Source organism: Akebia trifoliata, chromosome 12 (assembly GCF_017979445.1).
Source record: "Akebia trifoliata isolate Shusen 1 chromosome 12, ASM1797944v1, whole genome shotgun sequence".
NCBI classification, from domain to species: domain Eukaryota; kingdom Viridiplantae; phylum Streptophyta; class Magnoliopsida; order Ranunculales; family Lardizabalaceae; genus Akebia; species Akebia trifoliata.
Window position 1 is genome coordinate 25,199,161 of NC_141386.1, and position 144,179 is coordinate 25,343,339.

Here is a 144,179-nt window from a genome sequence, read left to right on the forward strand (position 1 = left end):
AGATGTAGCGATCCTAAGCGTGCGTAAACTTCTATGTCGAGTTGTGACGAGTAGGGGTATGAAAATAAACTAAAAACATAAGGAATCAAGCAGTACTCACAAGCTTTCGAGTTCTTTTGTATTCATCATTAGGATTCCACCAAAATCGGGTGACGAATTGTCAAATTAGGCAGATAAAAAAAATGGGGTGTCTACAGCCCCTTAACTCCTTCAAATGATTCAGGAAAAAATTAAACAAAATTTCATCTAAATGGGAATATTTCAAAATTTGTATGATATCTTTTGCATTACTTTGAAGTAAGTTACAAAAATCACATGGTCCTTCTCATATTGTTGAGGGCCTTCATTTATAAAAACCTATTTTTAATTTTGACAACTTTAAAAAAAATTGAGTTTCTGACATTTAGCCAAATTTTCACCAGCTTTTCCAATTGTAGTAGTTTGCCTTGACATACTTATTGGGACTCCGTTTTAACAAAAATTTGATAGTTTTTTTATTTAAGGATCAAAGTGAATTTGAAGGCTTGAGAAAAAAAGATTTGATTTGAAAAGTTGATAAGTGAAAACACGACAGAATAAAAAATGGATGAATCGGTAAAATATCAAAATCACACCTGAAGGGTGATGTCTGCATTTTATGTTGTATGTTATGTGTAGGTTGGTGAAAAAATATCTAGGGATAAGGAATGGTTGCATGTTTATTTAAATTTTGTTAGCGTAGGGACGTTGAGTACTATTTTTATTTTAGGCCGGGGGGGGGGGGGGCTACTGTTGCATGGTAGGAACTGGATATCCGTTCTCAACCTTGTTGTGTTAATTTTCCCTTTAGTTTAAAACAAAAATGATATATATATATATATATATATGTAACCATTTTGTGAGTTGTTAAAGAGTATATATATGTGTGTGTGTGTGTATGTGTGTGTGTGTGTATGTGTGTGTGTATGTGTAGCTATTTTGTGAGTTGTTAAAGAGTCTATGAATACTTGAAAGGATAGTGCATCATATCATCCAGAATGGTATACTATCCTAGGATGTATGGTAGGGACCACCAAGCACATACGTGGTATGGGATGTTTATGAGAATGGAGTCACAATTGGAATCCGGGTCCATTCCCTTCTATATTTACCAGTGAATGTGTATTGTAAAGGTGGTCGTATACGAATGGGGTGTTTATTCTAGGAATCACATACATGCCTGATAAGCATAGACGAAGATGATTAGTCAGTGATCACTAACAATCTAATAGTAGTCAAATATTCTAACACATCAAAAAGAGACCCATTTCTTATGGTCATGTCAAACGGCTAGCCTGCGCTGGATAAATGGTCTCGCAAACATGATAAATAACAAGCAACCACAAAATCAGGAACTACGATTTTATTGAGGAATATCATGTCCCAACTAGGATTGATCCAGTCATGAATCCCAACTCTGTAATTCTATTGCTCCACCATTATGTATTATGTACCTGTCGCTTTATTTTGAATTATAAATTGAAAAACATGTCTATTGTTTCAATGATGTTATTTAGTGATGAAACTTTGATATCTCCAAAGTTAGTTTTTGAATCTTCTAGAATGGCCTCTTTGTATTGTACTTCCACAATCAAGCCTTGCAATGCCTCTTCCATCCTCTTTGTCCTTGCCTAAGTCATTGGACCGCCAATTCCTTGTAATGGTTCTTGAGAAGACTTGTAAACATCAACTTGAATTATTAGGTTAGCAACTCGATCTCCATTATTCTCCCCCTCTTCGAAAAGATTCGTCCTCGAATCACCTATATTAAACAAGGATAAATTAGCAACATTAAAAGTTGCACTAACATTACCATAATCACTTGACAAATCGAGTTTGTAGGCGTTATCATTGATCCATTCCAAGACTTGAAATGGACCAACTCCTCGAGGCTGCAATTTTGATTTCCTTTGGGTAAGAAACCGCTCCTTACGCAAGTGCACCCAAACCCAATCTCCAGGGTGGAAATAACTTTTAAGCGGTCCTTATTGGCTTGCTTAGCATATTGTTCATTCTTCCTCTCAATGTTGGCTCGAACTTTGGCATGTAAATCTTTCATAAAATCTGCCTTTTTCTTACCATCAAGATTAGCATGTTTATTAGTAGGCAAAGGTAAAATATCCACAGGTGTTAAAGGATTAAAACCATAAACAATCTCAAATGGAGAAAAATGAAGTAGTTGAATGAATTGTCCTATTATATGCGAACTCAATATGTGGTAAACAGTTTTCCCATTGTTTTAAATTTTTTTGAATGATAACACGCAACAAGGTAGTGAGTATCCTATTAACTACTTCAGTTTGACCATCCGTCTGAGGATGTGCAACAGTAGAAAATAGAAGTTTAGTTCCTAATTTTCTCCATAAAGTACGTCAAAAATAACTTAGGAACTTAACATCTCTGTCACTAACAATTAACTTAGGTAGCCCATGTAATCGAACTACCTCTTTAAAGAATAAATCAGCAATATGTGTTGCGTCGTTGGTTTTAGTACATGCAATAAAATGGGCCATCTTACTAAACTTATCAACAACAACAAATAACTATCTTTACCATTTCGAGTCCTTGGCAATCCTAAAACAAAATCCATAGAAATATCAATCCAAGGCTGATCAGGTACAGGCAAAGGGGTATACAAGCCATACGGTCGAATTTTAGACTTTGCTTGCCTACATGTAATGCACTTGTCACAAACAGATTGAACATCATGTTTTATATGGGGCCAATAAAAAGGCTCACGTAAGATATCTAAGTTTTTATGACACCAAAGTGACCCATTAAACCTCCCCCATGACTTTCCCTTATAAGTAACTCACGAACAGAACAATTAGGCACGCACAATTTATCTTTCTTGAAAAGAAATCCTTCATGCCTATAAAAGTCACCAAACGCACGCTTAGCACATGCATTCCATACTTGGCTGAAATCAGAATCATTGGCATACAAATCTTTAATCAATTCAAAATCAAGTAGTTTAGTTTGCAATGAAGTAAGTAATACGTACCTTCTTGATAATGCATCGGCCACAACATTTTCCTTCCCACTTTTATATTTAATTATATAAGGAAATATTTCTATAAACTCCAACCATTTAGCATGTCTTTTATTAAGCTTACCTTGGGTCTTCAGGAATGTCAAGCTCTCATGATCAGAATGAATGATAAATTCCCTCGGTCATAAATAATGTTGCCATGTTCGAAGAGTTCTCACTAATGCATAAAGCTCTTTCTCATAAGTAGGATAATTCAATGCTGTCCCAGTTAACTTTTCACTAAAATAAGCTATTGGTTTAGAATCCTGCATCAAAACAGCTCCTACTCCAATCCTGGATGCATCACACTATATTTAAAAAGCTTTATCAAAGTTAGGCAAACACAACAAAGGTGCATTAGTTAACTTATCTTTCAAAGTTTGGAAAGCCTGATCATGCACATTAACCCAATTAAAAACAACATTCTTTTTAACAAGTTCATTCAAAGGTGCAGCAATAGAACTAAAATCCTTAACAATCCTTCGATAAAAACTTGCTAAACCATGGAAACTTCTTACCTCATTCGCATTCTTAGGTGTAGGTCAATCCTTTATTGCCCTTACCTTTTCCTCATCAACACTAATTCCCTGCGAACTAACAAAAAATCCAAGAAACACAACAGATTCCATACAAAATATGCATTTCTTAAGATTAACATATAATTGGTGTTATCTTAACACACTAAACACAACATGCAAATGCTTCACATGGTCATCAACATTTTTGCTATAGACTAAAATATCATCAAAGTAAACTATCACAAATTTTCCCATGAAAGCACGCAAGACATGGTTCATTAATCTCATGAATGTACTAGGTGCGTTAGTTAAACTGAAGGGCATTACTAACCATTCATACAACCCATATCTAGTTTTAAATGCAGTTTTCCATTCATCTCCCTCTTTCATGCGAATTTGATAATACCCATTCTTTAAATCAATTTTAGAAAATAAATGAGAGCCATGCAATTCATCAAACATATCATCTAACCTAGGGATAGGATGCCTATATTTTACCATTATCTTATTAATAGCTCGACAATCCACACACATGCGACATGTTCCGTCTTTCTTTGGTACTAAGAGAACAAGAACCGAACATGGGCTGAGACTCCCCCTTACAAATCCCTTCTGCAACAGTTCATTCACTTACCTCTATATCTCCTTTGTTTTCTCAGGATTAGCTCTATAAGCAGGTCTATTTGGTATAGCAGAACCAGGTATGAAGTCTATTTGGTGCTCAATTCCTCTTAAAGGAGGTAAACCATGTGGAATCTCCTGGGGAAAAAGATCATCAAATTCCTACAATAACGACACAACAACACTAGACAAAAATGAGTTAAGACCGTTAGTGAAAAAATAAACATCTTTGTACATAAAAACTATAACTTGTGGTCTTGCTATCATTATACTTTTAACATCATGTTTTTCAGCGAGTACACTCAGTACTTTATTCTTCTCTCCATGTTGTTCACTTTGCTCTCATTTTTGCTCACACCTTTGTTTCTCTCTCATTTTGCACTCACTTGCTATCTTGACCTAGTCTTCATAAGCTTGCAAAGGTTTGAGAGGGGCCAATACAATTTTTCGATTGTTCATTACAAAAGAAGAACGATTTTTATACCCATCGTGTGATACTCTCCTATCAAATTACCATGGTCGACCGAGCAATATATGACCAACATGCATCAGTGCCACATCACAAATAACCTCATCCACATACTTGCCTATTGAGAAAGGAACCCAAACTTGCTTATTTACCTTCACTTCTCCACAATCATTCAATCATTGTAGCTTATACGGTTTAGGATGTTTCTGCCATTTCAAATTCAACTTCTCTACCAACAAGGTACTAGCAACATTGGTACAACTCCCACTATCAATAATCAATGTACAGACTTTATCCTTCATGTGGCATCTTGTGTGAAAAATATGCTCACGTTGCTCCATATCTCCTTCATCCTTAGGCTATATACTCAAAGCTCTCCTGGTGACAAGTAAATCACCATACACAGGCTCTTCTACTTCAACATCAGAACAATCCTCTAATGGAGGCATCTTGTTGTCACTTGAACTAGCACTTTCAATGTCACCGTTTGCCAAGACAACCATAACCCTTTTGTTTGGGCATTCAGAAGCAATGTGTCCGAACCCTTAGCATCTAAAATACTTAATCTGACGTGACTTAATAAGAGGCTTTGTTTCAGATCTATCTTTAGGAATAGAAACCGAAGGCTTCGACTTTGCGTCTTCTTTTGTTTTGAAAGGAATTTTGTTGTCCTTCCAATTTGGTCTCCATGGATTATTAGAAGGTGATCCAGATCTGAACCTTCTAGACTTGATTTACTTTTCCACTTTAATGGCTTTGTGCAGTAACTCTTCCATCTCCACATAATGGTACAACTCAATCACATCAATAATCTCTTTGTTCAATCCGACAATGAATCTAACCATGGTTGCTTCTCTATCTTCCTCTATGTTTGCTCTAATCATGGCAATCTCCATTTCTTTATAATAATCCTCTACACTTATGGAACCTTGAACCAGCCCTTGCAATTTGATATACAAATCTCGATAGTAATGGCTAGGAATAAATCTTTTACGCATCACTGACTTCATCTCATCCCATGATCGAATAGGTCTCTTACCATTTCTGCGCCTATTGATCACCAATTGATCCCACCATATACTGGCATAATTTGTAAATTCCATAGCGGCTAGCTTTATTTTTTTATCCTCGGAATAATTATAATAATAAAAAACGTGCTCAACCTTTCTTTCCCACTTCAAATATAATTCAGGATCATTCTTTCTGTGAAAGGTTGGAATCGTCATTTTTATGCTACCCAAATTGTTATCTTCTTTGAAATCAACTTTCTTATCCCGTCGATAAGGTACTCTCTCCGCTTCGGAATGAACATCTTCTTCTCTATCGAACTCATGTCTTCGATATGATTTAGATTCATAAGAGGATTCCATATTATCCAACATTGAATTCAACAATTTAAATTGGTCATGAACGGCCTTGATGAATAATTTCATATCGGTCTCATGGGATTCTCCTCCTTCCTTACTCATGGTTGAAACCTGTAATTTTAAATAAACGAAAACAACAAAAGAATACAACAATCTTGTAAGTCCCAGAAAGTGATGAAAACAATGCAATTGGAGGTCGAAACAGTGTAAAACAAGGCTATGCCTTGTTCAACTTGTAGATATCGAAAAGAGCTTCGATTTGATATGCACTAGTAGTCGTTCCGATATCCGGATCAAAAGTTATGGCCGTTTGAAGTTAGCAGCTCCAATTTATCAATTTTCTGCAACTACAAACAGCGAATAGCCATCCTTTTTTTTTTCTTTTTTCTTTTTCCAGCAACACTTAGTTTTAAATTGGTGTGTATTGATGTTAATTCAGATTTTCTGAAAATTGTTGTGACTGATCTGAATCTCGTTGTTTCTAAATTTTTCCAGCAATAAAGATCAGCAAGGAATAGTTGTTAATCAACAAGAAACCCAACAGATGTTTTGTTCTTCAAAACATTCAAAAAGATCGATCAACAAGGTGTAATTCCGAACGAAAATTCAGAAACATAAATGGATTAAGTAAGAACGAAATTTTTTTTTTTTTTTTCAATGAGAATCCATAAAATAAAAAAATAAAATTAGCAACTAATTGCAATGAATGAGCCTAATTTTCCTATAAGGAACATAACAACAATGGTTTTGAATTAAAAAGGAAAGAACTTAAAGAATAACAACATAGAACATGTAATTTCAATAATTCTTTGAAGTTTTAGCAAAAAAATCCAACAAGAGGAAATAAACAAAAAAAAAAAAAAATTAAGAAATTTGTGTGAATTTTATGAAGGAACCTGTTTTCCAGCCATAGTGGGTTTTTAAATAGGTATGAATCTTTGTTGGGAAGCAAGGTCTACCCCCGTTGTTCTCTAATTAGAATGTCACCCGAACCAAATCTTCGAAGAATTACTTCATTCTTGATGTATTTTCCAACAATCTTGGTGCTCTGATACCAAATGATAAGATCCCTCTTGGATTAGAACCTTCTCTTGATGATCTCTTCTAGGAATCCTTTAATTTGAAGGCTTCGAATGTTTGAAATTGTTTAAAAACAACTTAAAAATGATGATCGAACTAGAACCTCAAGGAAACTAAGTCCTTGAAACCCCAATTTTGTGACGCCACAAGGATTGATCACTTCCTTGATAAGTCGAGGATTCATGCACTCCTTCAAGAACTCGAACAAGAACTCATAAAAAACTCATAAAGATCTCATAAAGAACTCAAAACTAGAACACATGAAATAAAACAAAGTTCTTGAAGAAACTTCAATTCTCATAAAATATAAATTATCAATTGTGTCTCAACTACAAGATGAGGTGCCCTTTTATAGAAAAATTAGATCAAGATTGATTCTAATTAGTCCTTGGAAAAATAAAGAAAGTTTAATTAGTCCTTAAGAAATAAAGAAACCAAAACTAAGGACAATTAGAACATAAAAATTCCCAATTAACCCTTGCATCCAACTTGATCTTCTAAATTAATCTTTTGCATAAAAAGATAGTTGATCATCCTTGATGAAACTTTGATATCTCCGAAGTTAGCCTTAGAATCTTCTAGAATGTCCTCTTTGTATTGTACTTCCACAATCAAGCCTTGCAATGCCTCTTCCATCATCTTTGTCCTTGCCCTAGTCATTGGACCGCCAATTCCTGGCAATGGTTCTTGAGAAGACTTGAAAACATCAACTTGAGTTATTGGGTCAGCAACTCGATCTCCATTATTTAGATTTGTATAAAAAATGGAAATGTAGAATGAGTACTGACGATTGATGGTTTGTGATTATTTTAAAATGCTTAGCTACTCATCCCTAGTTATATGTATCAGTTAATCATATTTTATTTTGTAAAGATTTGCATGTATTAAAATATTCAATATGCTTACTCGATCATGTTTAAGAGAGGTTATTAGTAGGAATTGGTTGTGGACTTACTAGGTAACCATCGTTACTTACCATTTACTTCAATTTTTTTTATTAATTTCAAAGCTTGTAGTCGGAGAAGTAGTCATAGGGCCGTCGAGTGAGGATCATCTGGTGGGTCATACTCACGACCAGGGTCTGTTATCTGATGAGTATTGGGACTACATCCACTAGGAGTTTATTCATCCCAGGAGATGTATATAGTTTTTGGGGTTGAGTAATTAGATTCACGTTAGAGTGAAAATTTTTTGTAATCCTGTATATTGTAAATTTTCGCACTTTGATGATACTCACGTGTTAGATATTTTCAGTCTTCCGTTGTTATTTTCGTGTTGCCTTTTTATATAATCTTAATTTGTTGTATATTAGATTATGATGCTTTTGAGTTTCATGGAACACTAACATAAATAAGGGGAGCCATGTCCGTTAGCGTTTGGCGGGGCGCCACAATACTCATTGCTTTGATATTTTCTTCATCAAGTACTTGGGACTCTATTTGTATAATGGGGCATGATTCATCCAAAATGAAAGCGATCTGGCTTTCAATCAGTTCCAACAAATAAAAAAAATATAGTTTTGTTAGGAAAGTATTTCATGGGGTGTATCCAATTGATTTTGTTCGCAAGGGTCAATATGGCATCGAGATGTCCTCTTTGTGAAAAGGAAGAGGAGTCCATCATTCATCTGTTCTATGATTATAGTTTTAAGTAAAACAAAATGGCACTACTTTAATGCAACTTTGTTGGATGAAGTATTGGCCAAATACTTTCCATCACTTATTTGGTCATGGGTGGAAATTAACTATGGAGTCTCAACTCTCATTCATTGCTAATGCAACTCTATAGATATTCTCTAGTTGGAGTGGCCAAGCCATCTTTGATTCAATAAACTTAAGAGGTATAAATCTGATTTTTGAATTAATTTGATTCTACACTCTTAGTTAATGGGCTGAAAAGGGAAAAATTACTTGGAAGCTTGATTCTTTTTCATCAAATTAGAGAAGCACTCACAAATAAGATATGAAAAATTAAGCATGTATGGAGAGAAGGAAATATGGTGACAAATGTTCTTGCAAACCTCACTATTTCTTGAAAATTTTAAAATTTTCTTCAAATTAAAAATGAAAGCCATTGCAGAACTGAATTGTAGAATATGCAAGTAATTCAGGTAAAAGTAAATAAGATTAAAAAACTAAAAATAAAATCTCCACAAACCTCAAATTTCTAAAGCTAAGGGAAAAAAAATCTACTATGAGTTGAGCTTCTACAACTCTTATAGAAATGAAAACCCTAACAGAGACGAATAGAGTGTGAGAAGGAGGGATTGGGAGTTAGGATGAGATAATGAGATAGAGCAAGAGAGTGCAAGAGGGAGACTGACTGAAACAGAGGGAGAGAGGAAATGAAAAAATTGTACTCAAAAGAAGACTGTGAAAGCTTTGGCGACAAAAGAGATTGAGATTCGTGGCGGTTTTTCAAAAATCACCTCTATTGCTTCTTTTACATGACCACATTACCTTTGATCTTACTTAATGTATTACAGAGACAACGTGACCTTGATAGTGGTAAAATCCTAAATAGGATTTTTGAATTACTTAAAGATCTTTCACAAAGTATAGCAAATGCATCCTTCTTGTGCTCTACTATATGCTTATTTATAGTGCTATCAATGGATAGCTGAAATCCGAATCTTAAAAATTGGATATCATCTGAAATTTTCGAATATTAAATTCGGATTCGGATGTTATTTTAGGATTTGAATGAGTTTCGGATACAAATTCGAATGTTGCAAAATTCGATTTGATAATATCCAATTAGAATGCCTATACATAATATATATATATATATATATATAACTGAATCGTTGGATCTTGTACAAACGAACGGTGGCGATCTACGCTTGCATTAAAAGACACTTTCCAGCTGGTTAGCACAATCGAAACTAAATAATTGCAAATTTGAATCTTCATCCCTCTAAAACTTTTGATTTAAAAAAAATTCAAAAACAAAACATTACTTTCACTCTCTCAATTTTGCTCTATCTCTTCTCCAAAACTTCTGCTATTTTCTCCAAAGCTTCTTCCTTTGCATATCGACCCGATCAAACCCTCTTTCTCTTTTTTTTTTCTCTTTCTCTCACTCTTGACGAAGCATATTCTCCACTTTTCGTCCTTTATATACAGACCCCGATCAAACCCTCTTCTCTACTCTGCATTGCTGGCTCAAACCAAACCAATGAGATGAAGCAAAAAAAAAAGTAACTCTGAAGAAGGAGACAAATTTATGATAAATTTTCACAAGTAAATCATAAGGATGCACCGTTACATCTCTACTAAAGAGGGGTGATGTGTATCATCTCTGCCTAAACGGCTACGTACTCTCCGGCACAGGTAAATCTCGCTCCGTCCCTTCTTCTCTTTCCCACTTCCAATCTCAACCCAAAAACCCTTGATTTTTCCCTTAAATTACATTTTTCTTGAGGGTTTGCTTGATACTAATTGAAAATGAGGATTTAAGATGAATGGACTTGCGCAAATAATAAGAGTTTTTGAAACAAGTTGAAGATGAGGGATTTTGATACATTTTGCAATCGGATTCAAATCGAATAATATTGGATATCACAAATCGAATCGAATTAGATATTTGATCATTCATTCGGATGTGAATTTGAATATTAATTAGTGATATCTGATCGAATTCGGATATCACTATTTTTTTTTTTTTCAGATTCGAATCTGGATATAACATTATCCAATCGGATACCTATCCATTGACAACCCTACTTATTTAAGATTGAATTTCATATAATTGTCAATGTTATGTATCAGTTAAGGTGGGGAAAGAGACAATAGATTTAATTAACATATTAATTTTCTTTTATTTTCCAGTTCATTTGGGTGAGTGTCATGCTTTGGTAGGGTGAGTTTCTTCCCTTAAAACAATGAATTAGTGAAAACTTTGAATCTCACTTCAAAATTTTGATAGAACCCTCTCTTTTACATGGTTTCTCTATATTTTACTAAATATTTAAGATGTCCCTTCATTTTCAAACTGAAATCATACAACTTACTTCAACTTTTTATTAAGGAAAAATTACTTAAAGTACCTCGATGGAGGGATTTCTTTCCACATAGTCCCTAAGTTTTGGGTAGTAGCTTAGTAGTTCATTTAATAAATTTTGTAATTAATGTTCCCTCGTTATTGTTGAGCTCACCATATTTTTATTTATTGTCAAGGTCAACATTTTTATTGCCGAGCTCACCATTTTTTATTGTTGAGTTCAACATTTTTTATTGTTGAATTCGACAATTTTAAAAAAGTGTCAAACTCAACAATAAAAATTGGTGAACTCGACGTTGGTAAAAGCCATTCGTTTTCTTTTTTGAGCTTTTTTTTTTACTACAATAGATGGAAATATTGACTAAAAATTTTATGTAACGAGGCTTAAAATCATAGCTCAGTTGGCTTGACACATTGCAAAACAACTTTGAGGTTGTAGCTTCAAGTACAGTTTACCCATAATTTTTGTTTTTTTTTTTTTGACATAATGACTTGTCTAGATGATTTCAAACCAAAAGAACCATCCTTAATTGATTTTCATCCAAAAATAAAGTAAGAAAATTGAAAAAAAATAAAAAAAACTCTTTTTTCTTTACAGGTCTTCAAAATGCTTGAAAAAATCCGTGAAAATGATTTCATTTTCCTTCTCAAATCTTACGTTGGAATGGAGTCTTCAAAACTTGATTGAGATGTTGAAAATTCTTTTTTTATTTTATTTTATAAAAATAGTGAGTTCGAATGGTTAGAGCATATTTGACACTTCAATTGTGAAAGTGTGGAGAGTGAGGTCCAGGACTGATTAGAAAGAACTGTTTTACTAAATGGATTATAATTCAGGGACTAATTAAAAAGAAATTTGCCTACTTAGTATCTTTGAGTAATTTTCCCTTCTTTTTTTTTTATATATTATTTATAGATACATGAAAAGTGATTTAAACACATTTTATTTTTCTTCTCAAAATAGCCATCTTCAACCTCTTGAATAGGATGACGATGAATGATGATGATGGAGGATGACGATGAATGATGATGATGGACGATGATGATGATGACCACAACAATGATGACAATGGTGATGATGAGGGCTAGGATTACGTATTTTATTGTTAGTCCAGAAAAGACCAAGGTCAAGGGATCGTGTCATTAATTTGAAAATGCAAGGAACTATCCCCAATATTAACAATAAAAATAAGGGCACGACCAAAAAACAAAGCGACCTGGCTACTTCAAAGTCAGGACTAGGGGTGTCAATGGGTACCCATTTAACTAAAACAAAATCAGAACTAGAACCGAATACCCTAATTTCGGGACCTTTTTTATTTGAACCGATTAGAACCGGGTCTAAAATGGAACCAAACTGATCACTGCAATCGTTAGGTTCTATCCAATTGGTACCCAGAACCAATTTATTTTGTCATTTCTTTCCATAATACAGATGATTTAAGATATTTTTATTTAAAAAATAAATGCATGTTATATAAAATTCTTATATTTTTCATATAAATTATTGATTGAAACTTAAAATGAATTACTCTTCTAAAAAATTATTACTTTTAATAAATATAAAATTTTATTTTTGAATAAAATAATTAATTTGTATTTTAAGTATAACAAATTATAACTAAGTTAACAATTTTGTTGATAATATGTTAATTTTTAGAAAGAAATTTCTTTTTATAATGATTTGAAATATTTTTTTTGTCATTTGATTCATGATAATCGAAATCAATGGGTACCCGTGACTTTTTACAGTTCCGATTTCAATTCTATTTATTGTAATATCATACTTGAAACTAACAAGAATCGGAACCGAACTAATATAATGATTATGGTTCTAAGTTCTTTAGGAACCAAATCAAAATCGACCTATTAACACCCCTGATCGGGACTCTGATGAATGATGAATTATAAGCATATATCCTAAATAAAGATGAGGTTATACGTTTGGAATATTCATTTTTGGCCCACATCCCAGACACCCTTTTCTCTCTCCTATCCATAGTGAAAAAAATAAATTTTATGATTTGATTATCTCATGACATTAAAAAACATGATCCAATGCAATGGAGTTATTGAGGGTAAAATTATATAAATTAAAAAAATAATAATAATAATAAATAAATAATTATTTATCACTATTGAATTTTATTTTTAAATTTGGATGTTCGATGGCCATCCATTTTCAACACTTTGGATGAAGTTCGAACAATAATATATTATTTATTTATTTATTTATTTATTTATAATGGGAATATTTTTATGAAATCTAAAATACTGTGTTTGTTGCATTGTCAAAATGATAATCAATATGTGCCCAACGACCTTTTAAGATTTAAAATTAAAAAATATAAATAAATATGGCAAAAGAGAAGCTAAGTTAGCTCTATCTCTTCCTGATGTCCTTGCGTCTCATGTCAAACGTTTGTTCGACTGTGAGCCAACACGTCATAGGGCGTACGGCGGCGTAGGAAAAAAAAAAAAAACGGCGTCCTATTTCTCTTCTTATATTTCTAACAGTAATATAAAAATAAAAATAAAAGGCAAAGTTGACCTTCTTTATCCCAACCCATCCTTAAAATTTTCTGTTAAATCTTCCTTCCACAACTTATTAGATTCTGTTTCGAGAGAGAGAGTGAGTGAGTGATGAAGAAGAAGAACACCACCACTACTTGTATTCTTCTTCTTTTGTATCTCTCACTTTTCACATCAGTGGTGGTTGTTACATCTTCCCCTGAATGCAAAGCATGGTTAGTTCAATCCATCCCCACAGACATGCCCCACCTCCCTCTCATCCACGGTGTTCTCTCCACTGGTAATAACTAACATCTTTTTCTTCTTTTATTATTATTATTATTATTATTATGTCTGACCCAAGAAAGAAATCTTTGCCGGAATCTGACGAACATCAGCTGATGTTTTCCGGTGGTTGGCCGGAAACTCTACGAAGAAACTAGATATCATTGCACAATACTGGCAACTCTTATCCCAGCCTAATAATCCTCAATCGGGTGACTATGGATATTCTAAAATCGACATGGAGAGATTTGGAGCTAAACATGGCTTCCAAGTTTATAATGCCATACAAAATGCAGCTGATCGAGATGTTAAAATTAGGTTAGACATTTCTCACTTTTCATGTTCTTATTCAAATGGGTTCCATTTTAATTAGATTTTTATAATTGAATTTGGTGGTTAATTTTTTTCACAATGTTAAAATTAGGTTATGTATGTATATCTCATTTTTCATATTTTTATCAGAAAGGGTTCCATTTTTATTGGATTTTATATTGAAATTGCTAGTTTATTTATTTATTTTTTGCAATATCAAATTTATGTGTCTTATTTTTCATATATATTCAATGGGGTTCTATTTAACTTAAGATTTTATAATTGAATTTGCTTGTTAAGTTATTAGCTAATGTTTCACGGTTTATGGTTTATTGGATCATCTTGTTTGCATTGAAAAAGGGCTTTTGCAAGTCTCTTTCAGGAAAATCATATCTTTCTCGTGGAAAAATGGATCTCAAAACAGGCCCTTATGTTTATTTGTTAAACCAAATTGGCATTACTTTTTTGTTTTCATCTACTATTAAGAGAGTTAAAAGTTCAAGGGACTAATTCTGGCTGTGTTTGTAGTTTAATTTGAGTTGTTACTGATATTACAAGGACTGGATATGTTTTATGATGCAAATTAAGGTATTTTATATGATTATGATTCCTTTTGATTTGAAGACTTCAGTCTACAATGCCATTCAATCGAAAGATTTGGAAATTCTGTCGAGGGTCATGTGAATTTTAAGTTTATTTGCATTTGTGATTTTGATGGATTCTTGTCGATTTCAATCAAGCCATGTAATTGTTAACCTTCTTTGCCTCCGCAAAATGATTTGGTTAAATACAAAATATGGGTTTATTGATTTTTGGAAGTTATACTGTGGTTTAGGACTCTATTCACTTATATTTTACCATGTCCTGTTAGCATTTAAGATCCGTGAGACTTATAGCTTTTATTTCCTCTATTATTGGCTTTATTTTCTTTGAGTCCATCCTTTTAAGTCACACAGCTAAAATCGTCTTCTCCCTTTGTTCTCGAATGTTTTTTTTTTAAGGATTTTACAGCACTCGGGGGTTTATCCTGATTACACAGAAGAATCATCCAGCCTTGCTTCCGGAAGGCCAAACGTGGAGAATGTCACCTTACTTCTTAGTGATTGGTGGGGATCTGGCATCGTGCATGCAAAAGTTTGGATATCAGATAAAAAGGACATCTATATTGGATCTGCTAACAATGACTGGAAATCTCTCACTCAGGTATTTTGATAATGCAGTAGAAAGCATACATATGTTTAATTAAGAGTGGGTTATACCTTGAGGGTCATCAGTCCTCTTGAACCAGCCTCATCTAACATTCATAGTGTCGATCACAGTTACATTTGGATATACAAAGGACACTCTTCCTAAATAATCCACTTCTGTTGTACATCTTAATGTACTAATTTGAGTACACTAATCTGAGTCTTTGATGCTTCCTTCTTGTTTAGTCCTTTCACCCGGCATACGAAGATCGAATGCATTCTTATCACTTGTCATAACCATTTTAGTTTCATCTGCAATCGTTAATGTCGTTCTAATATGTCTTTGATGTTAGCCTTCAAGATCGTGTCTAAGAAACATGGATGAAATGAAGTGGTAGGGAAATTGATGGACTGAGGAGGTAATTTGAAAATAAAATCTCGTTTTAACGTGAAGAGAACATACTGATTACTGACAAGGGTTGATGAGTGTAGTACTAATCAAATACGAAGCATACACCTCACAAAGGCATAACGTCATGCTATGCGTATTAAGTATGCCCAATCTTCAGGAATCACTTCCTAGTCTAAAGAAGAATTACTATATCCTAAATGAAAACTCAAATTTTTTTTTTTTTGATTGATAAAGATGAATTTATTGATAAACAAAGAGAGCGAGGGGGGTTGAGGGGACCTACCCAAAACAAAGAAAACAACAAAAAAGAAAAGGCAAAACGCAACACATGCTACAAAGAACTATTACAACAAAGAACAAACCCTATCCCATCTCGTAACAAAATCTTCAAAGAAGACTCCCTTAAATTCTTTATAAAGTTTGCTCCAAATGAAAAGAAGCTCCAAGATCGATAAAACCAAACGATCGAACGAAGATACTTTTCCCTCAAAAATGCACCCATTACGTTCTAACCAAATGTCCCCAACAAATCGCAAAAGGGGTCAAGAACCACAGAATCCGTTTTGATGACGTAAACAAGCTTCCCCAGGCCAGCCAAGATTCCAACATCTGCTTAACCGAGCAAGGAAAACAACCTACTGAACCGAATAAAGATAAGAAATGCGACCAAATGTGGTGGGCCACCTGGCAATGAATGAGTAAATGGTCTATCGTTTCCGCCTGAGATCTACACATACTGCGTTGATTCGGAGAAATAAAACCTCTTCAACTGGTCCATGGTTGGGAGTCTTCCCAGAGCCGCCATCTACAGAAAGACTAATATCTTAGGAGGGATATTACCACTATTGACAAAAGAATGAGCGAAAGACGAAGCACTCCTTAGGGCAATACCAGCATACAAAGATTTTACCGTGAATTTCCCATCACTATTACCACTCCACAGTCTCTTGTCGTCCAAGGATCTCTTAAAGTAGCTATTCTCCACCAAGCAAACTAATCTCCCTAAAATATCCACTTCCCAATCATTAAAAGTTTTTCTAAACCCAAAGTCCCAATTTGTCACCCCATTTATGAAGTTTTTGTTTATAAGAGGTTCTTCTCTTTCTTATTCAATTTTTTTCCTTGCAAGCACATAAAATTCCTAGCATAGATTGGCAATATAGAATAGTAATGGGAGCGGGAGTACATAACTCAAGAACAACCAATAGGAATTTTTTTTTTTAAAATGGGTTCAATTAGGTCTTTGATTTCTTTTTGAAATTTTTCTAAAATGCAATTGTTACATTGTTTTTTTTATTTATTATTATTATTATTATCAAAAGTAAAGGAAGAATATTTTGTTGTGGTATTTTTATAAAACGTTTTTTTCAATAAATAAAAATATGTTATTCCTCCATACCTTGGATGAAGCCCCAATTTTTTTTTTCTTATTTCAATTTGAGTTTTTTTTATTAAAGCTGTAGGGCTGTGATATTGGATTGCCAACTTTGTAAAAATTTCAAAAAAAACAAAAAAAAAAATCTATTTTACAACACCTTGGATCAATATAATTTCTTTTATTTTTGAATCTGAGTTTTTTGATGATCTTATGCGACATGCTGTTAATGGAAAAAAAATTCATTAAAAGAATCAAAGAGCTCGAAGAAAAGAAAAAAGAAAGCTAAAGTAAGTTAATCAATGAAGTCTAGAAACTTAAAAGTAGATACTAAGTAGCTGAAAATTCCATTTAATTCCTTCCAAATTGATTTGGATTTAAAAATGATCTCATTTTTTTTTCTGTCAAATATCTGAATAATAGAAGTTGTAATCACACAATATGTTCAAACTGAGTCAAATCATTTTGGTGTTTGTTTCAATTTAGATTCATATTTGACAATCTTATATTACTGAATCAACTCAATTAAATGATTTTAGCAATTTGGTCCACATTATCTATTATACTATTTAGGCACTAAGATTTATTGGCAAAATTTAAATGATTTTGAGACATTGAAGCTAAATTTATGATGCGAACAAAAATTAATTTGTTAATCTCGATATGATTGCAATTTTGCTATCTCAATTTATTCTAAGAATTTTCCCATAATCGTACTTTGACTGAAAATTTTTGATAGGACCGACAAATATATATTTTTATATCAAATTTTCAACATGTGAGGAATATTCAACTTGTAAAGAACACGTGCACATGTCACACACGTGGCGTAGGCACGGGCATCCACTAGTAGATATATATGGGTTGGTTTCTGGTGACTCATGAGAAAACATATGATCCAAGCTGTTTAGAAACAAAATCCAACAGTTGAGATTAATTTGTATCTTGATAACACACACATCTTGAAGATAGTTATCCCGATGATAAATTTCAAACGTTGGATGTCATGTTGGGATCATGTGTTTTTCCATGAGTCATTCTTCTTGAGTAACCGGAACTTGATCCTGTTTGTGTGTCTTTGGTAAATCTCCCTCAGCTATTTCAGCCAGTTCCAAGTCGACTACTGCTTCTTTAAGCTTCTACCACCGAGAAATCTATAGACGTGTGTTAGCCCAACACAATGATTCGACTCAGCATTGAATTAAAATAGGATGGGGTGCCTATTTTTTTTCCATTAAATGATTCAAATCATTTTGTTTTAAACTACTTTCCAAAATCAAATATCTTCTAAGCTCCAACTCTTTGATTTAAACATAATACACTATTAAAATCTGAGTTAAATCTCCAAGCTTCACTAAGCTTCCCCTCCCCCCCGGCCCCCTTCCTTCTTAATCCTTAAGAAAGTTTAACAAATTAAATTAGAATATTGCTATTGACCTGCACCCTGTTCTTATTTTTAGCTATAATTTTCTCAATTCATTTCCAAGTTACATAATAATGGTCTTGTTGGAATGCCAATTAAATGACACTATAATTTGTTATAAAATTAGGGCATCCAAACATTTCTTGGCTCAGAGAGTTATAGGCTGCAATCATGCCAATAAAAGACAAGGTTAGGTTTTATTATTTTTCTCCTCTTCTTATGTATTGCATAAGTGTTGCGTTCATGAAGTCTGTGATCCAATGCTCCTTGCACCATAATAAGGAGGTTCATCCCATTTTGTGGTCGCATCAGAAATTCTATTATACTCTAGAGTTTCTCTTTTTTTTTTTTACTTTCCTGGAATACTATCTTTTATTGCACACTTTAGTATTACTCCCTGTTGAATTAGTAGGACTCATTGTTTTTATGGTCACCCCCTTCATTGCCATTCAACCTTGCTAACTAACAGCCAAACTTAACCAGCTATTCCCTCAAACATTACTAAATGTGAAAGTTGTTCATTATGAAATTATGAGCTCGTGTTATTTAAGATCATAGTCATTTTTCAGTGTATTTCTTACTTGTAAGCTTTCTAAGTTTCATGTTTCAATTGCTTAAGTTCATATTTTTATATAAAAGCAACAAACCACAGAGTGGTTGATATGCATAGGGTATCATTCAACAACGTTGACTGACCGTCAAAGAAGTTGACCCTAATTTATAGTCGATTGAGGTCTTTTTAATTTAACCAACGTGTCTAAATACTTCAGGGTGCCCACAGTTAATGCCTTTTTGTATTGTTTAATTATCTATGCTATCTTTATTTGTTAGTCAAGCCATATAGTGGTTGTAAGGGGTTTGAATGGTTTTCAAATGTTTCTAGGTGAAAGAACTTGGCATATATCTTGTTGATTGCCCAAAAATAGCAGAGAAAGTAGAGGTCTACTATGACAACCTATGGAAACTTGCATCGCTTAATTCTTCAGAGTATACAAAAACAGTTTGGGATCAACAGTGGCAGATTACTAGAAAAGTTCCATGTTGGTCACACTTTGTCAATTCCAGAGAGAGATGCAGGTATGATATTGGAGTTGATTGCTAGTACATATTTGAACCATTTAGATTGAAGTTCTGTCTCTCCACAAAATTATAAAATTATTTAAGTTATATGTCACTGTTAAATGTTTGGGCCCTGCATTAAACTAGTTCATATAAATAACCATAAGATTCTGTATATATAAGTTGAAAAAATGTACCCTTTTAATCAACAATGAGATGTACATGGAAAAGAAAAACCTACTTAACAAGTACATTGGCATGTATGTTGGTGTCTGATCTGAATACGAATTGTCTGACATGACGTCTTCAAGAAGCCTTAAGTGCCAACACATTTATACACTAAAATTCTGATGTAAAATTACAACAACATTTTTGTTTTTTGATAAGCAAGCAGCTTAGTGGTTAGTAATTAGTAGGTGAAGGTGGCTTTTGAACCCAGGTCATGGTATCAACCCTCACATACTTTAACCAACTTAGCAAGTTGGCACCTTCTAATACTGTAGCAACATAAAACTCAAAATTCTTCTTTGAAAATAAAGATAGTGTTGAATAATTCTGTTTTATTAGATTTTTTAATCTTTTGTCCTTTTTTGTCTTTTCCATTTATTAGTCTTTGTAATTTCACTTTAAAGCCTAATTAGGGTTAATGAAATAAAATACTTTTTCTCTCCATCGTTTTTTTCACTTGGTATCAGAGCTAGGTTCCATCATCTCCTCCCTCTCTCCCATCCTTTCCTCCTTGCAGCAACAACAGTTGGTTGATTATTGTGCTACAGCAACAGCAGGTGCTGTTTAGTGGGTTGTAGCAACAGTAGGTGAATGTCTGGTGGGCTGCGGCAAAAGCTATTGGTTGGTTATTGGGTTGTGACAACAGTAGATGCTGTTTAGGAGACTGTAGCAACAACAGTGCTGCTTAGGAGGCTGTAGCAACAACAGTGCTACTTTTTTCTGGCTGCCAGGCAATAGCAGGTGCTGTTTAGGAGGCTGTAGCAACAACAGTTGCTATTTTTTTCTGGCTGTCAGGTAACAGCAAGTGCTGTTTGGGAAGTTCTGTAGCAACAACAGTGCTATTTTCTTTCTTTTTTGACTGCCAAGCAACAACAAGTGCTGTTTGGGAGGCTGTAGCAACAAAAGTTGCTATTTTTTTTTCTGGCTGTCAGTCCATTATTAGTAGAGCACAACAACAGCAAGTTGCTGTTTGGGAAGTTCTGGGGCACGTGACAGCCACTGGACCACTATTTGAGGCCTACGACAACGGCAGAACCACTCTTTGGTGTCCCACTATTGGTTTGATGGTTATTCGGGTCACCTACAACAGTATTTAATCATCTTCCACGCCTCTTACGATCGTGTATTGCCACCTTTAGGGTGCTGCGATCAGTTTCTTTTTGAACTCTCTTCAAACCAAAGCCCATCTACTCTTTGATGGCCTCCGAGGCATCTTCTTCCTCAATCACTGGTAATAGTAATGGATCGGGTGGTCTTCCCTCTAATTCGACCGACTTTCCAGGCATTCAAATTACTACAGTGAAATTAGATGGTCCCAATTATCTTCTTTGGGCAAGATCGGTTGAAATGTTTATTGGTGGAAAAGGAAAAATCGGTTACCTCACAGGGATGGACAAACAACCTGCATTGACCGACCCTAATTACTCCAACTGGTTTGCTAATGATTCTATGGTCCGTTCTTGGTTAGTTACATCTATGCAACCACATATTGCGACAGGTTTTATGTTCTCCACAACAGCAAAACAAATATGGGATTCCGCTAAGAGCATCTACTCGCAACGTCAAAACAATGTCCGCATTTTTAACTTGGAGCGTGAGATTTCCCGCCTCTCTCAAGGTGACTCTTCAGTCACTACATACATATCACAACTACGTGCTCGATGGGAAGAGTTAACCTTCTATTCCTCGTCCTATGCGTGGAAGGACCCTTCTGATGAGGGATTATATGCGTCGATTCTGGATAAGAATCGAGTCTTTCAGTTTCTAGCCGGTCTCCGGGATGAGTTTGAGTATGCGAGAGTTCATTTATTGGGTATGGATCCGTTTTCGTCCTTACAGACTGCGTATTCTTATGTACTGGCTGATGAGAGTCGTCGCACAGCTGCCCTACCTCATTCTTCAGGAGACCACTCTGCCATGCTTGCTCGCCTACCTTCTCCACAGCCTCCCAGTGGGTCTCTGCCTACACGTCAACGACACAAGTGTGATCATTGTGGAAAGTTGGGGCACGTAAAAGCCCGTTGTTATGCGCTTCATGGGCGTCCTAATCAGCAACGTCAACAGTCTCAACGATCTTCAGCTCATGTAGTCTCTCAGCCGGCTACTGATCTAGCACTTCCTTCAGCTACTACCTCCTCTTCGGATTCGGTATCTCTATCTCAAGCCGAACTTGACAAGTTCAGGAAATTCTTCAATCAGATGGAGGCTTCATCTCAGCCAGTCTCTACTTTTGCTCACTCAGGTACCTTTGCATCTGCACACAGTGTTTCCACTATTTCCTCACCATGGATTATTGATTCTGGTGCCTCAGATAATATGACCGGTACGTCCTCCCTATTCCAAACCTATAGTGTTTGTTCTGGTCATCGCAAGGTTCGCCTTGCTGATGGTTCTTTATCCTCTATAGCTGGTCAAGGTCACTTTTCTGTTACACCTTCTTTATCCTTAACTAATACACTGCATGTTCCTCAACTTACTACTAATCTCATATCTGTTAGTAGTATTACCAAAAATTTGAATTGCAGTGTAACTTTTTATCCCTCTCATTGTGTCTTTCAGGATCTGGGGTCGAAGAAGACGATTGGCACTGGACGTGAAGTGAATGGCTTGTATATCTTGGATGCACCCGGTTCACCTAGCACTCATTCTATTTCTCAGCTTAGTAGTAGTAATAATAGTCAGTCTAATAAGGCTCTTGTAATGCGTTGGCACTTACGCTTAGGTCATATTTCTTTTGGATATTTGAAACACATGTTTCCCGATTTATTTCATAATAACAATTTACTTGATTTTTCATGTGAAACTTGTCAATTAGCTAAACATGTGCGTTCTCATTATCCTATTAGTATGAACACTATTGCACCTGCTATGTTTGACCTAATTCACTCTGATGTGTGGGGTCCTTCCCCCGTTACATCCATTCTAGGTTTTCGTTATTTTGTCTTGTTTATCGATGACCACAGTCGCATCACTTGGGTCTATCTTATGAAACACAAGAGTGAAGTTTATGGGATCTTCAAGCAATTTCTTGCTATGATTCATACCCAGTTTGGTCGTACCATCAAGACATTCCGTTCTGATCATGGTACTGAGTACACTTATAGTGAGGTTTTAAAACTTTGTTTAGAGTCTGGCATTGAGCACCAAATGTCCAATATTAAGACTCCTCAACAAAATGGTCGATCTGAAAGAAAAAATCGTCATATTCTGGAGTTAGCCCGCGCCCTCTCTATTGGTATGAACGTGCCACAATCCTATTGGGCCGATGCAGTTCTTACTGCTGTTTATATTATTAATCGGACTCCCTCCCGGGTTCTTCAGTTTGCCACGCCTTTCTCTAAGCTCCATCCGGATTGCCCTTTGTTTCCACTTCCTCCACGTGTGTTTGGGTGCGTCTGCTTTGTTCAAATTCTTGACCAAACTCGTACTAAACTTGACCCAAAAGCCGTTAAATGTATTTTTTTGGGTTATTCCTCTACCCAGAAAGGATATCGATGTTATCATCCTCCTTCTCGAAGGCGTTTCATCTCTCGGGATGTTTCCTTCTTTGAGCATATCTCATACTATAATGGGTCAATTGATATTCAGTCCGAGTGGTTTCCTCTATATTCTCCTACTGATGATCACTCTCCCTTATTATTTCCTCTTCCCATGCCTGTTCCTCCTTCTCCACCCCCTGTCAGCTCGTCACCTCCGTCTTTGCAGGTTTACTCTCGGCAACCACGCAATACGACCATCACTTCTATGCCAGACCAGCGCGCTTCCTCGCCTCCAGCTCCGCCTCCTACTGTTCCTTGTGATGATCGTCCTATTGCCACTCGCAAGGGTAAGCGCACTTGTACTTATCCTATTTCTAATTACATATCTGATTCTGCTCTCTCACCCTCCTATCGGAGCTTTCTTGCTTCTTTTTCCGCTGTTTCTCCTCTAATACTGTTGCAGATGCTATTGCCCATCCTGAGTGGCGAGCTGCTATGATTGATGAGTTGACTGCTCTTGAAAAGACTAATACTTGGGACCTTGTTCCTCTTCCGACTGGGAGGAAGGCTGTGGGATGTCGTTGGGTTTTCACCCTTAAGTATAATCCCGATGGCTCTATTGCTCGTTATAAGGCCCGTCTGGTGGCAAAGGGCTATGCTCAAACTTATGGGATTGATTATCAGGAGACATTTGCTCCAGTTGCCAAGATGACCACCATTCGAGTTCTTTTTTCTATTGCCGCAATCAAAGGGTGGCCTCTCTTTCAGTTAGATGTCAAGAATGCATTTCTCAATGGTGATCTTCAAGAAGAAGTCTATATGGTCCAACCTCCTGGTTTTCTCACACCTGCTTCTCCTACACATGTCTGTCGTCTTCGTCGTTCTCTCTATGGATTGAAGCAGTCTCCCCGCGCATGGTCTGAGCGCTTTACGAGGGCAATGCATCAGTTTGGTTTCCATCAGAGTTCTGCTGATCATACTCTTTTCTTGCGGCACTGTAAGGGCAAAACTGTCGCTCTAATTGTTTATGTGGATGATATTGTCCTTACTGGAGATGATAGTGCTGGCATTACCGCGGTTAAATCCTACTTAGGCCGTCAGTTTGAGATTAAGGACCTTGGCCATCTTCGCTATTTTTTGGGTATTGAGGTTGCACGGTCCAACTGTGGTATATTTATCTCTCAACGTAAATATGTCCTTGATTTACTTCGTGACTCTGGTCAGCTTGGTTCTCGTCCCGTTGATACTCCTATTGAGCAGAATCACAGGTTGGCTGATTCTGAGGGGGAGTATCTTTCAGATATTGGCCAGTATCAACGTCTTGTGGGAAAATTGATCTACTTGTCTATGACTCGCCCCGACATTGCCTATGCTGTTAGTGTCGTAAGTCAGTTTATGCACTCGCCTCGAACATCTCATCTTAATGCTGTCTATCGTATTCTTAAATATCTTAAGGGATGTCCTGGTCGAGGTATTTTGTTTAGTAATCATGGTCATTTTCGCATTGAGGCGTGGACAGATGCCGATTATGCTGGGTCAGTGAATGATAGACGATCTACTTCGGGGTACTGTACTAAAGTTGGTGGTAACTTGGTAACTTGGCGTAGTAAAAAGCAGGATGTGGTTTCTCGATCCAGTGCTGAGTCAGAGTACAGAGCTATGGCACTTGGAGTGTGTGAGTTGTTGTGGCTCAAGACCTTATTAGCTGACTTGTGTCTTCCCGTAACAGCTCCTTTTTCACTATATTGTGATAATAAATCAGCCATTAACATAGCAGCAAATCCAGTTCAGCATGACAGAACGAAACATATCGAAGTTGATCGACATTTCATTAGAGAGAAGATTGTTTCTGGACAAATTTGTACTCCGTTTGTTCCGACATCTCAGCAACTCGCCGATATTCTTACTAAAGGTGTTAGTAAAACCGCCTTTGAAGGTGTCTTGTCCAAGTTGGGCGTTGTTGATATCCATGCACCAACTTGAGGGGGAGTGTTGAATAATTCTGTTTTATTAGATTTTTTAATCTTTTGTCCTTTTTTGTCTTTTCCATTTATTAGTCTTTGTAATTTCACTTTAAAGCCTAATTAGGGTTAATGAAATAAAATACTTTTTCTCTCCATCGTTTTTTTCACTGATAGATATATGGGTCAGGATCCCTTGACTCCTAAGAATGACTCATGAAAAAAACACGAGATCCCAACCCTTTAAATGCAAAATCCAATGGGGTGAGATTCATCCTAGGGATAAGTATCTCCGAGATTTGTGTTATCAAGATACTCATAAATCTCAGCCATTGGATTTTGTGTTTAAAGGGTTGGGATCATGTGTTTTTTTTTTCACGAGTCATTCTTAGGATTCAACATATCCCAAGCCTATATATAGGGTCCTGTTCGGCAGCCAACACCTTTGTCCTATATGATTTAGGAGTTTCGGAATGGGCTGATTTTTTGTGAGGATGAACTCTATGGTGAGGAGATCATCCTCACAAAAAATCAGCCCAATCTGAAACTTCTAACCCCATCAAAAGTGGTTTAGAATCGTGGACCATTAATTTGTAAACCACTTTGATGTGGTTTGAAGTTTCAGATTGGGATGATTTTTTGTGAGGATGATCTCCTCACCATAGAGACCATCCTCACAAAAAATCAACCCAAATCAAAACTTTAAGTCATATAGGACAAATTTTGGCTCCCTAATGTTGGCTGCCAAACACTACCCATATATATAGATATAAAATATTAAAAGAAAACATTTTCATAAACATAAATCTATCCAATGAATTGATGAATATCTCACATCTCTATAATATATGAAAAAAGGATACCATTATGTGATGTTTATCACTTTAGCCATTTTTTTGAACATGCTCTTTACCATTAATTTATGATAATTCCATTCTTTAGGTCAGTTTTGAAATTTATGAGGCACCATTGTAGCCATCCCTAAAGTTCCCTAAATTTACAATAGTAGAGATATTTGAATGCAAACAACCATGTCAACCCACATCGCTCCGCTCCGCTCCACTCCCCCCCTCCCCCCACCTACCCACACACACACACACACACACACACAAACACACTCTCAAAAGTAGTTTTGTTTTCTGTTTGATTTTTGAAATGCAATAATTTCTAATCCGTAAGGTGTTTTTTGCAATAAAAAAAATTACTGTTAGAAAGCTCTCACCTAGATCTTTTCAATGATACTAATCTTAAACATTCTCTTCTAAGACATACAAGGTCTAAAATCTTGTCCTGATGCAATGTTTGGTCTAGAGAAAAATAAAAAAACGGTCTCGACCGAGACATTCCAAAACATTCAATGTTTCATTGCAGTTTCTGCCAAAACCAGAATGTTCTGCTGAAAGATTCCACGATGGCACAAAACTTGGAAGCATGGATTTGAATGTTATAAAATTTCTTACAATAACCTCAGAAATCTGTTTTTTTTTATAACCAACCTTGATGATCAAGAGCTGTTGGGGAAAAAGGTGATGGGTACTTGGTTGGGGTGCAAGTTCATTTGCCAGTTGAATAAGAGGACCATGCGACTCCCCTCTATGTGTTGTAAAATATTGTCTCTTTCCAATTTTAAATTTTGTCAATTTGTAGAAATGGTGAATCATAAACAAGGTTTAAAATCCTTATCGAGTCAAACAAGTCTGAAATATTTGACATGTATACCAAATGGAGATGTAAACCTTATTATGGTGGGTTGAGCCTCATCATCTGAATTATTAGGGAAATGCTTCAATCTTGAGGTTGTGAGTTCAAGCCTAGCTTACACACCAAGCAAAGCAGAAGGAGAATTCTTCCTGCAACTTTGTATATTCAGTTAACAGCGAGAAATTCATTTTATGACAGATCACCACTTCCTAGTTGCGTGAAGGTTCCCCATGTAGCAGGTTATCCAACACTGTCAGACCCTTATATGTTTCATATGCCATTTGAGACTCCGGGATGCAGTAATTCAACCTTGCAGCAGCACTCCAACTATCTATCTTTTGCTCCTCCGGAGGTAAATTGCATTGCGTAAGATTTTGATCATTGACATGCTTTTTGGTTTTGAATTTCACAAAGTAAACTGATTAAAATATTGTGGATCAAACCAATATTTTTAGATGCTAAGGCGTGAGGCAAGGTGCTTGGTCGGCCAGTGCCTCGAGGCGTAAAGCGTAAGCCTCACATGCATGATATTTTTATATAAATAATATAATATTAGAAAATTAAAAATTAGGATAGTCATTGTGTATTTATAAATTTCAATACACAATCAAATTTCAAGCTTTAATCCGTAACAATAAATAATAATATAAACTATTATTACATTATATTTTAGCAAAATCGAAATATTTTGTATTTGAATAGTTGAAAATCTCTATAATAACTAATTATTTTTATTATTACAAAGATACAATTAAATATTATTTTTTCACAAACTTCATTTATATAATACTAAATACTTAACTTAATGTTTTTCTTTGTATATATTACTATTTTGTATTCAAATTCATTTATAAGTGTTCCTATTATATTGAGTGGTAACTAAGAAATAGTTACTATAAGTGGGACGATTAGTTTTTTCCTTTGCTTTCAGTTTTTGTTGCTTTTGGGACAGCTTTTGTTCATTTTTCCTTGTATGGGGCTATCTCAGCCTCCTTTTCGCTTTTCTTTCTCTATTAATTTTTTTTTTATACGTATAAAAAAAAAGAAGAAATAGAAGTAAAAAAAAGAAATTTATAAAATCTTCCTTAGATAATAAAAAAGAAATAGAAAAGTAAATCAGCAAGAAAAGAATAAGAAGAATGGGGAAGAAATGCATTATTTTAAAAAATAAAATAACGTGAGGTGTATTTCTCGGCTAAAAGGTGTATGCCTCACATTGAGGCATTTGCCTTTAAGGTGCCTCATGGTTTGAGGCACAAGCCTTAGCTGCTTTAAGGTTTCAACCTTATGCCTCAGGGCATTTTTAATGAGCCTCATCTTGAGGCGCGCCTCAAGGTGTAAGCCTCACAGGCCTCTAAAAACACTGGATCAAACTAGCAAGATCATTCGATTTTCCTGAGTAGTCCTCATTGCTGGGGCACTTCAAATGATGTACCATGTGTACTACTAGTTTGTTCATAAACGACTACCAAGTTTTATGTTATGAGTCTTGCGCTTGTATAAATTTTTTTTCTTTTCCAAAATGTATATTCTGCAGCTGTCATTTAGCAAGTTCCAGGCAGATGAACAAGCATGGGTGGATACAATTAAATCTGTGGGGTCTGGGCAAACTGTTAGAATTAGCACCATGGACTGGCTTGGTCAATCTCAATACATGAAACCAACAGTGTATTGGTCATCCCTTTCATCTGCGATATCGGAGGTACTTGTTTCAATTTATTTAATTGTTAAATATGGTGATGCTTCTCATCAATTTTCTTTTTCTGTTGATCTTTTTTAGTATTGTCACTTGGTTGATTAACCCCAAGATGCATGTGGAGCACTCATCACCCATATCAAGTCTTGTTTCAAGGCCTACAAAGGGACTGATGCTTGCCTTGTCGGGCATCCAGTTGAAATGGAAGATGGCTAATCCCTGTGTATATTGGGACCAATTGGCCTCGAGATATCTGTAAATTTTCTCCACATAATGGAGAAAGGGAAAATTTTGTTTATCATATTGAAATCACCAACTTGGCAATGAACAATACTTCATCTTTGACTATTTTTATAGCTAGAGTTTGCCCTCTTTGGGGTTAAGGGGGTAGAAGAGGAAAGACAATAAAGTTGGAGTGATAGTATTGAAAAAGGGGGAGAAAAGGAAAGACAATGTATAAAGTTAAAGGGGTATTCTTGGAAAGAAGGGTAGAAGAGGATAAAGTTGAAAGTTTTCCTTGAGATTTGTGGCAAGATTAAATCTCAATCCCTCTTTATGGGTGGTATAAATATTGAGACAAAAGGCGGAGTGGGGGAGACAGCTTTCTTGTTTAAATATATAAATTGCATAATGTTTTATGAACTTTTAAGACTGACATGGGATTATCCTGAATGTCATTTATATAATCCAATTTCCTCCACAAACATACCTTTTGTATGAATAAGGATTGTACAGTCTTGCAAACCATCTAACCTCGTGGATGTGTTACAACCAAAAAATTATATCAAATTTTTTAGCATCATTAAGCATAACCCCGTACTTTTAAGTTATTCAAGTTTTAGCTCTAGATCACTCTAAATTCGAATATTAAGATTGTCAGTGGAATTTTGCAATAACCAATCTTAGGCACGGTAACTCAGTTGAATGATTGGCATACTGTAGTGATGCAAAAGAAGCGCATTTATGGTATTGGGTTAAGGCACCATTGAGACTGACTTCTCTGTCATGACCCCCAAAAGATAAGGTCTTGACTTTCCTCACCTTTGAAGCCTAGGTTCTTTTAGTGTATTGGTTAGGTCCATGTCACTCCAATGCTTAATGGAGTACAGATTTTTTAAGAGAGCTTCTATTGCCACACCAACTTTTGCTAATGCCACCCCAAGATGTGTGCTAATGAATTGGTGATTTACATATGAATTGGGTTGGCGTTAGCAAAAATGGGTGGCAATAGAATCTCTCTCTTTTTTACTCATTTTTTTTTTTATTGTAATATTACAATTTGCAACCGCTCTAGTCAAGAATCACCACCCATCGTATACATATCGATCAGAAGTTTTCATGTTCTAACGGGTTATCTTTAATAATAGGTTGTCTTCTCCAAGCATGCAACGGTCAAGATATTAGTGGCCTATTGGGCACATTTTATCAACAACACGGACCAATACCTAAAGTCCCTCCTCTACTCCAACGTCCTTTGTGCATCTTCGAAGTACAACAAATGTTCTGGTAAAGTGGAAATCAAGTACTACAAGGTACCGGGATTCAACCTGACTGGAGCAGCAATACTCAACGGGACAAATACGGGGAACGTTTACCCTGCTTACACTAGGGTCAATCACGGCAAGTATGCAGTTAGCAATGTTCGGGCCCACATTGGAACCAGTAACCTCATATGGGATTACTTCTATTCAACATCAGGTGTGGGCTTTGGGACGTACAATCCTGCCATTGTCTTGCAACTTCAGGAAATCTTCGATGCTGATTGGAATTCACCTTATGCCAGTCCAGTTGTACCATTGGAGGACAATCAGGTTTACTCGAGCAGATAAATACATGGGAATTTATCCAAGATTACAGGCTAAGTATTTTTTAAAGAGATTTCTTGGAGATTTGTGAATGATTGAATTTAGCGTGAACGAGGTGATTATACGTGATTAAAAATTGATCAAACTTCCAACTTAAATTCATTTACATTTGAAGACGCTTGGAGAAAAATCATTGATTAGTAGTATTATTGCACTCTGAAGAGAAAAATAAAGCCAATTTTACTTGATTGTACTATATGATTTATGAATTATACTGTTAAGTTTGTTAAATGACTATTTTCGAACATTTTAACAATCAAATATTGATTTGGGGAAGGGAGACAATGGGAGGAAAATCCGCAATCATCGTTGGCTTACTGAGGACTCAAGACATGGTCATTGTTCCTGATATCCAATACTCAGGTATGTATACACTAGCAGACTTCAACAACTAAGTAAGTTGGCACATTCAAGCTTTACCACTCACAATATTTTGATGGTCCTCATGAAGCATTTGGCCATCCATTTCGAAGATTTCAATTTTAATTCGTATAATTTTAGTCATGGCCAAATAAATCATGGACTGTTTTTGAATAATTCAAAATCACTTTTAAATAGTTCCGAATCATCTCTTCTTTCTTTAGGTTTTTTTTTTTTTTCTTTCTGAAATATTCTTGTTGTGTGTACTGCCATACCCAACCTATTTGGCACATGGGCGAAGTTTGTAGACCTAAAAAAGCCTTTCTTCTTGTGCTACTCAATTTTCCTTTTTTTACCAAGCTTGTAAGAGTTTTCGTAGCGGTTTCATCCTTAGTTCTCAGAAATGCTAAGAAGCGAATCTATGATAGAAATGAGGGAATAGAAAGAGTGTTGGAATGTGCGTTGAGGTTTGGCACTTGAATCTTTCTATCCAATGCAATGCCAAATCCATTTAATTAAAAACCTACAATGTTCAATTTATAGAACAAAACTTTCATAAAAGGAAATCCCAAGGGAAGAATTGGAACAACAATGTATAAATGTCAAATCCTCACTTCAAAGAACAGCAATATCAAACCATATGGTCCAGTCCAAGACTAAGACATACAGAAAGACGGCAACAGGGGTTTTCGTTGACAATATTGTAAATCGGGGATAATATACGAAGAGTTGGAAAATTATAACTTTCTAAGGTTAAGCATTCCAAAAATGCAAGGATATAAAACTTCCACTCCCTTTCAATTCAATCTGAGTAAGCCAAGTTAAATATTTCCAAACAAGTTTGGCATTGATTGATAAATATTTATTTAGATTTTTAAAAAAATCGTTTTTTTCCTATTAAAGATTAAATATTGAATTAGCAGATGCCACAATAACAACATATCATTATGTACCTATCATTTTTTATGATAGACATTTGAAAAAATCACCAAAATTGGTCCACAACATGTTGGCCCAAACTGAAAAAAATATAATCAAATTTTTTCATAAAACCAGTTTACTACGATGTGTTCGGATTGAGAGAAATGGAGAGAAGAGAAGAGAAATAAATGAGATTCTCTTCATTTCTCTTGCTTGATTGTTAAGTGGAGGAAAAAAAGTTGAGTTTTCTCTCTCAAAAAGTGGAGAGAAATGGAGACGAACCTTTTAAAATATTTTATAATTTCAACTCTGCCCCTATATCTCTTTTAAGGCATTTTAAAATTTCAAAACTATCCCAATTTCTTTTCTCTTAATCCGAACATGGTGGAGAGAAATTGAGTCTCTCTTCTCTTCTCTTCTCTTAATGAGTTTCTCTTTTCTCCCCTTTCTCTCAATCCAAACATAGTAGGGTCTTGATTCACGTAGTATCATGTGCTTGTAAACTAGACTTGTGTTTGAGAACCATCTTGAATTTTGGTAAAAGACTAAAATACCCCTCAATAGAATCAATTATGTTTTTAGCCCTCTTAACACTATACGAATATTTAATCACTTATGACTCACTCAAATTGATTTTAATAGTTATACCTTCTTCCAGTGGACTATTGTTTGTATGCATACCATGAAGTTTAGGGAAAATTATTTGAAGGACCATGGCGAAAGGATTTCTTTATAAAAAATCCCTAAGTTTTAGGGTTTTTCTTAATGGGTCCCATTCAACGCCAAACATTTTGGCCCACATTTTAGCCAACCATTTTTGTCCTACATGGGTTAGAAGTTTTGGAATGGGCTGATTTTTGGTGAGGATGATCTCTACGGTGAGGAGATCATCCTCACCAAAAATCAGCCAATTCCAAAACTTCTAGCCCCATGTTTACAAGTTGAAAAATCATGGACCGTCCATTTTTTGTAAATCATTTTTGATGGGGTTAGAAGTTTTGGAATGAGCTGATTTTTGGTGATGATGATCTCCTCACCGTAGAGATCATCCTTACCAAAAATCAACCCATTTCAAAACTTCTAACCCATGTTTTGAAAAATGTTTTGCCAAAATGTTTGGTGCCGAACATTTCCCTTTCTTAATAGTTCATTTAGTAAAACTTTTATTTTTCAATCCCTCAACCTTACTCCATATATGTCTCATGATTAAAATGTTGAATCTGCCCTAATCATTCAAACTCACCATTTTTGTAAAACAAATATTTGATTTCCGGCACTCCAATCAAATTTTAGAGACTCCATTCTGATGGAAAGGATTTGAGAAGGAAGAAAAAAAATCATTTTCAAGCATCTTGAAAATGTATGTAAAAAGTTATGATTTTTTCAATTCATTTATTTTATTTTTGGATGAAAATCATTCCAAGATGGTTCTTTTGGTTTAAAATCATCTACACAAATCATTATGACAAGTTTTTAGTTGATCTTTCTAGGTATTTTAGTTGGAAAAACTTGAAAAACAAAATTGGTGGATTTTACCAGTATCGCGCTCACCACTTTTTATTTTTGAATTCAATATTTTTATTGTCGAGTTTGACATTTTTCAAAAAATTGTTAAACTCAATAATAAAAAATTGTGAGCTTGACAATAAATAAAAATTGATGAGCATGACAATAAAAAGTGATGAATTCGATAGTAAAAATATTGAGCTCGTGAAAACAAACAAGATCAAATGAAAAATCCATATTAATTTATCTCTGGTTTGAGTTTCTTATAAAATAAAAAAGTGACTACAAGTAGTTATATAACTACCCTAACTACATAAATATGATTTGGTACATCTCATTACACATTAATACATAACATCATAACTGATATTCTAATAGTTCGACAATAAATAAAAAGTGATGAGCTTGACACTATAATTTGTTTTTGAAGCTTAGTTTCGTTCTTCATATTTTGTTATAAATCATAAAAAAAAAAAAAAATACATTTAAATATTCAATATTAGAAGTATATATTTTCCATTCTTCATTCACAATAAAAAAATTGTCAGAAATGATTGGAATTGCCATGTGGAAAACCTAAGTATATGAAGAAGATGAAAATGGGGTAGTTTGGGTATTTAAAAAATATTACAATCTGAGATGAGGTTGATGTACCGTTAAGAAAAGAAAGTTTTACTAAATATACTATCAACTATTAACCAACCACCCAAAACTCAGGGACTAATTAGAAAGAAATCCCTATATCAGGGTCCCTTAAATAATTTTTCCTATAGTTTAGTCCTCTAATGAATGTGAATGATGGTAGATTATGTGTGAGTTATGATTGTGTGAGAAACTATGATTTGCGAGGATACTTTCCATAGTAATTTTTCTATTCTTGCCGAAATTTAGAAAATATGATTTATATAATCATTTTTCTGGAAAATTATTTTTCTTAAAAAATAATTTTCCCTTAATTACTGATAACTATTATCTACCCCAACCCTTACGAAAATGTATTTCCTATTGCCGTTGTTTTCCTGCACAGAGGCAGGCAGACTGGAGCATACATTTGGGGCTGTTTTCAAAATCGATTTTCAAGAAAAATATGTTCTTTATAATCAAATACACCAAATGAGTAAAATCTGCCTTCATCAGATGAACAACACACAGTCGGCTTGAGTGAAAAGAAAGAAAGCAGAGTTGAAGACAGGATTCTAAGTTCAAACAAAAAAAAAAATAAAAATGCAGACCTTCAAATCTTTATCAACAGTGAGAAGTTCTCTCCATAGATTTGGGTTCCTCTCTCATCACAGAAGGTTCTCTGCTCAACCAAACTACGCCCAAAACGAAGATCTCCAAGACCAGGTTCCCTACTCCCCCGCTGAAAACCCGATTTCTCTCTCAATCTATCTCTCTAATATACCCATTTCTCTATATCTTTTCCAGGTCTTAGTCAAAGGGAACGCTAATTCAAGAGCTGCGATTCTAAATAGACCCTCGACTCTCAATGCTCTCAATCCTTCAATGGTGTTTTTATTACGCCAATTTTATCCTTTTTTTGTTTTTTGTTTTTGTTTCTAAACATTGGGTTTGTGGTAATAGTGATGTTTGGTTAATACCCATATTGGGAAATTAGAATTTCCATTGATTTTTGTAGGCTGCACGGTTGAAGAAACTGTATGAATCGTGGGAAGAAAATCCTGATATCGGGTTCGTCATAATGAAGGTCTGTCGGTTTTCTGCATTCTTGTTTTCATTTAATTTGGTTTCAGAAAATGGGTAGTTTCTGTTTTTCTCAAGCTCTGTTTAATTTGGTTTCTAAACTATTATTTTGAATTGTTGAAGGGCAGTGGCAGGGCTTTCTGTGCAGGTGGAGATGTCGTTACCCTCTACGAATTGCTCAATGAAGGTGCGTTTGAGTCCCATTGATTTTCTTTATAGGATTTAATATTGAGGATTAAACATTGCTGCATTTATGCCTTTACAAGCTTGTGAAGTGGATAAAGTATGCGACTACATAAAAGACCAGAACAATTTCTGTCTCCTTTATGATAAGTGAATCTAATCTGATGTTCAAACTGGATGTATGGAGTGTGCAAATTGTTCTGAATGTAGAATGTGGATTATGGGGGAATTTATGTGATTATGATCTCGAAATTCATTTCTTGGGGGAGGGGATATGAAGATGTTACATTAGTTCTTGGGGTTGCCATCCATAATTGGTTTGTAAAATAGAATGTCCTGTTGTTTGTTTTCTCAGTTAGTGTTTTCATTCAGCACGGGGAAATGATTTTATGGGGTCTAAATTAGTTACGAGTTGTTATTATAGTTTGAATGTAACTTTGTTTGAAGTCTGTTGAGATTGGTTCGTAACTCCCATCCTGAGCTTATTCTTTGGATAATCAAAGTTGAGGAGAGGTTGAACTTGGGTTATTTTGGCATTTTCTCTCTTCAAATATAATAGTCAATATCGACTTGAAGAGAGCAATCTTTTCCAGACGTTATCTTCTCAATCTTTTTTCCCCCTTTTGATGTAAAGCTTTCAAGGGAGTCTTTCTTGACGACTTTTTGGGTAGATGGGATTGGATTTGTTGCATTTTTGTGGTTTGGGGGTGAGCAGTTTGTCTTGCTCTTTGTATCCTTGGTTGGCCTCTTTGACCTCCTTTTAAAGAAATTTTACCTACAAGAAAAATTGACCCAAAGAGATTTGAGATTACAAAGGGTGGGAAGAAAAACCAAGGAGTGATATTGATAGAGAGGAGTAGAAGCGGGAGGGGATGATTAGATATGAGGGTTGAGCCTTGAAAGTTGGATCTCAAAATTGAAGTAATCCTCTCAAGAGTTCGATAACAGAAACCCATTCAATTTGGAAAATATGGGGACTTCTTGATTGTTAAACCATATAAAAATCTTCCCTCCCAATGGGAGGTCAACTAAACAATGTCGTTTACAAACTCTCTGAAAGCTCTCATAGCCCTAATTAATCTCAAATTGTGAAGCCCCCTTCCAAACACCAAGGTTTATCCCAAAGCCTTGCCTATCTAATTCTTCCCAAAGTTAAGGACGATTCACCTCCAAGTTTGACTCATAAATCTCAAAATACACAACAAAGTCCTTGTTAATACCGACATGCAGAAAAATATCAAGAATGGTATAATCAAGTAATCCCCAACATTAATGGGGATCTTCTACAACATCACAATAACCCCAGTTAGTGAGCCTATTGATGGTAACATGTATAACCCCTCATTCTTACCTCCCTACAACTTTGCAATCCTACAATCACTTTGATAGGGATCAATCACAGCCCTTTAAAGTTTACACGAGGCATAATAAAAGTTTGAACAATCAAGCCCAAACCTTGATTTGGGGGGATGATCATGGAGCAGATCCCACATGCGAGGTTCTTTAATTTTTGGAGGATCCACATGGGTAGTTTAGGTATTGCAAATAATAAAGGGTAGCTGTATTAGTTAAAAGATCTAACTAATACTTCCTTTTCTAATTTTTTTATGCATTAGGGGGGAGTTCAGTAATTTAATATTTTTACGAGACAATATGTAAGGTTGGGTTATGGGACACTGTTTAATTCTTATTTTGTGATCTTATGAATAAAAAATTGTTGCTTGCTCGTTCTCTCTTGAATATGTGAAGCTTCAAGAAACTAGTGTGATTCCTAGGGTATATTGGTATATCAATAGATCTATATCTTTTTCCCATTCTCAACAATTATTCTTTTTTCAAATCCTACATCTTCATTTATTCCTTCTTCAACATACCCGAAACTCTCTAACCTTTTTTTATTGCATCTTTTACTTGTTTAAACCACAAGATACCTATTTCTAGTATCTTTCAAAATTATAAAAACTTTCTTTAAGCCCTATAGTATTTTTTAACCCTAATCTTTGGAAACCCTAATCCTAAACCTTAGGAACCATTTATTTTCTCTAAAGGTCCTACATCAAACTTATATTAATCAATTTTGATTCTTGAAGAATGATGACATGCAACTTTCTAGATCTGGTCATTGTTTTAACTATAATACTTTTGGCTTTATCGCCCACACATCTGACATTCCATGAAAAGATTTTAACAATCTTTTTTGAATAGTAAAAGACCCCCTTCTTGGTCCAACAGTCCAGCTAATTGCATTGGGTGCTTGTTGAGATCCCTCCCGATATATTGCAGCCTCTTCCTTCTGCTTCGAAGGCGAAGGCTATGGTGAGTGGCGATGAGTGCTTAGATGAACAGGAGAGTGATAACGACCACGAGTTCTGGCTGGGGAGTGAAGTCAAAGAGAGAGTAAATTTTGAGGAGAAGTTACAAGATCTGGCTGGGAAGGAGGCAAGGGGGTTTGGGCAGGTTCTTTTGATTGATGAGGTTTTGAGAAGGCATGATCAGAACGAACGTTAGTCTACTCCGGGTTATAATCAGCAGCCAGTATCTTCTTCACAATCCTTGATTCCGATGGGGGTGAGGAACATGGAAGGGCAGTGCATGAGCAGAACGATAGATGGGAGGTGGGGATTGGGCATAGGGGTAGAGGGGCTTTTCTGTTTGGGTTTTTTGTTGGAGATAGGTGATTCGTGGGCCCCAAGGCTACGTTTTTCCTCGGAACAGATGAGAGGCATCAGTGGGACAGTGCGCGTGAGCAACAGATCACTACCAGAGAAGGAAGCCATACCTACAGATGTCCATCAAGACATGAGGCGAGGGTATCGTTTGGAATGGGGCAAAGGATCTTTAACGATTGTTAACAGAAAGGACCCCTCGAGGTATTTACAAGGAAAAGAGAGTCCATCATCAAATCCAACAAAGTCACGACTGCCAGACAGATTGGGGATTGGTAGTGAGGATGCCCGCACTAATTTAGGAACTCTGACAGAACAAATTTTAGCCAATATGTTGGAATCTGGTTTAAAAGTGGGTATGTCAGTCAGAAAGGATGGTAAAATGTCTCAATTATTGGTTAATGTGGCCTTAAAAACCAACAAGGGAGTTGAGTTTTGTATGCAAAAGGTTGTGGGGCAGTGGCCACTCTCGGGGAAGGCCCCTTCAGACAGTGGGGAAGAAGGAATGTTGTCTAGAGAGCGCTTCCAGTATGAATTTTCAAGGTTAAAAATTTCGAAAAATCTCTTGGGTAGCAACAATATGGTCAAGGAGAGGAAAAAAATATTGAAAAAGGAAATAATTCAATTGAAGAGATCTGTGGAGGAATTTCCGTTAATAGTCACAACAGGGAAGAGGGCCGGAAGGCGCTTAGTAGGTTCAAATGTCGATTAAAATTGTTTCGTGGAATGTTAGGGGGTTGAATGCGGCTTCAAAAAAAGCAGCTATTGAAGCAATTCTTTATCAACAAAAGCCTCACATAGTGGTTTTGTAAGAATCCAAGATAGAGGAAGTGGATGATAGAATGGTTCGGGAGATTTGGGGGATCCGGTCAGTGGGGAGTTGTGTGCTTCCTTCATGGGGGGCTTCGGGCGGTATCATTCTTTTATGGAATAGGAAGTCAGTGGTGGTGGAAGATGAGCTCATAGGGGCCTTTTCGGTCTCAATCCTATACAGGTTGATTGGAGAGGATTTTACTTGGGTATTCTCAGGGATTTATGGTCCGACGTTGGAGAGAGAGTGCCGCCAGTTCTGGGAAGAATTAAATGATATCAAGGGTCATTGGAATAAACCGTGGGTGTTGGGGGGCGATTTCAATGTTATTCGATTTGCGTTTGAGAAGAATTGGGGGTCGAGGATCACTCCAAAAATGCGTAGGTTCTCGGAGTTTGTCGATCAGTGTGAGTTGATCGATCTCCCGCTATGTGGGGGTAGATTTACTTGGTCCAATAATCAGGAGCTTCCGAAGCTTATCAGACTAGATCGTTTTCTTGTTTCGTTGGATTGGAAAGAACATTTTGGAAGGATTATCCAGGAAAAGTGGCCGAACCCTGTGTCTGATCATTCTCCTATCTCTTTGGTGGCAGGAGTTCCAAATATTCGGCTCACGCCTTTTAGATTTGAAAATATGTGGTTAGAACATCAAGGCTTTGAGGAGATGATTCACACGTGGTGGAATGAGCTCTCGTTCGTGGGAAAGCCAGGAACAGTGTTGGGACTAAAACTGAAGGCCATTAAAGACAAGTTGAAAATATGGAATAAGAAATCTTTTGGGTCTGTGCATGATATGAAAAGGGATGTGTTGCTGAAGTTACGTGAGATTGAGAGTGTAGAGGAAAGAGAGGGTCTAAGAGTTGAAGAGAGAACTCGAAGAGCGAATCTAAACGTCGAGTTTCAAAGATTATCTACATTGGAGGAAATTTGTTGGAAACAGAAGTTGAGAGTCCGGTGGTTGAAGGAAGGAGATAAAAATACTTCTTTCTTTCACCGTATGGCGAACTTCAACAATCGGGTTAACTTCATTTCGAAGCTTAAAATCAATGACTCATGGAAGGTGGGCGAGGAGGAGGTGTGTGAGGGGGTTGTTCAGTTCTACAATAATTTATATACGGAAGAACATGTGGTCAGACCAACGTTAGATTCTTTACAGCATCTCACTAGAACAACAGAGTTGGCTTGAAAGACCGTTTGAGTTGGAAGAAGTGTGGGGAGTGGTGAGCAAGTTAGCCAGCGATAAGACTCTGGGGCCGGATGGTTTCTCTCTAGGTTTCTTTAAAGCTTGTTGGGAGACTGTGAGAGACGATCTGATGGCAATTATCGAGGATTTTTACAGGGATGGTTTCTTAGATCTGGGTTCTAATTGCACATTTCTGGCTTTGATTCCTAAAGTGTCGGGTACGGAAGACATCATGGATCTTAGACCGATCAGTCTGGTGAGCTCAGTTTACAAAATCATCTCAAAGGTCTTGGCCTCTAGGTTCAAGACGGTGTTGGGCACTATAATTGGCCCGGCTCAAGTGGCGTTTGTAATAGGGAGACAAATCCTGGATGGGGTTCTTATAGCAAATGAATGTATTGATTCGCGGAGAAAAACAAAAAGTCTAGGTTTAGTCTGCAAAGTTGACTTAGAAAAAGCGTATGATCATGTAAATTGGAATCTCGTAAAGTAGCTTTTGAGGAGGATGGGATTCGGGGAAAGGTGGGTTAGATGGGTCATGAAATGCATTTCCACTGCTACATTTTTGATCTTGACGAATGGATCTCCATCTGGGTTCTTTAGGAGCAAGAGGGGCCTTCGTCAAGGTGATCCGTTGTCGCCGTTCTTGTTTGTGATAGTTATGGAAGCTCTGGGAAGAATGTTGTCTAAGGCGGCAGGCGAGGGGGAGTTTACAGGTTTTACTAACGGTGTGGGTGGCCTTATGATTTCTTATCTTTAGTTTGCAGACGACACTTTAATTTTTTTGGAGTACTCGCCGAGTCAGTTGAGCTTCATAAGCGGTATTCTTGGTTGTTTGAGGCGATATCTGGTATTCCGATTAATTTTCGCAAAAGCAAATTGTTTGCAGTAGGCGTAGAGGAAGGGGTAGAGGTAGCAGCGGCTTCGATTGGGTTTCAGATGGGGGTTCTTCCAACCACGTATTTGGGGCTACCTTTGGGAATGGGTTATACAAGTAAAGATATTTGGGAGCCAGTGATTGAAAGGATAAGGAAGAGATTAAGCACTTGAAAAGCTAAGCTGTTATTTAAAGGAGGGAAGGTTACACTCATCAAAAGTGTTTTAGCCAGTATCCCGATTTACACCTTTTCGCTATTTTCATTGCCAAAGAGCGTGGAAGCACAATTACAAAGAATTTTTTGTGGCTTTTTGTGGCATGGCAAAGACGGTTTGAGAAAACACCATTGGGTGAGGTGGAGCAAGTTAAGTTTGCTGAAAAGAAATGGGGGTTTGGGTTTCCGGAATTTTGGTTCGATGAATTCAGCATTGTTGGGGAAATGACTTTGGAGATTTGGAGAGGAGGGGGAGAGCCTTTGGAGGAGAGTAATTGTTGACAAATATGGGGTGAAGGAGAATGGGAAGGAGAGTGGTCCAGCGAGAGATGCGTTGGGGTGTGGAAGGGTATTTTGAAAAGACTTACATTTTTCAAAAAAAGGGTGAAATATAAAGTTGGTAATGGGACTAAGGTGAGATTCTGGGAGGATTGGTGGTGTGGGAATGGGCCCCTTAGGGACTTGTTTCCGGATCTTTTTGATTTGTCTTCTAGGAAGAATCAAGTTATTTCGTGTTATAAGACTATTGTAAATGGTTTGACTAACTGGTATTTTGGCTTTAGAAGAACTTTCAATGATTGGGAGATAGATATGCTAGGGAGGCTTATTGTTATGGTGGAAAACAGTTATAGTACAACTCGTCGGAAGATAAGAGACTGTGGGAAGGCACGAGGGATGGAAGTTTCACGGTTAAGTCGTTGTATGTTGGTATTGCTCCAAAAAGTGCATCTACCTTCCCTCATTCTTTTGTCTGGGGTGGTTTGATACCCCACAAGATATCTTGCTTCCTTTGGTTGGTGGCTTTGGGGAAACTTGCAACGTTGGATCAATTAATCAAGAGAGGCTTCATTTCTCCGAATCAGTGTTGTATGTGCAGTTCTCAGGCGGAAACTATAGATCATCTTTTCATTCATTGCCGGGTAGCTTATCACGTTTGGTCACATTTCATGTCTTTATTTGGACTAGCGGGTTGTTTTCCTAGTTCAGTCAAGTCGACTTTGGATGTTTGGTTATCGTGGGGAGGTTCTTTCTCGTTATCTAAGCGGATTCTTTGGTACTTGACCCCTTTTGCGATCTGTTGGGGTATTTGGAAAGAGCGAAACCGAAGTATTTTTGAAGGGAAAGTTTCCACATTGGAAGGATTAGTTCTTTCTATCTTGGAAATTATGTTCTCGTGGTGCAAACTCTACAAGGAATTCAAAGGGATTTTCTTTGAAGACTTTGTTGTGAGATGGGATAGGGTGTGTTTCTTGTCGTGCGTGTAGTTGGTAGTCTTGGGTTGTTTGTGTTTTTGTGCTTTGCTCTCTTTGTTTTTTCTTTGTATTGGGAGGGTTTCCTCGACCCCCTTGTTGTTTTTCTTATCTTTTTCTAATAAATCATCTTTATCGATAAAAAAAAAAAAAGCTTTTTTTTACTACCTGATTCATTTTTCCTTTCCTTGACAATGTTCTTTGAATTATTTGGACATTGGATGCTATCATGCTTCCCAAGTCTTCCATAAGAACATGACATACTACCCATCACCACTTCTAGCCGTTCTTAACGGTGTGAGAATTTTCTTTGAACAATTCGGAAGCATTAGTAACCCTAGCTGTCCCCATCAAGTTGATTTTATAGAAAACCAACGATTGGTTTCTAAAACCATCCCAAATGCATTAGTTAGTTTTTCCACACAACCTAACCCTACAGTTTCCAGAATATGTAACTCCATAAAGGAGTTGGATGTCCCACACCTTGTATCCCTAAATATTAGGGATTTATGCTAATGTTTCCATGAACCCACACATGCTTGGATGTCCCATGTTTGCTGAGCAACTTCTGCTCTCCAAGCATATAGGGATTTGTCTTAGCTGGGACCCACTGATGACCTGGCCATTCTAGTTATTGGTGAGAGCAACTCTTGCTCCCCTAATTTTGGAATTGGTTATTTGCGTTCCACATCTGTTTGAGAGAAGAGAAAATTGTCCGATACAAGTGCAAATTCAAATGGTTTTGGATATCCTATTCTAGGTTTCCTAGAAAAAAAATTACCTAACCCATTATTAATTGGTTCCAGAATTGCAAGTAATGTGAGATATCCATATTGTAGTTGCATCGCTTGACAATTGGTATTGAACCAAATGGGTCATTTCCACAAATCAATGATCAATTAAGTCCTTCAATATCTCATTATCCCATATATAGGTCCTCCGGGTTTGTGTCTACCATCTAACCCATAGTTTATAGACATGACATTAGGGATTTAGAAAAGGGTCAGGATCCCTCGACTCCTAAGAATGACTCATTAAAAAAACACATGATCCCAACTCTTTAAATGCAAAATCCAATGCTTGAGATTTATCCTCGGGATAAGTATCGTTGAGATTTGTATGATCAAGATACTCATAAATCTCAACCATTGGATTTTGTGTTTAAAGGGTTGGGATCATGTGTTTTTTTCACGAGTCATTCTTATGAGTCAATGGATCCCAACCCTTTAGGAAATTCAATTAGATATTTGAGAAACTCTCTTATGTAAAATAATTTTTCAAATGAACTAATATGTAATAAAATTAGTTTATCTAATAAAATAATATTTTAAAAGCTTCGATAAATTACATGACAAGATTTTAGATATTTAACATTAGCTTTCACTGATATCAATTACCCCCCATATTAATAGGTGTTGATTCCTTGTTGGAAACTTACCATTAATAAAGTATATTTCTCTATACATTGTTTCGTGGATTAGTCACGTGGCCCTCTTAAGTGCAATGACTAGATAATCACATATTAATTAATGAACTCCTCAAATCTTGGAAACTATTGATGTGTTTGTTAATATGAAGATTTTTATTTGATAGTATGTCTCGGCAAGAGGCTTCTCATGTGGAGTCAGTCAATGTATAGTTGAGCACCCACATGTTGTCTGTGTGGTCACCACTATACCTCATCGATCATCTAGTTGTGTACTGAAAAGGCCATATACCCAAGTATAATGAATGTTAGAAATGATCGTATCATTTATAAATTTATATTGTAGAATGGTATAAACGTCTCATAATTCAGCAGAATCACATTCCAATGAATTCTTTTTATTAAATGAAAGACTATTACAAAATGATTTTGTTATGGCACTATTTCTAACATTAAAAGAACATTAAGGTGATTGAATTTTATGAGGCAGGGGGTACTCATTGAGTGTTGGGTTATAAGGAAATAAGGGGAAATATAGAACTATGTAGCTTCATGGTGTTTATATTTTACCTTTATTTACTTCAAATAAAATAATTGTGCTCTTTTTCATGTATAACTAACTAGTCATTTCTAGATATTGTAACCTCGGTGCATGAGCAAGCGTGAAACAAAATGGTTGTTTATTGTAGTTTAATTATGCTCATGAATGTGTCCTTCATACCTGCTTCATTTTTTTTTAAAAGCTACAATGACTATTTTTAATAGTGTATCCATCATTTCCACAATATTTTTCTTAAAATGTTTTGTTTTCACACATAATAAAAAACTTCCTTAAAATTTTTCTTTGCCAAGAGGGTTTTCATGTGGTTTATCTTTTCTTTAAGTTGCAACAAAATTTCTCTAATATTTCTATCATTTCCCAGAAAAAATGCAATATTTCTAGGGCAAAAAATTTTCCTTTTCTAGGAGTCCAAAATATACTTGACATCAAAATTTAGGAACTTGGTATTATAAATATTATATTGTAACAAACCTTATGGTAAGAGAGTATCAATAATAGAACTTTCATTACCTTTAGCATGATGAAAATAAAAGAAAAATGATAAAAGTGCTAAAATCTTAAAGTATAGGATCCAACGTATTGGATGCATACTTGTATCAGCATCCATGTTGTGGATTTTTGTATTTGAAGACTCCTAATCCTTGTTTCCTTTACCAGCATCTGTGTGGGTATATGTCTTTTGGCATCTTTGCTTAGTGGAAGCTGTTCCACATTTTGGGTTGTCTGTTTTAAATTATTGCCTTTTAAATTTAAGGTTCCATGTATATAGATATGGGGATCGTTCAAGGGCCAAACATTTCATCCTATATGGGTTAGAAGTTTCGGAATGGGATGATTTTTTGTGAGGATTATTTTTATGGTGAGGAGATCATCCTCACAAAAAAAAAAAAAAAAAAAAATCAGCCCATTCCGAAACTTCTAACCCCAATTTACAAGTTGAAGAATCGTTGACCGTCCATTTTTTGCAAATAGAAGTTTTGGAATGGGCGGTTTTTTTGTGAGAATGATCACTTCGGTGAGGAAATCATCCTCACAAAAAATCAGTCGATTCTGATACTTTTAGCCCCATCAAAAGTGGTTTACAAATTAACGCTAAAAATTGACGGTCCACGATTCTTCAACTTGTAAAATAGGGTTAGAAGTTTCAGAATGGACTGATTTTTTGTTTGGATGATTGCCTCACCATATAGATCACCCTCACAAAAAATCAGCCCATTCCGAAATTTCTAGGTTTCTAGCTCATATCGGACAAAACACATTAGCTATGTTAGTGGCTCTTGAACCCCACCCATATATATATTCGGTTCAAGTCCATGTACACCCATTATATATATATTCATGCTTTTGGCTGTATTATTAAATAGTGTTCTTGCTTAATGGTCATGCAAACTTTATGCAGGGAAAGTGGAAGAATGTAAGGAATTTTTTGCGACATCATATAAGTTCATATATCTTCTAGGAACATACTTGAAGCCCCATGTAAGTATTTAACATTTCTCAAGCATTCAAAGTTGAAGCACTAGAGCTTAAGGTGCTTCATCTAAGATCCGTATTTTCTTAGTGATATGTTACATATCAGGCATCTTTCCCATTTTCCTCTTTAAAGCTTCTTAGTATATGGACATTTTGTATTCATATCGTTTTATTGAATCTGCATCCTTCTACACTTCAAACATGGCCTTTGTCTGCCCTAAAAACCTGGGAAGACAAATAGTTCTCATATGCCTACTTTTATTTTTGATTACTTTCTATCTCCATAAGTATAATTTTATTATATCCATCTTAGGATTTCTTTTCTTTTGGTGTAAGTTCTTCAAGGAATTTAGAGGTATATTCTTTGAAGATCTTTTGTATAGATGGGATGGGATGGGATTTGTAATTTATTGGCTGAGTTCACTTTGGTCCCATGGTTTGTTTTCTTGTATTTTGCAGTCATATGGACCACCTTTCTTGATGAGATTTTCTGAGCTTATTTATTGAAAAAGAACTATTGAATATGAGAGGAGTTCGAGAAGACCTGCCTACTTATAAAAGGAAGCTATATCTAGCTTGTAGTTGAATACATGATGTCCCATCTGAACACAAAATCGTCAAAAATACATCTTTGAACTCATCAAATAATTTGCACCAGAAAAACAACAGCCCTATAATTTGCACCTATGGAAGAAGTGGCAGTTTTTTATTTCTGATAACACAGGCAGTTTCTGGTTAATTCTCTTGAATTATTTGAAAATGGACTAGGATTTAATTAAAGAAATTGTACAAGGACACATTTTTGTTGTTGTTGGAGCAAGTAAAGAATTTAGGAGGAACCGGGAAAAAAACATATGATGTGGAACCTAAAAGGGGAGTAAAAAATACAGATATTTTTCCAAACTATCATGTCATTTGCATGGCACAGATGAAGTACAAAACTTCTTAGAAATTGTTTGTATATAGGGGACTCCCCCTCCTAATCCTTTGTAAATTTCTTCTTCAATAATATTTTCATTATCAAGAAAAATTCTGTAGGACACCATAGTTAGCCAAGCTTTTTGGTGTCGGTGCTGTAAGTGTAATAGAAGTAGGAATGCAGGGAGGGTTTTAAACTACACAGAGACATGGCATTGTAATCATTGGGTTCATAAATGCAATCGAATCAGAAATGGAAAAAAAAAGACTGATGGGGTAGGAGTATGAATGCTTCTCAATGGAGCTCAATCTTAAGTAAAGGAGCAACTAAAAAATCGAATATAATATTGACAATAATTGAGGTGTGTCAATAACTCATTTCGCCCAACATAATGCCCAATAGTGCAAGCATCTCTCTTCTTCTACCATTATATTTAAGCTTCTTATCCCTGGAGTAGGAGAAACCTAAATTTGGCAGGTAACTTGATCTCACTATGATAAGGAAGCTTAATTTATGCATGAGTAGGCATGGAGTGTTCAAAAAATTCTAAACAGATTGTCCCGTAGTGTTGGCAATTGTTGAGGTCCTTGAACCAATGCTGAGGTATGAAGCAAGGCGCTTGACTGACTAGTACCTTGAGGTGTAATTCTTACATGCATGGAATTTTTAAATAATTAATGTAGCATATCTGAATAATTAATATTGAAAATTAACCTATCCAAAAATATAAAAATTAGGGTAGCTATAGAAGTGCATGTGATCCGATGCTCATTGGGTTTGCTATAATATGATGCTCACTCTGTATTCATGGATTTATCTGCACCCTTATATATTGTACCAAAAGGTTATCTGGAATGAGACTCTTGTATGAGATGGTAAAGTACTTTAAATGTTACATTCTGCCCTCTCACTACTGCTTACTCCTTGCTTCTATTTGTGAAAGTTCATTTATCATGTCTTGACATGTTGCCTTTTAGGCTTTGTTAGTGTCATCTTTTATTATTTTCCTTTTCTTCCCCAATTTTTATTCAAGTAGAACCTCAGTAAGCTTTATTTAATGCTTTTGAGTTTGTGTTTTTAGACTTGATCTTCGTACTATATGAGTATAATAATTCTTATATGACTTCCATCAACTTGTTACCTACTCACTGTACTAATGACTTTCTTTTGTCTGAAATCCTTCTTGTCAAATAAATAGATGTATCCTTGTTCAAATGGGATTGACTTATTTGTTACATTGTAATTATATCAATGGTTAGTCTTGGGGTATTGACCAGTATCTATGTAATGGTTTTTTTATAGGTGGCTATCTTGGATGGTATCACCATGGGGGGTGGGGCTGGGGTTTCAGTTCCCGGGACATTCCGTGTGGCAACTGATAGAACTGTAAGTGACTGCTAATGTATGCCTTTTCTGCTTCTTATGCTTGAAAATGTTCTAGGTGACTTTATTATTAAAGTAATACCTATATAATCTGTGGGTTTACATTAAGCATAGATTAGGTTTAGTTTTTGAATCTTGATAGCACACTGAATAAAGAGATCTTCCAAAACTGAATAAAGTCACTGAAAATATTGTTTGAAGGCGTTGCTAACATTGGTTAGTCTTAATGTTCTATGTGGGATTGCCTGTAGAGGGATTGGTGGGTTATCTCTTATTTCAACCACATTGGAAGACCATTTTCTGTCTTACAGGTTTTTCAAATTTTTTGTAGTAAAACCATCAAATTCAATGATGATTTTAACATCTTGGTCACCACTTCATGGTTACTCATTCAAGACGATCAACTTGGCCTTGAATTCACATTGTATTGATCTCTAATTGTCCAGCAATTGTGTTTTATCTAATAAAATTTCTCACGTTTTGGAGATAAATAACAGGTGTTTGCTACCCCAGAAACTCAAACCGGTTTCCATCCTGGTGCTGGAGCTTCCTATTACCTTTCTCGATTGCCTGGCTATTTAGGTAAGTCATCAGTCCTGTACTGCTGTAAATGATTAACTTCTTTGATTTGTAAGAACTTTGAAAATTTCCCAGCAAATTAATATCTAGTTGTGTACTTTGGGGGGTGAAGATTTGATTGTGGTCACTTGCTTAACATTGGATTACTCTTAATTGTTGAGCATATGTACACACAAAACAAATATAAAATATAAACTTTCAACAGTTTTGAGTTGGATTATAGGCTGTCCAGATTTTGACTGATTGTAGACCTTGTGAAGCTAATCATTATTTCTGTTAGCGCTGTTAAGCATGTGTACTAGTTACTTACAAAATAAATATAAAATTTAAGTGTTTGATAACTTTCAACAATTTTGGGTTGGATTATAGGATGTCCAGATTTTGACTATCAAGACCTAGTGAAGTTATTTTAAAATAATCATGATTTCTGTTGGCTCTCTTGCTGTTTGATTATGTTAAAAGTAATCCTCAATCAGGATTTACAGTGTGCTCACTCATCCTATTTTTAAGTAGAGCGTTTTCTGCTTTGTGACTTAAGAGCTTGATGATATGTATCTCACAAAATTGCCTTAGCGATGCCTGAACGCCTTGTGTTAGTCCTTAAATTCCATGGGTCGCTTGCTTCAATAGATGAAATTGTGGGGATTTTGAAGCTCAAGGTTCCCCGATCTTTTTTTATTTTTGCTGAGCAAACAGGCTAGTGGGGTCAAGGCCTGTTTGAACCAGGTCGTGGTATCAACACTCACAAACTTTTTACAAGTCACTACTTGGAGAGTATGCAATTATTTCTCTTCTAGATATATTTGCTGATTATTTATGTGCATTATATCCACATAAAAACAAAATTATGTGCATGTTGATATGATACAACATTTGTATAATAGAGTTCCAAAGATGCAGTGAATTTTTCTGGTATATTTATGTGTTACCTATGTTTCACAAATGTGGTGTTTTTAATTGTCTTCCAGGCGAATATTTGGCTCTAACAGGAGAAAAACTGAATGGAGTTGAAATGATTGCTTGTGGTCTTGCTACACACTATTGCCTCAATGCGGTTGAGTGTCATTACTTTTTCAATTTATTTTACTAGTATAGATGAATTTAGGGGTGTCAATGGATAGTTGAAAATTCGAATATTATTCGAAATTTTTGGATATCGGATTCGAATTCGGATAGTTTTATATATTCTAATCCTTATCGGATACGGATTCGGATATTAACATTTCGAATCTGATAATATCCGATTCAAAATAATATATAATATATATTATTTTATTTGATTTATTTATTATATACGTAGTATAATATATAATAGGTTTTTTCATTAATAAAAATTCAATTGGATAAGGAAAAATTATGTTTTTTTAATATACAAATTATTCGAATTCTAATTGGATATTATCTGATATCCGATAGGATAATCGGATTCGAATTCAGATAGAGTTTTAGAACATCCATCGGATTTGCATTCGAATTTGGATATCGGATAAAAATTTTGGATTCGGATTTGGATATTGCTGTATCCAAACCGATAAGCATCTGTTGACAGCCCTAGATGAATTTTATTCAAAGAACGTAAACAGCGATAGAGGTCAAGAAGACCTGCCAAAACAAACGCAATACATGAACTAATTATGGTCGAAGTCAACTATAATGTCCCATTTGAAAACAAAATCTTCAAAAAGAATTCCCTTAAATTCTTTATAAACTTTAGGTTGGAAAAATTGATGGGCTTTGACCACAATGATGTCAAGAAGGGGTCTCCTTACCCTAAAAATTCCTCCTATTTTAACCTTCCTTACAAGAGAAAGCCACCATAGGCTAGCGCCTGTTTTGTTCGTGTTTCAGTTCCTGTTTATTGTTATTCAGATGATAGCTATCTGTCCCTAACAGAGACTTGCGTGGATTGAAGAGCGACTTGCTAAGTTGATAACAGATAATCCTTCTGTCATAAACAGTTCTCTTGAGCAATATGGTGACCTTGTCTATCCAGATAAGAGGAGCGTCCTACATAGGTTTTTTCTACTTCCAAACTTTTGTCATCTTTATTTTTTATTTGGGTTTAAATATTGATATTAGCGTGCATATTGACCATTGATGGAATCCAATAAGATACATGTGACATTGATCCTATGTTTTCAGAGTTGTGGAGGGCATACACCTCAAATCACATCTTAGGGAAAGACACACTTAACACGCCCTGAACTGTAGAAGTTTGGGTATGCCAAAAGTGTACTCCCTAGACAAGAAGGCATACCTGAAGCATGCACAGCAGGGTGAGCTGTGCTCCTTTAGTCAAAGGTGTACTTCGGTGGTGCATGTACAATGTGCATATTAAACAAAACAAAAATGGGACGAAACTACTGTAATAAATAATTAACATTGTTCTGTATTTTGTTTTTGTTTTAAGAGATTAAAACTTGGAATTTGAAAGTATGGATTTGATTATTCAAGGTTTTAGGATAGGATCAGTTTCCAAGATTGACATTCTTGCTGGGTATTAGGGTTGTCAAGTGGACTAGTTTCCAGACTGCTCTGCTGTTTCGAGGCGATCTCGGGTTTGGCCATCAATTTGCAGAAGAGCAAGGTTTTGGGTTTGGATCAATTTTCAACATTGACATTCTTGCTGGGTGCTAGGATTGTCTAGTGGTTTAGTTTCAAACTTTCTATTTGGACATACCCTTAGGTGTCATGTATAAAAGTAGGAGCATTTGGCATTTTTTCGTTGAGATTGTTGGCAGAAAATTAAGTTCTTGGGAGGTGAAGTACTTATTTAAAGGGGGGAAGTCGACTATGATCTATAGCACCTTAACAAGTATCCTGATCTACTTTCTATCCTTTTCAATTCCGAGAAGCATTGAAATGCATTTAAACAAGTTGTTTTGTTTTGTTTTTCTTCCCTTTCCGAGAAGCATTGAAATGCATTTAAACAAGTATCCTGATCTACTCTCTCTCTCTATATTTTTTTGAATGACAAGGATGGTAATCATAAATTTCATTGTCAATTGGATCTCTTCCTCCAAAAAGTAGGGGGCTTAGGCATCAAGTGTCTCAGGCTCATGAATTTGGCCTTTATGGGAAAATGGTTATGGAGGTTTGGCGATGGATGATATGGTGTTAGTTTCACATAATGATTGGTGTGAGATGTGGACCTGGTTTGTTGTTTATCTTTTTTGTAACCTTCTCTTGTGTTCCATGTTTGCAGGTTGATACTGCTGCCCTTTTCGTTTGGCTTTTTCTGATGCAATCTTTACTTAACCCCTATTATTTTCTTTTTCTTTTTGAAGGATGTGGGCTTGTAGTTGAGAAAGTGTGTTTTTGATGAAGCCTTTTTATAAATTTCTTGTTCCAACCTCTTCCTTTGAATTCCTAGCTGTTGCAATCTGGGGCCCTAAGGTCCCATCCAAGGTTACGTTTTTCTTGGTCAGCTATCTTAGATAGAATTCTTTACCATAGACCATGTTATCGCCAGGGGTATTATTATTTTGGACTTTTATTTCCTTCTGTAAAGTAGTGGGGAATTTGTTAACCTTTATTGATCCACTTCTTTTTTGCAAGAGAAGTGTGGCGCTCTTCTTCTTGTCCCTCTTTCGTACCTATTTTGTTTTCCTATTGGGTGTGAGCTTTTTAAGGATTTCGAAGGGGTTTATTTGAGGATTTCTTGTTTCGATGAATTTTATATGTAAGACAGTGGCTTAAGCTTTGTTTTATACTTGTTTTAGGTAGGTCGCCTCGACCTCCTGCTCTCTGTTCCTTCTCTTAATAAAATTTTATTTTTAAAGAAAGAAAAACTGAGGTAGGGTCAAAGTCAGAGTTGTCATGGATAGTTTGACGTATTCTTGCCCCCTCAAGCTAATGATTAATTTATGTTGCTTTCTGATCTTGTATGTACACTTCTATGTTCATGTTCTTGGATATTATTATACCTCATCCAGAAATGAGGGGCCATTCTCTAACTTATATTTTTTAAGTGTGTTAGATGGAAAGTAGAGTGCTTATTGGCTTTGGATTATGACCTATTTCTCATGTTTGTTTCCATCATTTTCTTTGTCATCTCTTATTCAGGATTGAGACAATTGATAAATGTTTTGGTCAGGACACAGTTGAGGAAATTATCGATGCTTTGGTAAGCATGATTGATGTTTGCAAGCTTTAGTCAAATATTTTTTTACTCTTGTTGTTGGATAAAAATGTAAGGTTAAGAAAAAAAAATATATAATTAAATAATTGCACTACAGAATGGGAAAAGAATCCCCAAACACCTAAAAGATCTTTGCAATTTTTCGTCACTTGAGGATCTCAATCGCCCCTCCTTTTGTTAACCCAATTTTTTTTGCATAGGAACATTACGTTTTTTTTTTAATAGGTAAAATGATCATTTCATTAGGTGGTTGAGAAGACCGGCAAAGAAATAATACAACGGAAAGAAAGGAAATCAAGGGAGATCAATACTACAATAATGCTCCCACCTAACTAGAAAATCTTCAAAAAAGACACCTTTAAACTCTTTAAAGACCTTACACCAAAAAAATAGAAGCCCCAATATCGTAAGAATAGTGTTATCCCCCCATCTTGGAAACATCTTCGAACACCCAACTATTACGTTCCTTCCATAGCCCCCAACAAATGGCAAAATGAATGACACACCAAAGAAGTCTCTTGGATTTCCTAAACGACTTACCCCACAAAGCCCAAGCATTCAAAACGTCTTTGACTGACCACGGAAGGCACCCCTCCAGACCCAAGAAGTGACTCCAGACCCGGCTTGCAAATGGGCAATGGAGTAGAAGAATTATGGAAAAGTAATTGTCAAGTTTCAATCTGAGAATTTTGCAGAAATTTATAATAATAAAAGAGTCAAAAGACAAAACCGCCATTGCATATAAGAAATAAATAAAAGTTATTATTAGAAAATAACTAGGATTAGAATAACAACTTGATTATTTTCAATACTCCCCCTCAAGTTGGGGCAAATATATTAACTAAATCCAACTTGACAATGTGAGAATTAGTGATAGAAGAACCAACAGACTTCGTAAGTGTGTCAACAAGCTGATCTGAAGAAGGTACAAAGATTGTCTGAAGATCACCAGATCGAATTTTCTCCCTGAGAAAGTGAATATCAACCTCAATATGTTTAGTTCTTTCGTGAAGAATTGAGTCAGAAGCAAGCATGATGGTAGACTTGTTGTCACAGAACAAAGTAGAAGAACCAGAAATAGGAAATCCCAACTTTGTCAGCAAAGATCAAAATCAAATTAGCTCACATGTGCCAAGGGCCATAGCACAATACTCAGCTTCAGCAGAAGAATGAGAAACCACATTCTATTTCTTACTTTTTCACGAGATAAAGTTATCACCATAAATAGTACAAAAACTAGAGGTAGATCTTCTATTTGTGAGAGAACCAACATAATCAACATCTGTAAAACAAAACAAATGCGCTTGAGCAGTGGAAGAGTAGAAAAACTCAAGACCAGGATGAGACTTCAAGTAGTGAAGAATACGATAAATGGTATCAAGATGAAAAGCACGCGGAGTATGCATGAACTGACTGGCCACATTAAACGCAAAGGACAAGTCCGGTTTAGTGTTAGTTAAATCAGATGACCTACAAGTCTTTGATAAGAAGAAGAATCTGATAAAAGATCATTACAGTCAGCATGAAGACGATGATTTGGATCCATAGGGGAGGAAGCAGGGTGACAATCAAGCATCCTAGTGTTTTGAAGAAGATTCAATGTGTATTTGCACTAAAATAACTAAATACCACGGAAAGAACGGATCACTTCTATCCCCAAGAAGTACTTGAGGGGACCCAAGTCCTTAACCTTAAAGGCACGACCCAATAACATCTTTACCCTTTCAATCCATTATGCATCATCTCCAGTCAAGATAATATCGTCCATATAAACCAGAACAATGATCTAACGTCCCTCCAATCCTCGACAAACAAAGCAAGTATGATCTGAGTGGCATTTGGAGAATTTCATAGATAAAATAGCCCCAGGAAAACGTTGAAACCAGGCTCACGAAGATTGTTTCAGGCCATATAAAGATTTGAGAAGACGATATACTTTCCCAAAATATTCCCCTTAAAAAATGAAATCCAAGATAGGAGTCCATATAGATATCCTCAGTTAAATCACCATTCAGAAAGGTATTCTTCACATCGAGTTGGTGAAGCCGCCACGAGTGATATGTAATTAAAGAGATAAGAAGATGAACAATAGAAAGTTTAGCTACAAGAGCAAATGTAGCACCAAAATCCTTTCGTAGAGTCTGCGAAAATCTCTCAGCAACTAAACGAGCCTTGTATCGCTCAATAGTACCATCCACCAGATACTTGATATTGAAAATCCATTTACAATGAACAGTCCGCTCCTCAGAGGGAAATAGAATAAACTCTTAGATATGATTCTTCTGCAAAGCATCCATCTCAGTAATCATGGTTTCAGTCCACTGAGGATTTTCTAAAACCTCTGAAACAGACCGGAGAGTTCTAATAGAAGCAATATCGGTAATGTAGGCCTGATAAGGAGAGAGTCCCTGATAGGAAAGAAATTGGGCAATAAGATGATCAGTTACACACCCCCGATTATCTTTGTGAAGTGTAATAGGTAAGTGAGAGTTTAAAACAAATAGGATAATAACAGGGGTAGGAGATAATATATTTAAGTCCAAGGAGGAGGTTGGTAAGGTTAGAGAGGGGTGAGGGCGACGAGAGTAAACCTTAAGTGTTGGTGAAGTTGGATTGAAGACTGAAGATGGCAGCACTATAGGAGGAGTATAAGAAGAGTCTTGCAAAGAAGATGTGGCACGAAGGTAGGGAATATTTTCAAAAAAAGTGATATCCATAAAATGTATGACACGATGAGAATAGGATCATAGTAATGATGCCCATTTGACATGGATGAGTAACCCAAGAAAACACATCGAATGACTTTGTCATCTAATTTTATGCGATGATGGGCGCGGTCATGAACAAAGTAAGTGCACCAAAAAACTCTAGGTGTGATTGGAAATAGGATGTTATCTGGGCGAAGAACATGAAGAGGCACCTATCCTGTTAAGATGCGACTTGGAACATAGTTAAGAAGAAAAGCCGTAGTGAGGACCGTCATGTTTCAATACAACTTTGAAACATGCATGCCTTGAAGAAGGCAACAGACAATGTTCATAAGGTGTGGAAGAATTGCCACCTCGTTCTACTCAAGGGTGTAGGGACAAGTCAATTGGTGAAGCTTATCATGCTCATGAAGGTGAGAACGAATCCCATTAAAATTATATTCACCACCACTATTATACCGAAGAGCTTTAACGGTGATGTTGTATTGGGTTTGAATCATTTTAAGAAAGTTAACAAAAATAGGAAGCATTTCAGATCGAGATCTTATCAAGTAGACACAAGTACAACGAGAATAGTCATCAATAAATGTAACATAGTACTGATGACTAGTAAAAGCAGTAATAGGGGAATGCCCTCGTAGATCAGAATGAACTAAATCAAACATAATGTTATATCGATGCATGCGAGGGATGTATGAAGTACGAGTATGTTTGGAGAGCACACACACAGAACATTTGAAATTTATGCCCACTACAATTTTTTTTAAAAAACAAGAAATAAAGAACATAAGTGCTGAAAATTAGCATGTCCTAAGCGACATACCACAAACCTAAGGACTAAGAAGAAAAAGTATGATTTCCAAAAGAGGATAACACAGAGACCAGAGCTACAGTATGCGGAGATCCAAATAGGTACAACCCATCCCTCTCATACCCTTTGTCAAAAATCTTCCTCGTATTTGGATCTTGAAAAGTACAGTGAGTAGGAAAAAAAGTCACTGAGCAATTTAGAGATTTGGTAAGACTACTCACAGACAAAAGATTAAGAGATAGGTGAGGAACATGGAGCACAGAGTTAAGAGAAATAGCAGATGATAAGGGGATGGTACCCTTGCTGTGAATAGGTTTAAGGGACCAATCAACAAGACGAACCTCCCTATGAGTATCAGGTAAAATAGATGAAGTGAAATGGCTAGACTCATCAATCATATGATCAGAGGCACCATAATCAATAATCCATGTCAGGGTATCGGGACCAGACTGAGTGACATGAACTGCAGAAGATATACTTGAGGCCACAATCAAAGATGAGCAAGTACGGATCTGATCACGAACAAAAGTGGTAATCTGTGTCTGAAGCTACTATAAATCAATGGTGCTAGGAGACAGTGGTGGGAATTAGTGAGAAATCCACAATGACAGCACAGGGAGCTGAATGCCCCAACGAAGGAGTGGTAGTCAAACTTAACAAACGAAGATAAAACGGAAAGCATTGGATCTTTTCATGGACTGTCCTCCCACAAAGAATGCAAAGAAAACTACTCCCTCGACTACGACTACGGTTCCCTCGGCCACAATGAGCAGTAATAGTACCCAAAAGCCATCCAGATTTGTCTCTACTTCCCAAATAGAGTCTCACGAATCGATACCAAGACTATCCCGATATCATAACTCTCAACGACAAATGGATAAAAACAGGAAGACCAATAACCCGCACATTACTATTGACATCACTGTTGCTGTTGTTGCAAACTTTTACACAACTCAAACAACACAACTCCTAGTCCACAAACACACAACAAACCACTGCTGTTTTGCTGTTGTAACCCCCACGAAGCCCCCAAACTGGTGTTGGAGATCACCAAACAAGGCTGTGGTGCTGTGTAGACCACTAAACGGCCACCAAGAAGCCCCCAAACTAAAGTCGTAGACTTCCAAACAGGGTTGCGGTGCTGTGCAGGCCTTCAAAATTGTTGCAGATCACCCAACAGGGCTGTGGTGCTGTGCAGACCACCAAACAGCCACTAGCCTAGTCGCAGGCAACGAAAACTATACCTATTGCTGTCGCAGACCACCGAAACAGCACCTATTGCTGTTGCAGAACCAGAAAACCATCGCAGACACCAAACAACACACTAGTTGCTGTCGTGGATTACCAAACTGCTGTTTTGTACTGTTGCAGGCACAAAACTCCACCCCTTGTTGTTCTCGCAGATCACCAAGCAGTCCAACAAGGGTAGAAAACCCTAAAGAGGCTAGAGTAACTCTAAACAAACCCATTGCAAGGCAGAAAACCCTATCGAGGGGTAGAAACACAACACAAAAACTCTATTGCAGCATGTGATGAATTGCATTTACTATTAAGAGATCATGAATCGAAACAGGAAAAGAGACCCCTGAGCTTGGTAGGAATTTATAATAATGAAAGAGTCAAAAGACAAAACTGCTCTTACATATAAGAAATAAATAAGAGCTATTACTAGAAAACGACTAGGACTAAAATAACAACTAGATTATTTCTAATAGGAGTAAGACATGGTTGGCATACTCGTCACTCCTTAGGCAAAACAAACAAATGCTCGGCCCACCCCCCGTTTCATACATTGGTCTATAATTAGAATTCTTCCTAGTGACGCACACCAAATGAAGAAGGCAACCCATGACGGAACTCTTGGGCCCCAAATTGAAGATGGAAACTTTAGCAAGTGTTGGTTCCTCAACAAACCATAGAAGGATCTCATTGAGAAAGTCCCAACCCTTGCCCCAGTCCAAACTCTCCTGTCCTGCACTCCCATCCTCAACTCGATGCCTTCCAATCGCTCAATCAAGGATATAACCCAATCTAGGTCCCAATCGTTGAAGCGTCTTCTAAATCCAAAGTCCCAAGACCACCCTACACCACCCCACTTGAAGAAAGAAGACACTGGTAAACCTTTCCTCCTGGACAACTCGATCAACTCTGGGAACTGTGAGGCTAATGGCATGTCCCTGCACCTCTTATCCCCTAACAAAGACCACACCCATGAGAAGCATGTGAGTCCCCGCTATCCCAACCCCCTTCTAACACACCAAATTTTGTTGTGATGACCCTCCTCCACAAGCTATCCACCTCTTTGCCAAAGCGCTAAAGCCACTTGCCTAAGAGGGCGATGTTTATCAACCTCAAATTTTTTATCCCCAAGCCCCCAAGTGCTTAGGCACACAAATCTTGACCCAGCTCACGAGATGGAACTACCTCTTCCCAACGTTGTCGTGGCACAAAAAATTCTTGAAAAGTTTATTCACCCTTAATTCCATGCTCCTAAGGATTGAGAATAAGGATAAGTAATATATAGGCAGAGAAGCAAGGGAACTTTTAATGAGAGCCACCTTCCCCCCTTTCGACAAGTATCTTGTCTTCCAAGTACCCAATGATGTAGATAGGCTTGCCGACACTTATCTCAATGCCTATGATCGAGTTAAGAAGCGTAGAAGAAAGAAATCAACAACATTGATTTAGTCAACTTTGCTTGATCAAGTCAACTTGATCCAATCTTTGACCGGTCCTCAAGACCTAGTCCAACTTCTCTAAGGACTCCTCTTTTGATTGAGTTTATAGTTTTTATGTTGCTTAAGTAGTCCTAGTTAGTTTCTATTTCAATTTTAGAAAGTTTCTTTTCCTAATTATTTTCTAATTTGTTTTATGTTTAAATTCGTTTTTATTCTTTAGGTTATAATTAGAGGTCCTTTTAGAAGTCTAAATTGAGTTTTAATAGGATTAGAAGGTTAGTAATATGTTATAGATAGATTAAGAAGTTACTTTTTAGTATTTTATGGAGTTATCTATATAAGGAGTTCCAATAAACAAATTCTGAAGTTAATTTTTTTTAAAATTGATTAATAAAAAAAGAAGAGACTTTTCTTCTCTTTATTTGTTTTTTTCTTTTTTAGCATAAAAACCTGATATTGATTTTTAATTTTGGTGTTTGCGATTTATTTCCATCAATCTCAAACTTATATTGAAGTTTCTAATCTGTTTTACTTGACATAGAGATTCTTCATTACTCCTAGTTCTTGGGATTGCACCTTAGAACTTGATTTTTAACATAAACTCCAGGTTTGTGTGTTCTACCCTATATCACCCAGTCTCCTCTCAATCTTCTCAATGACAGGATCCCAAATCGACTTACTCTTAAAGTGAGGCCCCATAGATAATCTCAAATACGAGGTAGGTAACACCCCCAAAGAACACCCAATGGAGGCTGTTAGCAAATCCCCTCTGTGCACACCACCAACAACATACTCCTTAATCTTACCAACCCAGAAACTGCCTCAAACCCACAAAGGATTCTGCTAAGAATACCCATCTGACTGTGAGATGCGTCCGCAAAAACCAACAGGTCATCCGCAAACTGGAGATGAGATACTAGTGGACCCTCCTACCCCGTCGAGAGACCTGTTAAGTCCCTGTTAGTAACGACCTTACGAATCATCCTACCAAGAGCCTCTGCCACAATAAGGAATAAGAATGAAGACAAAGGTTTTCCCTGTCTCAAACCCCTCGAGTTTCTAAAGAAAACCATGAGTGCCATTCACCAAAATGGAGAAAAAAGCCGCATAAACGCATCTCATCACCCACTGAATCCATTTGCTCCCAAAACTGAGATGACCCATCATATATCTAAGAAAGTTCCAACTCACATGGTCATAAGCTTTGTCCAAATCTATTTTGCAAACCACTCCTTGCTTAGCGGCCTTCGGTCTCAAGTTGATGCATTCGTTTGCGATGAGAACACCATCCAAGATTTGTCTTCCTATAATGAAGGCACTCTGAGTATGGCTAATAATCGTGTCCAAGACCAATTTTAATTTCTTCGCAAGCAACTTGGATAGGATCTTGTAAGTCGAGCCAATCAAGCTGATTGGTATCAAGTCCGTAATGTCCTGCACCCCTTGCTTATTAGGAATGAGAGCAACAAAGGAGCAATTTGACCCCATATCAAGAAAGGCCTCATGGTAGAACTCAGCAAGCACTCGCAATAGATCACCTTTAAGAGTCTCACAACACGCTTTGAAGAAGCCCATTGAGAAACCATCTGGTCCTGGAGTCTTATCGCTACTCATGGATGCGATGGCTTTAAAGACCTCCACCTCAAGGGGCCTTTCCAAAAAAGCTTTGTGTTCGTCCAAAATGTGATCGAAGTGTAACTCATCCAGATTGGGTCTCCTATGAGAAGGTTCTATGTAAAGATTATTATAGAACTCCACTACCCCACTAGCCACTTCTTCCTCCCCCTCCTTCCACATATCATTAGCTTTCAATCTTGTAACTAAATTCGCTCTGTGGTGCACATTTGCAACTCTGTGAAAGAATTTAGTAATATTGTCTCCTTTTAGCCATTGCTTTCTCGATTTTTGGTGCCAAGACACTTCCTCCATATTGGCCAAATTTTGGTACATGGCTTTCAAATCAAGTCTCTTTGAACGATCCATCGTAGACAATTCTTCATCCTCCTTTCTATCCCATGTCTCGATTTCGAGCAAAACCTCAACCCTCCCAAAAGTCTCTGCATTACAACTCTTCAACCTCTCTTTGATTTCCTTTAGCTTTAATATAAAGATGACCCCCGGTCTTCCTTGGAATGACAAATCTCCCCACCAATTGTTAATCAACTCTTTGAAGCCCGGATGGAGAAGCCACATGTCTTCAAGGCGGAACGCGGTTGGGCCCCTTGGAGAGAAATAGGACAGTGATCGGAGGCCAAGATTGAAGCGTTCGTCCCAATCGCAAGGTACCAAGAATCTGTCCAACCTATTAAACACCACCCTTTCTTGATTATTCGTCCAAGTAACACACTTACCACATAGTGGGATGTCAACCAGGTCACGTTTCATCACAAAATCCCTGAATTTCCCCATTCTGGAAGTCACCCTGGATCCCTCGAGCTTCTCAAAGGAGAATCTAACGATATTAAAGTCTCCCTCCAGGCACCAAGGCTTCCCCAAAAGCAATTCACATCATTGAGTTTCTGCCAAAATTGCCTTCGCTCGGCATCACGGTTTGGCCCATAAACACCAGTGAAAACCCATTGGAAATCCTCCCCTACACAACTGCAAAGAATAGAGATTGAGACGACTTTGACAAAATGATTGTCCCACAACACCACCACACCACCCGAAGCACCAATCGCAGGAAGACATGACCAACCCACATTCTGTATTCCCCACAACTCTCTGACCAAACTACCATCCAATTGCTCAAGTTTTGTCTCCTGTAACATAACAATCTGAGCCTGACTAGCCCTCACCATTGACTTAACGACACTCCTCTCAGGCCTATCTTTCAAGCCCGACATTCCAAGAAATAATTTTTATCGACATTGATAACTAATGAACTGCAATCCGACCTTCGCAACTAGAGAGCCTACACTGTTGGCAACTCTGCCAATGATGAACTGAATTTCTTGAAATTTCTCACAACATTCAACTTCAATCTGTTCACATTCTGAAAATCTACCTCTGACTCTTGAGGGGGTAACGACTACGAATGATACACTGAGTCATTATTGGATGACTCCGGTAGAGTGGCGAGACTTCCTGGGATTATAATCCCTTCATCAGACTCTATCCAGGAGGCTACGACTTTCTGCAGACAGGTCCCAATCTCCTTCTGGTTCTTTGTTATCACCTCCAGCAGCACTTTTGCCTCCCCTTGATTGCGCCCAATTCGACCCTGACTGATAACAAACATCCAGAGCATTCTGACAAAGATGATTTGACATCCAAACAGGCTCATGATGCTCCAGCAGAAGTCCCCCTAGCCTCCTGATGATCCGCCAGACTGAGGGTGCCTACCTCCTTCGATCGAAACAGATCAGGAAGCCCAACCTGAGACTTCTTCACCCACCCAAATCCTTCTCAGCCATAACGAACAATTCCAACACATCCATACAACTCTGTTGAGCACCCTACGAGAATTAGCGAACCCATCGGCCTGGCTTTGGGGAGGAGCAGTATCAGTGCGAATACCCACCTCACCCCTGAAACCTGCGATAGACATGTCTCGGTACCATCCTCCTGTAATTACCTCAACATCTGAAAATCGGCTATTGATGCCAGCTCCTCTACCACTGACGTGCTCGGAAGCAACATAGACCTGTGGTGAAACATTGGTCTTAGACAGGACCCTGGAATCCCTATCCAACCTTTTCTCTCCCTCTTCTCATAGATTTAGCACTGTTTCTGGAATGCTCTTCCAGTAGGTTCCTTTCGAAGACGAAATAACACCCCTTTACTCTACTAAATCAACTGGGAAAGAGGCCCCCCCACATATCAGAATCCCCTTTGCGCCCCTCACATATCAGAATCCCAAGGGTCCCAAAGCCATCCTGGTAATTTGGACCATCACCATCAGGCAGCCCGTGGTCCACAACACCAGATCCCGAACTAACTTGGGTTGAGGGCCCAAGCACATCCAAAGTAGCTTGACAATCTACCACCAGGCCTGAGGTTCCGTTATTATTGGGGACTTGGGCTTCCCAGTCGAACCCAGCAATCGAACACAAGTCCCCTGTCCTGATAGTTGGCCCGCATTTCTCTACAACACCATATGACCTCAGTCACGTCATATACCTCAGATTCTTTGACACCTGTCCCAACATCATTGCCATCTGACGGTGTTCTGGCTCCCAAAATCGAAAGGGCTGCACCTCTTTATGCGTCTCCCTTGATGATAGTTCGAATTTCGAAAACTGCAAAGGCTTCTTCTGAAAGTGACCTAATCCAGGATTCAATACCGACTGGCCAAAACTGATAGAACCCAGGACTTTTGTCTCCAATTTGTTTTCTCACTCCTTTGGTCTTATAGCAATTCCCCGATTAGAAATCCCTGATTCAACACTAAGTTTACCGATATTCTTTGTCGCCTCTACTGTAGAAACCAAGCAAGCATTATAGTGGTTGAGTCCCTCTTCAATAACTTCTAGCCCTAGCTCCACACTAAGGCTGTAACGAATACCATCAAACCAGACCAGAATCTAACGAAGCATCCCCCTTGGAGAATACTGAACCAACAAACGAGCAGAATCAAGCTTCTCCCTCCACCTTGTCCTGAGATCCACCTCCAGAAGTCCACCAAGCTGCTCTCCAATTCTTCTAAATGTGAACTCTTCCCAGAGGTGGAAGGGCAGGCCCTTCAACCTCGCCAAAGACCCCTTCGACCTCCATTCAGGATTCAACATGTTACATTCTGCGAACCAAGGTTTGAGGGAGAAGGAGAAACCCCCTAAAACCACCTCTACTAACCCATTAATAATTGTTGCTTCCTCCCTATCCCCTAGCAACAGAATTCTCTTGTTCATATCCCAAGGGATGAGTCTAGTCCTGTTAGCTGCTGGAGTCCCCAAACGAAGCAGAACAACGTCAAGCAGATCACCCCAGTCCACTTGGTTTATGGAAGCTTCACAAATGATTGCCCAATTCCACGATCCAACTACTCTCCCTGTCTTCGTAACCTGCTCAAGGTTCCTTCGCGAGCTGATCAGAATATGTCCAGCACCCCCTTGCTGTAAGACTCAAGAACCAACTGAAGAGATGCTGACCCCACCCCCTTGCCACTTAACTCAAGGACCACCCAAGAGTAAGTTGGTTGAGTCACCATCTTTACCCTTCACCTCCTTTGGAGCTTTACGTTTCCCTTTACGGATTACTTCCACCCAGCTCGAATTCTTAACAGCTATTGTCTTGCTAGTTGTCCTTTCTATCTTCTCCTCAGGTTCCATGAAGGCCTTAATGTTGAAAGACAACATCCTCCACCCAAGCCCTTCCTTACCTTCCAGGCAGATCAACATTTTAGATCGAGATTTATCTGACATCTGTTGGAGCTTCACGAACCTTCCATAGCTATTTTGATCCCCCCAAACCACGAAGATTCTACCTCCTGTGGACAACTTAGATCTGATGCCTTTGGACGAGAGGCCAGCTTCCTCCAACTGCTTGCTGAACCAAACTGCTTCCTCTTCTAACAACTGTATTTTGGAGTCCCCCCTCTTGCCAACTTCAGTGACTTCTATTGCTCTACGATTCTTCACCCCGCACGAATGGAACTCAATGCATTTCCTTTCCACCTGAACTTTGTGTGCATCCTCTCTCTCGCCTTATTTAGAACATTATGTTTTTTTTTCCTGCCCTCAGTAGAATTACTATTTTTATTTTATTTTCTTTTTTGTTTCGAAAAGAAAAAAAGTAAAGTGATGTGTATATGGAAGGCAATTGGTTGAAAAAATTGGATTTTTTTTCCAGTTTTTCGTAGGATAAGAATATTTTTCGTTAATTTATGATTTGCAGAATGAATGTAGGGTTGATATTTATTTTGGTGATCCGACGGTCCAGGATTGTCGGAAAATATTCTCCTTTTTCTTGGTTAGATACTCGATTATTTTTCACATAAATTTTGGTATGGCCTTAGGCTTATGAGATTAACTACTTTTAATCTTATATTTAGGGAAGAAGAAAATGAAGTATTTTTTTTTAAACTATAAGTAGGAGTGTAAGACCCAGACAAATATATGTAGTGCAACTTTCATAGACACGCACAAGGATGAAACTCTATTTAAGGTTGATTAGTAGGAAATATCCCAAGAGACCATTTCTGTTATTTAGGTTCAATTGTCTATAATAATAATAAATAAATAAATAAAAAAACTCAAGTTTCTGCTTTGTAATTAATCTTTCTTTCTCAGGAGAACGAAGTAGCTAGCTGTTACGATGATTGGTGTACTTCAGCGCTGAGAAAACTCAAGGAAGCGTCGCCATTGAGCCTAAAAGTTTCCCTAAGATCAGTAAGTTACTTACTAACCACAGTTATATCTAGTGGATTTGATCTGTATTAGCTTGTAATTAATCATAGTTTGACTCTGTATTTAGATAAGGGAAGGTAGATTTCAGTCTCTTGACCAATGCTTGACTCGCGAATATCGAATGTCCCTTCGTGGAATCTCCAAAAAAATCTCTAATGATTTCTATGAGGTATGGCCTATTATACAACTTCCATACATAGAAAATCACTTACAGGTTCCTTCTTTTCTAATTGTTTCCTGGACTTTCTTTAGGGCATTCGGGCACGATTAGTGGACAAGGATTATGCTCCAAAGGTACCTCAACTCTCAATTATTCATGTTTGTTATGCCTTGAGATAATAAAAAAAAAAAACTTGAGATCTAACAAATTATGCGTTTTTGGTCCGAAAATATGCAGTGGGATCCCCCATGTTTGGAGCACGTATCGAAAGACATGGTTGATTTCTACCTTGCGCCATTTAGTGAAATTGAGCCCGAACTTGATCTACACACAGCCTTGCGAGAACCCTTTATCTGAGGCCTGTAGTGTTGGTAGTGTGTCGGGTATGGGTAGTAGTAGTGGCAGTAGTGCCATATTTTAAGAATTATAATTTGGTTAGAAATTTATTGACCAAATCCACTTGTAATTGCCAGTCAGGTTGTATTGGTGATAATTTTGTAGGGAGCTTGATTTTTTCACCCGAAATGTGTTACACATTTTGTCAATCATTGAACCTCATCCTCAGATTAGTGTCATTTTCTTCTACTAATAAAAAAAAAACTCTACAATTTATTTGTATTTTCTGTTTGTTCATCGAGTTACGATGAATCTCATTGAAGACTAACCAATTTTTCTTAAGGTCCCTCGGTTTCTGAAAATGGGTTGGGAGTAATAGAGGTACATGATTTTAAATCTTGGATGGGATGGAGACTTGAGTGAGTCATCCCGATCTTGCAGGCATCGAAGCCAAATTTCCACTTTGAATCATCTACCTCACCGTATCATTTGAAACCTATGTCATCTCATCCAAAATTTTGACAAACTTGCTTGAAAGGTTTTGGTGTTTTTCATTTGAAACCTATGTCATCTCATCCACATGCATCTTCTCGGGATTTTAATTCATTCTCCCGATCATATCTAAGAAACTATCTATCTATAGTGACCAATGCTCTGCTCAACGACAAGAATGGTACAATGGAAACTATTAGGGTGCATTTTAATTACAGAAATAAATAAACAAGTTACACTGAAAGAGCTCTCTTTAAAATTTTATAGAACTCTCAAAACAAAGATAAATTAACCCATAATAGAATACATATGTTTAAAACGAAGAATAATTACTTCTTCTTATCATGGTTGTATGAAAGTATGGAATAAAGGGCTTGTAGGAAAGTGAGAATCAATAGTACTAAGGCAGCAGCAAATGACAGGTAAGCCCATGGGGTATTGAAATAATTGCGTTTCAATGTCGCTCGCCATATGTGCCAATCAGTTCGGCAATACTTGTTAATATGGTGACAAACCGCTTTATAACGAAATTTCGTGTTGTAAGCTCCTTTGGTAAGCTTACTGATGTCCAGAGCCACCTCTTCATAGTTCCTGCTGGCACTCATAATTCCTTCATGTTTTAGTAATTTCACATCCTCTTTGGTATTGATGAGTAAAAACATAAAGATAACGAAAGACGTGATTTCGCCTGTATACTTACTATCATATTGCTCCAAGCTCATGATATTACGAAGAAGGGCGAATACGTCTCGATTGAAAAAATATGGAGGGATTTCTAGCACCCCATCTTCGCTAAATGTGATATCAAACAAGTCATTAGCATCATCCTTCTTCTTGAATTTCACTCCAGCCTCATGAATCTCTGTGGCACAATATGTGTCAGTTTCTTTCCCGCTTTGATAGTTTTCGGCTTCCATTTGTTGAGATGAAGGAAGAAGATGCTTGCGTAATAAGTCTAATAAATGTTTTACGTCGACATTGTGCTTTATTGGGATTGGATGAAGTGTAGGAAACATAGGATTGAAGAAACTTATCGCAAGCTTGTTGAGGGGGATGCCTCCTCGAGGATTTTGAGTTAGGTTGAATAAATATTCCAAAACAATATATGGAAGTTGGTTTTCGAGTAAGATTAAGTCATGTTGCAAACTAGTAATTATCCAATTTGTATTGAATATGGGGTCGTCTTCTTCGATCCTCACTTCTTTTCCAAAAGAGTGGAAGAGTTCAATTATAAAACAACCATCAAATAACATCATTTCTACAAATTCATCGCTATTGAGCTTGATTGGTTCCCCATAGCACCCACGAAGTCCTACCTCCATTGCTCTGATGCGTGTGACTGATTCCTCCAAAGTTGTCTCAAGTGTTGAATTTCGAGCAAGGAGGGCATATGTATACCACCTTTTTTGCTCTTCCATGACTTGTAGTGTTTCTTTGCCATGATGGAAAGGGCCAATTGATACCATTTGAGGTAGAAATTCATCTTCTTCTACTTTTCGAAATCTCGTGGGAATTTTGTAGATACAACGCCATAGCGAAGGCATTGGAAGGATTTTGCCTCTGATAGACTCAACCAGCTTTCTGTTTGCTTCTTCAATTTCAGGGGAGACGTTATAATTTTCGAAATGAAAAACTTCCATCTTGAGCCCAATTTGCTCGAAAAAAGAAGTCCACCTACATGGAATTAATGCATTATTTATCAAATTAAATACTGATTGCTTAATATGATTTTCTTAAAAAAAAAATAATTAAATTTAAGTGGATTAAGAGATTTATTAAAGCCGACCCGATCTGAACTAAATATTATCTTTGATTTTAGGCTCCAGAATCCAGATCCCATCTTCTATGATGTGTTGTTTCAAATCCGATTCGATTCAATCTGAAAAATCAATTATTTCTGGTTGGTTCTAATCCAATCTGTTTACATTTGTAGAAGTATACATAATTTATATATAAACTGAAATACATTATCGAATCAGTCCGTATCAGATCGGGTATGGTTGATCTAAAATTGATCCAATATATTATCAAATACGTTCCTTGAGGAAGTCGAAACCTTGATATGGATCCATATTTATCAGATCAGAATGAATAAGTTTATGGACCTGATCAGAACCATTTTCATCCTATTTCCTAACCTGTACACTGATCCGAATGCAGTTGGGCCGTAACAAAGCATGGATCTTTTTCTAAGAGAGTAGCTACTGCCACACCAACTTTTACCAACTATGTGCAATTCTTTGATGATTTATATAGGAATTGGTGTGGCATTGGTAAAATTTGGTGAGGGAATAGTAGCTCTCTCTCTTCTAATACCACAGCTTGATCAAATGGGTCGGTCCAATATGGTTTTAATTTTCTTTTAAGAATTATTCAATCGTTAAATTACATGTCCATTTTGACACAACCAAAATAACTAAGTATTTTGGTATGATTATATGAATTATGAAGCAACCAAAACAATTGAGCTTTTTTTTTTTTGTCTATTTCAGCGTTCAAACGTCAAGAACAATATCAGATTTTTTTTTTTAAAGTTGAAGTGGAAGATGATGGCATTTTGGATAGAAAAATCAAGGGTTTTCTACAATGGCTTAAGACGAGGTTTAAAAAGATGGATTGAATAATAGGGCATTTAGGTCATTGTTCATTAATATATTAGAGAAGACCAAGATCAAGGGGCATGTCATCAATTTGAAAATAAAGATTTTCCTCTTAAAAATCTTTTTTTCTTGCCAATTTCTTCAAAGATCTTCCTATCTTAGCAGTATGTTTGAGGTTAGAAACAATAAATTTTCTCAAAAATAAAAATCAATAGAGACCATTAGATGTGTGGCAGCATAGAAACATAATAAATTTTAAAAGGAGTATGAGTCAAGAAATTTACTTGTCTGGAGTCTGTTAGTCTTTGGGATGCTAAATAGAAGAAAGCTCCATCACAACCACAGATAAGATCAAGTAGAAATCACTCCCTATATTTATAGACATTTTTTTTATAAAGGACTTTGGACAATAATTTTATCACTCTCTCAAGTAAGCACAAGATTCTTTTCTTTTCAAACTAATATAAGTATAATTCCTAAACAAAATCAAAACTAAGAATTTCTTTTCTGTTTTAAAGGCAAAATTAAGAATTTTTTTCTTTTTCAAAGGCAAAATCAAAACTTGCAAACTCATCTAAGTATAATTCCTAAACAATAGATCTCTATGATCTCCATGAGAGGATCCACACAAACTATCAGCCCTTGACTCATTTCCATATAAAACTTTTAAGTGTGTGGAACTTAACGTGTCAACTTTGTCGACATTTTATGCTCACAGCTGAGGATAATATCTCATTACTATATAATCCATCCTCAGAAGCCCCACTCATATATCTTGTATAATGATTTTTTTATTTTTATTTTACAAGTTGAACAATAGTGGACCATCCATTTTCATTCTTAACTTCAATGCCACAATTGATAGGATTAGAAGTCTTAGAACTCACCATTTATATGTAAGGACATTATCAAAAAGCAACCATAAAACCATGCCGACATAATGAACTTATCAAATCAATAACTATCATTTTTCAAGTTCAATCAACTTCCAACAAGATATTTTTTTTCAACTCAACCAATATGAACACTAAACTTCTTTTTGATTCAGTCCTTGAAAAACCAAAAATAATTCTAATATTTAATCTTCGACACCATTCCTCAGATCTTTGAGAAATAACAAAAAAGGGTTCCCTCTTGAGGAGGAAGTTCAAGCAACCTCACCGTATGAGGAAGCATAAACTCCGCAAATATCAGTTAGTGAGTGTTGTAGGACAAGTTGATGAAGAATTTATGGAACGTTTGGATTGTCAAAAGTCCAAACGTAAGGCTTAGGCCACGGACCTGGAAGGACGACGGATTTAGAATCATCTGAGAAGACCCATATTTGAATGGAAACGTCCAAATCATCAAGATCAATAGTTTTGAGATTGAGTTTGCATTTTTAGGCTTGATTTATTCGTCTATCCTGTTTTTTAGGCAATTTTGTTATATATGGTAATTTCCGTTTTGTTAATAACTTTAGTTTTAGAAGTCAGAATCACAAACCGTTAATTCTCCATTGTTTCTAGGGTTAAGTAGTATCTATTTCAATACTTAGTTCATTTTTTTTTACTATTTTTAATAATTATTGCTATTTTGGGCAAATTTCGTGTTTTACTAGGATTAAAAGTTCTTTTCTATAAAAGGGGATGTAGTTGCGATGCAAGAACATCTTTAATTTAATAAAATTTCTCTTTAAGAGTTCTTTTCTCGTGGATTCCATATTTTAATAGTCTTTTATTGTTTCACATTGTGTCAATTGGTATAAGAGGGAGGATTCACCTGGATTGATAGTAGATAATGAAACTAGACACATACATCCTACTGACGATAATCATGGGATTGAACCTCCATGCAAGGCATTTGAAGAACAATAACAAAAAGTTTGTGAGATTCGTGAACTGCTTGGCGGACTTAATCTTAATGCCAACAACAAGCAACTAACAGTTGATGGGGTATGAGCCAAAGGAGTTCCTTGAGGCTAACCTGTTAACAGAAACATTATTGGATGCCATCCTCATCGTCAACTTGATAGCTATGATGCGTCTGAATCTTAAGAAGATAGGGAAATTGTGCCACATCAACCGGTGAGGCGAAAAAAGGAATACGATGATTATCGGTTAAAAGTGTTGAGATTTTAGGAGATTAGTAGTATAAAATCATTTATGATTCTTTCCTTTTTTAGTCTAATTGAGATTAGTTGTGAGATCATGGTTAATTGGGTATGATTGGGTGTGATTGTATGGCTGTAAATGAGAGTGATTATAGGTGATTGACTTAATTGTAGGAAATTCTCCTTTATATATTGGTTGTACATTAACAGATAGATATTAAAAAAAAAAAAAAAAAATGATTACCATTCATCTTTTTGAAGATAGTACCAGAGCCTTTCTTTGAAACCTTTGAAGAAAGAAAAGGAAAAAATTTCCCTTGAAAATATCAAACCAACTTGCAGAAATTGCAAATCTAGAAATTGACAAATCGAAAAAAACCCACAATTGGAAAAACAGAGTTCTCAGAAACTCACAAATGCCCATTGAAGCCTCTGTTAAATCTGCTGAATCTGTTGAAACCACTGTCATCTGCACGAGCATTGTGATTTAGACGTCGTGACCAGCATCGTGATCTTCATCTTCGTTGCATCTTTAATGGTCTTGCTGTGACTCAGTCTTTGAGTTTGCTGTACAAAGCCAAGTGCTTCTACTATTTAACTGCATCTTAAAAAAATGCAGGAATCATCAAGAACAAAATTAGTTCCAGTTATTATTCAGTCAGAAAGTACTTTTAATGCAGGAATCATCCTTACCGAATCCAATTATGATGTTTGGTCACAACTAATGGAGATGCATACTGCTGAACGGAATTTTTTTTCCTACATTCAGGGTAAGACAAAGCCACCCATAGAGTAAGATAATAGATATGAAAAATGGTATGCTGAAAATCAGAATGTGAAGAGATGGCTATTAATGTCCATGAGTCCAGAAATTATGAAGCATTACTTACACCTATCCACCGTTCAAGAAATCTAGAGTACGTTATCAAAGGCTTTCTATGATGGAAGTGATGAATTGTAAGTTTTCACTTTGAATCAAAAGGCCTTTACTGCCAGACAAAGTAGGAAGTCTATCTTTGAATATTATGGAGCGTTGACTGAGATTTTTCGTGAATTGGATCATCGAGATAAAGTAGTCATGAAAGACCCTGACGGCATTGCAGCATACTGAAAATCCATTAAACGACTACGTGTGCACATCTTTCTTGCTGGATTGGATGGTGATTTCGAACAAGTTCAATGAGAGATTTTATGTAAAGATCAAATTCTCGATTTGGAAGAATGTTATGCATTAGTTCGACTAGAGCATGGTTTGGAAGGTTCACAGAGTTAATGAGAGCTTTTGGCTATCATCAAAGTAATTCAGATCACACTTTGTTCCTGAAGAAGCAACATGATAAGATTACAACACTCATTGTATATGTGGACGACATGGTGGTTACAGGAAATGATCCTAAAGAAAGAAAGACTCTACAAAAGTATTTTTCTTGAGAATTCAAAATGAAAGATATAGGTCTACGATCTTGTGCATTCTAAGGTATCTGAAGAGTGCTCTTGGAAAGGGAATTTTGTTCACAAAAAATGCTGATCACCAGAGTATAGAAGTATATACTGATGCTGATTAGGCCAGTGCTGTGGATGATAGACGATCTACCTATGGTTACTTTACCTTTGTAGGTGGTAATCTTGTGACATGGAGAAGTAAGAAATATAATGTTGTTGCTCGCTTAAGTGCATAAGCTGAATTTAGAAGTATGACACTAAGACTTTGTGAGGCATTAGGGCTAAGACTCTTCTTATAGGATTTGGGTCACATATCTAGGCAACCAATCCGATTGTTTTGTGACAATAAAACAACATGTGACATTGCTCATAAACTAGTACAACTTGATCGTATAAAGCATGTCGAGGTGGATCGATTTTTCATCAAGGAGAAGTTAGATGAAAAGATTGTGGAGTAGCCTAAGATAAAATTAGAAGATCAACTGGCTGACATCCTCATCAAAGCAATCTCCTATCAAGTATTCTCAAAAATTTTAGGCAAGTTGGGCATGTGTGATATCTCTGCACCAATTTGAATGGGAGTGTTGAGATTTTAAGAGATTAGTAGTATAGAATCATTTGTGATTCTTTTCTTTCTTACTTTGATTGAGATTAGCTGTTAGATCATGCTTAATTGGGTATGATTGAGTGTGATTGCATGGCTATAAATGAGAGTGATTATAGGTGATTGACTTAATTGTAGGAAATTCTCCTTTATGTATTGGTTGTACATTAAGAGACGGATATCCCAAAAAAAAAAAAAAAAAGGAAAAAAAAAAGAATACCATTCATCTTTTTGAAGAGAAAGTAGATATTTCATACTTAAATGGGAATCTATATATAGAAGAATTCCTCGATTCGATCTCGGAAGGGGAACGATTCTTTGGGAGGATGAAGGTTCTTGAAGAAAGTTGGTGAAATTAGTCGCTTTCGATTGAAGAGTGGGATTGCAGTTTTGTGGGATCAATTACAGAGGAAAAGACAAAGACAAGGGAAGAACCTTGTTAGAACCTGGCGTCGAATGAAATAACTTCTTATGAATAGGTTTCTATCACCAGATTATGAACAACACCTATTTCAGATGTACCATAACTGTACGCAAGGTTCCAAATCAGTGCTTGACTACACAGTTGAGTTTTCCAGACTTTCAGACCATAATAACCTGAAAGAACTAGATAGACAACAGGCAGCCAGATACCTCAATGGGTTGCGACCATCACTTCGAGAGAGGATTGGCTTGCAGGTCTTGTATACTGTTGAAGAAGCCCATAAAATGAGTCTTAAAGTAGAGTCATTAGAGAAAAGATCTGGGAACTTGGGGTACTATCAGATGAACCCCCAGAATCATATTCTGTTACAGGTAGAGGAAAGGGCACCCAACTATCAAATCAGTCCACTCAACCGAGGTCGCAAGGAGTATCCTCTAAGAGTGCAACTGGTGGTGATGGCAGTATCAATTTTCAAGCATCTGGCAGATTAATAAAAACACACCTTGGTTCAATCAGACTCCAAGCTGGCTGTCAACGTGGTTAATGGTATGTGGAACTCCCCGTGGGGAGTTCTTCATTTGGTCTTGTTGATTTGGAAGTTTTTACCATGCTTCCAAGAAGCTTCAGTTCTTCATGTCTTCAGGGAAACCAACAAGATGGCGGATCATCTTGCCTCGTTTATTAGTACTGTGAGTTGTTTAGAAATTGATTGTGGGACTATATCTTGCGCTCTAGCTTCTCTTGTTTCTCAGGATCAAAGAGGTTTCCTCTTCCTTAGGTTGTAGCTGGTATGGGTTTGCCTTAACCCTGTTGACCTTTCAAAAAAAAAAAAAAACACACCGAGGAACTCAAACTCTCATGCCAAACCTACACCAGGAAATTGTTACAGATGAGAAAACCTGGTCATCGTTCCAACACCTGTCTAGATCACAGGCTTGTGAATTTGGTGGAGAATGTTGAAGGTGTAGAGGTGAATGATGATGGTGATGACGATGAAGGAAAATTTTATGATGGTGCAGAATTCGAAGAAGGAGAACAAGTTAATTGTATGGTGCAATGAGTACTTTATGCTCCCAAGCAGGAGGACCGCAGCCAGCGCCACAATATCTTTTGATCATGTTGTACAGTTAGTTAGGAAGTATGTGATCTGATTGTAGACAGTGGAAGTCGTAAGAATTTTGTGACAAAGAATTTGGTGGAGCATCTAAATTTGCCAATAGAAAAACATCTTTCTCTCTACACTATTAGATGGATCAAGAAAGGGCCAACAGTAAAGGTAACAGAAGTTTGTCGTGTTCCTTTATCTATTGGCAAGCATTATAGGGATGAGATAGTCTGTGATGTGGTGGACAGGGATGCTAGTCATGTATTATTAGGCAGACCATGGTATAGTATGGTGTTGATATCATGTATAAGGGTAAGGACAATGCTTACTTGTTCACGTGGGGGTCGCATCAGATTGCTATGATTCCATCAAAAGTGTCACCTCACAAGCCCTCTAAACTAGAAGGGCAATCTTTTCTGACTTTGGCTAGATCCGAAACAAAATTTGTAACAGATGCTAAGGATGCACAGGAGATTTATGCTTTGGTAGTGAAAAAGAAGAAAACACCAAAGGAAGCAGTTCCTGACAAGATAAAACCACTATTGGAAGAGTTTAAAGAGTTAGTTTCTGAAGATCTACCCAATAGTTTGCAGCCAATGAGAGATATTCAATACCACATAGATTTGGTTCTTGGGGCAAGTTTGCCCAATTTACCACTCTACCAGATGAACTTGAAAGAAAGCGAGATCGTGAGAGAGAAAGTAAAAGAGTTGCTATAAAAGGATTTTATCCGTAAGAGTATGAGCCCATGTGCAGTTCCTGCCTTATTGACACCAAAGAAACATGGGAGCAGGCGTATGTGTGTAGATAGTCGAGCGATTAACAAGATAACTATCAAATATCGATTCCCCATTCCTCGCTTGAATGATATGTTGGATATGCTCGAGGGTTCAAAATTGTTTTAAAAAATTGATCTACGCAGTGAGTACCATTAGATCCGAATCAAACCTGAGGAATGACTGCAAGATGGTGTTCAAGACTAAGGATGGTCTATACGAGTGGTTGGTTATGCCATTCTGTCTTTCCAATGCTCCTAGTACCTTCACGCGTGTTATGAACTAGGTCTTGAAGCCTTTTGTGGGTAATTTTGTAGGTGTTTTTTTTTTTTTTTTTTGACGACATTCTCATACTCAGTAGGGATGATGAGTAGGAGCATGTGGAGCACTTGCAGCAGGTGTTAACTATTTTACAGAAAAATCAGCTGTTTATTAACCTCAAGAAATGTGTTTCATGACTAGTAGTTTGTTCTTCTTAGGGTATGTGGTTAGCTCGAAGGGAATTCATTTAGATGAAGAGAAGGTTCGAGCTATCCAAGAGTGGCCTGCGCCAAAAACTATGAGCGATGTTCGTAGTTTTCCTGATTTGGCTAATTTTTATCATTCCCAAATTGATCTGATCAAATATGGATATGGACCCATATTTATCTGATCAGAATGGATCAGTTTATAGACCTGATGAGAACCATTGACAGCCTGTTGCACCTGTAAATTGGCCCGAATGCAGTTGGGCTGAACCAAAGCATGCGTCTTTTTCTAAAACCGCATGTCGATAAAGCGGGTTTGGTTAAGACTAGATTTATTGGCCCAATTTGGTTTTCAATTTGGTTTTTTAGAATCCTTTACTTCGTATTTTCGTTCAGTTATTTCTTTATAAATTAGATATTTTTTTAGGACTTTTAGCATAAAATTTCCATTGGTTTGTGGCAATGGCAAAAAATGGCTATTCGGTAAGGTGTCATATTTTAGGACAGAAATGCCCTTGCCTATAATTTTTCTAATAAATCCCTTGTAGATCTATGCATTCTCATGTTCGATCCATGATCTATTAAGATTTTCACCAAATGTTGTCAATTTCTTTCAATTTTTTTTTTTTTTAAATTGATCATATATTATCCTTATAGTCTTGCTACATTTCTCGTCCATAATTATATAAATAGAAAATGATAGCAAAAAAGTTTGATTTTTCATGGACTTTTTACTGTTCATAAAATTTAACCAATGTCGAACCTCGATGCATGAATGTATTATAACATCAAGCCTCAACGGTACCAATTATCGAGGTTCGACGATGTAAATATTTTTTTACTTCCAAAAATTTATGTTAGATAATTTCATCGAGGTTCGACAATCGGTATTGTTGAGACTCGACGCTATAAGACATTCTAGCGTCCAGGTTCGATGTTGGCTAAAATTTATGAACAAAACCATAAAAATTCCGTAATTGCGTAGATCTATATAACTATGGACAAGTAATATATCAAGATTATAAGAATACATAAATGATTAAAAAAAAAAAAAAATGAAAGAAATAGAGTTGAGATAGATAATCTTGGAGAAAATCTTCAATAAATCGTGGATCGAACACATAATTGCGTAGATCTACAAGGTTCACCATTGTTCCTCAAATCTAGAGTCTCTTTAGTGAATTCCAATTACTTATTGGTAGGTTTTGATAGACAGATTATCTCTATCTCTTTCAATGGTATAAAATGTTGAGAAGGAGGAAGTTACAATTTAGAAGATTATTTTTCAAGGGTTTATATATAAGAGAAAATTGTAGGAAAGGACATTTATGTTCAAAAACATAAATTACTGTAACCCTATTTTGAGTATTAAAGAAAAAGTGTCCTTTTTTCCATTTCCATAAACGTTTAGAATTTTATGCAAATTTTTTTAAAATCCAAAAGTGCATATTTTACAGATATTTAAATCCAAGACAAAGTTAATAAAACAGCTATGCATTTTGCCTAAATTCCTGAATCAGACATGGCATTTAATATTTAAGAATTGGACATACAGCCAAAACCCAATTAAGCAATTATTTTCTTTTATGAAGATGGTTATCTCATGTAGAGTTATTATATGACAGTACGCAACCATTTGGGTTAGGGCAATGTTCAACACCCTACACTTTACCCTATGCTTTATCAAACGTGTTTTGTCTTACATGGGTTAGAAGTTTTGGAATGAGCTGATTTTTGGTGAGGATGATCTCTACAGTTAGAAGATCTTCCTCACCAAAAATCAGCCCATTCTGAAATTTCTAGCCCCATGTTTACAAGTTGAAAAATCGTGGACCGTCTATTTTTTGCAAACCATTTTTTATGGGGTTAGAAGTTTTGGAATGGGCTGATTTTTGGTGAGGATGATCTCCTCACTATAGAGATCATCCCCACAAAAAATCAGCCTATTCCAAAACTTCTAACCCATGTAGGACAAAACACGTAGGGTAAAGTGTAAGGTGTTGAACGGGACCTTTTTGTTAAAGTAAGTAGTTATAAAGAGTCGTGCTGGAGTGACCTCAAGGTTGAACCTCATACTGCACTTCTTGACGTGAATGGTCCCATACACATTCACGTCAAGAAGTAGACACTAGGTTCCAACCTGAGGTCACTGCAGCATTATTCAATTATAAAATCAGGCATATGATCATTTTTGTGAAGAATAATGCTGAAGTGACCTCATTTCACACTTTTATGGCGTGGAAGTGAGTAGGAACCGTAGATGCTTTTCATTGAGATATGATTGAAAAGCATCTATGATTGCGTGTTAAAAAGGATGGATTGAAGACTCGAGCATTTAGGTCACTTTTCATTAATATATAAGAGAAGACTAAGATCAAGGGGGCATGTCATCAATTTGAAAATAAAGATTTCCTCCTAAGAATCCATTCTTCTTGACAATTTCTAGAATTATCTTCCCATCTCAGCTGTATGTTCAAAGTTAGAAACTACAAATTTTCTCAAAAATAAAAAATAAAAATCAATAGAGACCATTAGATGTGGCAGCATCGAAACAGAAATTGTTTATGGAGTGTGAGTGAAGAAATTTACTTGTCTATAATCAGGGTGCTTCTTCCTCTTTGGGATCCTAATAGAAGAAAGCTCCTGCACAACAACAAATAAGATCAATTAGAAATCACTTCCTATTTATAGACATTTTTTATAAAGGACTTTGGACAATAATTTCATCAATCTCTCAAGTAAGCACAAGATGCTTTTCTTTCTCAAAGCCAAAATCAAAACTTGCAAACTCATCAAAAGTATAATTCCTAAACCCTACATCCCTATGATCTCTAAGTCATCTTATTGAGTTCGGGTCCACTATGGATCTTATTTATGAGAATACCTCCTTAAGTGCAATCAAAGTTATCACATAGCTACTTAGTAACTGAAAGAACCCTCAGATCTAAGGACTACTAACTCATATGTATTTGCTTGTTTGAGACGATCTAACTGACATTAAATGTTTATTATATATATATGGGGAATGTTAATGTCGAAGACTCTATGGGGACGTTAACATTCTCCATCACAATTTTTTTTTTCAATGATACCCCTGCCCATTTTTATCTTTTAGTGTAAAAAAACAGATATATTTGTCTTTTTTTTTTCATAATAAATGTTAAGGGCATTTAGTCTTTAGATTTAAATTCTTGTTTACAATAAATACTTTGCAATCAAAGCAAATAAATACTTATTATCTAAAAGATCAACATACCCCTATTTTTTTTTCACTAAAATGCAAATTGGATAGGGGTATAATTTAAAAAAAAAACTGAGATGAAGAATGCTAACATCCCATGTATATTTATTCTAGGTGAACTTGTTTGGTTTTCTCCCTCTTTTTTGTATATGGACTGTTTTGGATTCTTCTTAGCATGTATCCCCATAGTGTAGCAACAATTCGTTCTTCTTCCAGCTTTTTGATGTTAGTGTGAAAAGGGACTCTCATAAATCTCTCTCGGAAGGCACCTTTTTGCTGAATTCCCCTTGGTAGTGTATTGGCAATCATTATGATGGGGACATTAACATTTTTGGTGTACATCCTACCGTACTTAGCATCGAGCTTACACTCTTGTCCATCTAAAATTTTGAGCAAAGTGTTAGCGTAGGCAGTTCCCTCCTCTGTGGCTCCGTATAGTATACTATCGTCTCCAGGTTCGTGGAACTCGTCAAAAATCCATAGATCCTAATAGTTGTGTACCCCTAATAGTCTGGCAACCAATTAAATGAAATGTCCAGACTCATCAATTGTTGTGATCTTTTTATGTGAAAGAAACTCACTAGCTGCATCTCAAGTGTTAACCCCAAAGTAATCACCTAGTCAACATATAATAGCATCATGGGAATCTTGTAATATCCCATTCCTCAATGATCAACTTTTTGGTCAACGCTAATTAGTTAATACTAATCACAATTAAATAGGAACTTAGTGGTATCAATCTAAAAAATTAAGCATCTCATTCTTTATGTAACGTTTAAACACAAATAACTTCATGGCACATTTCCAACAGTAATTTTGTTATTTTTCATTAACCCAATAATCCATTATAGAAGACAAAGGCAAAGGGCATATCACCAATATAAAGGATATTTTATAATTTAGTAATAAGTTTACTTGTTTGGTAAAATATTTTAATTTTGAGATTTGGAGATGTACTCCTCCAAATGACGCTTTTGGGGCGTGGAGAGTTATTTTGAAAGTCCGAGATTTTTTTTAAAATCATATTAGATTTTTAGTGGGGGATGATTCTACAATTCAGTTTTGGAATGATCCGTGGTTAGAGGGTGGCACGTTGATTGACCAATTTGGTAGAAGATCCATGTTTTGTATGAATAGCAATCTTAATGCGTTGGTTTCTGATTTTGCTAGGAATAACAGATGAGAAGGCTTTGTTAGAGATGATCTTTGATTAAATGAGATTGCAAATCAAGTTGAAACTCACCATCCTTCATGGCTGAATGAAAAAGATAAAATAGTTTGGAAGGAAACTTCAATTGGAAAATTCACTTTGAAATCAGCATGGGAATCGGTACGAAGACATGAGGTGGATATTAATTGGCATAAAGTAGTTTGGAACAAGCTGAAGATTCCACGCCATTCCTTTATTGCTTGGCTCGCGATGAATAAAAACCTGTTAACAGTAGAGAATCTGAGGAAGAGAGGATTAATGATGGTTTCTGGGTGTGTGCTGTGCCGAAATGATCTGGAGGATAATGTGCACTTATTCTTTAATTGCAGCTATTCTAGTGAAAGTTGGAAGAAAGTATTAAACTGGGCTGAGATAGTCATAGAGACATTGGGCAGTATAGAAGAGGAAGCTGAATTCATTGGTAATCAAGCTCATACGTTGAGTATTTTGAGCCTTTTGTTCTGCTCAACCATTTATCATATTTGGCGTGAAAGGAGCCGCATCTTTGAGTATAAAGAGGTCAATGTGCAGTAGCTTTGCCAATTGGTTATGCCCGATGTCTGTGGTAAGCTTGAAGCTATGAAGATGTCTAATTCTGCTATTCTTCATTTGGTCCAGATTTGGGGATGTAATGGAGAACTTATAGTTAAAGAAACTAAATTTATTAGATTGAATCCTCCTCCAATGGGTGTGATCAAGTTGAACACGGAAGGATCTTTGTCAGAAAATGGTACAGGATTTGGTTTTATAGCAAGGAACAATAGTGGAGAAATGCTCATTGCTGGTTTTGGTCATTCGAATCATACAGATATCATAGTTATAGAGATGGAGGCAATTCTTAAGGGATTGAATCATCTGAGCATGAGAGGATACTTGGATATATTTGTAAATTCAGATTCGCTAGTTGCGATCCAAGCGATTAAGGATGAATGGAATACGCCTTGGAGAGTAATTAATCTTGTCAGAGAGATTAAAACTGCTATGCGAGGCTTTAATTCGGTAGTGCTGGATTTTTCGTGGTGAGAATCTAATAAAGCAGCTGATTGATTAGCAAGAAGAGGAGCGTTGAATGATAATTTACCTATTATAGATTCTTCGAATGTTCTTGTGGATCTGTATAATATCCTCTTGGAGGATCTCAATGTTTGTTTTCTTCGGCTTTAGTTTTTTTAATATATAAGAGTGGGGCCCTTCATAGCCTCAGCTTATCGGTAAATATAAAAAAAAATAAGAAGGATGTCGACAGACAAGATTTTGATCAAATGATTTTGATGTGGCAATAGAAGCTCTCTTTTTCTCCCCATTTTTTTAAAAGTTGAAAGTGCACTTCTTATCCCTCTTCTATACCTAATGGTGTTTTCCCATTTCAGTTAGAGAGAGAGAGAGAGAGAGCACTATGGAAACTATTAGGCATTGTTTGGAATCCATAAACACATCTAATTAAATAACAAATGAACAACACTGAAAGAGCTCTCCTTTATAATTTTATTGAAGTCTCAAAATAAAGATAAATTAATAGAATACATGAAGATAAACTAACCCTTCATGGAATAAATGGTTTGTAGGAAAGTGAGAATCAATACTACTAAGGCAGCCACCAATGACAAGGCGGCCCATGGAGTATTGAAATAATCGCGTTTCAATGAAGCTCGCCATTTGTGCCAATCTGTTTGGCAATACTCACTCATACTGCCACAAATCGCTTTATAACGAAATTTCGTGTTGTAAGCTCCTTTGGCAAGCTTACTGATGTCTAGAGCCACCTCTTCATAGTTCCTGCTGGCAGTCATAATTCCTTCATGTTTGAGTAATTTCACATCCTCTTTGGTGTTGATGAGTAAAAACATAAAGATAACGAAAGACGTGATTTCGCCTGTATACTTACTATCATATTGCTCCAAGGCCATGATATTACGAAGAAGAGCGAATACGTCTCGATTGAAAAAAAATGGAGGGATTTCTAGTACCCCATCTTTGCTAAATGTGATGTCAAACAAGTCATTAGCATGATCCTTCTTCTTGAAACTCACTCCAGCCTCATCAAGCTCTGTGGCACAATAAGTGTCAGTTTCTTTCCAGGTTTGATGGTTTGTGACCAACGTTTGTGGAGATGAAGGAAGAAGATGCTTGCGTAATAAGTCTAATAAATTTTTTACTCCGTCATGGTGCTTTATTTGGATTGGATGAAGTGTAGGAAACATAGGATTGAAGAAACGTATCGCGAGCTTGTTGAGTGGGAAGCATCCTTGAGGTTTTTGAGTTAGGTTGAATAAATGTTCCAAAACAATATATGGAAGTTGGTTTTCGAGTAAGATTAAGTCATGTTGCATGCTTGTAATTATCCAGTTTGTACTGAATATGGGGTCGTCTTTGACAATCCTCACTTCATTTGCAAAAGTGTGGAAGAGTTCGAGGATAAAACAACCATCAAATAACATCATTTCTACAAATTCATCGCTATTGAGCTTGATTAATGGTTCCCCATAGCACCCACGAAGTCCTTCCTCCATTGCTCTGAGGTGCGTGACTGATTTCTCCAAAGTTGTATCTAGTGTTGAATTTCGAGCGAGGAGGGCATATGTATACCACTTTTTTTGTTCTTCCATGAGTTGTAGTGTTTCTTTGCCACGATGGAAAGGGCCAATTGATACTATTTGAGGCAGAAATTCATCTTCTTCTACTCTTCGAAATCTCGTGGGAATTTTGTAGATACAACGCCATAGTAAAGGCATTGGATGGATTTTACTTCTGATAGACTCAACCAGCTTTCTGTTTGCTACTTCAATTGCAGGAGTCACTTCATAATTTACAACACTAAAATTTTCCATCTTAAGCCCAATTTTCTCGATAAAGTGGTCAGCCTACATGGAAGGCTTTCATTGTTAAAATTCTGAATTAATGCATTATTTATCAAATTCAATACTAATTAACTCATTGTTTAATATGATTTGCTTTTTAAAAAAAAAATGCAAATTTAAATGGATTGGGTTTGGATCTGATTGGTACGAAACCGTTACCAATACACAATAATAAATCTATTAAACCCATCCTGATCAGAATCTGATCTAACATGTCCATTTAAGCTCCAGATCCTACCTGATATAATATTTGTTCTTTCAAATCCGATTTGATTTGATTAGATCCAATCCCAATCCATTTCCATTTCTAGAAGTATATATATTTAATATACATAATTTATATATCAACTCAAATATGTTATCAAATCATCCCCAAGGATTGGGTGTGGTCGATCCAAAATTGATCCGATAAATTATCAAATACGGTCCTTGTGGTACTCAAATCCTTGATATGGACCCATATTTATCTGATCAGAATGGATCAGTTTATAGACCTGATGAGAACCATTGACAGCCTGTTGCACCTGTAAATTGGCCCGAATGCAGTTGGGCTGAACCAAACCATGCGTCTTTTTCTAAAACCACATCACGAAGTGTCGAATTTTCAAATTTTTTTTTTAGAATCCTTTGTTGTATTTTTGTTCAGTTATTTATTTATAATTTCGATTTTTTTTTAGGACTTTTAGGATAAAATTTCCATAGGTTTGTGGCAATGGCTAAAAAGAGCCACTTTTTTGTTTTAATACTCAACATAGGGCTATTTGGTACAGTGACTCATATTTTTGGACAGCAATACCCTTACTTATAATTTTTCTAATAAATCGTTTGTAGATCTATGTATTCTCATGTTCAATCTACGGTCTATTGAAGATTTTCACCATATGTTGTCAGTTTCTTTCAAATTTTTTATTTTTAAATTATTCATATATTATTCTTATAGTCTTGCTACTTTTCTCGTCCATAATTATATAAATAGAAAATGGTAGCAAAAAGTTTTGATTTTTCACAGACTTTTTACGGTTCATAAAATTTATCCAAAGTCAAACCTCGACGCATGAATGTATTATAATGTCAAGCCTCAATTGTACCAATTATCGAGGTTCGACAATGTAAACATTTTTTTTACTGCCAAAAACTTTTGTTAGATAATTTCGTCGAGGTTCGACAATAGGTACTGTTGAGACTTGACGCTATAATACATTCTAGCGTCTAGGTTCGACATTGGGTAAAATTTATGAACAAAACTGTAAAAATTCTGTAATTGTGTAGATCTATATATAACTATGGACAAGTAATACATCAAGATTATAAGAATACATAAATGATTTAAAATAAATAAATAAATAAAAGAAATAGAGACGAAATTGACAATCTTGGTGGAAATCTACAATAAATCTTGGATCGAACACGTGATTGTGTAGATCTACAAGGTTCACAATTGTTCCTCAAATCTAAAGTCTCGTTAGTGAATTCCAATTACTTATTGATAGATTTTGATAGACAGATTCTCTCTCTCTCTCTCCGAATGGTATACAATGTTAGGAAGGAGGAAGTTACAATTTAGAAGATTATTTTTCAAAGATTTCTAAGAGAAATTGTAGGAAAGGACATTTATGTCCAAAAACATAAATTACTGTAACAAATGCCTTACTTTGAGTATTAAAGAAAAAGTGCCCTTTATTTCATTTCAATAAACATAAATTAATGTAACAAATGCCCTACTTTGAGTATTAAAGAAAAAGTGCCCTTTAATTTTTCTAATAAATCGCTTGTAGATCTATGTATTCTCATGTTCAATCTACGATCTATTGAAGATTTTCATCAAATGTTGTCAGTTTCTTTCAAAATTCTGTTTTTTTAATTATTCATATATTATTCTTATAGTCATGCTACTTTTCTCGTCCATAATTATATAAATAGAAAATTATAGCAAAAAATTTTGATTTTTCACAGACTTTTTACGGTTCATAAAATTTAACCAAAGTCAAACCTCGACGCATAAATGTATTCAACGTCAAGCCTCAACGGTACCAATTACGAGGTTCGACAACGTAAACATTTTTTTTACTGCCAAAAACTTATGTTAGATAATTTCGTCAAGGTTCGACAATAGGTACTGTTGAGACTTGACGCTATAATACATTCTAGCGTCTAGGTTCAACATTGGGTAAAATTTATGAACAAAACTGCAAAAAATTCTGTAATTGTGTAGATCTATATAACTATGGACAAGTAATACATCAAGATTATAATAATACATAAATGATTTAAAATAAATAAATAAATAAAAGAAATAGAGACAACATTGATAATCTTGGTGGAAATCTACAATAAATATTGGATCAAACACGTGATTGTGTAGATCTACAAGGTTCACAATTGTTCCTCAAATCTAAAGTCTCGTTGGTGAATTCCAATTACTTATTGGTAGATTTTGATAGACAGATTCTCTCTCTCTCTCTCTCTCTCTCAATGGTATAAAATGTTGGGAAGGAGGAAGTTACAATTTAGAAGATTATTTTTCAAGGATTTCTAAGAGAAATTGTAAGAAAGGACATTTATGTCCAAAAACATAAATTACTGTAACAAATGCCCTACTTTGAGTATTAAAGAAAAAGTGCCCTTTATTTCATTTCAATAAATGTCTGGAATTTTATGCAAAATGTCCATTTTTTAAAATCCAAAAGTGTATATTTTACAGATATTTAAATCGAACATGGCATTTAATATTTAAGAAATAACATACTCCCAAAACCCAATTATTTCTCCTAAGAATCCTTTTTTCTTGACAATTTCTCGAAGTATCTTCCCATCTTAGGAGTATGTTGAAACTATAAATTTTCTCAAAAATAAAAATTAAAATCAATAGAGGCCATTAGATGTGGGAGCATAGAAACATAAATTGTTTAAGGAGTATGAGGCAAGAAATTTACTTGTCTGTAATCAGGATGTTTCTTCCTCTTTGGGATCTTAATAGAAGAAAGCTCCTGCACAACCACAAATTAGATCAATTAGAAATCACTTCCTATTTATAGACATTTTTTATAAAGGACTTTGGACAATAATTTCATCTATCTCTCAAGTAAGCACATGATTCTTTTCTTTCTCAAAGACAAAATCAAAACTTGCAAACTCATCAAAAGTATAATTCCTAAACCCTAAATCTTTATGATCTAGTCATCTTATCGAGTTCGGGTCCACTATGGATCGGGTCCACTATGGATCTTATTTAGAAGAATACCTACTTAAGTGCAATCAAAGTTATTACATAGCTATTAAGTAACTGATAGGACCCTCGAGTCTAAGGACTACTAACTTATCTATATTTGCTTGTGTGAGACGATCTAACTGGCAGTAAACGTGTATTATATATATATATATATGAGAAATGCTAATATCTAAGACCCCATGAGTACATTAACATTCTCCATCATTTTTTTTTTTCTTCAATAATACCCTTACCCATTTTTATTTTTTTTAGTGAAAAAGACAAATGTATATTAGTCTTTTTTTTCATAATAAAGGTTAAGGGCATTTATTCTTTAGATTTAAATTCTTGTTTACAATAAATATTTTGCAATCAATGCAAATAAATATTTATTATATAAAAGATCAACATACCCCTATCTTTTTTCACTAAAACACAAAATGAGTAGGGGTATAATTGAAAAAAAAAATGTGGTGAAAAATACTAACGTCTCCATGTATATATACAGGCATGCTAATAGTCTGGCAGCCAATTAAATGAACTGTCCAGACTCATCAATTGTTGTGATCTTTTTAGGTGAAAGAAACTCATTAGCTGCATCTCAAGTGTTGACCCTAAAGTAATCACCTAGACAACATATAATAGCATCACGATAATCTTGTGATATCCCATGCCTCAATGATCAACTCCTTGATAAACGAAAATTAGTCAATACTAATCACAATTAAATAGGAACTTAGTGGTATTAATCTAAAAAATTAAGCATCTCATTCTTTATGTAACGTTTATAAACAAATAACTTCATGACACATTTCCAACAATAATTTTATTATTTTTCATTAATCCAATAATCCATTATGGAAGATGGAGGCAAAGGGCATATCACCAATATAAAGGGTATTTCGTAATTTAGAAATAAGTTTACTTGTTTAGTAAAATATTTTAATTTGAAAATGATAAATATTATCATTTTAAGAATTAAAATGAACAATGTCCATATTCGAAAATTTTGACACTTTCACTTGCCAGTTTGGAAAAGAAAAAAAAAAATGGCCCAAAAAAATTAGTAATCTTGCAAACATTTATTTGAAAAGGACTGTGGAAGATTTGGAATGTCAACAGATCAGTTCCTAAGGTATTTAAAATCAGAACCATTATACTTTTTGGTTTCGATTCTTAAATGTCATGGAATCTTTTTGGTTTTTAAAGAAGAGTGAAAGGGTAGAAGGGTGATTTAACCTTAATGAATGTCAACAAATCAAGGTTAGAGGAGGTAATTCACCCTAAGTAGGGACCAAAGGTGACTTTGAGTCAAGATTAGGGGATAATGAAGATTATCAGAACACCTACGTGATGGGAGATTTGGAAATTTAAGGCAAGGGTACTTAAGGAATTAAGAAGGGATTAGATGAGGGAAAATCCAACTTAAGGACATTGATGAGGTCATTTCCATTGGAAAATATCATGTACACAGGGGTTCTCCAACTGCCTAATCGAATAGGCCATATGCTAGGAACAGCCAAAATAATTTGTACCAGTACACTAGCAACATGAGGATCAGAATAAAAAATGGTTTGGTCATATGTGCCAAACAGCCAAGATATGCATATGCTTGGCTATTTGGTACTAAGGGTCAAGCAAAACTCAATTTTTTGGTATTATTTGATTAATCTTAATTGGTTTGAGTGGGTCTCACTAGATTGATCAAAACTCTCTCAATTTGATTATAATCACTGGTTTCGAATGAGCTCTCAGACTTATTCGAGCAAATTGGGGTGTTTACAAAATGTAACTAGTTTAATATAACTTCATTAATCTCCCTATAATGACAGATTAGTCAAACATGATCATGGAGACATAATAGCAAAAATAAACAAAATATTTATCTTTATTATTGATGAATTCCTTGAAATCCTTAAATAAAATCTTTCTCATCTTCCAAAATTACAGTAAAAATTAAAATCTAAATCTAAAAGATAAAGAAAAAGATTAAAAAAGGAGAAAGAGATAGAAGAGAGCCTAAAAACTGAGATTAAGGTCTTGATATAAACAAAAATTAAGGTTGCTTTGGCAATAAGTTTTCATCATTTTTTCATTTGAATTGGCTTTGCTTCATGAAATATAAATATTTTTTCTTCTCTTAATTAGACTTGTAATCTCACTGATATTTCTCCTTTTTAGTAATCGAGTTAAAAGTTATGTCTAAAATAATGAAACAAGACATATTTGGAATCTATGACTTGTCACACGTTTTTTTAACAATTTAAAGTCCAAATTAGGCTTTCTTTATAAAATACAAATTAATTCTCTTGTGAATCAATTTTCTAACCCAATTAGTATTGTCTTATTTTGATAAATAAGTCCAAAGTTATAGGCAAAACAGTATGATGTAGAAGATTTAGAGGGAAGAAAAACTTAATTCCATCAAACCGGGACCATCAGATCTCTTGAACCGTATTTTGACTTTTAACTTTGGTAGTTTTTACACTATTTGAATCTTCAATTTCCATCTATTTTTCTACAAGAAATTAACATATAAATTAACTCTCAGAATCTATGAAAATATATGCGATTTAATAAGTAAAATGTAACTTATGATGAATTAACTATTGTGCATAATTTCATGAAAAAATCCTAACTTTAGGTTAGAAAATACGATTAAGTGCTTTATAAAAAATGGAAAAAATACATCATTTTCGACATTTAATACATTCTCAAACCTAGATTTTTCTAATCCTAAGCAAAATAAAAATAATAAATAATAAAAACAACACCACTTTTATGGGTTTCTCGATTACATTTAGTGAATGTAACTAACCCTTAAACCCTTAGGATACTCCTAGTAGATGAGTTTGACTTATGAGAATCTATAGTGAATGTACCCACAAATTCAATACATGATACTACTTATCAAAATTTAAAAACTTAGATCTATCAGAAAATCAATAATTTACATTTTAACAGAGCCCAAGCCATTATCAAATTAGTTAAGAGAATTGTATAAATATTATGACCTTAAGTGTACAATAAAAGTCTAACTAGGACTTTGAAGTTCAACTTCATAGAATAGAGTTAGACCCAATTTTCCTAAAATGATCGAGTTAACCTAAAATCTAACTCCAAACTAAGCATCCTATCTAGGATAGTTAAAGGTGTGGATATTCACTTTAATACCTCTAAGGGCTTTATCTGTTATATTCTAATTTATTCCCATTTTTACCATTGACGGCTTTCATTTTACTGAAACATTGACAATTTGGAAACATCAAGCTCTTTTTTTGAATTTTTCATTCCTTTGACTATGATTTTTTTTTTTTTTTGTTCTTTTCATTACATTATGCATTTTATACTTCAATTTTTTTCTTAATTTTTTTACTTGATATTTTTCTTTTTAAAGCAAGTAAACCCTTTGAAGGTACCCAATCTAATCCTAAAATTGTTGTCCAAGATATAAATACCTAGTTCTGTTTTTCTTTTAACCAACCAATCAAAGAAAAGGAAATCAAAGTTTACTAAACCTGATTTTCCTAACACTCTAGGCAAACGGAGGTTTCACGCTACTCGAATCAACCTAGACTCTCAAAACTAATCAGATATTTAGTAAATTTTTTAGAGATGCAATTCTTTCAAAGATCAACTAAGGTGGTGTTTGTTTGCGCTATTTTTCAGTGCTTATTGCTGAAAAAAATTAAATTTAGCACTTTTGTCAAAATAGCGCGTTTGTTTACTCGTGCTTATTGCTGAAAATAAGTGAAAAAAATTCAGCACTATTTTGATGCTGAAAAAAAGTGCTGAAGCGGTAAGCACTTCGCTTTTTCAACACGGACAAGTATGCCCTTTGTTTTTTTGAGCATGGACAACTATGCCCTTATTCTTAAAAGGATATTACCTCTTATATCCCATGGATAAGTATATAGACACCCCACAAATTAATAAACCCGCACCATAGCTAAATTATTTTGTCTTATATAGGTTAAAAATTTTGGAATGAGTTGATTTTTGGTGAGGATGATCTCTACAATGAGGAGATCATTCTCACAAAAAATCAGCACATCTTGAAACTTTTAACCATATCAAAACAAGTTCAAGAATCGTAAATTGTCCATTTTCTTTTTTTTTGAAAACTATTTTTAACGAGTTAGAAGTTTCAAAATAAACTGATTTTTGGTGAGGATGATCTCTAGACCATATAAATTATCCTCACTAAAAATTTGGTCATTCCAAAAATTTTAATCCATATAAAACAAAACAAAAAATGGCTATAGTGTGGGTTGCCCTTATTAATTCATAGGGTGCTTTTATAATTACACATCCTTCATTTCCATCGAAAATTATTCATAAAAAATTAAGTTCTTTTTAAAGTTGATTTCAAATTTTGGTGACTTGTATGACATTATTATTTTTAATTTGAAATTTGTGGGCTTTTATAAATAGAAATTATTATTTATAAATTGAAGATTTTAGTATTATTTATTATTTAAAATAAATTGTATTTTAATTTTATAAGAAATAATATATTTTATTGTGTTTGATAATAAATAAGCATTTAAAACATGCAAACAATGTATAATATGATTGTAAGGGTAACAAAGACAATTTATCAATTTCAGCAATGTGTAACAAACATGATTCAGCATCTAAACAAACAACTTTTTTAGCACTTAAATTCAGCGCTTATAAGTTTCAGCGCTTAATGCTATTCAGCACTTATTTTTTTCAGTTTAACAAACAGCACCTAAGTAAATGATAATGAAAAGACTCAAATATTAAGACTCATTATTGAAATTCTAATTTTTCTAATTTTAATAAAATATCTAAAAATATTTAGTCATGCTTTATTTTGAAAAATAAAAACCAAAATATATATTTTTTAAAACAAAATTTAAAAGAAATCATATAAATATATTGCACGAAAATATCCCACACCCTCAATCCTAAATGATGCATTGTCCTCAATGTATGCATCACATGTATTAAATGCAAAACAAATACAAAATTAGAATTTCTTACAAGTCAATGGGAATGTCAAAAAAGAACCTAAAAAGAATTAAAAGTGATAGGTTGTCTCCAAATAGAGCTAATTTTAACGTTTTCAGTTATACAAAAAGAGAGAATGACTAAACCTAATAGTTAGGATCCTCTAAGGGAGTTTCCTAAGTCACTCTCCATTGACTTGAAAATTGGACCCATTCTTGGGATGTTGGATCTCAATTGCACCATGTGAGTGAACAATATGAATTATGAAAGGTCTGGTCCATCTAATTTTAAGCTTCCCAAGTAATAGATGGAGTCTAGTATCATATAGTAACACTTTCTGACCCTAGTGGAACTTTTTACGTAGTATGAGTTTTTCGTGTACCATCTTCATTTTGTCCTTATATCTCTTGGCATTATCATAAGTATTATTCCTGATTTCCCCCAACTCATTGAGTTAAATTTTCCTATGCTTTTCTACCTTATCAAGATCAAAATTAAGGTATTTGATCGCTCAATAAGCTTTTGTCTAACTCGACAGGTAAATGACATGTTTTTCTCAACACTTTCAACAGCTTACCTTCTTGTTAAGTATCTAGATCAAATTCTATAATCATATGTATGATATCAAAATCATCAAGGTAACGATAAGATAACATGTTTAAAAAAGTTTTGAGCTCCATCTTGGGAGGGGGGGGGCTCCGCGCTAGTGGAGACATGAGGTGATCTTGAGTTTTACTTCCTACATTTATGATGGGGTTCTAGAGGAAGGGGACACTAAAAGGATCTATATTCTATTAACTAAACTATAAACCATGCTCGTAAGAGTGGCCATGACATTTTTAAGTTCTAGATCAATTTTAATCCATAAACTCTTAGGTTCGAAGATCCTAAGTCATCTCTATCGTATTCTACAACCGTGTTACTCAAGTGTTGAGTACACTTAGCTAAATCTACTAAGAAATCGCAGGCCTCAGTAGAGGTTTGTTCTAAAAATATTCTCTTATGCATGGATTTATTATGATTTTCTAAGATTGAGTTATTCATTGTAAAAAGAATATATCTACCCCCAAATCCACCACGAATCCCAAGGTTTCTTCTATTAGATTTCAAGGCATGATTATCTAACCCAAACCATGATAATATATAATAAATAGACAATAATTTGCTCAATAGATATAACGCACCAACAAATTTAATAAAATCAACTGATTAATATAAAAACGAGAGTAAACTAGTAATAATAACCAAAATCCAACATTTAACCTTAAGACATAGATGACATGATAAATAAAATGACAGACAGTGCCCTGACATAAGTTTCTTATATAACATAAATAGTTCTCTAAACTTTAATATATGTCAAATTGAAGGAGATTGTTGCTCATTATAGGCACTGAATTTTTACATCCGACTAATTCAACAATCCGTCACTCGATGGTTGTGGATTTTTAATGATAAGCGTAGAATATACAAAGAACTCAAGAGCTTGTGAGATGCCTTCCCCCAATATTCTCATTCTTTCCTAATCCTCATAATTTTGTCTCTCTCTTACTTGGCACACTTGACGTAGAAATTACACACACTTAGGATCGCTACACTCAACACTCGATTTAGTAAGTACATACACTTAGGTTCGTCACCCATTTCGATGACCTATAGACCTCTCAACACTAGAAAAAAATGACTTTGAGACTTAGAAATAATCACCTTGAGACCAAAAAAAGTTGATTGTTAAAATTCGTAGAAATTGACAAAATGATAAAAATACCCTTCGTAGGCCCCACACCTCAAAAATGTCTCAAAAATACTTTTATTACTTTTGGAATGTGATTTTGAATCTAACGAGATAAAAATCGATAAAAATAGAAAAGTTTACGAAGAATTACAAAAATGACCAAAATGTCCCTTGACGTCAACTGTTATTTAGAAACCTCAATTCCTATGAAAATGTGATTGAAATTCAACTTTTGACAATATTCTCGCACATCGAGAAAATTTACATATTTCATGCTTAAGAGAATTGAAAATTTTCACATGAAATGATAAATTTTTACATAAAATAATGAGATTTTTCACATAAAATGAAAATTTACATTTCATGGGTTGACACCTATTGATCATGATGAGATAATAAAAGTGAAATTTTAATAAAGAAAATGGATATCGAACTTTTATTGATTAAAATGTGAAATTTTACTTATTACACCCCAACTTCAAAATAAAATTCCAAATCAAACTAAGGTGGTACCGATAGCATTTAAAATCAAGAAAGTCGACAAATCAAGCAAATCGTCAATCGATCCATTAAATAAGTCCTTAATCAAGTATGAACAAACCAACCAAAATTTATAAAATAAAATTTCACCAATCAACATGACATACGATCAAATCGCGATAATCATCCATTAAGCCATCGATTTTAAATTGATCCAATGGACAAATTTAACGAACTCTAAGCCATTAGAGTATCATAAACCACGAAGCACGGGATCATACCTTTTTTAATGCACGAAATAAAATAAATAAAAACAAAAGATGCGGAATCCCATGATTCGGCCAACAAAGATTGAAGACAAAAATAAAAACCAATAAAATAGGAAACCTTCCCCATAGACCTATATTCAGTGATAAAAATACTAAAAAGAAAAGAAAAAAGGTTCTCATAGATTTTGTATAAGAGAATGAAATGATTTGAAAAAGATGATCAGGTCCCATAAAGTCAATTATGGGACCATAATTGCATAAGAATTATCCATAATTGATTGACACTTTGTCCCAAATAAACATAAATTGAATTAATTTGTCAAATTATTGAAACTAATATATTTTCTAACTATTTGTAAGGTTAAAAAGCAAATTTGAAAATAAAGAATTTTGCAACAATTTTTGTTACAATGCTCAAGTCAAGGGAGAGAAGCCAACCAAAGTTCAGAGCTCAACTCTGTCATGTCACTGTGCCGCGGTGGACTCCTGGTGTGCTGCGATAATCTCGAGGAATTATGCCTCGAGATTTCTACTGAAGGTTTCAGACTCTTTGACTATTGTAACAGTGGACCCTTCTCTAATCGAATATCTCAAAAAGATGACCCGAAAATCCAAATAGAAAATTTATAAATTGAGGGGTTGTCCTAAAGGAAAGGGTCCCTCTTCTTCTTCCAAATTTCACTCTATATTTTCTGATTTTTGTGTGAGAGAGAGTTCTTTTAGAGTAAGAGATAAAAGAACCCTCTCTTTCTCTTTTCTTCTTGTAATCTTAGTTTAGTTCTTAGTTTATTTTGAAACTTTATAATGAAGGAGATTTAAGCTGATTTTTGAAATCAAATTGCAACACAAAAATATCTCATCCTCTTCTCTACCATATTTTCTCTATTTTACTATTACTATAATTTGTTCATCGTAATGATCAGCTAAACTCTCCATAGAGAAGTCAATGATATTGGAGCGAGTCTATCTTAATCTAGTTTAAGTAATTCTATTATTTCTATTTTAATTGTGACTATGTGAAGTTTATTAAGTTTGGATTATCCGATTTGTATGATTCATCCTTAGATAAGATCAAGTTTAATCATGCTTAGTGACAACTTAAGATATAAATCTACTAATACCATCTTAATTTACTAATCACCTACTATTGGATTCATCTATAGACTTAATCGATTATCTTCCAATCTACGAACAATGGTTTGTTGCGTGGATTAAGATCGAATTAAAATTGTTAGATTATCAAGATAGCTTGTAAAAGTTGAATTGATCTCTATACTCTTTGACATTGCTTTAATTTCTATTATTGTTTCAATTTTATTCTACTTCTTAGCTATAATTTCTTTAATTCTATTTTTTAATTTGTTTTTTAAAAAAAATTTCATTTCAATTCGAAAGAAAATCTTAATCGACTATTGTCCCTGTGGAATGAACCTTACTTACCAAAGTTTCTTTTATCCTTTATTCAATTTACATCTGTAATCAATCCACTACAACTCAAACAAAAGAAAGAACATAAAAAAAAAAAAAAAGGGAAAAGGAATTGGAAAGAAAAAAATTATAAAAAATGACTTGACCAACGTCTTAGGGGGACTCTCTCTTTCTCTCTAAAAAAATGCTCAATTAGTCTTCTTCTCCCCTAGATACGATCACTCTCTCTCTCTCTCTCTCTCTCTTCTATTTGTTGGATAGTAGGTGGAGAAGAAGAAGCTGAATCACCTTCTTCTTCTTTTCTTTTAACGCCTTGACTAGTTGAACCTCATCTGTTTCCTCTCTTCATTTAATTCTCGCAACCAACCAGCTAAACCTCATCTTCTTCCTCTCTTCCATTAACACCCAACCAAAACCTTCCTACATCAATTAATCCTTCAACCAACAACAAACACCTCTTCCAATATTTTTCCTTCCTTCTTGTTAACGCCTAGCCAGACCCTCATCTTATTCTCTGTTTCACGCACAGTCCAGTCAACGCCTATCTTTCCTTTCCTTTTTACATGTAGTCCATGTAACAAACAAATCACTTCTTTTCTTCATTCCCTAACAATGACCACACGGTTTTTTCAAGTTCGAGCCGTTACCCTCGTCGCTTTCACTGAGTTAGGTTTGAAGAAATTACACGACAACAACCCCTTCAAGTTTATTTTTCTTTTATTTTTTCTTTTTTTCTTTTATTTTATTTTATTTTTTCCCTCTTCTTTTGCCTTCTTATCTTTTGTGTTTTTTCTTTACTCTTCGGAATCATCTCTTTTGGTTTGGGATGCTCTTATAACTTTTATATGGGACCAGTTGCCTTAGATTAATATTTCTTTAATCATGTATGAATAACTTTTGAAAAAAAAAAGTCAATAAATTAGATAAGTTTTCTCTCATTTCTTCTCTTTTAATCAACCATGTGATTTTGTATTATTTATTTATTAAGGCATGTTGTATGTTACATGGAAAAAAAGTTTTTCTAAATGCTACTTTCTTGAAAATTCATAATGATTTGATCGACATTCATGTTTGTGTTTAATAATTCATGCTTGTGGTGATAATGGCTGATTTGATGATTATTTGTGCCTAATTGATGATTTATTTAGTAATTAATCGTATTCGAAATGATAATTTATTTGGTAGATTACTTTTGCATATGACAATACTTGACCAACTTTGTAATTATCAATGAATGTTAGCATTTTGATGACTTTTGGGGTTATTTTACGTGTATGATGTGTTTATTAATCTAGAAATTTGACACATAAGATATTCTTTAACAAATTGAAAATTATTCATATGACAATATTTTTACCCGAATTTATGTGATGACGTGTTATCGAATTGGAAATTATTCATATGATGATGTATTTATTAATTTGAAAATCAAAATATTTGTATGCGAAGATGTTACTAATTTGGAAATATTGGTGTATGTGATATGTTTACTAACTTGGAAATTTTTATGCATGTGACATGTTTACTAATTTGAGAACTTTTAAGCGTGTAGTATATTTAATAATTTGAAAAATTTTACACATGTAACATGTTCACCTATTCGAAAACTTTATGGATATGACATGTTCACCGATTTAGAAGCTTTATGCATGTGGCATTTATCTATTTGGGAATTTATTGATGCATGCAATACTTTTACCTATTTGAAAATTTTATGCATGTGATATTTTTACAGATTTAGAAATTTTATGCATATGATATCTTTACCCATTTTGAAGTAAACTTACATGCAATGATGTATTTGCTAATGTAGAATTGATTTTTACATGTGATAATGTATTTGCCAATTTAAAAATAGATATATGCATGCAATGATATATTTACCACTTTGGAAATTAATCGTGCATATGATGATACTTTCGTGGATTTGGAAAGTGTTTCTTGTACATGGCATTTTAATTACATTTCATTCTTATAACAATTTACCACGTGAGCCTTAGGGTATCATCTTTTTCAAATTACTCCTTTTATCCTCGCATGCGTAATTCAAGGAAATCATAGTCATGAAATTCGATATAAAACGACAATGTTTCTATTGGTTGGCTCGACATAAAATAATGACGATGATTTGACCTTGACCGTAAACACCCTTAGTTGACTTTAGGTTTGAATTTTACTATAGCTTTGACGTTAATGTTCTTCTTTTGACCTTAGGATAGTTTTGGATCGTAGTAGAGACAGATCAACTCAATTGGGTAGGTTCGGTACCTAACACTTTCTGAAACTCGTAACTCAACCCCTTTTTCATTTCTGTTACCCGTAGACCGCTCTGGATTCGTTTGGAGTTATTTTAATTCCTAGACCTAAACTAGGTGGTGAATCCCCATTCTCAGAAAATCCTCTAATTTCACATTTACTTCACTTTTCATTGTTAAAAATGTCAATGCGCTTTCAGTGGCAATTCCACTACGGATTTTAAGGTCAAACTTGACCCAATCAAAGACTATCTTTAGGTGGACTTTCATTTAAGTCAAGTAAAGAATCTTGGACTAGGTTAAATTTTGTCCTTTCTTTTGTGTGTATGTGATTGGAAGATGGATGGCTGATTGTTTGTATGATTGGTTTTATGAATAGATTATGTAGGTTACATAGCTGGTTCTTCTTGAAAATGCCCCAGGCATACCTTGTCCCTTTCTACACACTCAAAAGTATGCATATTCTTGTTTGAATCATGTCATGTCCCCATAAGTCTCGTAGTCAGATCTAAGCCAAATTGGTCTTTTAAGACACGAGGGATGCACGTGAACACTACAACTTCAGTATAGTACGTTCGAGTATATCAAACTATATAGCACATACTACTTGACTAAATGAAACTATGAGGTATATCGGTGCTTCAGAGCTAAAGTTGCCTAAGCTTTGTTCTAAATTAGCCTCAATCATGTAGTGAGTTTAGAAATCCGAACCTAGGTATGGTCTTATTAAGCTACGATTCGAACTGACTATGGATGCTCCCAGGATGCTTTATTTAATCCAACTAAAAAGTAAGTAGGTAGACCGGTCCACAACGCTTAAATTGAAATCGCAATACCAATTCAACCCAATACATATAATTAATGAGACATGACCGACAATATCAATTTAAACCAATTAGTCCAATTGGTAAGTGGATCTTCTAGATCAATACATAGACTGGTTGGACTAATTGGCCTAGAAGAACCTTGATGAAGTGATACATTATTCAACTTCATTGGATAGAATCAATTTAAACATGATAACAAATGATATCGTAGACTCATTATTTCCAACTAGTTCAATGTAATGGATCGAATTCTTACTCAAATCGAAATTGATGAATGTGAAAATAACCACATTAAAGAGTGTACCAATTAAGACAACTTGACTTGTTACTTTCTTTCAAAAGGTATGTCAGTAATAAGAGATAGTTTCCTTGTTTAGATGGCTCATAATCATGTGCAAATTTTGACTGTTCAAGCCCTGAAAGCAATTGCTACTATAGAAAATTACGATTTCAGTATGTATAGGTTACAAAATGTTTTCTCCCTCAACTCAGTGACCGTTGAATGAAACCAGCCACCTTTTGGGACTCTAATTATCATGTGTTTCGTTTTGGATCAATCATATTTTACCCAACTCACAAAGATTTATGTAGCATTATGGAGATAAGCACATCAAGGCCAATGATTCAGCTCCCATTGCAACCTACATTTAAAGAAGAACTTACAAAAGAACTAGGAGTTAAACCTAAGAAAACAAGAAGATTCACAAATCACGGGTTATTGAATGCGAAAACTTCTCAAAAAACATCGAACTCCCAAGTGTGAAGACCATGGGGACTTTGCCCTGGAATCTCACAAGAAAGCTCGAGATTTCACCTTGGGTCTAGGAGCACTATTAACATACTTCATGGAATCATTTAGGACCAGTCATCATTTATCGAACTTATTTGTGGACATTGTCGGACAACTTCAAAACAAGGCTAACCCCGATTCCTACAATACTTGTCAAAACCTTCGAGGGATTATCCAATATAAACGTGCAAGAAGAAGCAAGATTTCGATGGAACCCATATTTGCTCTACATATGGTTGTGCATTCGATTCTACATCGCAGAATTTATTCAGATAAAAAAAAATAAGTGAGACAAATTCAAGAACAATGAGGTACTAGATGATTTTGCATCCATAAATGATTAGAGAAACTGGTTACAAGACTGACTAGACCAGACATTAATTGGGAAAGAATGGATTCGAGAACAGGTGAAGGTGTCACGCTTGCATCAAAAGGATATGATCACATAGTTTTTATGGGTTTACTAAACACATCATTATATTGCCTAAAGATAATAGTAAGGCAAATATGACTGCTCTCATGGATCCTTGTTCACCCAAGGAATAGGCGCCCCATCAGGGGATTAACTAATCATTTAGTGGAACGCATAGCTACTGCATGAGATCATCAGACGATTACAAAATTGGATGTCAAGTTGGAACTTAAGAAGCAGAAAAATTGGTAAGGTACTAGATCGAGTCTTTATTTTCTTTGTAATAAGAGGAGAGTCTCCTCATTTCTTTTGTGTTTGAGTTAAAATAGGTTGCATGTTTTAGAGTCATGTTTTTATGCCAAGTTGTTTCTAAATTTAATAAACGTTCATACAATTGGTACAAGCCTTAATCATGGTTCGAAGTCTCTCAAAGTAATTTCCAAATAATTGTAAATCACTTCATCAAACATTTCTCGACCAATATGTCTTGTCAATTAGTAACTCTAAATCGGCAAGGTTAATTTAATAATGCTATCAAAAGAAACCTTTCTTCAATCATCAACCCTTAATCTACTTTTGATGGGGTTTCAGATTATCATTGAGCTTAAGCTCAAACTTCCACCACCTAGTTGGGGTCGTGAATCAGGTCGATTAGGACAAACATCAGCACCAAGTCAACAGTCAAAAATGGCCTTAGAGTCTAAACTCACCAAAATCCATAAGATCATTATAGCCTTCACCATAGACATCAACAACATAAAAGAAAAAGTTGAAGTGTTAGAATGTGCCTCGGAATCAAGAGAAATCCCTTCTGATTAATTAAAGGGAAAGAGGGCGAAAAGTAGTGCGACTAAGCATCCATAAGAAGTTTTAAAGCTCGATGAAGAGGAAGAACCCATCGTTGAGAGTCCCCTGTTCGCAAATAGAATATCTTAACTGGAAATGACCCTAAAAAATATAAAGGGAATTGATAAAATTGTTGTGGTTATCGAAGCCTTGAATCTCATCCTTAAGGTTTGCCTGCCCGAAAAATTTGTAATGCTAGAGATGGAAAAGTTCGATGGAGTAGGTTGCACAAGAACTTACCTCAAGGTGTATGTCACCAACATGCATACCCTGGACCTCAGTGATAAACAGATAACATTACTTTTTCAACGTACCCTATTGGGATCGGCATTGCGATGGTTGATGACGCAAGACCCCTTTACGGTCAGAACATGGAAAAATATGTCAAAGTTATTCTAGTATCAATACAAGTATAATACTAAAATTGAAACCTCCCAAAGGGATTTGCAAGTAATCAAGCAAAAAAAATGGAGGAACATTCACTGATTTCATCAGTCGTTAGAAGACTAAGGCTACAAAAATATGGGATGGACCCTCAGAAAAAGAACAAGTAACAATCATTTCAAAGAACCTGACTCAATGGCATACCCAACACCTTGTTGCCCAATACTTCCCCACATTTGAGTCTCTATTACAAGCTGGTAGTCAACTTGAGGGTGCCTTCACCTCTAGAATCCTCACCAACCCCTCTGACAATAAACTCAAAAGTCTTTCAACAACTCTAAGCCTAGTACCAATCATTTACTTCTAGATATATATGTGGGGAATGCTAACATCCAATACTTCATTAGGACATTAGCATTGTCCAACACTTTTTTTTCCAATAATATCTCTCCTTGTTTTATTTTTTAATAAAAAAGACAATGGTGTATTGGTATTTTAAACAATACATGCTTATTTACACAATAAATGTTATGAGCATTTAAGTATTTTGAATTAAATATTTTTTTTTTGTAGTAAATGTTTTGGCAATACATGCCAACATAATAAATACATTTCTTAATGGCATAATAAATCTATTATTGTGTAAAAGACGAACATGCGCTTGTTTTTTCCACTTAAAGACAAAATGAGGGATATTGTTGGAAAAAATAAGTATTGGACAATGCTAACATCCCATGAGGTCTTGAACGTTAGCATTCTCATATATATATTCATGAACAGGGCCTAAAATTTTTTCTTGGTTACATTTCAACAAAAGGAATAATACAAACTGTGGTGGAAAATTCACACAAAAATCTTTGACCCCTTTTATGGTCCACTCATGGGATATGAGTACATTCAGGTGGCTGTTAACATTTTGTATGTACATGTAGATTGTAGATTGTAGATTGTTAAGTATTATAGACGGCATCTATCATGTATATAGGATTAGATTAGGTATGCATTTATGTTTTGGATGAATGCCCTTTTAATATAAAAAATAATGATTTTCTTAGAAAGTCTTTACTCGGTCGATACTCTACTCGCCTAACGTAGCACAGACCTGCCATATATATTTTTCATCGAGATACACAATTGTACTTTTTATAAGGATGTGTAGTTGTGTATCCCGAGAAAATAGATCTATGGTTCCACCTCCATGCCACATTATCCAAGTGAAGACTTTCTAGTTAGAAAATCAGAAAATCTCGTCCATATCAATTAAAAAGAGAGAGAGAGAAAAAAAAAAGTTTTCTTGTTAATTGTTTGTTACTTAGACCTAATTAGACTTTAAAAAGAAGATTACACAATTGGTGGCCCACCATAGTTGGTTGCCAACCACACTAATAAAACCCATTTATTTCAACACTCCTCCTTAAATTGGTGCGTGGATATTGGCAATGCCCAACTTGAAAAAAATACCTTCAAAGGAGATTTTACTAACACATTTAGTAAAAATATCGACAAGTTACTAAGATATAGGAACAAAAGAAATACAAATCTGCCCAGAAATAATATTTTCTCCAATGAAATGACGATCAATTTCGATGCTTCGTTATATCATGTTGAACCGGATTTATTGCTATGTGAATAGTTGATTTATTATCATAATATGGTGAAAAAATTATTGTCACAGGAAGACATAAATCAACTAGAAAGGTCTTGAGCCACAACAACTCACACACTCCAAGTGTCAAAGCTATGTACTCTGACTCAGCACTGGATCGAAAAATCACATCCTACTTCTTACTACACCAAATTACTAAGTTACCACCAATTTTAATGCAATATCCAAAAGTGGACCATCTATCAATTACTAAACCAGCATAATCTACATTTGTTTATGCCTCAATGTGAAGATAACCATGATTACTGAACAAAATACCTCGACCAAGATATCCCTTGAGATATCTAAGAATACGATAAACAACAGTAAGATGAGATATGTGAGGAGAGTGCATAAACTAACTTACAATACTAACAACATAGGCAATATCAAGATGAGTCATAGATAAATAGATCAATTTTCCTACAAGATGCTGATACTGGTCAATAGTAGATAAACACTTCCCCCTCAGAATTAGCCAACCTGTGATTCTACTCAATAGGAGTATTGGTGGGACAAGAACCAAGCTGATCAGAGTCACTTAGTAAATCAATGGCATACTTGCACTGAGAGATAAATATACTAAAATGGGACTAAGCAACCTCAATGCCCAAAAATAGCGAAAATGCCCAAGGTCTTTAATCTCAAGTAAAGACAATATCATCCACATAAACAATCAGAGTGACAGTTTTACCCTGAGAGTGACGAAGGAAAATGGTATGATCAACAGAACACTGATGGAACCCAAAATGATGCATTGCCTTAGTAAAATGCTCAGACCATGCACGAGGAGACTACTTCAATCCATAAAGAGAATGTCGAAGGCGACAAACATGTCCAGAGGAAGAAAATGCACGAAAACCAAGAGGTTGGACCATATAAACTTCTTCCAGAAGATCTCCATTAAGAAATGTATTCTGGACATCTAACTGAAAGAGGAGCCACCCTCGAACAGCAGCAATAAGAAAAAGAACACGAATGGTAGTCATCTTAGCAACTGGAGCAAATGTCTCCTAGTAATCAATCCCATAAGTCTGAGCATATCCTTTGGCTACCAGACGAACCTTATACCAAGCAATAGAACCATCAGGATTATGCTTAATGGTAAACACCCAACGGCATCCCACAGCCTTCATTCTAGGAAGAAGAGGAACTAGGTATCTAGTCTGAGTTTTTTCAAGAACATTCAATTCATCAATCATAGATGCTCGCTACTCAGGATGTGCAATAGAATCTATAATGGTATTAAAATGAGTAACAGTAGAAACAAAAGAAAGAAAATTCTAATAAAAGGTGAAAGAGTAAAATCAAGTATATGGTTAGAAATAGGATGAGTACAAGTACGCTTACCCTTACAAGTGACAATAAGACAATCATCACAAAGAACAGTAAGAGGTAAAATTGGAGATGAGAGAACGAGCTAACCTGGCATAAAAGTAATGGTAGGATCGTGTGTTCGCCGAGAGTAAGCCTGTAATGAAAGAGAATGAGGAACAAGCATGGGAAAATGAAATAATAAAGGAAAATGGTTCATCTTCAAGGGAATTTAGAGGAAACCACTCAGACTAAATGTCAACTGACCTAGTGTAGAATAGGATATGCTAAAATATATATATATCCCAAGAAATGGACACCATCGAGAAGGAGGATGATAACATCGATATCCTTTCTAGGTAGAAGAATAACCCAAAAAGATACATTTGATGAATTTAGGGTCAAGTTTAGTACAAGTTTGATCAAGAATTTGAATAAAATAAACGCACCCAAACATACGCGGAAAAAGTGAAAACAATGGATGATCCGGATGAAACTAAGAGAAGGGAGTGGCAAACTAATGAACCCAGAAGGGTGTCCAATTGATAAGGTAAATAGCAATAAAAATTGCATTGGCCCAATAGAATTGTGACACATTCATGCCAATAGAAATGGTGCGGGCTAACTCTAGAATATGACGATTTTTTCTTTATGATCGACCATCCTACCGAAGAGTCTTAACATTAGACATTTGATACCCAATGTCAAACTCTAAACAAATCTTCAAAACTTCACTATAGGTATACTCTATACCATTATTAGAGCGGAAAGTCCTAATAGTACAACCAAACTGGGTATAAACCATAATAAAAAAATTGCTTGAAAATCTCATATACTTCACTCTTATGTTTCATAAGATCCAAGTAATACGACTGTGGTCATCGATGAACAAAATAATATAACGAAAAGATTTTTTGTTAATTGTTCATTACTTAATCCTAACTAGGATTTAAATAGAATATTACGCAGTTGGTGACCCACCATAATTGGTTGCCAACCGCACTAATAAAATGTGTTTTTTTTCAACAATATCCAAGCTTGACGATGGCAGTAGACTGTTGTCTGTTGATGGCACGGAAACTCTGGTTGGGCCTCAAATATTAGTTTTGGCCTCCACCAAAATGGAAAACTAAGGCAAATTGTGGTTTTGATGCACTTTTCATTCAAATCCAAAAGGAGAATTTAACCCACGTGACCAAGTTAATTTTGCTGACAAAGAAAAGAACGGTCTATTTGTAATGGGTTCTCATAACCCATGAAACCTCTCTAAACTAAAAAATTAAAAAGGAAAAGAGTTGTATTTTCTCCATGGGTTCTCATAAATTAGAGAGAGAGAGAGAGAGAGAGAGAGAGAGAGAGAGAATTATTCGAAACATATTTGGAGAAGATGATCAGCTAGTTCATCTCTGCAGCCCTAGAATGGGCTGAAGAGCTTTGGGGTTTTTATCAAGAGGATAATCAATTAGGCTTCAAGATTTTTATTGATGGAATCGGGGATGATTCATTAATGGTAGATAACGTGTGGAGTTAGGATTCTCAGTAGTAAGATCTACTGAAATAGGTAGTTACGAGTCTCGGGGGAGTTATGATGCAACTCCAACCATTACCTACTAAATTTAACACCAGTTCAATTAGGAAAAGCCCAGATTTATTGCCTAAGTCCAATGGCAATTTAGAGCCCAATTTCTATAATCTTCTTAGAGAAAATTCTAGATGTTTTTAGATAAGAGAAAAGTAGAAAATTCTACAATAATAGATATTTTAGTAGAAAGTTCTAGATGACTAATTGTAACCATTAGATTAAAAATGTGTTGGCGCAATCCTAACCATTGGTTAAGGAGGTGCTTCTAGTATAAATAGGGGTGAGTTGTCTCATTTTGAAACAAGTTCTAAAAAACAAGTTATGAGAAAAATCAAATAGTAGTAAAACAATAAGAGGTCTTGAGAGGTTGTAGAAAGTGTGAGTGTTTGTCAAAATTGTGTTTTTTTAATAGAGTGTTATTTTCTTCTTCAACTTGTAAGTGTTATTTTTATTGAGGGTATAGTACAAGTAATTTGTTTACTTATTTATATCTAATATTTGTGCATTTAGAGTTAAGTACTCTAGATTTTTTCTCAACATTACCCTTTTCGATACCCATCAGCTCCAACTGCCAATATAGGTAATGGAGTCTGAAAATTTAAACTACAATACTTGACCCATCCCTCACCATTTTTTGGGTCTAGACATTTTCGATATCAAAAGAAGTACTCCCACTTAGTTACCCATCCTTTTTGGAGGGAAAAAATTCAGATAATTATGTTGGAAAAAAAGTTAATTTCAAAAAAATTTAAATCTGAATTGAATTAAAAAATTATTAAACAGTGCATATTACGTGTATACTCATAATTGCTACCCACAATACTTAAAATACTCATTTATGGGTAGGGGCAGAGGGATCTGCATTGGAGATGGTCTTAGGCACAAAAAAAAAAAAAAAACAGATGGTTTGGGAGTTTACACGGACATTTACAACAACACCTAACAAGTCCTTGTTCCAATCACACCCTGAAAGAGATTATTCGCTTTGATGAATAGCGTTTCATCAGGAAGCGCCTTCCCCCTGTAAGAGAAGACGAGTCTGGAATAGAGTTGAGCTAATGTTTCCCCCCCAATCTGCTGCTCCAGAGGCTCTGCGTCCCGATTCGGATGGGGATCAAGAGCCCGAACAGCAGGAGGAGGCTGCTCAAATTCCCGGTCCGTGTCCTCTGTTTGAGAAGACGGACCCTCATCCACAGGGGGAATTCGAAGGGCCTCTGCATCTGCAGCTTGGGATGAAGAGGCGCCCATCCCCTGCGCAATAAAAGCAGCGAACAGCTCGTCGGAATTGCACTGGGGAGAGGGGGGTGCTCCCCAGACGTTTTCGGAGCTGCCCAGGCCTTCATCGACGGGGTTTAACGACCAGTCCTAAAAAAAGGCCCCTTGGGCCTCCCACTCATCTGAAGCAAGCGAATTACTATAGGACCAAAATGTCTAGTATATGAAACAACCAACACAAAATTGGAGAAGGTGGTAGATGCAATCCTTATGAATGGAAATGAGGAATGTCGTGAGTACAAGCAAATGTTACTGAGAACAAAACCACAACACTATTTTCTTCCCTTCCAAAACCGTGAGCTGAAAAACTATTCCTCGTTACGGATTCTCGTCTCCAAACCTTCAGAAATTTCTGTGTGCCCCTCTAGCATGACTAGCATTGGCATTCATCCAATTGCCGACATCTACACTTGTTGTGAAGTGCATTACCTGCCCATAGACAGACCATCTCTAATCACTCTGTCCAAACATATTGATTCTCCAGGATAGTTGAACTGGCAATCTTATAAAATGTGAGATTCACTGGTTTTTTTTTTTTTCAGAATGATCTCCATGACAAGATTCACATAAAATACCAACTCTAGACTCATCACGATGTAAACCTTATAAGTGTGTGGGACTTATTGAGTTGACTTTCCAAAAACCCACAGATTCCAACTCGACATTTTGTGTTCACACATGATGTTTAAAGAGTTATAGAATTGGCACTTTTGTAGGAAAGCAACCCTAAAACCATGCTGACATAGTGAACTTATCAAATCAATAACTATTTTTTTTACAACTTCGATCAACTTTCAACAAGATTTTGTTTTTTTCAACTCAACCAATATGAACAATAAACATGCTATTGAATCAGTCCTCGGAAAACCAAAAAGGGTTATAATATTTATTCTTCGATACCATCCCTCAGATGTTCAAGAAATCAGAACAAAACAACGCTGCTTTCCTAGGTTCCCTCTTGAGGAGGAGGTTCAAGCAACCTCACCGTACGAGGAAGCATAAACTCCGCAAATATTGGATAGTGAGATGAAGGATAAAATCCATCAATGTTATCATTCACCACCTCACAGGACACGGGAATTAAAGATCGACCTCTGTAGAGAACCCAATCAACGTGTAGATCCTGAGTCTGACGATCCCAACAGAGGCAAAGAGCTCTGAATATCAACTTCAGGAATTCAAGGGTTCCCTGTTTATCGCCTGCATCACCGGACAGAGTAGGCTATTATATATACCCCACGTGGGGTGATTACGGAAAGAGCATACCTTTAAATCCGTGATAGGTGCGTATTAGGGAGACATTCTTCCTAACTCTAGCACTGGGCCATGCATCCCTCATATCGCCAACAACACCGTGCTCCCTGCGGTCACATAGTCAGGGGGATTGGTAAATGATCAACTCAATACCCGTTCAAATCGAGATTCAGAAAAATAATCTTTTAAGCAACATAATGATCATTTATGTCACATGTGTATTTCATGAATCTAAAACTTTTAAAACAGAAGACTTCCATGACCAATTTATGGAACTAGAGTAAATCTACAGACTGCAGAAGATGTTATTGAGAACATTCTAATAATTCACAGAGTGGGATGGTGGAATGAACCAAGAACCAATTCATTTATTCTGAGAGATTGTGGATCGACCATCAAAAGCCATATTTAATAAAAAGCTAAAATGAAGATCCATTCTAAAAGATGTTAAAGGGGTAAGATGGAAGTAATTTCTAGTTCAACTTCAATGACATAAATATCTGTACACAACTAAAGAACATGTAATTAAAAACATCCTATAAATGGTTTGATATAAAGGAAGAGTAGAGCTTGGAAAACTAAAATACAATGATAATTTTCTCATTCACTTTGTAACAATGTTATGGAGACATGTCCAACAGATACAAGGAATCTGACACAGCACTCCTTGAGAAACCAAAATTTCGATAATGTCCATAGAGCATATTATAACATTTTTGTCATACTTAAATAAGTCTTATTCAAAAAAATAACAAAAACATATTTTATGAAAAATAAAAGAAAACACTTCCATAAACAATAGAGAGCAATCCAATAAGCATAAAAGTTGATTTATATAGCACTTTCACCACTGCCACAACAAATTTTGTGATTAATCTCCAATTTCACTTCATTCCATAGTACTAAATGACAAGAAATGCCAAAACTTCTGAAAAATCATTTCCCTTTTAAAAGGAGCAACAAATGTGTGCAACAACTTGATAAAAGTGGTGATTGAAGAATGGATCACACCACTAATTTTAAAAACGAGTTTCTTTATTTATTTATTATTTTTTTTTAAGATTGACACCTGATACACATATCCATGTTGACATGAGTCAAAAGGGCTAAAAATACATAAATTGCCACATTGCTATTACATAGCTTTGATACATAAACACGAGTACATTAAGCTCTCACCCTTAGAATCGCATACCAAAACAGCTATTAGGTGGGACGATAAGAATCAATCTGCCTCAGCTATCGATTATCGGAGAAGACCTTGACCCCTCAAGCTTGAAAATTGAGGATTTCTACTACAGATTAGGAACAAATCTAAAACTAAGGTATATGTAGTTGTATATAGTTTCAGCTTATTTTAGTCTTGTTAAGGCACATTACAGCACAGGTACACACAGCTTCAACTGCACAAATTTGCACCGAAACTAATGTGGAGAGCCCATGAGCATCATCTTGCAATCAGAAAGTTCTGTTTCATATGCGAACATTGCATTACTAAATATAAAATCAACGAGATACTTGTTTTATCAGATCAATACCTTGATCTCCCAAGCAAAAACCGTCCTGTTGTTGATTCCTTTTGTGTGTTGAATCCTCCACAGTACACAACTGGCAAGCTAGGAGGTAAGGATGCTATATGCTGCCATGTGAGCAAAGCACTTCGTCTGCGGGCACGAGGACAAAACTCATCCATGTTCGTATTTACTATTTGGAAAGAAAAGCCAGGCTGTTCAACTCCCTTGAGTTGAAATGTGTGGAAATCATGTCAAGGAAGCAAACAAAGTAATGTTGTCCAACATAACAACATAGCCAGGGAGGAAAAGTGAAATGTAATACACGTAGAATAAAGTGAAATATGGTACATGGAAGCACGATAAAACAGAAAAGGATATTGCCCATGTTGCAATACATGGAACCACAGACCCCCAAGATGTACTTCCTTGAACAGAAGGCGACTCTGACAACCAAAACGTTCCGCCTTCTAGAAGCTCCACCTTCATTTAATCCAAGACTATCTTAGAGAAATGCAATTTGTACTGCCTATTTTCCTTTGATAAAACAAGGCTATAACAATATATAGCACAGATGTAAAGAAATGAAGAGCATGATACCTTCTCTTTGTCGTAGAAGATAGCACAGTATTCATCTGACGTGTCCTGAGATCCTTTTCTTGAGATCCCAAATTGATTATACCCTTACATATCATAAGAAACCAATTCCAGAATAAGGATAAAACATTAGCTTGTAGAATGAAATACGAAACATTACTAACTTTACTACAATACCAATAGCTAATCCAAAGTTATCAAGGTTAGAAGAATTACATATTTGAGAAATAACCATAGCAGGATGTAGATTTGACCCAACAATTACTACTTTAGCAAAGTACAAACAATAGGTTCCGCTTATGTATTATGAGCTTTATGGAGTCTGGCAAAAATCATGATGAGATCAAAATCTTTTTCAGCCAAAACATGCCCAAACCTTCTCTTCCATTCAAATCAATGAAAGAACCATATAATGTTTCTACTTGATGAATGCTAAGACCAACCCATGATAAGTAACACCCAAACTGGTCGTACTGACTACCACTTCATTAGGTAAGCATGTTAGGATGGATGAAGGACCTATCAGCCATTGTTTTTAAACTAACCACATATATCATATTAAATAAGAGCAATGGTAACAAAAGGGGGGTCATAGTTCGCCACCTACAATCAACATAGGATAGTAACTAAGAACACAAGTTGGGTGAAAATGCATTGACCCTTAGAGATATTGGGCTACAACTTACAAGACCAATTTTATGAAAGAAAAAAAAAATGATGTATACTAACCCTTGTCTCAAAGAAATACTACCATCTAGACAGCTATGCTATAAGAAGCCACATAATACCACTAAACTTTTCAGACTCAGAAGTCAGCCCCAATTTCTCAGATATAGAAGTCAGAAAATGTTCCCCCTCTCAATTTAACTTCATGACAGCAGGCAATGTATGCTTGTACTTCACATATTATGTTTTATTGGAAGAACTAACTCAAATTTGTTGACATAGATCAAGTATGATTCCGAGCTACTATGACACCTTGATATTTTAATATACCCGACATACCCATATCCATACGCTACAATACTAAAACCAGATAAATTTACATTGTAATTCTCTCAACTCCTAATAATTTGCATTTCAACAAAAATCAACATATAGCGCATTATATAATGTATTACAAGGAAAAACAAACTTGTTTTCTTATCTGTTTTTTCAATTATCCTAATAAACAAGTGAAGTCTGGGATACTATACAACACACATGGTATGCTTTCTCATACTATGGTCGTGTTGGATACTTAATATCATGTTGACTTCAATTATCCTAATGAACAAGTGAATTGATTGCAGTTGTATCACCCAGCTAATATAAAAGTATCAACATCAATATTTTATGTTATAGTACAAATGAGATTATGAATTCACCCACACTCCAATAGAAGTTGTTGTAAGATAATGCCCAATGCAACAGACTAATATTAATAGTTCACAAGAATAATGGTATCAAAGCAAGGGCAATCGACCAACCACACAATACACATGGTACTACATGGTTCGGTGATATAGGGGACGTCCTCAAGCATCATCAATCAAGAGCATCCACAATGAAAATTGAGCAAATACAAGAGAGATTATTTTTCTAATCCTCTATAACAATTCATCAACTCGAAACTGTCCAATTGAAGACATCAAATTCCCGAAGTACATTCTCCAATTCACCTGGAGTTGCCATAATCCACAGTCCCACCAAAATTACTTCCAATGCCCAAAATATCTAGGGAAACCCCTCCAACACCTGAAGCCCCACTTAAACACCTTTGGGAGTATGTATGATGCTTTGCATCATTCCAACCCCATTTTTTATGGGGAAAAACAAAAACCCTCCAAGACAAAAGACAACTTACTCCTCAAATTTGGAAAGATCTTGGAAGTGACCGACTGTTGAATAGCCATTCGGTCATTCAACAACCGACTGCATCCATATGCCCTCTTCTTTATTTAAGTCATGTAACTCACGACCAAGTCCAATAATCTCCACCTTTGACCAAATTCACAAAATGCAATTCCACAAACAAGCTCACCATGGATACCCACGAACTATCGCTGCCCTTACACCTCACCAGGTGTTGTCCATCCTTGTCACTGCAAACAAGTCATGAGCGTCCCAATCTTCTAAATTTGCTTCTTGTTGATTCTTATTGAGAGTCAATACCAGAAAATTTCACTAGCAAAGTGACCATGATTTGTGCCTTGATACATGTCTAATTTTTCTTTTGTATACATTTTCTTACCACCCTTATTACCCCCTTGGCCAAGCATTATGTGGTTTCTTTTTCTCCATTCAGAATTGGGTTTCTTCTTTCTTTTTTCCAGAAAATAAAACTTCACCTTTTCCTTTGATTGGAAACATAGCCCTCTTAGTTGACAGCATCTTCTGATTTATCAGGATATTTTCTAATTCCTGCAGTGAAGGTTACGTAGGCCATCCATGGATCGCTAGTTCGCTACTATAGGTCTATTCAACTCAGGCCATAATCTACAGATTATAATCCTTCTCATACATGCTTAACTAATCTTCAAATTCAGATCCATTAAGAGATATCATTATAACCCTGAGGGGTTGGCTCAATGGCAATTTTGGACCAATAAACAGTTAATGCTCATAGGTCATGAGTTCGATACCCAGTATGAGCATCAATTCCTCAAGGGCCACCTATGAGGGCGCACTCTCACTTACCTGGTGCGTGTGATGTGCGGGCGTTGCACATGTCCCAAGACTAGTCCTTGGACAAGACCATGGTCTATGGACTGGGAAAAGCCCAGATACAGGCCTTGTCCGCTGTCTATACAGGGATACCCGGTTATCAAAAAAACAAGAGATCGCATTAGAAATATTTTTTCATATATTACTAAAAAATGGATATGTTAGCTTTTGCAGCCTTCTTGTCTCATTTTCCAAGACTAGTTGCCAAACATCATTAGCACGTGAAAACAACACAACAGATGGAACCAGCCTTCCTTTTGCGTTTTAGTTTCTTGGATGTGCTCTAATAACTCCTTTTGTATTGACGCCCAGATAACAGCCTTACATGCAAGGATTTTATTTCTACAAGGATGCCATTTGTTGGGGCATTTAGTTTGAGTGTAATCATAGAGTTTTTGAAGCTAAGGAACTCAAGTTACAAGAACTGCTTACAGAGATTCTGGCGCTATTGTTCAATTGGAGTAGGGTTTTTGTATAGTTAAAAGGAACTTTCTTTGAAGACTTCATGTTTAGTTGGAGTTGTGATTTGAGTCGTAAGGTGTTGCTTGTAGGCATCTTTTTGCTTTTTCATTGCTTTTTGGCTGTTTGTTTCAGATTTATTTGTATCAGGCTATCTGGCCACTCCCCTTTTTATTTATTAATAAAGGGTTATCTTTTCCTATCCAAAAAAAAAAGATTCCACTTCTACAGCTCTCAAGCATTCTACGGGATGTCTTCTGGTGGATTGCCTTTGACACACCTTACTATTTTCCATAGAAACCAGTTCTTGGAAATGAAACTCCATGTAAGAGTTCCAACAGCCATAGTTGTTGAGTTTCTCGACCCCACTCAACATTCTTCAGATGTCCATCGTGTTACACCTCTTGAACCAGTGCAATAGCACAACAACACTCCACATAAATCGATCTCATACCAATCTGACACGATCATGTTCAAAACCCTCTACTTGTTCCCAAAGCACAAGAAGCTTCCCACGAGGTTGCACAATTCTTGACCATTGTCCAAGCATAATAATTTCTTGAGTTCTTGACTTTGCACTAAACCCCAACTCATCCACTATTGTATAAGAGTAGGGCTGAAAATGGATCAGTTTGGTATCAGATCAATTCGTATTTAGAGAGAAGAAGATTAAGGAAAAAGTTAATTTTATTAATTAGCCCTAATTAGACTATATAATGATTACATAATATAAGTAAAGGGAAAAGACCAAAAAGGACATAGCCTTAACATAGACTTATTTAACACTCCCCCTCAAATTGGTGCGTGGATATCAACAACACCCAACTTGGACAAGACATCTTCAAATGAGGCTTTATTAACACCTTTAGTAAGAACATGAGCAAGTTGTTGAGATGTAGGAACAAAGGGAGTACAAATTTGTCCAGAAACAATATTTTCTCTAATAAAATGACGATCAACTTCGATATGCTTCGTTCTGTCATGTTGAACCGGATTTGCAGCTATGTTAATAGCTGACTTATTATCGCAATATAGTAAGAAAGGGACCGACACAGGATGACATAAATCAGCTAGTAAGATCTTGAGCCACAACAACTCACATACTCCAAGTGTCATAGCTCTGTATTCTGACTCAACACTCGACCGAGATACCACATCCTGCTTCTTACTGCGCCAGGTTACCAAGTTACCACCAACTTTAGTACAATACCCAGAAGTAAACCTTCTATCAGTTACTGAACCAGCATAATCTGCATCTGTCTATGCCTCAACGCGAAAATGAGCATGATTTTTGAATAAAATACCTCGACCAGGACATCCCTTAAGGTATCTAAGAATACGATAAACAGTAGTAAGATGAGATGTTCGAAACGAGTGCATAAACTAACTTACAACGCTAACAGCATAGGCAATGTCAGGGCGAGTCATAGACAAGTAGATCAATTTTCCCACAAGACACTGATATTGACCAATATCTGACAAACACTCCCCCTCAGAATCAGTCAACCTGTGATTCTGCTCAATTGGCGTATCAGCTGGACGAGATCCAAGCTAACCAGAGGCACTGAGTAGATCAAGAACATACTTACGCTGAGAAATAAATATACCGGACTGGGACCGCGCAACCTCAATACCCAGAAAATAACGAAGATGTCCAAGGTCCTTAATCTCAAATTAACGTCCTAAGTAAGTTTTGACCGCGATAGTCCATCGTCATCATCGCCAGTAATGACAATATCATCCACATATACAAGCAGAGCAATAGTTTTGCCTCAGGAGTGACGCAAGAACAAGGTATGATCAGCAGAACTCTGATGAAATCAAAACTGATGCATAGCCTTAGTGAAGCGCTCAAACCAGGCACGAGGAGACTGCTTCAGGCCATATAGAGACCGGCAAAGACGACAAACATGGGCAGGAGAAGCAAAAGTAAGAAATCCAAGAGGTTGGACCATATAGACTTCTTCCTGAAGATCACTATTGAGAAAAGCATTCTTGACATCTAACTGAAAGAGAGGCCACCCTCTAATAGCGGCAACAGAAAGGAGAACGCGAATGGTAGTCATCTTGGCAACCGGAGCAAAGGTTTCCTGATAATCAAGCCCATAAGTCTGAGCATAACCCTTGGCCACTAGACGGACCTTATAATGAGAAATGAAACCATCCGGATTATGCTTAAGCGTGAATACCCAGCGATAACCCACAGCTTTCCTTCCAGGCGGAAGAGGAACAATTTCCCAAGTTTGAGTCTTTTCAAGAACAGTCAACTCATCAATCATAGCTGCGCGCCACTCAGGATGAGCAATAGCATTTGCGACAGTAGTAAGAAGAGAAACAACGGAAATAGAAGCAAAAAAACTCCGATAAGAGGGTGATAGTGTAGAATCAGATATATAATTTGAAATGGGATAAGTACAAGTGCGCTTACCCTTACGAGTGGCAATAGAACGATCATCACAGGGAACAAACGGAGGCGGAGCTGGAGGCGAGCTGGTCGGACATATAAGTGATGGTAGCATCACGTGGACATCGAGAGTAAACCTGCAATGGAGGAGAGGACGAATTGACAGGGGGTGGAGAGGGAGGAACAGGCATGGAAAGGGGAAATAAAGAAGGAAAAGGATAATCGGGTGAATCTAAAGGAAACCACTCAGATTGAATGCCAACGGACCCATTATAGTAAGGAGTATGCTCAAAAAAAGAAACATCTCGATAAATGAAACGTCGTCGAGAAGGAGGACGGTAACAACGGTATCCTTTCTGAGTAGAGGAATAACCCCGAAAGATACATTTAACGGCCTTAGGGTCAAGTTTAGAATGAGTTTAGTCAAGAATTTGAACAAAACAGACACCCAAAAACACGCGGAGGAAGTGGAAACATGGGACAATCTGGAGAGAGCTTAGAGAGGGGTGTGACAAACTGAAGAACACTGAAGGGGGTCCGATTAATAAGGTAAACAGTAGTAAGAACTGCATCAGCCCAATAGGATTGGGGCACGTTCATGCCAATCGTTCTCTTCGAGTCCAGATCCTGATAGACACAATGAGAAGAATAAAAGGTTACACTGCAGTTCAAATTTTTGGTAAGACTACTAACGGATACCAGGTTAGTAGTAAGTTGAGGAACATGTAGTGTGTTAGTTAAGGATAAAGAAGATATGACAAGTAAAAAACCTTGACCAGCTATGAAAGACAAAGAACCATCAGCCAGGCGAACCTTGCGATGACCAGAGCAAACACTATAGGTTTTAAATAGGGAGGACGTACTGGTCATGTTATCTGAGGCACCAAAATCAATGATCCATAGTGAGGAAGTGGTGGAAACACTGTGTGCAAATGCAAAGGTACCTGAGTGAACGAAGGTAGAAACCGGCTGAGATGAAGTCTCTATCTGATTGAAGAATTTTCTGAACTTGTCAAGCTCGGCTTGGGATAGAGATACCGAATCCGATGGGGAGGTAATAGTTAAAGGAAGTGTTAAATCAGTCGTCTACTGAGAAACTACATGAGCTGAAGATTGTTTAGACTATTGACGATGTTGATTAGGACGACCATAAAGTGCATAACAGCGAACCTTCACATGACCCAACTTTCCACAATGATCACACTTATGTCGCTGACGGGTACGCAAAGACCCACTGGGGAACTGTGGAGAAGGTAGGCGAGCAAGCATAGCATGGTGATCTCTCGAAGAAAGGGGTAGGACAGCTGCACGACGACTCTCATCAGCCAAGACATAGGAATACGCAGTTTGTAGGGACAGAAAAGGATCCATACCCAATAAATGAACTCTCGCATACTAAAACTCATCTCGAAGACCAGCCAGAAACTGAAAAATCCGATTCTTATCCAGGATGGACGCATATAATGTCTCATCAAGAGGGACCTTCCAGGCAAAAGACGATGAATAGAAGGTCAACTCCTCCCACCGAGCACGTAGCTGTGATATATAGGTGGTAACTGAAGAATCACCTTGCAAAAGACGAGAAATCTCACGTTCTAAGTTAAAGATCCGAACGTTATTTTGACGTTGCGAGTAAATGGTCTTTGCAGAATTCCATATCTGATTTGCAGTCTTAGAGAACATGAAACCAGCTGCAATGTGTGGCTGCATAAATGTAACTAGCCAAGAACGGACCATAGAGTCATATTAGCAAACCATTGAGGATAAGTAGTGTCCGTCGGTGCCGGCTGTTTTTCCCCTCCTGTGAGGTAACCAATCTTCCCTTTTTCCACCAATAAACATTTCAACCGATCGAGCCTAAAGAAGGTAATTAGGACCATCTAATTTTAGAGTTGTAATTTGGATGTCTGGAAAATCAGTCGAATGAGAGGGAAGACCTCCTGATCCAGCACCATCACCGGTGATCAAGGAAGAAGACATCTTAGAGGCCATAACAAAAAAAAAAATATGTACTTTAGTTTGAGGGAAGGTCAAATAAAAAATTTTGCGAATGTTGTAACCTACAAAACAGGGTCTGAAGTGATCGTAGCTTTCAACCAAAGGGTTTTCTATGATTACAGCCACTCAACTGCACCTCTGCAATGATCGCAACCTCCAAAACAAGGTCTGGAGTGATCTTAGACCTCTGACTGCACCTCTGCAGTGATCGTGGGCCTCAAACCAGGGTTCTACTATGGTCAGAAGCTTCAAAACTGCACCTCTGCAGTGATCGTAGGTGTCGCAGATACCAGAACAGCCATCTGATTTAGTCGTAAGCCTTCTGCTATGGTCAAAGAGTGTCACCGATATCAAAACAACAATATACTGTAGTCGTGGGCTTCAAAACAGCCTAACAACAGCAGCTGCTATGTTGTAAGGCACTGTGGAGGTGTCGTTTGGTTGATCTTCAGCAAACCAGTGTTCGAAACATCACCTTGTTGTTATCGACAACTCCAAACAGTAGTGTTATTGAATGAACAGCCTGATCGCAGGCTTCAAACAAGTCTCAAACCTCTATCGCATGATGCGATTAAGGTATATAGTAAAGAAAAACCCCCGTAGGGGTGATAAGTATTGAAGACTAGAGGTGTGGAGGTGATTTAAGGAAGAGGAAGGGGTTGAAGTTTGTAGCAAACGAAGAATGGAGATGATGGAGGTCGAGAGAACCTTGCTCTGATACCAAGTTCGTATTTAGAGAGAAGAAGATTTAAGGAAAAAGTTAATTTTATTAATTAGCCGTAATTAGACTATATAATGATTACATAATATAAGTAAAGGGAAAAGACCAAAAAGGACATAGCCTTAACACAGACTTATTTAACAAGATCATTATCAAACCATTACCAATCTGAAATCTTTGCCCTATTATCCAGATCCGATCTGATCAGATCAATGAATCTTTGAATCAAATCTTATTAGCTTAAGAATTCACTCAATACAAAACCAATCCGATCCAAGCACCATTTTTATTTTCCTTTTTATTTTGTTTGTGAAGAGATTGGGACAAAATGTCAAAATGGTATGGAAGTGGAGGAGGTTGAAGGCGATGGGTTTTGGAAAGAATACCTAAGATTTTAAGGGAGAAGAGAAGAGAAGAGGAAAGCGTACCTGGAGAAACAATAAAGAAAAAGGTGGAGCCGTGGAAAAGGTTGAAGACAATGGGGTTTTGGAGGGGAAGACATGCGTTTGATGCATGTATCTTCTTCCCTGAGACCAACGGATTTGAAGTCTCTCGATCTAATAATTGTTTCATTATGATTGTAAAATGAAGAAGATGGGTTTCAGGATTCGTCTAAAGTGCCTACATCTGCTTGTTTTGATTGTGCGAAGCTATGATTTCTACAGGAGGTGGTGGATTTTGATCGCATAAAGCTAAGGTTTCTGGAGGAGGAGGTGGTGGGGGATCTTGGTAATAGGAGGCTAGGGTTTGAAACGAAGATGGGGTTTAAGGCGTGAGAGAAAAAAATCATTTTTTTTTTTTTTTAATAAAGAGATAAAGACGAGAGGGTATATAAAAATAGGTTCGGATTTTCAATGGATTGAATTGAGGTTAGTCTGAAACCTATCCGAAATTTTATCGGACCTATGCATTTAATCTGAATCCAATCCAAAAATCAAAATTCTTGATCCAAATCCTCTTTTTTCGGATTGGATTGGATCGGATCGGATAGCTGGTAAAATCCGATCCATTGCCAATCCTAGTGTGGAGATGGCTACTCAATTAAGACAAGCAATAACTACTAACCTAATAGAATACTCTAATCTTTGCAACCCTATTCTAAATTTCTTTATAACATTCTCCAATACGCTTAACATCGTTCTAGATTTCTTATGAATTCAAAGAATCCTCTAGTCTTAACCCCAATTGTTGTTGGTTTAAGAATTTGGTTGGAGAGGTAGTATAGTGTTCGAAGGAGAAAGAAGCATTCCTTACAGCAGGCTGTTCTATCCATCTTGGAGCTCACACTCTTGCTCCTTTTTTTCCTGTTCTTACGGCTATGCTATTAGGAGGCCTACTTTTTTATTCTCTCTTAATTAATAAAACTACACTTATTAAAAAAATCCTAGATTAATGTGAAATCTCTCCAACGCTCTATATATTTCTAACTCTTCCTAGCATGTGCTAAAGAATTCTAAGTTATTCATAAACCAATCCAATAGTCAGTAATAGATTCCACTGTATTTTGAAATACAAGAATAAATATTAGTATCGAACTATGTGGACAAAAGAAAATAAACCAATTCTATATTTTGGATGGAGAGTTCAGAAATCAAGGGGATGTATCTAACAAAAGTTCAAGTTTCTCACATACATGTTCACAAGCAAACTGATTTACATCCTAACTGAGAGAAACCAAATCCCATTAATCCAAAGCCACATAGGCAAAACCAAGTATCATATGTTAGCAAACTCAAGCATCCATAATAGTAGATAATCACAATTCACAGCAATCCAATTACCTGGCAAACCCTGTTCAAGAAATTCCAATTGCGACTTCAGACCTAAAACACAAAGAACCCATCACACCCAAACATCAGTTACAGGAAACTCATACCAACTAATTTCAAATAAATAAATTATAAAATATAAAAAATAAACCCCATCACCTAACAAGATTTGAAGAGAGCTCAAGTCAACCATTTCACATAAAAAGAAGCAAGAACCCTAAAACACACAAAAACCATCACTCAAAAAAGTTTTTAAAAAAAAATGAAGTAAACCCATATCATACAGATTCGAGAAAAACATTCAACAACATTTGGAATACTCAAGTAAACCATTTGAACCAAAAACAAGCAACAGACGTCCTAAAACAGAGCAAACCCAGATCAACCATTTTCGATTAAAAAACAAAGAAACAGAGGAAACCCATCAATCATAACTACATTCAAAGAAAACCCAAGTCAAAAATTTCAAGAGAAAACCCCAACAAGTGAGTAAGAGAAGGAATTTTACCTTGTTGGGTGCAGAGAATCATGGGTGAGTAACTTGTGATGACGCTTACACACAAATCTCTCCTTTTCTCCCATGAATTTGGACTATCATCTGGTTGATCTTCATGAAGATTGAAGGTCATTACAGTAAGAGAAACACTCATTTTCTCCAGATCTCTGTGAAAAGCTTTACATGACAGTAGATCAAACAAACATATTATGAACAAGTCAAGTCGAAGAACAAAGTAGTGTTCTTTTTTCTTTTTTCTTTTTTCTTTTTCCTTTAAGTGAAAGATTGTCTAAAATATACGAAAGAAACTGAGAAGAATCTCAGCTAATAAATAATGTCTGAAAGTTGAATATGTTTGCTCTGATTTGAACCGAAGAAGCCGTGTGTACCAAGTAATATGTTTGTTTCATGGGTCCCTATATGGTTTTAAAACTCGTCCGAGATCGAGACGTATAGCCCGAGTTTGCTCGATATCGAGCTGAATGAGACCAACTCACAAGTCACTTTTTTGAACGAGATTTAATACCTCACGTTCAATTTTTTGATTTTTTGAATGAAGTGTCTCAAACATATCGAAAAACTCGTTCGAGACGACTCGGTATTGGGCCTAGACGAGACGAGACTCGAAACCAAGTTTTATAACTATTTATACAATAAGAGAGCTGCTATTGATTATTACACTCCGACTCAGATTATAAAATAAAGAAAATAATTGAATAGTTGAGAATAAGTAAAAATTGGGTGCCAACTATTTTTCTTTCCTAGATTTCTATTTTTTGGTTTAGGATTTTATTCACTGTGCTGAAAAATAGGCCTTTTTGTTTTGTTTTTAAGATAATAAAATCTGAAGTTAGTGATCAGATATTTAGGGATAAGTTGTTATGTTGGTTAAGTTAGTGATCGGATATTTAGGGATAGGTTGTTATGTTGATTCAGATTCTATTGCTCTAATTTATTAGGTTGTTGAAACTTTCTAGGCAGAGCTCTCTATTTATTTTGTAATCTCCTATTTGTTCAAAATAAGAAGAATATTTTTCTTCCCCTAAAATTCTTCGTGGTATCAGAGCTACAGCTCTTAGCTAGGATTTCTTGATGGCCAAAACGACGATGACTAGTGCCACCAAATCCAGTTAGGGTTGTCAACGAATAGGTATCCAATCGGATAATGCTATATCCGAATTCAAATTTGAAAAAAATAATGATATTCAAATTCGAATCTGATCGGATATCACTAACAAATATTCGAATTTGAATTTGAAAAATATATTGGATATCCAATAACATCTTATCCGATAAAAAATCCTACAACATACCATCATCCTCAATCTGTAAAAAAAAAAATTATTTTCTTTTTTTTTCAACTCCAAAGGTTGTAATATTCCACCTATTTCAATCTTAAAATAAAATAAAATGGGGTTTTACTCTGTGTGTGTGTTTGTGAGAGAGAGAGAGAGAGAGAGAGAAAGAGACAGGAAGTATCTTTTGACGCTTGTCGACCAGAAAAGACGGTGGTTATGGAGCTCACACAATCGAAAAATAGGGTTTTACCGAGAGAGAGAGAGAGAGAGAGAGAGAGAATATGTATCTGGATGCTCACCGGCCGGAAAAGACGGTGGGTGATGGAGCTCGCATAGTCAAAGTCGAAACTCACCCTTACCGTTTACTTCAACTTGTTCTTCTTGCGTTTTAGGCTGAGAGAAGATAAAGTTTTAAAAGTTAAGTTTTGTTGTATGATATGAATACACAGCACCATATATATACATAAATAAAAGTTTTATTGTAAAACACGAATACATAATATATATATATATATATATATATATATATTATATTGGAGCGGATATTATCGAATAGGATTTCACAACATCCTTATTCGTATCCGAATCCGATATCCATATCCGAATTCTTGTCATTGAATCTGAATTTTAAAATAACATCTGAATCTGTATCCGTATCCGATATCCAAAAATGTCGAATAATATCCGATGTTTCGAATTCGAATTTTGGTTATCCATTGACACCCTTAAATCCAGTGACTCCACCAAATAACGGTGGAGGAAACGCAAATTAGCCCTATTGTCTCATTCAACAATTCTGAAAATTCAAGCTCCCTTCAGATAATTGTTCATAGATTCAATGACAAGAATTATTTAGAGTAGACTCAATCAGTGAAATTAGTGATTGATGGCAAAGGAAAATTGGGCTATCTCACTGGCAAACTGACAAAACCAACAGAACAAGACCCCAAATTCAAGACATGGAGGTTCGAAAACTCTATGATTATGGCATGGTTAATCAACTCTATGGAGTCTGTCCTTGGAAAGCAATTTATATTCCTCCCAACAACCAAAGATGTTTGGGATGCGATCCGAGAAACATACTCGGATTTGGAAGATTTGTCTCAAATTTTTTAATTGAAGACCAAGTTGTGGCAATCAAAGCAAGGAGATCGAGATGTGATAGCATATTACAACGGTATGATGACGCTTTGGCAAGAATTGGACTTGTGCTATGATGACCATTGGAATTGCCTTAATGACAATGCAAGAAACATGAAGAGAAAGGAAAATGATAAAGTATATATCTTTCTTTCTAGGCTCAATAAGGAATTGGATGAAGTCAGAGGGCGAATTCTTGGGAGAAAACCTCTACTAGGCGAGAAGAAGTTCGACAGAAGGTGATGCTTAGGGATGTTGATCCGAAGGTCACAACCTAGCTTGAAGTTTCTAAAAGGCTTTGAACATGATGGTGATAAGAGGAATAATAGACGGTTAGAAAAACCATGGCGTGATCATTGCAAGCGGGTCTGACACACGAGGGAGACCTGGTGGAAGATACACAGCAAGCCATAGAATTGGAAGAAAAAAATCCAGCAATGAAAGACGTCTGTTTCAGGTCAACAATGATGATCAAGGGTTAAAAATCTCTTCAGAAATATTTCCTTTCACTGAGGAACAAATAGAGCAACTGTGTCAACTTTTCTAGTCCAAAAAAAAAGTTCCCTTCTTGTTCATTGGCTCAAAAAGGTAATTCTTATTCCACTGCATTTGCTAATGTCAATTTCGACTGCCCCTGAATCATAGATTCTAGTGCAACAGATCACATGACAAGTTCATCAAAATTATTTTCGTCCTATAGTCCTTGTGCATGGAATCAAAAAATCAAAATAACCAATGGATCTCTTTCAACTATAACAAGAAAAATGTCAATAGTCATTTCTCTCTCACTAACCCTTCACAATGTTCTCAATGTTCCTAACTTATCATGCAATCTTTTGTCTGTCAGTAAAATAACACAAGATCAAAATTATCGTACTTACTTTTTTCCATCTCATATTGAATTTCAGGATTTAAAATCAAGGAGGACGATTGGTAACGCTAGGCAAAGTAGAGGACTCTATTTTTCGAAGATGGGACAGAATTGAGAAACCAACATCAACGTACTTATTTTGAATCAGTGTCTATTTCTCTTGATAGTAAAATAATGCTACGGCATTTTAGATTAGGTCATCCTAATTTTCAGTATTTGAAATACTTGTTTCCAAGTCCGTTTAAGAATAAAAACCCATCTTTATTTCAATGTGAAATTTGTGAATTATCAAAACATTATCGTGTAACATTTCCATTACAACCCTACAAACCCACTAAACCTTTTTTCTATTATTCATAGTGATGATATTTGGGGGTCGTCTATGATTAGTACAATTTTTGAAAATAGATGGTTTGTTACATTCATTGAGGATCACACAAGAATTTGTTGGGTATATTTGTTAAAGGAAAAAATCAGAAGTAGGACAGGTTTTCAAAGATTTTCCCAAGATGATTCAAACACAATTTCAGGGAAAAATTAAGGTTTCAAAAGTGATAATGGGAGAGAATTTTTTGTCTAGTCCTAGGAAAATATTTTCTTGAAAATGGTATTGTGCATCAAAGCTCCTACAATGATACGCCACAGCAAAATGGAGTGGCTGAAAGAAAAAAAAACAAACATTTTTTAAAAGTTGTTAGATCTTTATTGTTTTCAACCAAGGTCCCTAAATACTTGTGGGGAGAGGCAATTTTGACAACAACTTACTTAATTAATAGCATGCCCACAAGAGTTCTAACATTTTGAACTCTATTTGACATTTTTAAAAAATTGTTTCCCACATCACGGATTTTCTCTAATTTACCTTTGAAAGTTTTCGGTTGTATTGCATTTGTCCACATTCATAAGCATAACCGTGGAAAATTTGATCATAGGGCTAGGAAGTGTGTCTTTGTTGGGTATTCTCCTACACAAAAGGGATATAAGTGTTTTGAACCAATTAAAAAAAATGCATGTTACCATGGATGTGACCTTTTTTTAAACAAAATCTTTTTTTCATAATGCTCATCTTCAGGGGGAGAAACCATGTGAAGATTTAGATCCCATAAGTTTTTTGGAGATGCTAGACGGAGAGCAATTAGGCAAAGACAGTGTAGAGGTGTTAGAAGATGAGGAATTAGGCAATGACAGGTTGAACCCGGACATGGGTAATCAGGAGAATGTAGGTTTAGATCAGGGCACAAGTGATCGAGAAAAGATGGTGCAAACCTTTAATGACCCATGACTAGCCTTAGAGGTGATATTCCAAGTCTAGGAAATACTACACAGCTACAACCAAGTTCAGTACAACCGAGTCTGGAACTAGGTATTTCGGGATCTGAAAGTGAGGGACAATCTACTAATATGCCAAAAAATGATCAAAACACTAGAGAAATAAAACACTGATAAGAATACAGGTGAAGAGGCGATGGTTTATTCAAAGAAAACCTGGATGCGAAGAAAGGATGACTCAATTTTGCACAAGGCTAGGACTCTAACCTGAGAACAGATCATCTGAAAACTTGTAAGTCAGGTAAAAATACCTCCAAATCTGATCCTTCTATGTCATATCATGATCGTAATGTTCCAATTGTCAACAGGAAAAATAGTAGGTCATATACTAAACATCCTTTGTCAAATTTTGTGTCATATGAGCGTTTGTCTCCTTCGTTTGATGTATTCACTTCACAACTCTCTAGTGTAGAAATTCTCAAAAATCTGTAGGATGTTCTAATTACTCCTGAATCAAATAAAGTAGTTCTTGGGGAGATGAGTGCACTTGAGCAGAACAAGACCTGGGATGTAATAACCTTACCAAAAGGAAAGATAACTGTTGGATGCAAATAGGTGTTTACAGTCAAGTACAATTCTTATGGCTCATTACAAAGATACAAAGCTCGACTTGTTGCCAAAGGTTTCACTCAGACCTATGGCATAGACTACTCTGAAACTTTTGCACTTGTGGCAAAGCTGGATACAATAAGAGTAATTCTTTCAATTGCTACAAATCTAGATTAGTTGTTACAATAGCTGGACGTTAAAAATGTTTTTCTCAACAACGACTTAAAAGAAGAGGTATATATGGATTTTCCTCCAGGTTTTGAAAACAAATTTGGTTTGAAAGTGTGCAGATTGATGAAGTCCTTATACGGGCTCGAACAATCTCCAAGAACCTAGTATGAGAAGTCCACTCGTTCTGTGAAGAAGCAAGGATACTCACAGGGTCAAATTGATCATACCATGTTCATGAAGTTTTCAACCAAAGGGAAGATAGCAGTATTGATAGTGTACGTCGATGATATCATTCTTATAGGAGATGACTTGACAGAGATGAACAGATTGAAGACTTGTTTGGCGTCAGAATTTGAAATAAAAGACTTAAGCTCACTAAGATACTTCCTCGGTATGGAGGTGGCTCGTTCAGAAAGGGGATTGTTGTCACAACAAAAATACATTTTAGACCTTTTGAAAGAGACATGGATGAGTGATTACCAACCTACTGACACACCTATGGATCCAAAAGTAAAATTGTGGAAAAAGGGTGAAGGAACTCCAATGGATACTACTTGATACCAAAAATTGGTAGGTAAACCGATTTATTTATCCCATACACGTCCTAACGTTGCTTTTATAGTCATTGTGTTAAGTCAGTTTATACATGTTTTTTTATGAGGAACATCTTCAAGTAGTCTACAGAATTCTCAAATAATTGAAGAATACACTTAGAAAATGACTTTTCTTTGGTAAAAGTGAGCAGAGGAATATAGAGTTTTTATAGATGCGGATTGGGCTGGATCTGTCACAAATAGAAGATCAACTTCTAGATATTTGAAAGCGCCCTCGATCCGCGGGGTGCGCGGATCCGCTTTTGACCCTTGAGGTTTGGGAGTCGCCACCTAGTTATTGTGGTCTAGGAACCAAACTGACTCTAACATGGATAAAAAGAACTAATCTACCACAAAAAATCTGAATTCGGGGATCATGTTACGGGGTTGGAAGGTGTTAGGCACCAACCCCGCCCGGCCAAAGCCGGTCTCTACTAACTTCCCAAATATATTACATTGCTAAAAACCTAGATAAAAATAAAAAAATTACATACCTTTCCGATAGTAAGGATTTTGTTCCCTCAGATCTGACAAAAAGAGCTCCTTGTACTGTACTCCTTTGCTTCGTTCTGTCTCCGGATTTGACTTCGGATCTCCTAGATCAAGGTATCTCCTTATTTTTTGATCTGAACTCTTCAAGTTTATTGCGGATTTGGGGGTGTTTTTGGAGGGATTTTAGGTGTTTTCTAGACTAAAATTGAATGAGGGATGTTAGGTAAGGAGTTGGGACTCCAAAACTAGGGTTTATGGGGGGCTAGGGGAGCTTCTAGACCTACTTTTCTTAGGGTTTATGATTTGATACGAAAATAGGGTGTGAGCACCTCTATTTATAGAATTTTTTTAAGGTTGATTTGGATAGAGTTAGTGTTTAATTAGAGATCTTTTAATTAGAGTTGTGTTTTAGTTAAAATTGTTTTAGGTAGAATTGTGTTTTAATTAGAATTATTTTAGGTAGAATTATTTTTAAGTTAGAACTCTATTAGATAGAGTTATTATTTAATTAGAATTCTATTATGACTTTTGGTCTTATTTGATTGACTTTTAATGTTTTGACTTTAGTCTTAATTGATTGACTTTTAATATTTTGACTTCAGTCTTGCTTAATTGACTTTAATTTTGACTTTAGTCTCACTTGATTGACTTTAATACTTTGACTACAGTCTTGCTTGATTGACTTTAAATTTTGGAGAACCCCCTTCCATTATTTCTTTAATTCTTTAGACCCCCAAATGGAGGGGTCCTTAAAGAAATATCCCACGAACCCTCAACAATTTTACCCGAAAGTCCGATTGATCGATTTTTTAGGTTCAAAATTTTAAATTAATTTCATCAATGTTTCACTTTAATTATTTAATATTTTATTTATTAATTTCGAATTTTTTCATTATGAAAATTGTGAAATTACCGTTTTGCCCCCGGAGAGGACTTTTCACGTTTCAAGTCGGTTTTTAATGTTCTAGGATATTTTAGAATCGGTTTTTCGTAAGGAATTCAATGAGAATGTTGGTTTGTGTCATTTATGAAAATTTTTATGTGAAATGATTGTGAACTTTATGAGGGGCATTTTCGTAATTTTGTCAAATTCTGTTAAAATTGGTGAAATGATTTATTTGGTTTCGATTTGTTATTTTATGTGTTCGAGAGAGTTTTCCTAAGCGTAACGTAGGCTCTAGGGTTGTTTTGAGGTTAGGGGTATTTTGGTAATTTTTTAGTGATTTTTATCGTGAAGTTTCTTTTTAGTCTGCAAGATGATGATTTCTATGTTTCTAGGGTCGTATTTTCCTAGCGTAGCGTGGTTTCTAAGGTTTTGTCAGTTCGAGATACCTCATCCGGATTTCTGAAACACATCTAGTAACAAAATAAAGTAATGGAATACACATCCATCATTGGGAATCATTGCAATCGGATTGACGAGTTGATTAATCAGGCGAGTGCAAAAATGGGGTGTCTACAATATTGCACATTCCTCTGGGGAAATTTAGTGACTTGTAGAAGCAAAAAGCATAATGTAGTGGCTCGAAGCAGTGTTGAAGTAGAGTTTAGAGCAATGGCACACGGAATATGTGAACTATTGTGGTTAAGACAAGTCCTAAAGGAGCTACAGAAGGAGACAGAGTATCCAATGAAACTGTATTATGATAATAAAGTTGTAATTAGCATTATCCATAATCCTATTCAGCATGATCGAACTAAGCACGTGGAGATTGACTGACACTTCATAAAAGAGAAGCTTGAAATTGGCATCATTTGTTTGCCATTTGTTCCTACAACTCAGCAAACTGCTAATATTTTGACAAAAGGACTTCCTCAACCTAATTTTGAGCATCTAATCAACAAGTTGGGCTAATAGACATCTATGTTCCAACTTGAGGGGGAGTGTTGAAAAATAGGCCTTTCTATTTTGTTTTTTATGATAATAAAATCTAAAGTTAGTAATCAGATATTTAGAGATAGATTGTTATGTTGGTTAAGTTAGTGATCGGATATTTAGGGATAGGTTGTTTTGTTGGTTCAAATTATGTTGTTCTAATTTGTAAGGCTGTTGAGACTTTCTAGGTAGAGCTCTCTATTTATTTTATAATATGCTATTTGTTCAAGATAAGAAGAATATTTTTCTTCCCCTAAAATTCTTCACATTGTTATAATGTTTTGAAATGTTGAGCGTATAATTTGAGCCAAACCTTTGTCACTTTTAAAGAAACGGGTGTGTTTAAATCTTAATTGGGACCTGATAAATAATTTAAGAAATTGGAATGTAATAAGTAAAAGTTTGGGTGCCAATAGTATTTATTTCACTTTAATGTGCCCCTATTAACAAGACCCATGCATTAACAGTAGGGGTGCAATTTGGTTTAGTTCAAATCGAGAATCGAACCAAATCGATAGCTTTGGGGTGGTTTGATTTGGTTTGGAACAAGTTGTGGTTCGGTTCTAGGATACGAAAATGGAGAACCGATCAATTTGGTTCAGGTCTTGGATCACGCTTGTATAGAACCGAATCAAACCGAGAACCAAACCATAAATACATATATATGTATATAATAATTGTTATGAACTATTTTAGGAGTTAGGACATAGATTAATGATCTTTTATTAATAAACTAATTAATAGATAGATCAATGATTTATTCTATGAAAATTTATGTTTATTTTATATTTATTTTTTCATTAAAAATATTACTTACAATTTATAGAATATTGGCAACCCATAGAATTGAACCGAAGCAAACCAACTTTAGTTTGGTTTGGGTTGGTTCGGTTTCAATGGAATTTGGTTTGGTTCTGGTTCTTATTAAGTGGAACCGATTCATGTCGGTTCAATTCCAATTTGACCTCAACTCGAACCAAGCCAAACTAAGTTGCACCCCTAATTAATAGTACATATTTTGGATCAATCTGGATTGTCTAAATTTGTGGGCCTAGTGTAAAAGAGAGTAATAAATAGGTTATGGTTGATCACCGTTGAAGAACTTTTGTTTAGCAAGTCACTCCAACCGCAAGGATCTGAAAGTGTTATTGGTGTTGACTTGGATCTCAGGTCACTGTGTCTAAATCCAATGCTGAAGTCAATGGCAGAGGGGCACATCCTATCCTTGTTTACCCATTAGACCCAATGGCTTCAAATTAGCCTACAATGGCTTCAATAAGAGACACAGACCTCTTGAAGCAATCCCACTACCGATCCAATGGAGCCTTTGAAATTGAATTAATTGCTCTCTCTTTGGATGCTTCAATGTGCACGTATTACTTACTATCGCAGTCGCTTTATAGATGATTCATTTGAGAGGAATTTGGTTAAAAGTCAGTTTGATCAAATGAATTTGTAGTCCTTAAAAATGTAGGACTTGGCTTGGACGCATAACTCAATTGGTTTAAAAATTTTCAAAGAAAATTTGCCATATTAAAGGACATTTGTAATGAATCTACTAGATTCTTCTCTTCTTTCCCTGCTAAAGTCGACAAAAATCATGTAAGAAGATATCAATGGGAGGAAGAAGTAGCTAAAAAATGGAGACAATCTCTACCAAAACAATAACAATTCGAAAAACCGACAAAATCTTCAACCATGACTTTAACTCAATGACAACCTTAAAAGTAACAGTCTCAATTTTTATTATTTACAAACCCATTTCTTTTGCAATGAAGATAATAATGGTCCTGAAGCTTACAAATCCCATGTCACTGTTGGCTTGATTCAACAAGCTAAGAGAATGTACAATACTAGATATAGGGAACTACTTATAAAAATAAAATCAAAACTATAGGAAACACTCCCCAAAAAATAAAGACTACCAAAATTTCAATCAAATTGCTAGAATCACTAGTTTATAGACAGACAAGCAGCACCTACCGATAAATTGCGCATGACTTTTGGCCCAATTGTTTGCTTCAGTAGGGCTTAAGGTCGATTCCTATATTGAGAAGAGTTCAAGCTGATTCAAGCACCTTCTCACCTCCAAGTTCTATTGCCCTCTCGCCAGCTAATTCTCCTTGATCATTTTTCATAGGCCATTGGGTTTTAGGTTTCCTTACTAAAGCTTCGGATGTTTTCAATTGTGCATTGTTCATGGCTACAGCAGTAGCAATAAGAAGAGTAGTACTTAGTGGACCATGGTGCTTCTTGGATACAAGCATGTCATGATCATGTTTCCCCTCATAAGTTATTATGATGGTTGTTGTGTCTTCTATAGCTCTCTCAACATGCTTAAGGAAAGAGCATCCAACAGATGTGCATTTTTAGTAGTTCTTGAAAATTTACCCAAGAAGATCAGAGTTAAAAAAAGAAAGGGGTAATTATAAAAAAAACATAAATTAAATAGTATTTATCAAAAAAGTAATATTTTTTGTAAAATTAGAAAAATGAACCTATTTCAACGATTTAAGTGTCGATTTTTTTTTTAAATATTTTTTATTCAAATTTTCGACACTTAAAGTGCATAATTTTTTTAAATTATTTTTTTTTATTTTTTTGACCATTATTTAGTCGTTGAACTATGTGTATATATATTCACATTTCATGTTCTTAATCTTTCACAATTCTCACTATTTTCATTCTCTAACAATTACATCAAAAATGTCTTCAAGAGTAATTATGTGTCGATATGGAGGTTATGTTGAAGGTATTACGTATATTGGTGGAATACGTGATTTTTATTGACTTCATCAAAAATTACATATGCAGAGTTAAAAGCTCTTATTCTTTTAATCTGCAATATTCAACGACAATTTTCAATAAGGTCTATTATCAATTTAGATGATGAAAATTTTTTAATTGATATTTTTGACCAAGGAACTTAGAAACATATATTAAATTATAATCAAAATTTCTAAACTATAATTATTTTTATAATACAACATGAAAATTTTGTAACGTATCAATCAACTTTTAGTCAAGATGGGTCTAGCTCATCTAATCAATATCAAAATACCGATATAGACCACAATGTTGCATACGATACAATTCAATCCAATGTTGTAAAACAAAATGGTTTAGATAGGAATGTAGATGGATTTGTTGATAACAATTTGAGTTCATCATCCACCGATGATGAAAATACATTCGATATTTATATTAGTAAAATTTTTAATAATATAATTGAATTAAGAGAAAAAAATAATTTCTTTAGCTATTAAAAATAATTTTTCTGTAAAATATGTTATTAATAATAAATAAAAATTATAGTTAAATGTGATGTTCCAAACTGTGATTAACGTATATATACCAAAAAAATTACAAATGGTAATTTATTTTGTCACGCCTCCAATTTAGGATCTAGATTTTTTCAATATCAAAGATGGAGCGAAAACAAATTCAAATGAAAATCTTCAAAGTTTAAATACGATATGGATCTCTTCTAAATAATTTCGACAGAGTTTTTCCAAAAATTGGACTTATGAAAATTTTTTACCTGTAAAAATATACCTGTATAATCAAAATTCATATATCCACTACATTCCAACCACTATATCATAACAAATATACACTACTTCAAAAATATATTATAATTACAACCCAAAAGTGCGAAAACGCCCTCGATCCACGGGGTGTGCAGATCCATTTTTTATTTTTGAGATTTGGGAGTCGCCACCTAGTTATTACGGTTTAGGAACCAAACATCGACTCTTAAAAGATAAAAACAACTAATCTACGAAGAAACTACGGTCCGGGGATCACATTATAAGATTTGAAGGTATTAGGCATAAACCCCGCCCGGCAAACGCCGGTCTCTGCTATTCCCCAAAGAAAATTACATTGCTAAAAGACCTAAATAAATAAAATAAAAAAATAAAAAAAGTTTACCTTGATGATCGCAACGATGGTTCCCTCAGAGTTGGCGGAGATATTTCTTGCTTCGTTTCCATCACTAGATCCGCTTCTGATCTCTAAGATGAAGTATCTTCTTCTTAGATCTGAGTGTTTTCTGACATTTTTTATGGACTTTTAGATGTTTTAGAAGGGTTTCTAGGTATTTTTTGAGCAAAAGTTGGGGTTTTGGTGTTAGGTAAGGAGTTAGGACTTCAAAATTAGGGTTTTGGGAAGGTTGGGAAGTCTCCTTGACCTACTTTTTCTAGGTTTTTCTCTTAGATCCGAAAATAGGATGTAGGGACCCCTATTTATAGATTTTTTTAAGTACTTTTTAGATAGAGTTAGTGTTTAATTAGAATTATTTTAAATAGAGATATTATTTAATTAGAATTATAGAGTTAGTGTTTAATAAGAATTACTTTAAATAGTTTTATAGTTTGATTAGAATTGTTTTAAATAGAGTTAGTGTTTAATTAGAATTACTTTAGATAGTTTTAGAGTTTAATTAGTATTCTTTTAGGATTTTGACTTTTAGTCTCACTTGATTGACTTGACTTTAGAATTTTGGCTTGAGTCTTACTTGATTGACTTAAAAATTTTAATTTTAATTAAGATTTCACTTTACATTAATTAATATTTTAATTATTAATTTTGAAATTTTTAATTATTAAAATTGTGAAATTACCGTTTTACCCTTAGAGAAGACTTTTTTGCGTTTTAAGTCATTTTTCAATGTTCTAGGATGTTTTGGAATCGATTTTTTGTAAGGAATTCAATGAAAATATCGGTTTGTGTCACTTATAAATTTTTTGTGCAAAATGGTCATGAACTTTATGAGGGGTATTTTCCTAATTTTATCGAATTTTGTGCAAATTGGCGAAATGATTTATTTGGTTTCGATTTGTTGTTTTATGTGTTTGAAAGGGCTTTCCTAAGCGTAATGTAGGCTCTAGTGATGTTTTAAAGTCAAAGGTATTTTGGTAATTTAGTCATTTTTTAATGATTTTTATCGTGAAACTTCTTTTTATCTGCAAGATGATGATTTCTATGTTTTTGGGGTTATATTTTCCTAGCGTAGTGCAGTTTCTACAGTTTTGTTAGTTTGAGATACTTCATCTGAATTTATGAAACACATTTAGTAACAAATAAAATATTGGAATGATCATCCATCACTGGGAACCGTTGCAATCGAGTTGACGAGTTGATTAATCAGGCGAGTGCAAAAATAGGGTGTCTACAAAGTGTACATAAATCAACTACATATCTCATATCGATCCATAGTTCTCCATGTCATAAACATTAACTCTCACTCTCTAGACATATACATATATAAATATACAACATACATAATGTTAATATATACAAGGAAGTCCAAAATTACACAAAATACTTCCACAAAACTCAAATCTCAACTCACATGTAACAGACATAATATTCATCATGCTAATCTAACGATTCTTCTATATAATGTTCTTCATCAAGAATAAGCATCTCGGTAGTTGAGACATCTATAATGTTTTGTTGGTAGGGTGAGTAACAGGAAAGTTATTCAATAGTAAACTCATATTTCAAATTAATAGTCCTAATATGAATGGATAAACAAGTTAATATATTTTAAATAATACAGGTTTTTAAATAAATAAACAAAACGAAAAACACTCGAAATAGGTTAATCTTTAATAAAATAATAATAAAATATCTCCATCTCATAATAAAATAAAAGAAACATAAACGTCTCATAAGAATATCAATCCTGATAGTATATGTGATAAGAATGATGAGGTACACGACCGATACAAAAGTACTGATCTAAATATCGATGTTTCAGTTCTTAATTAGGATGAAACTCACCATTAGTTCCTGATTTTATGGTCGATCTAGCAATTTACCATAATTGGTTAATTATGTTTTTCGGCTCATGTTGACTGTTGATCCCTAATTGAGATCAATCGTTTAACTACTATAAATTATAAATTATCATTTGACAAGCAAACTTCATCATACTTTTGTGCTATGCATGTGTCCTTAATTAATCTAGTTATTTACAAACTATATTTATAGTACAATTTGTTATTTTCCAATAAAGATAAAATAAGAATTTTTCGAATAGTAGGTACAAAGATATTCTCAAATGATATCACATACTTTAGAGAGAATATCAAACCCCTATTATTCTAAATTAATTAATTACTTTAGAAAAAAAACTAATGATTAATCTTATGGACATTCATTACCCATTTAATGGATAACAAAAATAATAATTATATTTTTTTAAATTCATTTAAAATAAATTAAAACAAATTTATAAGTGTGATGATATTCCTAGGTATTTTAGAATTATAAACATCAACAGTATATCGAAAGTAGTAACATGCAGGTATACCATCCTAATTGCATCCCATGCTCTATTACACAGTATTCAAAAGCACTCTAAACCTAAAAATTCCTAAACAAAAACGCATACAGTTGAGAATCCCATTATTGATTCCAACTAATCGAGAATCTCATTCTCGATTATAAACAATCAAGACTTTCATTCTCGATTTTAAATTTAAACTTAAATATTTCATTTTTTATTTTTATCTTTTTAATAAATAATAACCCAATGAAAATACATTTTCAAAACAGGACGTCTTAATAGTTTTTAAAATAAGCATTCTACGAAAATTACTATGGAAATCAATTTGTTAAGCAAATCGATTTTCTAGTTATACTCACCTAAATTAATTTATTTTTATTTCATAATATTTAAATATCAGAGAAGAGATATAAAACTATTTATTCTACAATTCAAAGCATGAATTTTGAATTTAAATCATAATAAATTTGAAACTAAATATCAAAATTGAAATAAAATAGATTTCATAGAAAACTATACTACAAATTTGAAATGATAAGTTCTCTATCTTCTCAATTGGATTTTACGTGTCCCTACGATATAAAAATTATTTTTCTAACTAATTCCTCGACGATTTGACCAAATGATCTGATGGGTAAGTAGATCTCGAAGTCGTGGATATTTTGTTCTTTAGTGTTAGATCTTAATTCCCATCTTAAACTCGTTTAAATCTCAATTTAACACAACGTGCACCAATCCACTTTCGAACTCACTCGTCTCTGTTTCGATTTCTATCTCATGGGTCTTATGAACATCAATTTGTTTTTAACTTTATAATAATGTAATATTTTATATTATAATGTATAAACGAATGCAACTGTGTATCACATCTTAATACATTTTAACTTATAATATTTTATAATATAATATAATATAATATAATAATATTTATATTTATTTTAATTACATTCTACCCCTTTAACATTTCAAAATTTTCAAATCAATCATTTTTATATAAATAATTATAATTAAATCCAATTTTAATAATATAATTTATTTTAATATTTTAATAATATAAAAATAATTAAATATTATTTTTTTCATATATTTTTCTTTTTTTTGTTATGTCTGTTACATTAAACTAATTCGAACTGTGAATCTTGGATTTTTGAAATTCCTTACCAATTTTTTTCTATTGATCAAAATACCCCTTACACCTAAGTTTTCTTAATAAAATTAATATTTTCATAGCTTATCATATTAAACTCGAATTTAAGCATGCTGAAAGTCTAAATTATATTTTTCGATGCTTTTGAATTCAACAATAACATCCATTTGATCAAAAGAGTTCTTATAAAATTTTGAGTTTTATATACTTCAATTAAATATGATAATTTTTCGATCATAATCATGATAAGGTTCTTGAATTGTACATTTTATTTAACAAATTCTCCTTTTAGAAATTACTATTTTAGATCAATAATATCATGATTTATTTTTAATAATTTTTATTTTAAAATTTAATAAGAAAACATGTCCATATAGTTGACTTAATTCCTCGATATATGTAATATATTTCATAGCGTTGCATATTTGCTATACGTAAATTTAACACAATCCACACATGTATGGGTAGAATGGACTCATGACCTCATCCTCAAGCCAGTAGTAATTGAATAAATGATAAAATATTAACTCGCATGAGGAATAATCAATTTTATTCTCCCCACTGTATAGTGGCCGATATTAAAGATGAATACAATGTATCTATCACATATATAAAAATTTGAAAAATAAAGAAAAAAGTCAATTATGAAATATATGATTGTAAAGTTGAAGCATATAAAAATATTAAATATTATTGTTAAACTATTTTATAAACAAATCCAGAAAATTTTTATTTTCTTAAAATTAGTCTAAATTGTTATTTTCAACGTATTTTTATATTTTTTAAAGCATGTATAGATAGTTTTAAAAATAGATGCTTACCAATTGTAGAATTAGATAGTACATTCTAAAAAGATAAATATTAAGATATACTGCTTGTTGCGGTTGCTCATGACCAAAATTATAGTGTTTTTTCACTTACATATGCAATAGTTGAACAAAAAAATAAAGATATTTGGGATGATTTTGAAATGTTACTTAGACCTTATGATTTTAACAAAATTTTATTTATTTCAAATATAAATAAATAAATAATATTTACAATTGATAAATATTTTTTTTTATCATTTTATTTTTTATATTCAACATCTTCAAGCAAATTTTTTTAAAAAAATTATAAATCAGATTTACTTTGTAAACTTTTAGAAAAAGTAATTAAAACTTATACTGAAACTGATTAGAAAATAAAATTAGAATTAATTAAAAGAGAAAATATTAAAATATATAATTGAAAAATATCAAAGGAAGATCCGATGTATGCATTAGTCCATTGGGTAGTAAGTCATTCTTTTATACCTCATTTTAGAATAATAAGATCAAATGCAAATGAAAATTTTAATTCATATATAATGAATTTACGTATGAAACCAATAATTGAATTATTAGACGATAAAATTACATAATAGACGTAAATTAAAGAGTCTTACTTGTGATTCTCAATTTGTTTCAAAGATACAAAATATAATTAGAAAAATAATACAAAAGACTATTAATTGTGAACTTTTAACTATTAATGATATGAGATTTGAAGTATATGATCGCACAAAATAAAAAATGCACATAGTTTAAATGAATAATAAATATTGTACGTATGGTAAATGAGTTCAAAAATTTAATTCATTCCAACATATTATCAAAATATGCGATATGAAAAGATGGGATAAATGTCAATTATGATCTAATGAATTTAAGTCCTATTTGGTTGCATCGCAAACTATCGCAAAAATAAAATTTTGTGCTTGTAGAATTTCACATTTACTAAATTTTATGCAGTTTTACGATTGTGGTGCTTGGTTGTATCTAATACAAAATTTTACATTTGTTTAGTTATCCTGCAAATGTAATATATATATATATATATATATATATATACAAATTAAAAAAAATCCTTCAAATCTTTTTTAAAATTAAATAATAATTGACATGATTTTATATCATTTTAAAACAAATCGAAAAGTAAATTAAATCATTTAAACTAAAAGTCTCATACAACTTATATTCAAAATTTAATAAATTAAACTTCAAGAATTATTTAAAAAACCAATAAGTTAAACTATATATAAAAAAATCTCCTACAACTCCCCAATCTCTTCATGTAAGGACTCCAATTCTTTTTTTTTTTGTTGTATTTTTCACTTTTTATGATGAATATTTTTGTAGCATAGGGATTCTTCCTTATGTTTTTAAAAACTGTCTCTATATAGTTTTTACTAAATTCTTCTATCTTTATAACTTCCTCATATAACTTCTTTGGAATAAAGAAAGGGTCAATGGTCCTTCTAAGCTCATTCATATTTTCATTAATCCTTTGTATTATCTCCTTAACATCTTCAACAGGTTGTAATTTTTTATTATCATTTCCAACCGTCACACTAAAATCATCTTCAATATCTTCTAAGCTTTGATTTAGTTGTATAGTATTATCTTTACCATCATTTGAATCCAAATCCATATATTCTATACTTCTAGATATATAATCTCATGTGGCATGATCATTGATAATTTCTCAAAATTCTATCATAGTCCTCTATCTCAAAATTGTTTGAACTTTTTATTTTCATTCTAAAACAACATATACAAATATTAATTTTATATTACAAACTAACTTAGAAATAAATGTCATATATAAAAAATAATTCTAGTAAAATTCAAACTAAAATATAATAAACACTTAACTGGATTTTGTAGAAATTGATCTCATTAATTATTTGTGGCTAACACGGCCTTTTTGACGTTGTCCCATCCAAATCCACTCTTACCTTTTAGCTCTAAAAAAATCATGTATTATGTCTTCATAGTATATAGACGACTTAATATTTCTTTTTGTATCAGGTTGTCGATATTTTTCAAATATGATGGAAATGATAGGTGTCCAAACACTAGTATTCCAATGATTGTCACTCTTTTTCCCATGTCTTGTATCTTCCTTTAACATTTTAATTAAAATATTATTCATGCTAGTCTTCCATCTCAACTGACTTTTGAAGTTCATATTACATTTGTTTTCGTTTGCCACAGAATCTATGTGTTATAAACATCAGTATAAATAACTTCAACAATAACCACCAATAAAAATTGCTAATAAAACAAACAATTACAACAATAATCATCAACACTTTAAAAAAAATTATATAACTCAATCTAAAAAAAAAAAAATTCTAACCAACCTGAAAGGAATGTGAATAGGCTACTTTGCACAAGGGCATCATCCAACACTTTTTTATTATATGCAATCCCTTTCCATCTAGTAAGGATGTATGTAAACTTTAAATCGATCGAAATGCTGCCAACACATTTTGTGTGATCCCACCCTTTCTACCTCGAAATTTATCTTGTTCTTTTTTTAGAATAGTTACTACAATATGTGTCCCATCTAATGCACCAATACAATCCTAAAATAACACCAAAATGTCATTATCTACTCTAAAAAGGCAAGTTTTACAAATAAGTAATTTATGTGTTTATCTTAAAAGTGGTATAAATCTAATGTTAAAACTAATTTCTAATGAGGTCCCATTTCTTTAGACTACGACTGCATGATCTTCTACCAAACACTTATATAGTCGAAGCACACAATTTAAAATTTCATTAAATTGTCTACTAATAATCTCTCAAAATTGATAAAATCGCCCTTCTAATACTCAATGTCGTACATTATGTCTAACCAAATGTAGAAATCGCATCATCAGCTCTTCCATTTTACAATGTATGATATCTTTCATAATTCTTTGATCTCTCATCAATTTACATAGCTCAACACTTGGGATCGGTATACATGATCAAGTCCATGTATTCTTGTCTCTTTGCATCCCTATTAGTGTGAGGCTCTCTTGGTATATCTAAAATATGATTGGCAGCAATCACAACTGTAACATACTCAGTATGTGCAGCTGTCATCACTGTTTCAATCCTCCATCTATAAATTTTCATTATCAAATATTAGAATTGATTCAAATTCCAAAAACATATTAACAATATAAAATAATAATGATAATTTATAGTAAAGAAAAATGGGCAACTACACACAACTTACTATCAAATTAGATTTAAAGATTAAAATATTTTTTGGATTTTGATCTTTTAAAATAAATACAAGATAACTCAACAAGAGTCTTGTTTGGATCTCTTATTGATTTCTATCAAGATTCAAATTCATCTTAGCCTATATTGATTTTGTTAGGTTACCTTCTTGAACAAACAAACATCCATCATGTGTGGAGGGAAATGAATGTGGTGGCTAACTCATTGACTAATTTTTGCTTTAATTTCCTCTCATTTCCCCTAATTACTAAGAAGGCTCTAACTGAGGATAGGCTTGTTCTTCCTCAAATTGTAATCAACATTCATTGAAAATTTTCAAATTGTTTGAGTCAACTTTTTCTTAGTTTATTATTATTAGAGTTGCTTCCACATTTTTCCCGAATATGTTTGTTTCTAATTTTATATTTCCTAGTCTCTCCACTGAGTCTTTGCAACATCCTCATTATTGTTGCACTCAATTTATTAACACGACATGAGAATGAAGCAATATTATAAGATAAATTATATAATAGAAATTTATCTTTTTTTTATTTTTTTTTATAAAAGAGTAACATAACCCAAATTTTTCCAAAATAGAAATCCTACAAACGCATAAAGGTCCTATCTATATTCATTTGATAAGTGAAATTCAATCATTTTATAAGAATAAATAAACAACTAAAATTTCAACAGTTTTAAAAGGTATGCTATGACAGGCTTATTGTGGATAAATATCATTGCTATCATCCTAACCTCTTAATAAACTTGAAATTTGAAACCAAATATATTCCGATAAATAAAAATCTTTACAAGGAGAAAATCCATCAAAAAAATATTAGAAACGAGGATCACTTAATTAGAAATCTACTTGCGACATAAGTAATAGGAAACCAACATGAAATTGATGAACTAGCAAGGCACATAAAATTCATGGACGAGGATGATTGTTGGCATTGAAAGGAAAAGAAAAGTAAAATCATGTGTCAAGTAGATAAACAAATTGATTCATTCTCAGTTTAATCCAAGAAAAATTAATGAGGAGGAATAAGTTAGTAGGAAAAAAAAAAGGATATAAAATAGGATAAATAATAATATTGTTGGGGAAAATGTTGAATTTGGAAACTTTACACAAATATTCTATTTGGGTTCTTAACATATATGAAAAAAAATCCTCTATAAAAATTTAAAAACAAATAAGCAAACTACACTTTTGTTTATATAAAATTAAAAAAATTGAATCTTGACTTAAATATTCTCCAAATTTGAAATTTCACAAAAATCCATAATTGGGGTTTCATGTAAAATGATCATAACTAATAAAAAAAACCTAAAAAAAAAATCATAACCAAACCTTCAAATCCACTAAAACCCATAAAATGGGTAACATACAAAATTATCAAAACCAATAGCAGAACATGAAAAAATTCATCAAGGTTATTCAAAAACATGAAAATTCACTAAAATAATCATTTATATATTGTTAGAAAAATAAAAGAACTTAAAAAAATCGTATTTGCCTCTAAAATTGATATGGGTCTCTTTACCTTTCCTAGATTCTAGTTTAGTAGTCTAAAAAGGAAAAAAGATTATAGGAAGGTGTGAGAGAAGCCAAAATAGATGAATAAAATCCCATCTAAAATATATAAGAAATGAGGATCACTTATTAGAAATCTACCTACGACATAAGTAATAAGAAACCAACCTTAAATTAATGAACTAGCAAGGTATCATAAAATTCATGGACGGGGATGATTGTTGGCACTGAAAGGAAAAGAAAAGTAAAATCATGTGTCAAGTGGATAAACAAATTGATTCATTTTCAATGCAATCTACGAAAAATTCAATGAGGAGGAACAAGTTAGTAGGAAAAAAAAAAGAGAAAGAGGAACAAAATGACTAAACAACAAATAAATGTGCATTCAATGCAATGTTAAATGATAAGATAGGATAAGTAATAATATTGTTGGGGGAAATGTTGAATTTGAAAACTTTACACAGATATTCTATTTGGGTTCTTAACATATATGAAAAAAAATCATCTACAAAAATTTAAAAACAAATAAGCAAACTACACTTTTGTTTATATGAAAAAAAAAAGTGAATCTTAACTTAAATATTCTCAAAATTTGAAATTATACAAAAATTCATAATTGGGGTTTCTTGTAAAATGATTAGAACTAATAAAAAAACCTAAAAAAAATCATAACCAAACCTTCAAATCTACTAAAATCCATAACCTGGGTAACATATAAAATTATCAAAACCAATAGCAGAACATGAAAAAATTCATCAAGGTTCCTCAAAAACATGAAAATCCACTAAAATAATCATCAATGTATTGTTAGAAAAATAATATTAAAAAAAGCTTTAAAAAGTCTTATTTGCCTCTAAAATTGATATAGATCTCTTCACCTTTCCTAAATTCTGGTTCAGTAGTATATAAAAAAAAAAGGATGGGAAGGTGTGAGAGAAGTCAAAAGAGATGAATAAAATTTCATCAAAAATAATAAAAAATCTATTTATGGAGTTTTCAACTCTTTCGTGTACAATTCTACATAGAAAGATGAAAGATAGGAAAATTATTCTTTGAAAAGAAAAATAGAGAGTGAGAAGCTCACTTGTAGCTATTGCAAGTCGTATTATGTTTACTCTCCAAGTCTATGTTGTGTTTATAGAAGAAACTCGACTAACAGAAAAAATTGTGGAGCTATTTGCTCCAAAAAAATTCATGACAATTTCATTGGAATTTTGACTTAGTTTTATGTTAGTTTACGATGTACCCACATATTAAATAATAACCAAGTAAACATATTCTACAAAGCTTCGAAAATGTTTCTGTTTATGACCGTTTTTAGTGCAAACAAACAGGATTTTAATGTTGAAAGATATAGACAATGTTATGCAACTTCTATGTAAGGTATTCCAAATCCATATGAGTTAGAAAATCTCCCGCAACGAGAAGAATAAATTTTACCACCATGACTCGTCGCCAACCATGTCTTCCAAAGGTAAATAGAATGAAGATTGACATTCAAAAGGTACGACCATTATATTGTAGTCATTGCAAAAATATTGAACAGAATCAAACTACATGTAGAAATTCAATTTGAAAATAATTATAATTTTTTTTTAATGTTTGTGTTTAATTTTATATATCAGTTTGTAAGTTGTGATATAATATTTACTTATGAAAGTAGTGGATTGGTTCGAAAAAGTCCGAGGATGTAGTTGCCAGATTATACTACAAATCTCGTAAATAAATATTGAGTATCTTTTACTTTAATTAAGTTATTTTATTTAACAAAAATTTCACATGAAAAATAAATTAAATTTTTCTTTCAAATTTGATCTTAAATTGTGGCAAATATTTTGAATCTAAAAATGTGGCTTGTGTGACAAAAATTTTGAATTTTTTTTCAAATCTAAACTTAATCACATGTCAAATCATAATATATAATATAATAAATGACTAATAACGACAGTACTTGCCTCGACTACAATCACCTTTCAATAACTTTCAAATAGATTTTTTAAACACATTTCTTCTTGGATTACGCCTAAGTAAAACGATACCTAAATCTTCAGCAAATGGGTGTTGAGATGACTCATAATGTGAAGTCTGTAGGTACTACATGTAATATTCATATGCATGCTAAAATGACTGAAAATATAGAACTTGTGAGTGTTGTGTTTGATATGGCTCTAAAAGGGAAAATGGTGAGTGTATGTCATAATGGGGAGTTTGTGAGTACTACATGTTATAACTATGTGACGATCCAATTATGTGTGAAACATCATAAGGGGGACCCAACAAAGATGAAAAATAATATATCTCAAGATTTGCACGCACCATTTCCTCATCCTGATCAACATGTATTGGAATATAATCACTTTCACTAATCTATGTGTAATATATAATCTCATCATCTTACTGTTATCCAGAC

The 144,179-nt window shown here is 35.0% G+C and overlaps 5 protein-coding genes across 7 annotated transcripts; 2 read left to right on the forward strand and 3 right to left on the reverse strand.

Moving 5' to 3' along the window:
• The first annotated feature begins 13,634 nt into the window (after window positions 1-13,634).
• LOC147389147 (uncharacterized) lies at window positions 13,635-30,858 on the forward strand. 2 transcript variants are annotated; one of them, XM_086417690.1, is made up of 7 exons: window positions 13,635-13,918; window positions 14,016-14,220; window positions 15,216-15,417; window positions 19,495-19,688; window positions 27,238-27,391; window positions 28,577-28,741; window positions 28,820-29,459. In XM_086417690.1, exons 1-7 carry the CDS (start codon window positions 13,750-13,752, stop codon window positions 28,838-28,840), a joined length of 1,110 nt encoding a protein of 369 aa, XP_086273816.1. In that variant the 5' UTR covers window positions 13,635-13,749; the 3' UTR covers window positions 28,841-29,459. The 2 variants fall into 2 exon arrangements, with proteins under 2 accessions (XP_086273816.1, XP_086273815.1); XM_086417689.1 differs by lacking the exon at window positions 28,820-29,459 and adding an exon at window positions 30,103-30,858 and having other exon boundaries at window positions 13,636-13,918.
• Window positions 30,859-34,385: 3,527 nt separating this feature from the next.
• On the forward strand, window positions 34,386-66,010 carry LOC147389148 (ATP-dependent caseinolytic (Clp) protease/crotonase family protein). Its single transcript, XM_086419833.1, has 14 exons — window positions 34,386-34,734; window positions 34,816-34,896; window positions 35,027-35,095; window positions 35,215-35,278; window positions 45,663-45,742; window positions 47,958-48,041; window positions 48,536-48,620; window positions 49,586-49,671; window positions 50,511-50,632; window positions 52,683-52,743; window positions 65,186-65,284; window positions 65,370-65,471; window positions 65,555-65,596; window positions 65,700-66,010. Exons 1-14 carry the CDS (start codon window positions 34,612-34,614, stop codon window positions 65,817-65,819), a joined length of 1,218 nt encoding a protein of 405 aa, XP_086275959.1. The 5' UTR covers window positions 34,386-34,611; the 3' UTR covers window positions 65,820-66,010.
• Window positions 66,011-66,619: 609 nt separating this feature from the next.
• Window positions 66,620-78,444, reverse strand: LOC147389149 (UPF0481 protein At3g47200-like). The gene is made up of 4 exons (XM_086419747.1): window positions 78,391-78,444; window positions 71,676-71,741; window positions 71,397-71,580; window positions 66,620-67,964 (listed from the first exon to the last, which is right to left on the reverse strand). Exon 4 carries the CDS (start codon window positions 67,928-67,930, stop codon window positions 66,620-66,622), a length of 1,311 nt encoding a protein of 436 aa, XP_086275873.1. The 5' UTR covers window positions 67,931-67,964; window positions 71,397-71,580; window positions 71,676-71,741; window positions 78,391-78,444.
• A 3,288-nt stretch (window positions 78,445-81,732) lies between these two features.
• Window positions 81,733-103,355, reverse strand: LOC147389150 (UPF0481 protein At3g47200-like). Its single transcript, XM_086419748.1, has 3 exons — window positions 103,200-103,355; window positions 86,044-86,097; window positions 81,733-83,113 (listed from the first exon to the last, which is right to left on the reverse strand). Exons 1-3 carry the CDS (start codon window positions 103,353-103,355, stop codon window positions 81,788-81,790), a joined length of 1,536 nt encoding a protein of 511 aa, XP_086275874.1. The 3' UTR covers window positions 81,733-81,787.
• A 3,898-nt stretch (window positions 103,356-107,253) lies between these two features.
• Window positions 107,254-120,792, reverse strand: LOC147389151 (DNAse I-like superfamily protein). Of its 2 annotated transcripts, XM_086418018.1 has the most exons (8): window positions 120,465-120,596; window positions 120,116-120,173; window positions 119,969-120,010; window positions 109,903-109,985; window positions 109,683-109,785; window positions 109,330-109,543; window positions 107,804-107,898; window positions 107,254-107,737 (listed from the first exon to the last, which is right to left on the reverse strand). In XM_086418018.1, exons 2-8 carry the CDS (start codon window positions 120,147-120,149, stop codon window positions 107,484-107,486), a joined length of 825 nt encoding a protein of 274 aa, XP_086274144.1. In that variant the 5' UTR covers window positions 120,150-120,173; window positions 120,465-120,596; the 3' UTR covers window positions 107,254-107,483. The 2 variants fall into 2 exon arrangements, with proteins under 2 accessions (XP_086274144.1, XP_086274143.1); XM_086418017.1 differs by lacking the exon at window positions 120,116-120,173 and having other exon boundaries at window positions 120,465-120,792.
• Between the last annotated feature and the right edge of the window lie 23,387 nt (window positions 120,793-144,179).

Excerpts from the sequence above, each read along its gene's own strand:
- LOC147389147 (XM_086417689.1), top strand. The coding sequence starts at position 13,750 with ATGAAGAAGAAGAACACCACCACTACTTGTATTCTTCTTCTTTTGTAT. Across the intron at positions 13,919-14,015 it reads CCACGGTGTTCTCTCCACTG|CTGATGTTTTCCGGTGGTTG; the intron begins GTAATAACTAAC and ends GACGAACATCAG. Across the intron at positions 28,742-30,102 it reads TTTCATCTGCGATATCGGAG|GTTGTCTTCTCCAAGCATGC; the intron begins GTACTTGTTTCA and ends CTTTAATAATAG.
- LOC147389148 (XM_086419833.1), top strand. The coding sequence starts at position 34,612 with ATGCAGACCTTCAAATCTTTATCAACAGTGAGAAGTTCTCTCCATAGA. Across the intron at positions 49,672-50,510 it reads CACACTATTGCCTCAATGCG|AGACTTGCGTGGATTGAAGA; the intron begins GTTGAGTGTCAT and ends TGTCCCTAACAG. Across the intron at positions 50,633-52,682 it reads AAGAGGAGCGTCCTACATAG|GATTGAGACAATTGATAAAT; the intron begins GTTTTTTCTACT and ends TCTCTTATTCAG.
- LOC147389149 (XM_086419747.1), bottom strand. The coding sequence starts at position 67,930 with ATGGAAGTTTTTCATTTCGAAAATTATAACGTCTCCCCTGAAATTGAA.
- LOC147389150 (XM_086419748.1), bottom strand. The coding sequence starts at position 103,355 with ATGACTACCATTCGTGTTCTTTTTCTTATTGCTGCTGTTCGAGGGTGG. Across the intron at positions 86,098-103,199 it reads CATTTTCTTCCTCTGGACAT|GAGCTTTCTTCTATTAAGAT; the intron begins GTTTGTCGCCTT and ends GTGGTTGTGCAG. Across the intron at positions 83,114-86,043 it reads AACATCCTGATTACAGACAA|GCTGACCACTTTATCGAGAA; the intron begins GTAAATTTCTTG and ends CCTTCCATGTAG.
- LOC147389151 (XM_086418017.1), bottom strand. The coding sequence starts at position 120,606 with ATGAGTGTTTCTCTTACTGTAATGACCTTCAATCTTCATGAAGATCAA. Across the intron at positions 109,986-119,968 it reads TCTTGAACAGGGTTTGCCAG|GGTATAATCAATTTGGGATC; the intron begins GTAATTGGATTG and ends ATGATATGTAAG. Across the intron at positions 109,544-109,682 it reads ATGTATTGCAACATGGGCAA|CATTTCAACTCAAGGGAGTT; the intron begins TATCCTTTTCTG and ends ATGATTTCCACA.